Source organism: Lepidochelys kempii, chromosome 4 (assembly GCF_965140285.1).
Source record: "Lepidochelys kempii isolate rLepKem1 chromosome 4, rLepKem1.hap1, whole genome shotgun sequence".
NCBI lineage: Eukaryota > Metazoa > Chordata > Testudines > Cheloniidae > Lepidochelys > Lepidochelys kempii.
The window spans coordinates 123631360-123753255 of NC_136383.1; the positions used below are offsets into that span (position 1 = coordinate 123631360).

The window sequence follows — 121896 nt, forward strand, 5'->3', positions numbered from 1 at the left end:
TTCAAATATATCCAGAAGGTAAGAGGCACAAAGGATAAAAGTAGCACGTCTGAGGATTAGCAACAGCAGAGGATTGAAAATGGCTGAACACCTGAATAAATCCTGCTTCTTGGTTTTGAGTATGGAGGAAACCAAAGCAAAGCAGGAGGAGAGAGTGAAATAGGAGCGAAGTTCATGAGAGACAGGGACTATACAGAACTAGACTGCCATGAGGTGATAGTGTAGGTATACGATAGTATAGATATAAGATTATTTAATGAATACAAATCTCCTCCAAATCTTGGCAGGATGATACCTGGCTGGATTCCAAAGGATCTGGATGAGCAGAGGTGACAGAATCACTCAGGATGGTTGCAATATAGGCTGTTTCTGGCAGCACTTGAAATGCTTTGTCCATGCTGTAATCTAGCATTTGCTTTATAGTAGACTTCAAATTATTTGTGTATTACAATAGCATCTAGAGTCCCCAGAGAAGATCGTGCTAGGTGCTGTACAAACAGTACATCGCAAGACAATCCTTGCCCCACATTGCTTACAATCCATATAGACAAAGTTTTGGAGAAAGGAAGTGTAAACCTCATTTTACAGAAGGGAAACTGAGGAACACAGAGAGAAGGTGACTTGCCCAATGTCACAAAGGCAGCCTGTGGCAGAGCCAGGAACTGGCCCCAGCTCTCCTGGTTCCCTGTTCAGCTCCTTAACTACAAGTCTAGCCTCCTTTCATAACTCAAGCTTCAAAACTGGCCAGGTCAGTTTGCTCATGTTGTTGGTACCTTAACTTCTGCATTATCCAACTTCGAGTGAGTTTTAATTTGAGCCTCATCTTAGCCTGGCCTTCAAGTATGTGCCCACAAGATGTAACAAACTTCACTTTGAGGTTCAGGCAAAGATTTGTGCTGCTGCTTATTTTAGCCTGGCTAGTGCTACCATCTCTAATCAAAACTCTGCTTCCCCCCCCCCCCCCCCGTCTAAGGCTAAGAACACAATCCGAGAAGCACCTGCCACTCCTGCTGGGTGAGAGCCTATACCGATGTGAACATCAATGCTGCTATATTAGGGCCCAATGCAATGCCCAGTGGGAGTCTTCCCGTCAGCATTAGTGGGCACTGGACTGCACAAAACTAGGTACAGTAATGAGGATAGGGCCCCTCGGAGTTTTGCCATTGATTTCAAGGAAGCAAGCTTTCCCCCATATGTATTTGGGGACACAGCCACAGATAAATGGATGAGCAAGTTTAGCATGTAAGATATTGTTCTGAGGAAAGGATTTAGACTGGGGATGAGAAGCTGGCAGAAATAGAGCTGTGAATTATTGATCTTCCATCCCAGGGCTGCCCACTGGAGATTTCATTGCCTGTTACATCAATAGCTGCTCTTGGTTTTGAAAAATTGAAATGTTTAAAGAGGTTGTGTTACTCCGAAGATTCACTGTTTATAATTAAAGAGGAGGCATTGTAAGTTTTCAGGACTAGTTTGCTGTTAGACCATCTCATTCCAGGTGGTTTCACTGTATAATCAGATCCAGCCTGAGCACTTTGGGGCAAGCTTGCAAAATTATTATTGCTCCCCCATATTGTTCTAAAACTTAACCAGTCCCTGCCCACAGTGATCCCACCATTCTACAGGAGAGTCCTAAGGGTCTAGAGACTCATTACTAAGGGGCTGCTAGGTTGGGATACATCCCAGTCTTAACCATCTCATTGTACATAACTGTGTGTCGACAGAGAAGATCTTTATGTACCCAGCAACCTCCTGCTGCAGAAATGGAGCCCAGCTGCTTATTCCTTTCAGCCCTAGTCATCACCTCACAATTTCTCTTTTTGAGGATACCTTTACAAGGGCTTGAAACTCATTATTTAAAAAGTGAAAGCTGTGATATCCACAAACCAGGGAAGATGATGGCTGCAGATTTCTGGACGGGTCAAAGGCCACCTCTGGTAAATTGAAAAAGAGCTAAATATAATAATTATTGATTGTATTTATTATAGTACTGCCATAACATCCCAATCAGGATTGAGCTAGTTGCTGTGGAAATGTAAGAGGCCATGACAATTTACAGTCCACAACCTTTTTTTGACTAAGAACAGATTTAAGTATTGTGATGTATGGAATAAAAAACTTTAGAGCCAAATTTTGCTCTTACCTACACTAGCGTGAATTCAGAGGAATTCTACTGAGATTAACGGAGTCACTCTGGATTTTCAGCATATAACAGAGACAGGAATTTAACTCTTATGTTTGCTATCAAATTCTATATGAGGGACTAGGGGAAAGAAGTGGTTTCCTAGAAACGCCAGCTAGATGGGGCATGCCCACAGGCCTCTCTACTATGGTCAAACAATCTGAATTATTCATATGGAATGTTACTTCAACTTCCGTTTTCCTTGAGTAGACTTTGTGATGCAATAGGTTAATGAAAAAACACCCTCAGCAAGTTGAAGACCAATGCTGGTGCTCTAATGGGGCCTTTGTCATCAGTACACTGGGCTAAAACAATCCGTTACCATGACTTGCTCTCATTTGTCATGGTAAACTGAGGCTGATGAGATGCACAATTACTACAAGTCTGAGGTCGAAACATCTTCCCCCTTGCTCTAAGCCAGGCCCAGTTCAATGAGAGCCTGCTGCAGCAGCGTGCCCAGGACCAAGAACAGAGGGTGCTCAGCACCTCATAGGATTAAACCCTGACAGAGCAAGACTTTGAGAGTGGCAATATCCACGAGCAGCTCCCCATTCGTTAATCCCCATTCTCCAGTTAGCAGAGAAGTCTCTCACTGTTACAAGTCACTAGTACCAGGAGTTCAATGCCCGAGAAGAAATCAGACAAGGGCAAATTAAATGAAAATATACTCAGTGAACTTCCTGCAAGGGCCAAGGCCTTTGTATTTCATAGCAAGTGTGCTACAAGGCCCTGATTCAGCAAGGTACTTAAGCGTGTGTATGACCTTCAGCATGTGTATAGTCCTCATTAACTTAAGTGGGTTATTGATGTGCTGAAAGTTATGATTCACAGCGTTTAAGACGATAAGGGACTGTTAGATCATCTAGTTCAACCTTCTGTATATCACAGGCCCTTAAATTTCACCCAGTTACCTCTGTTATGCATGACCTTTCGTACTTCACTGAATCAGGGCAGGAAAGTGGAGCTTTATGTGATGGCCTTGGAAGGCAAAATGCATCAGCCTTCTCAGGGATGGAATTTATGGAGCGTGTCTGGTCCTTTATGGCGTGTATACCCTCTCACAGCTACAAAGAGGAGGACAGGTCTACAACTCCTAAGCCAGTGCTGCTCTCCCATATCATCTTCTCTGGGATATGGGGCCTGGGGTGGAGCACGGGAACTGAGAGGGGGAAGATAAACTGGCGAGCTAAGCTGCAGAGACCAAGCTCCCCAGGGGATAAGCCAGAGAAGGGGCAAAGTTAAAGCTGCACAAGGGAAGCCTGTCCTTTAAGCTTTGCATTGCATCCTTATGGGTATGTCTACACTGCAATTTGGTCTACACCTATGACAGCTGACTCGTGCTCGTGGGGCTCGGGCTAAGGGGCTGTTTCATTGCAGTGTACATGTTCCAGTTCGGACTGCAGCGCGAGTTCTGGGACCCTCCCACCTCGCTGGGTCCTAGAGCCCGAACATCTACACTGCAATTACAGTGTAGACCAAGCCCCGCAAGCCTGAGTCAACTAGCACAGGCCAGCCGCACATGTCTAATTGCGGTGTAGACACACCCTTAGTGTTTTTTCACTGTGGTTGTTTGGTATGGTTTGGGATCAGTGGGTGATGACCTCAGTATGGCGATGGAGCTCATCTGCTTTGTAGATATGGCTAATTCATCGTTACAGACATACCTTATCCTTCGGGCTCAGAAGAATAATTTCAGGGAGGAAATATTTGTCTTTAGATGACTCAGCTTGCATTGAGTGTCAGGTATTTAAAAGAAATCTGAGGAAAGTTATCCCTCAAATTCCCCCAAAAGTACTTCACCCGCCTCCCATGTTCTGCAGGCGTCTTTACAGTCTACATTCTCAGGGGCTGATTCTCCAGTGCTCCGCAGCTGGTAAAGTCATGCGCACCAGGGCAAAGCAGGGGTAAAATGCTAAATGTTCTGAAGTGCAAGCATTTTACACCCACTTTGAACTGGTCTAAATGACTGCACAAGGTAGAGGGCACCAGAGAATGTTATTCTCAGAATACTTTTCAAGAGCAGAGCGGAAGCATCACTAGTGAGGATAGTCCATGTCCACATCTCTTGATTTATACCACTAAAACACAAATGCCCTCTGCCTACGCTTTCAAATGTTCTCCCCCCTGCACTGGTTTCTATCCAACCTCATTGCAGTCTCCTGAAAGAGCAGTCAAAACATGAGAGACAAGATGTGGTTCAAAGCAGAAGTGCCAGGCTGTGCTATAAATAACGTATGGTAATCTTTCTGTAGTGACTAATTTTGTTTCTGAGTTGTAAACAGTGTTATCTTTTTCATTCCTGGCTTTTGTTGTGCTTTCCCTGCCCATGCCCCCACCTCAACCCCCATTGAATTAAAATGATGTAAACTGTAGGTTTCGAGTGTGCTTTTCTCCAAATTCAGCTACTTGCTGAGTGTAATCTACATATAGTAATTATTAACTTCACCCAATTTAACATCACTTACAATGTAAAACTCTACATGGTGCCTTAGGTACAGTACAGTTGTATTATGCTAGGCGTTGGGTGAAGCCTGATTGGTGGGAGAGCAGCCCTTCATTTATGAAAAAAGTAATTAAGCTCTTTTCTGGAATAGATAGCTGAAACCATAGGAACCACTGCCCAAAACACAGGCCACCCCCCAAAATAGAGCAGGAGTTGAGTTATGAGGTCTGAGGTGTTTTCTCTGGGGTCTAAATGCAAATTCAGGGGGCTGAGTATTGTTTGATGGAGCTGTGTGCATGAGAGGGAAGGAGCAGAATACAAAAGCCATCACAGAAGCACACAAGAGAAAGTCGCAAGGGACCCCCAGAGAGTCAGAGAAGGACTTTTGGTACATCCCTGGGAAAAAGCCAAGAGAAAGCTTTTGGGCAGAGAGCTAGCTGGAAAGAGGCATTGAACTGTGAGCAAAGAAATTGCCTTCTGTTTAATTTCTATGGTGTTCATGAAAATAGGACTTTGTAAATAAACATGATTGCATCAAAGACATACCTGACTCTAGCCCATTTTTCCTCCTAAAAACAAAACAACCTTCAAAACCCTAACTATTGGTTAAACACTTGAGTCAAAAAGGTAACAGTATGAATTCCATCAGAAATCAGACCAGAGTGTTATTTTTAAATACTGCAGATCTAGCAGCCTATGATTGAAAACATACAAATGACACTAAGAAATGGTGCAGTTGTGCATGAATAATTGGCTAAGATACATGTTTATGCAGGTCTGCTCTTTAAAACAAACAGCAAAGGTGGAAGATTTGTAAAGTTAAGAGCCACCATCAGCCCATTAATCTGTTTGCATTGCTAACAGAGGCAGAGAGCCTGCTGAAATGAGATTCCAGACAGACAAAGTGATTACTTCAGGAGTTCAGACGTGCAGCTAAATATCGCAGTTTCATGTATAAAAGATCCCCAGAGTGAAAGGAGTAAACAGCTCATCATAAAAATCTAAATTGTGGCTCGGTGCATTAATAATTGTATCAAGCGGGCTAAGGGTTCTGAAGCAAAGACTAAGTGCTTGAGAAGGCAGCAGAGCCTTTTGCAGAAAAACACATTCTAAAAGCCTGGCAGATAATAGGTCTAAAAATAAAACAAAGGCTATACCAAGTGAATTGTATTTATTTGTACAAAGATTGTTTGCAGATCCCATGGCATGCAACGGATCTCCTGTCTCCCACCTCATCCCATTCTCTTACCTTGCCTTAAACACTCGCTTCAGCTCCAAGCCTCAGCACTGCCAGCTGGGGAAGTCTAACAACCCTTTTTCTGTTGATTGTCCACAGTGGTCAGTGTGGAGCAACAGGAACTCCTTTTTGCTCTTCCTCCCTGTGCTGACTCACTACCATCCTTTGCCATAGCAGACACTGAACTAGCAGGATGTCAACTGAAGTCAAGCCTCCCATCCACAAAAGTGTGGAGGCATGAACAGTGGTACATGGATCCACCAAAGTGCCAGGGTTGCTGTGCTGGATTACCATGGAAAGCAACCACAAAAGGGGTGTGAACATGGCCAAAATGAGTCTCTTTACAAAGCCTACTGATCTTTGGTGAATCGTTTTTGGTGATACACATGGCTCTGCTCAGAAAGCCATATATGCAATGCTTGGTGTAAACTGTGTGTATGCCTGTTCATTGCTAAAGTTTTCCAACTCCATTCCCTATGCTACATTGCAGCTTCTCTATTACCATTTTTCATTTAGCACATTCAGGAATTTAACTTCCTCCTAGCTAAAGATGCTATACATGAAATTAGACAGTTTTAAAGGGCCCTTGACTCCACCCATCACAGCCCACATCCTCCTATAACTGCCTCCCAAAATGAAATGCTGAATGATTCTAAGCATTTTAGAGGGAGTCAGTATTTAAGACTTGAAATGGCAGCTGCCTATTGGATAACAAAGGGTATGTCTAAACTACAAAATTAGGTTGATTTTATAAGGGTCGATTTTTATAAATCAATTTTATACAGTCAATTGTGTATGTCCCCACTAACCGCATTAAGTCAGCGGAGTGCGTCCTCACTACCGTGGCTAGCATCGACTTACGGAGTGGTGCACTGTGGGTAGCTATCCCACAGCTCCCGCAGTCTCCGCCGCTCATTGGAATTCTGGGTTAAGCTCCCAATGCCTAATGGGGCAAAAACATTGTTGTGGGTGGTTTTGGGTACATGTTGTCAGTCGCCCCTCCCTCTGTGAAAGCAATGGCAGACAATCATTTCATGCCTTTTTTCAGTGCAGACGCCATACCACGGCAAGCATGGAGCCCACTCAGCTGAGGTCACCATCACCACTGATGTTGTGTCCTGGGTGCTGCTGTCACCAGACGATGCAGTAGGACTGCTAACAGTCATCATCCGCAGCAACTCTGCTCTCGTAAATGAGCTCAGTCTCAAAAGCAAATTTCTCCATGTTGTCATCATCCACCGCTGCCACTCTTCTCTCCTGGTGCCATGAATCCACCTTGCACGTCCTCTCGTCGTTCTGTATAGATATCTATTCTCGTGGCATCCGTCGTCATCCACCACTTCCGCTGCAACTCTGCTCTCCTGCAGACACCACACCACGGCAAGCATGGAACCCGCTCAGCTCACCACTGCTGTTGTGAGCATTGTAAACATCTCACACATTATCCTGCAGTATGTGCAGAACCTGCAAAAGCAGGCGAGGAGGTGACAACAGCGCAATCTCGATAGTGATGAGGACATGGACACGGACACAGACTTTTCTCAAAGCATGGGCCCTGGCAATTTGGACATCATGGTGGTAATGGGGTAGGTTCCTGCCGTGGAACACTGATTCTGGGCCCAGGAAACAAGCACAGACTGGTGGCACCGCATAGTGTTGCGGGTCTGGGATGATTCCCAGTGGCTGTGAAACTTCGCATGCATAAGGGCACTTTCATGGAACTTTGTTACTTGCTTTCCCCTGCCCTGAAGCACAAGAATACCAAGATGAGAGCAGCCCTCACAGTTGAGAGGCGATTGGACAAGAGAAGACTAAGAGGGTCCATGATAACAGTTTTCAACCTCGTAAGAGGTTTTTACAAGGAGGAGGGAGAAAAATTGTTCTCCTTAACCTCCGAGAATAGGACAAGAAGCAATGGGCTTAAATTGCTTCAAGGGAGGTTTAGGTTGGACATTAGGAAAAACTTCCTAACTGTCAGGGTGGTTAACCACTAGACTAAATTGCCCTGGGAGATTGTGGAATCTCCATCATTGGAGATTTTTAAGAGCAGGTTAGACATATACCGGTCAGGAATGGTCTAGACCAGTGGTTCCCAAACTTGTTCTGCCGCTTGTGCGGGGAAAGCCCGTGCCAGGCCAGTTTGTTTACCTGCCGCGTCCGCAGATTCGGCTGATCGGGGGCTCATAGTGGCTGTGGTTCGCTACTCCAGGCCAATGGGAGCTGTGGGAAGCAGCACGGGCCGTACTGGCTTTCCCTGCACAAGCTGCGGAACAAGTTTGGGAACCACTGGTCTAGATAATACTTAATCCTGCCATGAGTGGACTAGATAGCACTGGAAGGGACCTCTCGAGGTTATGATTCTATGGATTATAGAACATGAAACAACAATAATAATAAATTAAGGGTACTTAATACCTCATTGGCTTGGGCCCCAGATATCCCACTGCTGCTCTTACTGTTCTGTAACAATAGCAGATAGAATCCCTCTCAGCACATCCACAGCCTACAGCAGACAACTTCAATTGATATTTTGTGTGTCTCTGCATATGCCTCCTTGATGAGGGGTTCTCCTTACCACTCATCCCAGATACAGGCTGATTTCCAGGGTGCAGTTTTACAGCACGTTTTTCCAATGAAGTTTCCATTTCTGTTAACTGGATCATTCATTAATCATCATTTACACAGATTCCCAAAGGGACATTATCAACATGAAAAAGCCCATTTCTGTCTGAAAAACCTTGCACTTACAAACAATACCCAGGATTTCTCTATTTTTTCAGTTTAATTTTGTGCATTTGTCAGCAATTAGTACAGAATCAGTGTCACTGCTTTGTTGATTGTCATGTGCCTGTCTCATTCGATGTCCCACCATAATCATGGCAGCAATTTTATCAGGAAAAAATATCAGAAATTTTATTTCTTTGAACTTAAGACAAAATTTAGAACAACCCAAGATGCCAGCATCTTTTTAATGCCATCAGCCACCACCATCATAATATATAGCCATCCATTTCCAATGTGATTTACAGATGTGGCATCTAGTTAGGTGACAACTCACCAGTGTAGCACCTCCTGCTGGTTGTCTCGGGAATTAGCTCTTCCAGCCCAGCACGCTCTCTGCAGGCCAGTGTCTCGCCTGCCACCGGCCCCGGTGTCCCTCCCAGACCCCTGTGCCCCTATACCTTGGGTGCTGCCCCCGGCAGTGCCCCCACACTCTGGGTCTTCCCACCCAGGGGAACCCCCAACCCTCTATCCCCACCTTGCCTTAGTGGCTACTGCCAGTCGTCATCCAGCCCCCTTTTCCTGGGGCAGACTGCAGCCTGTAATTGCCACTCATCACTGGCAAGGGGGTAGGACCAGCTGCCTCTGCCTGTTCCTGGGCTGCACCTCTGCAGCCCCAGTACTTTTCTGGGCCTTTAACAAGGCCTGCAGCCTGGGGGTTTACCAGGCTGGAGCACCCCAGCTCCCTTTACCCTTCCCCAGTACTGTTCTGCTCTAGGTACCTTGCTCCCAGATAGCTAGCCCTTTCCACTCCAGGGCTAGAGTGAGACTTCTCCAGCTTCTAGCCCACAGCCCTCTTATAAGGGCCAGCTGTGGCCTGATTGAGGCGTGGCCCCAGCTCTGGCTGCTTCCCCCAATCAGCCCAGCTGTTCCCAGCCACAGCCCTCTCCAGGGCTGCTTTAACCCCTTCAGGGCCGGAGAGGGGTGACCACCCCACTACATGACAATTTTAACAAATGCAAAAATAAACAAACATAACTGGAAATGTGCTGATGTTTATTGACAGGAAAATACAAAGGAGGAGGACAAGGAGGAGATGGAGGACTAAGAAACAGAAACCTACAGGGAAAAGACTACATAGACTGATAGGAGAGAGAAAGGTGGATAAGAGGTTTGTCAGCCCACTTCCCGTCCATGGGAATTGGGTGTCCTCTTAGGGGCTTTGAAAATCCCACCCTAACCATATTATCAGACAAATATAGAGGGAAATGGTGAACTAAGTGAGACTAACAAATGAGGGAACACAATAATTATCAGGGATGTGCAGCAAACAGTAAAGATATTAGCCCTGAAGTTCAGACATGTGGGAGGCAGTGCACCCATAGGGACAGTAAAAAGAAAAGGAGGACTTGTGGCACCTTAGAGACTAACAAATTTATTTGAGCATAAGCTTTCGTGAGCTACAGCTCACTTCATCGGATGCATTCAGTGGAAAATACATAAATAGGGACAGTGAAAGACATAAATACACACATCCATAGATGCTGAGTGCCGGATCCTCAGAACCATATAGTGCCTAACTCCCCTTGATTTTAATAGGACTTAGGTACCTAAATATCTTTGATGAGCTGGGCCTGACACACTAATGCAAACCATCACAATAACAAAGCCACAGAGAACTGAGAACCAGCAGCGTTTTCCTACTGTGCCTACATAACAGAACAGTTCACATGCAACCAAAAAGTGACCCCATGATGCTGCTCCATTAAAGTCAATAAGGAACTCCCACTGAATTCAGTGGGAAGAGTAGGCTCCTTAAAAGCAATACATAAGACCATACAGCAGAGGGAGTAAGAAAATCCCCATAGAGCTGTCTCAGGACAAAATATGCCTAAATAAAGATAGAGCACAGCAAAAGGGCCAAATGCATTTTAATAGAGCTATAAGCTTCATGCTTCAAACCATAATACAGCCACTGACTGAGGGGCTTTGGAAGAAACTTCTCTTATAAGCATGTTATTCTACACTCTATCATTACTGGCATTCTTACCCCTTCCTTGGAGACAAGCTACAGGACTAGATGACCCTCTGGTTTGATCTGTTATGGCAATTCCTATATTCCACTGGGCTGAAGACCATGTTGTTACAGGCATTGCTATGGTGATTCTATAGGGTTCTGCCTCCTGCTATAATAATACTTAGAATTTCTATACTGTCTTCCATCTGAGTGTGTCAAAATATTACACAAACTTCCCTGTGAGATAGAGAAGTATTACCATCTCCATTTTATAGCGAGGGAAACCGAGGCACAGAGTGGGCAAGTGAGTTGCCAAAGGTCACACAGCAAGTCTGTGGCAGAGCCAGGAAGAGAAGCTAAATCCTCTGAGTTCCAATCTCCTATTATCACGTAAATCACTAGTAAATGTTGTCTCCAAGTCTACTTAGGTAGTTCCTTTCCATAGCCATGATTTTTCATGGATCATTGTAGGGACACGCAATGAGTACTGTCTTGTAACAGCCAGACTGTGACTCAATCTGCGTGCCCATGCAAGGGGAGACCCACGTTACACCATCCAGCATGCCATCCAGATGCTGGGTCACTCTTCACCTGATTATCTGGGAGCAGGTGGGCAGGGAGGGGAATGGGTGGAATCTTGACTCCACTACTTGCTGGCCAGCACAGCTGAGCTTCTGTAGAGGGCGTAATTTATGGCTAGTCTAGGCCAGCAGCAGATTACCGCTGCCCTGGAGCAATGAGGAAGCTATGACCCTGAGGAGGGTCTCTGAGTCACAGCACCACCTGATGGGGCTGCTTTTGCATCACGCCTTACTCAGGGCTGTGTCTAAAGAGAGTCTAGCCCTAATCACTGAAGTTGGTTGATGGGGGTCCCAAACTGTGGTGCTATAAAAAACAAAACCAATCAAATTCAAAAGTGGGACCAACCAGACATACCCCAGGGACGAAAGGAGAAACACAGGCTGGACCCTGTTAGTTTAAATTACCCCTTTACCACTATTACAAATACAAGTTGTGTAGGATATTGCTAAATAAAGGCATAAAAACAGTTGCTTTCCAGCCATTGACTCCCTGGGGGGAAAATGCTATATTGGGGAAAGGAATACACTGCATTTACTACATGCCCCCGGGCCGTGCTTCTCTGGTTTGGCTTCCGTGTTCCTTTTGTATTTTGGCTCTTTCAGAACTGCTACAGAGCAGTCACTGTGCTGCACGCTGACGGGCTGCATTCAGTTCTGGCACTATAGAGCCAGAAGAACAGCATTCTTGTTTTCTCTCGGTGGTGGTTTTCTCCCCCACAGAGTCACCTTTGAAAACCCAGAGCGACAGGCATACGGTTCAAGAAGTAGCTTCGAAGAACAAAGTAACAAAACTAGATTTAAAAACCAGTTCTTTTTCCTGCCCTCGGCTGTCATCCTGCACACACTGAAGTCCATAGCAAAGCTCCCCTCGATTTCAACAACGTCCCTTGGCCCCTCAGTGCAACAGGGTCTTCACTCGTTGCTTCAAATTCCATCATGGAATCAGTTCCTAGCCTTATGTTTGCCTTTTTTTTTTTTTTAAATGACCATATTAAGTAATTGGTTGCCAACATTATCCGTTTAGGTAGCTGTTGTCCCACTGGGACTACCCAAACTGAGGAAAGATGATCCAGTGTTTAGGGTGCTCACCCCAGACTTGTAAGACCCAGATTCAATTCCCTATTTATCCACAGGCTTCTGTGTGACCTTGGGCAAGTCATTTTCTCTGGGTCTCAGTTCCCCATCTCTAAATAGTAATAGTACTTCCCTAACTTGGGGGAGTTGTGAGGTTTTCATGACTACAGCAATGGAGGACACCTAAGTACCCAAGGCAGATAGATACATCAGCAATTTGATGGAGTAGACCTTGCCGTTGTCTTTAAATGGTAAAACATTGCCAGAAGATCAACTCCCTACTCTTTTTAATCCTTTTTTAAAATGCCCCAAATGATTGTTCTTCAAATGTTGTTTAAAAAAATAAAATGTGGATTCTTTGCACAGCACCTTTCCAACCAGCAGATCTTTTTCAGCAATTACAAACACATGGGTTTATAATGGAAACACCGCCAACGTCTGAATAACAGCAATGCTATAATTAAAAGCAGAACTCAGCTAGTGATCAATCCAGCAAGCTGCTGAGCACTCTGGGCCTGAGTCAGCAAAGCACCTAAGGGTGGGCTTCTCTTTAAGCAGAGGGGAGATCCCAACTATCTTGCAAGATTTATTGCTAAAACCCCAAATGTGCATATGAATTTTTGGACCATGCATATCATTTAAATGGTTGGCTGTAGATAATCTCTGTCTCTAATGTTGTGTCTGGGTTATTGTGGTTCCATGTTTTAGCTAATCTACCTATTGTCTTACAGTGATAACCATCGGCATATTGTCTGGGTGCCTGGCCTTGATCTCAAATTAGCTCTTCAGTCCTCAAGCAAAACATGTTGGCAGTATAGGGCTTAAAGTGCGTCAGTTACGCTGATTCTGAGATCACCACGAGAATCGAGAAAGCTCGGGAACAGCCTAATCACAAATCAGTGACAAGCTACCTGCACAGGCAGCACAGGCCCTGCTTTTGCTTTCTCAGCCACAGCAGCCACAATTGCCCGCAGGCCTGTGTCAGCATTAAGTGAATCTAATTCTGGGGAAGTCTCCTGGCTTGACCCATTAGACCAAATTCGTCCCTGATGTTACTCCACTGATGTCAATGGCATTACTGTGCCTAGGCACTGCAGAGGTCGTAGGTCAGCACGTGATTTTTCATGTACTGTAATAACTCTTGCTATGCTCCAACCACTTGGCAACACTTCTCTTACTAGTTAGGGAAGGCAATGAGGCCTAGGGTATGCAGTAGTGTCTCCAGTGGATAGGGCACCAGAATTGGAGTCAGAGACTTTGTTTCTATGCCTGGCTCTGTTACTGACTTCCTGTGTGACCTTGGGCAAGTCACTTCACCTCTGTGCCCTCTCCTACCCTTTGTCTTTCTTGTGTATGTACACGGTAAACTCTTTGGGGCAGGGACTGTCTCTCACTGTGTGTTTGTATAATGCCTAGCATAATGGGGCCCCATTTCAGTTGAGGCTTATAGTGGATACTGTAATACAAATTAATAAATATAATAGTAGTACGTAAATACCTTTTCACCTCATGCTGTAAATATTCCACTGTGATGAATGTAGTAAGGTGGAATCCTCCATTGCTTTTAATCTATAGCTTCCATCTCTTCTGGGGTGGGAAGAAATGTTGATTAGCAACCATCTTCCAGGATCCCTTTATTACAGGGGGGAAAGGAGGTATCTTTCTCTACCAACATACTGATGAGGATACTGTGTTACCCTAGTAAATAAGCTGATTAATATGAGCAACAAGATTAAAGAAATAATAACAAAAATCCCCTACATAAATAGTGAATGGTGTAAACTGTCCCCCGTTTACAGAACCATGGGAGGGTTAGCTGCCAATCCTCTCAGCTTCTCTAGTTCCAGTGAAATGTAATAATGTTCAGGGGCACAAATACCATGAAACCTCAGTCCTTAAGAGCAGCCATTTTCCAGACTGCCAGTCAAAGGCGTGCTTAGATGAGACAGCTGAATGTGCATAGTGGCTGTTTTCAACGGGTTAAGCATTGCATACTATAAGAGTGTATGTATACTACATTTTTAATAACCTAGAATGGGTTCTGACCTGAATGAACTCCTTGTGTTGCTTGCAAGGGCAGACAGCTATAATCAGGGAAAGAATTATTCTGACTTCTCATGTAAACTTTGCTTGATCATTGTGCTTCTCTGAACATTTCAATCCTGAAAGTACATATATTGCATGTTAAAAGCATAGATCTAGGTTTGTTCCCCTCCTTTGGGTATCTTTTTTAGTCTCTTGCTTTTGTAGAATCCAATTTTGCTGGACAAGAGGATTTTCTTTTTAAATCAAAGATGTGTGGTACCCAATTAACAACAAATACATTAATATGGTTTTAGTTTCCAGATAGTGTACCTTGACATATTCCTCTGAATTAGAGCATCGGTAACATCTATTTTACCTTACAGTACTTTGTTCTTTATTCAATACATAACCAAACCCACAGCCTGTATTTTTCTGGGGATAGATACAAACTTCCTCCCATGCAGGGCTAGATATAATCTCTCTCTCTCTTTCTACGCTGATGGGAGACAATTCAGGAAGCCCTCTTGTGCACAATGAAATTTCTGAAGATTGCAAATGGACATAGTGTAATTTAGGTCCCTTGCTGCTTGGGATTTTTCTCCATATGTTCTTGAGTCCACATTATTTACACACATTCCCAGCCATTAACTACCTGTCTCTTTTTTTCTAACTTACATTTATCCTTCTCTTCAATGCTCACTTTTCTGCAAGCGGGGCATGACCCAAAATCTGTTAAAATTATTGAGAGTCTTTCCATTGACTTCTTCAATGGGCTTTGAATCAGGCCCTCTGTAAGCTTTTTCTAGTATAAATTAATCCCAATTCCCCTGACAATGCTTCTCTGGAGGGTGTGCTTTGGTAATGGCTGGAGTGGGGCTAATTATTTGCAAGAAATAATGTATTTATATTAATTTATTTGATAGCTTTTTCCTGTTTTGGTTGCATAATGTCTCTAAACAGGCTGCAATTTGCTGCAATTTATTCTTCATACTTATTCAACACATTCAAAATTACTCAATTTTTTGTGTGTGTCTTATTTGCTCTAGGACTTGCCATTCTGGGTGTGCCACTTAGTTGTGATTGGTCACATAAATCACATGGTATGGTGTCTGGTCCCTGATTCAACGATTAGAACCTTAGCCTCAGGTTACTGGTGTGAATTTGCTGTTGCATCCATTCGTGGTAGTGACATTTAACCACGTGAATGTTCAAACATGAAAGGAACATGGAGACAACTGAGGCAAATTCATTTAAATATTCAAACCAATATTTCAAGAAAAGATTTTTCATTATTCACCCATTATAAAAATCAGTCATTTCATAAAACTACTGAAATGCATTATAATATTTTCTACTTTACATCTTCAATGCACTGTACAAACATTAGCTAAGCAGCCTCTACAGCATTCCCCTTCAAAAAGAAGCATTTAGCATTCTAGAGTCAAAAGACTCCACCTTACAATAGTGATATATCTGTGCTTTGGGCAATTACTCTGGTATTTCTTTCTACAAAGATACTTATTCCCACTTAACAGATGGGGCAAGTGAGACACATAGAGCGGTAATCATCTACTATGTGATGTTCCATCAGGGATGAATTTGTCCCAGAGATGTTGAAGCCAATATTTTCAAACTTGGATGTCTAAAGCTAGGCACCTAGAGCCCATTGAAGTCAGTGGAAATACTCCTATTGACTTGACTAAGCTTTGCATCAGGCCCCTAATTACTCCTTTAGACACACAAATAAATGTCCTAATTTAGGAGGTGCTGAGCACTTGCAGCTCCTGTTGAATGTTCTTCAGGCGTAGGCCACAGAGTATGAGGGGCGTTAGAACTCAAGAGTTCCTGGAGCCCAGACCATTGGTCAGTCCTCTAACCACTCTGCCTCACTACAGTAGAGTTTTTATTTGTGCTACACTGTACCCCATTAAACCCTGGCCTGTACAACTCCCTCCTACGTCCGACCAGTGAGGTACAGGAGTACTATTTAAAGTAATTAAAAAGAAAAGGAAACCTCACAGAAGATAGGTTTGTTATAACACCAATGCTGCTTTGCATATAATGTAGATCTGTAGTGACACCTCACTTCCCTCACTTTTTTATACAGCATGAATTCCTTACTAACACTCTAGAGCAATTCTACCCTCTTGAGAAAAGTTAGAATTATCAACATCCTGTTCCCATCTATAATGCATGGCATAGTAAAAGCATGTTGCAGTATCAGTGGGCAGAAGACTGGTGATATTCAGCAACATGTGCTGTAGACAGCATCTATCTTTAGTGCCAGAGTGCTTTTAAGATGATGAAAGACCTTCCTTTCTGCTCAGAAAAGACAAGACTTCTATTTATTATTTTACATATATAGCACGCACTTACACAACAGATTGGACTGAAGTCCTGGAGCCAACTCAACCATAGTGAGAAATACAAAGTCAATTGTAACATGTGCTACGGGGATTTGGAATCAAAATACTTCAGCTCTGCACTTCACATTTTAAAATTCTAGGAACAGGATGCAACGGCTTGACTTTCAAAATGGTGTCCCCTGCCAATCCTTTTAAAATAAAATGAGGCCACCTTACAAAATCCAAGCTGTAGTTTTATACACATGGGCAGGTGAGGGTAGAATTTGGGCCAGTGGGTTCAAAAATTGAGCAGATACTGATTTCAGCATGAACAGAAACACATATTCATGGCATGCAAGCTATTTGAACACGCCAGACTTAGAATTCAGAAGTGTCTAACTCCCAGCCCCACACTCAAGTCACTAGACCAAACATCCTTGCTAATTATAAGAAACTTGCATTTTATCCTTTCAGGATGCAGAAGTTCCCTCAAAGACATAAAATGACTCACAGTAATTTCAATTTTAAACCAGAGCGAACGAATTAGGTTTTATACATAAGCAACAAGAGTGTGTATTTAAATACAGTGCCTAGTATAAGACTCTTAACTCCACTGCAGATTTTTTTCTTATTTAACAGACAGTATTTATTTTTGCATATGTATGCAATTTTCCAAAGCAATAAAAAGGGCACTTTAAGCGCTGTAATACAGCTCATCTTTTATTGTTATAGACAATGAGGAGTACATACAACATAATGGTTACCGTCACAGCTGGGAACTTGTAATGAATTCTACATGGCAAACATCCACCTATTTTTCACTCTGCTTCGAACTCACGATACGATGCGTGTGTGAAAATTCAAATGCTATCGACCACTTTCTAAAAGCAATGCATGACATACCAAACAATATTATTTGCTTGTAAGACTTTCCAGACTCTTTAAGGTGTTGCAACAGTAATAAGCGTGCAAAATATTGATATAAAGCCATGGATACTATATTTACCCCCACTTCCCAAAGGGTGAGGCTGTGCTAGAAAATCCACAGGTTCAATGATGCATACAGGGTGAAATTTACCCCTTGTGCAGAGGTCAGCACAAGGCCACTTAAGTCCAAGTGGGAGTTAAGTGGTGCATTGACCTTGTGCTGTCTCTTTGCAAAGGGGTGGGTTTCACCTAATGTCTTCTGCCTGTAGAAAAATACGTGATCTGTAGCAGAGACATCTACAGCTACCCACTAGCCATGGTGAACTACTTTAGAGCATGGTGCAATGATACTAGAAATAGTTTTCTATTTTATAACCTGGTCCCGCAGCCCTTAGTACACACAAAACTCTTCCTGACTTCACTGGAGGATCTGCACAGGAGGCTCAGTAAATATTGGTCCCTGATGATCTGCACAAGTGGCTTCTCTTGCAAGGTGCAAGGCATGATTCACACCTATAATGAAGAGTGAGAGGAGGTTTCTCCTTTCCCTGGAGAATGTGGGGCCCAATCCTAAAGTCTTTTCTCAGGCAAAACTCCTGTTGAAGTCACAGGGTGAAATTCACCCCATGCAGAAAGCCAGCTCAAGGTTGATGCATTTAAATCCCACCTGAGCCCCACATCTTAAGGAGGATTTAAATGATGCACAGATCTACATCTGGCTCTCCCCACGGGGCTGAATTTCATCCAAACTGACGGACTGCAGGATCGGGCCCAAGAGAGCCGCAGCACGTAAGGTCCTCCACCACTGACAATGAATTCGGATACTGTGAGTCATTTCTGTTTACTGGTTGTTGTAAATGTCAAATGAACATCTGGAGATGTTCAACAGGATGTTGGTGTTTGGCAGCAGGGTCTCAGATGAGTCAGGTATATCACCCTGGAAGCTGTTTACAGGATGCCTCCTGCAAGCTGTCAGGACTTGAGCCCCAGCATGGTTTTATAATTACAGCCCTGCGGGTGTTGTGCTTAGAACACCTCATCCTCCAGTTTTGCCAAAATGTTTAGCAATTCGGACACTACTTGTAGCCCAAGGGACGCTGGTAACCCCAAAGCGAATCTTGACGTTCTTCCCCATATCTCACTTTGTATGTAATTTATAGGTATGTAATTATGATAATAAATGTTTCAAAGCTAATTGTTTCACTAAGGAAAAAAAGTAGAAGCCCCTCCATTCCTGAGCAGCCCGACAGTAACCTGTCAGTCACTTCTGGAAAGGTGCTATTGAATTCAATAGGAATTAAACAATGAGAATGAACAGATATTACTCTGAAAACCTGGGTCATTTCAGACAGAGAATACTGTCCTGTCTATAGAACTTGTAAACCAGCCTGTAGCATTCTATAGCCAGGATATAATTCTCTATTAATTCTACAAGATGGTTTAAGAACCCTGGAGAAAGTTTGTTATTTTCTATAAGACTTTTCCACAAGAGGTTTGCCTGGCAAACAAAATGGAGGTGAAGGACTTGAAAAGGGATCATATTTCACTTGCAAGGTTTAAAGGAGTAACACGGCCAGCTAGTGCAGACTGCTGTGTGTCTCCTCAGAGGTCCTGAGCACCCTCATTTTCCACTGACGGCAGTGTGGAGCTGAAGGCACTTAGTAGGATCACCAGACAGGAAACAATCAACAGCTTGCTGCAGCAGGATCCTAGGGTGAAATTCATGCCTATTCAGAAGGCTCACTCAAAGGCTATGCACAATTTAAGTGTAAGCAGTGTCAGGATGAGCTCCACCCTGACATCTGGTGGTGAGGTGTGGCAAGTTGTGGAAAAGAACTTCAGGGGCCGATCTCATTTGCATAGGCACACCCACCACGCCTAGAATGAGACCATAGCTGCCCAAATGGTCACTTTGGCTGCTGTGGGATCCCCAGTGTCTCTGTTATTGGGGCAGGAAGAATAAATTGTTATTACCCTGATTATGGGAACTGTGCTTGGAACTGTACGTGGCCTTTTGTTATGATGGAGGGATTCACCATCAACTAAGTAGCACTCGCTAGGCAAGGGTCATGGGTTCCAAAACTGTGTGAATGGAGAGAGGCTGGGGACAAGTATTAATACTTGGTGGCATGGGCCCCTTGGTGAGGGCCTTACATGCTAATTGCACTTCCTCCTCTCTCCACTGTGGAATATCAGAGCTAATTTTGATTTCATTAGAAGTCTAGTTATAGGCTGCTGAGCTCACTTTGGGCTGACAGTGCACCAGCACTGGGGCTCCCCTATTATAAGCTGAATTCACCTAAGAGCTGAAATCACTAAGTGTTGTGTTAAGTAGTGGGGGAGCCTGAAGATATATTGTGGAGCAGTTTGCGGGACGGCTGGTGAAGCAGTTCGACGCAGCGCAGTGTGTGGATGGCAGGAGCTGCTTGTGGGCCGGGGAGCTGAGCGAAGGAGTTCGTGGGGCGGCTGGCAGAGCGGAGCGCAGCTGAGCGAAGGAGTTCGTGGGGCGGCTGGCGGAGCGGAGCGCTGCTATGGAGCTATGGGGCGGTCAGCTTCAGATCACGTAAGGTGCCTCTTACCCCTGTCCCATTTCCACCCAGGTTGGGAGGTAAAGCTCCGCAGATAAACTTTCAAACTCTGGGGCTGCCCTGACCAGGGACAGAGACTTTTGGGGCATTGGACTTTTGGGACTTTGGGTGATTTGGGGTTGCTGGACTCAAGAACCAAAGGGAAAAGGGCATGCCCCAATTTGCCTGGGGTGGGTTTTTTTTTGCTCATGGGTTGTGTTATGAATCCGGTTGGTGGTGTTTCCCCAACATAATGCCACATTGTTTCTCTCTGTTATTAAAAGATTTTTGCTACACTCAGACTATGTGCTTGCGAGAGGGGAAGTATTGCCTCTTGGAGGCGCCCAGCGGGGGTGGTATATATTGGTCCCAGGTCACTGGGTGGGGGCTCGAGCCGGTTTGCATTGTGTTATTGGAATGGAACCCCTAGATATTGAACCCAGCCCTTGTTGCTGCCAACTCTGACGGGCAGAAGGGTTACATAAGCACTACTTAACTCCCCAAAATAGGACTTACCGGGGACTTAAGTGAGGCATAGGCATTGTGTAGAGCCTCTGCCAAAACCATGTGAAGAAGGTCAGCTGAAAGGTTCAATCCAATACGTGGTTTGCTTAATAAAGGGCACTTCTTCAGAAAGTTTTGGCAGGTACATCCTGTTAAGCTGCCAGGCAGCATTCATGTGATTGCTAATGTTGCTGATTACTTTCCCTTCCCACGCCCCCCAGCCCAGTTAACCCTTTCTCTCCCCCCTCCCAAAAAAAACACAACCAAACCCCAAGATCAGATCTACTGTATGGCTGTATGTTGTGAGATGCAAATAACGGTATATAACATACTAGATACTGATACAATTGGTATATTAATATGATAGATAACTGCTTTGTTCACACTGCAAAGCAGTAAATGTTAACCATTATTTTCTACATAAAACTGACTTTTTGTAGATAACTCTTTAGCTGAACATCATTGTAGAATAAGCTGCTTTTGGATGTGTAGGGTCATATTTTGACATTGGATACACCCATCGTCAGTCATCAGTAAATCCAATGGAAACCCCTTGGGGCCTCATCCCCAGTTGGTATGAACTGGTGTAGTTCTTTAGTGGACCTATGCTAATTTACATCTGTGGAAGACCTAGCCTGAACATCCAAGGGCAAAACTTGACTTGAAATTTCAGAATAATGCAAATCTATTGTTACATAAATCGTAGAAGTGCAACTTTGGCACTGTTTCTTCTTTGACATTTCAGCATGTGTGACAAGAGATACAGTAATGATCAACTATGTCAAAGCAAAAAAGGTCTAACTCAGTTGAATTTGTACAGATGAAAACAATCTTTTCCTTACATTGTGACATATGCTCACAACCTATCCTCAATCAATCTGTCCGTAGTTTATTCAATAGCATTTTTAAAATGAATAATGTCCATTGGCCATGTCCCAGTGCTCATTTCAGTGCATTGCAGGAAAGCAATCACATAGGCCTCTCTTTTCTGCTCTCAGGAGGAGGGTTTCTGTCTGCAAAAGAACATTAAATCATGGAATTTAATATATCACTTTAAAGGAATATATAATTGATTAGATCTAATCCCTCAGCACTGCAATTGTCAGGGGGCCTTGTGGAATGAGAAATCATGGTTATTATAGCTGGTTTATATGGTGACTTACCTGGCAAACTGGTACATAATAAGCATGTTCAGAACTGAGGAATACAGACTAAACTGCATGGAAAATATTTGGTGGTTTTAATGTTTTCACTTTCACAGTTAACCTCAAGGGGTTAGATTGTCAGAATTTATTGAAGTGTCTTTTATAAATTCTGGGCAAAACTCCACTCAGTCACACTCTTAATTCCTTCCACTTAACAGGAAGACATCAGCTATTGATGTGCCCAGAACTGTATAATTTAATAGTACCACTTACTGTGCTAAGGGTCCGATTCCGCTCTCAGCTACACACCTGTAAATCCAGAACAACTCCAGTGAATTCTTTGGGGCTGGCAATTTAACTTCCCTGCCCCAACTTTTCTGAATCTGGACCTTTTCAAGGTAGGTCTGGGCTCGAGCTTGTGATCCTGTTTTAACTGGAGTTAATTTATGTTACAGTTACATACTGTTACAATACTGCCAAACCCAAGTGCTCAGAAATCATGAGTCAGACTCTCAAAACCCAGGAGACTAGCTCAAAAATTCAAGATTAAAAACAAACAAACAAATAAATGTCTTTATTTGCCTTTTTGGTTTCGTGCTTTTAGGGGTAATGTTTCTCTGTAACCATGAGGGTTAGAAACTTACTTTTAAAAAAATGAAAGCTGAAACTCCCACCTACTCCCATCACTACAGAAGCTGGGGCTTTCAGACCAAATATCACAGGACTCACAATAAAACATGACTGTTGGCACTAACTCAAGATAGCGATGACAACAGTATCTGGACACTTCACAAACATTTGTTGCTGGATGTAAGTAACCTTTCATGGTTTACCCTAGGCTAAATCCAATCCCAGATCAGGAAAGGTGAAATTTATCCTGACATAGAGAGCCTGCACAAGGCCTGTCCAGATTGGTTACGGTAAACCACAAACATTTGTGTTCTGGCATTTTCAATAAGGTGTTCATTAATTTGAGTAAATAACCTGAATGAACTAACAGGACCTTTAACCAGCCAACTCTCCTTTGCCATGATGCCTACAAAAAAACTTTGACATTAGGTAGGCAGCTGTTGTGCTAAAATTGCTGCCTATCAGGCTGACCAGAACTGCCTCATTGTTCTCTTGTGTTCCCATTGTCTGTCTGTTTCCACCTGTAATCTCTTTTGTTTTATACTTAGATTGTGAGCGCTTTGGGGCAGGGACTATCTTTTTATTCTGTATTTGTACAGTGCCTAGCACAACAGGGTCTCGTAGGCACTGTGGTAATATAAATAATAATAATAATGGACCACAGACTCCAGTTCAGACATATTTTAGGGTGAAATTCAGCCAGCTCAGGTTCTAACTCTAACTGAAGCCCTGTTTTGTAAGCTTAAATAACACATTGGCTTTGTGCTAGCTCTCTGCACAGGGTAAATTTCACTATTCCTGATTTGTGATTCAACTGCTTTCCCCTCCTCACTATGTTCCCCCAACCCCTTTTTCTTTTAAACGCAAAAGCTTTGCCTTTCACCTTGACACTAGAATGGAAGGCTTGCTCATTTTTCCTGTTTGCTTTCAATTATTGGCTTGATGCTGCAGTGTGTGTCATTAAACGACGCTCTTTGTGTGATTCAGAGCTGTGCGAGGTGAACATTCTTGTTGTCATAAGCCTAGCAGACAACATAAGATTATTTTAGCACCACAGCAGCTCTTTGGATTTGAATACTTGTGTAGGACCAATGCACTGGCATTCCACCACATGCTTCCTATGCGAGTCTCACAGTCCTTATACAAGCTGGAAGGGATGATCTGGGAGTGTTCAAAAATAATCTCAAAAGCTAATGAATGCAGAAAGATCCCTATCAATGCCACCATTGGTCCCAGGAGTCCCCTAAAAGAACATTACTCTGCAGGCTGTGCTCTTGTAAAAGGTATTCTGAATATTTAGAGTTATTACATTAAATTAATTTGCCGTAAAACTTCACAAAAAGATGAGATGGGCCAAACTCTGACTTGGAATAAGGATAATTGAGGGTGAAATTTTCATAAGGCCGGAAGTGACAGTTGGGTCATCTAGTCTGATCTCCTGTATAATACAAGCCATGGAATTTCATCTAGTTACCTCCTGTACTGATCCCACTAAGCTGTAAATGACTAAGCCACAATTTAGAGAAAGGCAGCCAGTCTTCATCTGAAGACTTCAAGAGATGGAGAACCCACCATTTCCCTGGGTAGTTTGTTCCCATTATCAGTCACCATTTGACTCCTATAATGCAAGATAGAATCATAGGAAGGTAGAAGGCACCTTGAAAGGTCATCTAGTCCGTCCCCCTGCACTGAAGCAGGACTAGATACACTTAAACCATCCCTGACAGGTGATTTAATTTAAATCAGTTTTTATACCAATATAGTTATACCCAGTGCAAACTGCTGTATAGATGCTCTTAGTTCAGATTAATGTAAACCTGTTCCCAAACAACTTAAGTTAAACCAACAAGACCACTCTGATGCTGAAAAAAGAGCAACCGCACAGGGAGTTGCTATGGTTTTATGATATCTGTTTAAATTCATGCCTTAGGTTATATCAGTGCTCAGTTCCCTAAGTGCATCTATGTTTGGGTTTTGCACCAAGTTTAACTAAACTGATTGTGTTAAACCCATTCAAAGCTCTAATGTGAACCAGCCCAAACACGAAAATCCATGCATGTCGTATACCGTACTGACCATGCCATCAGCAAAGCAACCAGAATGCTTGGGCACCCATGTGAGCTGTTTAAGCTGGTTTATTATGAGCTGGCACCAATGATGGGTGTAAATGTGACACCACATAAGATTTTCCTCCTCCTTTGTGTTCCCATTCCCTTTTGTCAGTGCAGCTCTACTGTCTCTCTCCACTTTCCACCTTCTGCTGCTGTCCTGTTAACAGCCATTGCTGAGTGGTGACTGAAAATCAAAAAGGAATCCTACAAAAAATTGCTAAGTAGGAGGACAAAAGAATAACACAAGCATGTAGGGACAAAATCAGAAAGGCTGAGGCACAAAATGAGTTACCCCTAGCAAGGGACATAAAAGGCAACAAGGAAAGGTTCTATAAATACATTAGGAAGAAGAGACAGATGAAGGGAAGTGTAGGTCCTCTGCTTAGAAGGGAAGGAGAGCTAATAATGGGTGACATCAAGAAGGCTAAGATGTTCAGTGCCTGTTTTGTTTCAGTCTTCACTAAAAAGGTTAATTATAACAAGGGAAGGAATGCAAACCAAAATAGGGAAAGAATAGGTTACATAATAGTTAGATTTCAGAGTAGCAGCTGTGTTAGTCTGTATCCGCAAAAAGAAAAGGAGTACTTGTGGCACCTTAGAGTCTTAACAAATTTATTACAGCATAAGCTTTCATGAGCTACAGCCAATGAAGTGAGCTGTAGCTCACGAAAGCTTATGCTCTAATAAATATAATAGTTAGATGTTTTCAAGTCAGCAGGGACCGTTGAAATTCTTTCTAGGTACTTAAGGAACTAGCTGAAGCAATCTCAGAACCGTCAGAAATTATCTTTGAAAACTCATGGTGGAATGGTGAGGTCCCAGAGGACTGGAAAATGGCAAACAAAGAACCTAGTTTTAAAGAGGGGAATGGAGGGGTTGCAGGGAATTTTTGATAGGTCAGTCTAACTTCAATACCTGGACAGATACTGGACCAAATGATTAAGCAATCAGTTTGTAAACACCGATAGGATAATAGGGTGATAAGTAATAGCCAACATGAATTTGACAACAAATCATATCAAACCAACCTAATTTCCTCTTTGACAGGGTTCTTGCTCTAATAGATATATCTTGATTTTAGTAAGGCTTTTGACACAATCCTACATGACATTCTCAAACAACAAGCTAGGAAAACGTGGTCTGGATGAAATTATTATAAGGGGGCATAAAACTAGTTGAAAGACCATCCTCAAAGAGTAGTTATCAATGATTCACTGTCCAATTGGGAGGACGTATCTACTGGGGTCCCGCAGGAGTCTGTCCTGGCTCCAGAACTACTCAATATTTGTATTAATGACTTGGATAACAGAGTGGGGAGTACACTTATAAAATCTGCAAATGACACCAAGCTGGGAGGGGTTGCTAGCACTTTGGAGGACAGGATTAGAATACAAACAACCTTGACAAATTAGTCCAAAATCAACAAGATGAAATTCAATAAAGACCAGTGCAAAATACTTCATCTAGGAAGGAAATATCAAATGCACAACTGCAAAAAGGGGAATAACTGGCTAGTACTGCTGAAAAGGATCTGGGAATTATAGTCGATCATAAATTGAATATGAGCCAACAGTGTGAGGCAGATACACATTCTGGGGTGTATTAACAGGAGTCTGTATGTAAGATATGGGAGGTAATTGTACCCCTCTACTCGGCATTGGTGAGGCCTCAATTGGAGCACTGTGTCCAATTCCGGGCATCACACTTTAACAAAAATGTGGACAAATTGTGGTGAGTAGAGAGGAGAGCAACAGAAAAGATTAGAAAACCAGACCTATGAGGAAAAGTTTAAAAAAACCCAGGTTAGACAAACACCACTCAGCAATGGTCTAGGTCAGAGGAGGCCAAACTGCGGCTCGTGAGCCGCATGCGGCTCTTTTATAGTTGAAAGTGTGGCTTGTGGAGCCCTGGCCACCCCCCCGTCTCCCCATTATCCACCTACCAGATGTGGGGGGGCGGGGGGCAAGCTCAAGGTTTCTACCCTGCAGTGGGGTGGTGGGGTTAGGGGCTTCTGCCAGAGATGACTGGTGCCTGCTGAGTGTTGGGGGACTAATTAAAGGTTTGGCCCTGCAATAGCTTAAGTCATGCCCCTCAGACACGTCGCCCCCCCTCTTACCCTCAGTGGCCCCTCCCTGCAGCTTCCAGGTGTTAGCTCTAGGTGGAGAGGCAGTGGCTGAGAGCTGCAGGGAGGGGCTGCTGCTTTAGTTCCAGGGAAGAGGCATCAGCAAAAGCAGCGGCTCTTCCTGCAGCTCCCAGCTGTTTGCCACTGCCTCTCCCCATGGCCGCAGCCCCCAGCTTGCTGGCTCCAGTAACTGCCATGCATAGAGGGGCCCAGTGGTACCATGTGACCGAGCAGGGCCAGCAAACCTGGGCGGGGCCACCTGACCCAACCTGTCTCCCTTATGTGTCGACAGTGGGGAGGGGAGTCTTGGGGCTTTAGCCCCGTGGGGCACACCTGCCAGGGCTTGGGGCTTCAGCAGGAGCAGGGCTGAAGCCCCGAGCCCCAGCAGGCACCTCCCGTGGGGCTGAAGCCCTGAGCCCGTCAGGCGCACCCCGGCTCTCAAATGTCTGAAGAGTGTCATATGCGGCTCGGAGTAAGTTTGGCCACCCTTGGTCTAGGTATACTTGGTCCTGCCTCATCACAGGGGGATGGCCTCTCAAGGTTCTTTGTAGCCCTACACTCCTATGATTGTGATGGGAAAGGTAACTCACCCTTCTTACTCTTCTCTCTCCTCTTCTCCTTCTCCCTATGTGGGCTATATGCAGGAACCAGTTGCTGTAGTTCTCTAGCCTGTGTAATGCAGGAAATCAGACTAGATGGTCGCAATGGTCCCTTCTGGCCTTAAAATCTACTAATCTCTGCTTGTCCCCAATACATCTGCATAGTACAGTCCTATTTGTTTGAAATGAAAATGAGTCAGCAAAAGATGTTATGTCAGCTTTACTCAGTCAAGGCAAATTGGTACATTAAGCCTAAGTATCATTTCTAAGATAACACCTACCCGTGTGTCTAGATTGTACGCAGTCTTCTTTAAATCCTGCAGGGCCCTCTGCATGAATTCAAATGCATGGCAGTCAACACAAGGACGACCTGGGAAAGGATGCAGCAGAAAGACGTCACTGAAATCACATGGAATTGACATCATGGCAATGCCAAGAGAAAATATGATCTTGTATTTCCGAGAAAAGTACATTTAACAACGTGAATGGGCCTGGGTTGAACACACAAAATGCCCAGTGTGCATGCACAGGATGGGGCTGCACGTACACAAAAGTATATGCCTGTATGTGCAAATCCCCTGTTCACATGTCATTGCAAATATAGATGCACATTTTTGCACACCTGCTTTTGAAAACCTGGACCAAAGCTGCTGAAGAACCTGACCCTGGAAGGTGTTGCATGCCTTCAACTCCCATTCACTTCCCTGGAGTGGAAGCACTCAGACCCTCACATGAACGGGTCAGCTCCCTGCAGGACAAGACACTATGGAGACATTTTCAGTGGTTCCAGAAATGATACAGACAAGTTATTTGTTCAGAAGCCCTCATGCATGTCTTGGCAAGGGAACATGCCCAATCTGGGTTTTCCTCCTTTCAGCTGCTGCCATATTGTGGGGGGGGGGGGGGGAATATTCCTGCTTAGGGCCCCCAATGGGCTAACACCGACACTGCCCACCCAACACTGGTCTAGATCTCAGTCTCCTGCATTTGACTAATGAATTAAGAAAGCCTGCCCTCTGAAGGGAAATACATCATATAAAACGTCAACCTCTGGATAAATAGGAAATAAGGAGATTGTGATGTACAATGATAACAGAGCATCCACTCCCAGAGAAAGGGAGCCAGATCCTGGCCCATCTACAGCCCCTTTGTGCTGTTCTGACAATGCAAAGTGGTCAGAAAGCTGCCTTAGCCATTCATCTGACGAGAACCTCAGGGTGGGGGAGTCCCTGGTGTAGGGAGTGTATCAAAAGAGGAATGAGGAGAGGGATGTAGCCAAAGCACTTCTGTGCTCCGTCAATCCACAGCAGACATAACAGCCCTTTGGGGGGCATTATCCACCAGGAAAAGTTCTGGCAGCCCTGAGGCTCCTCTAACTTGCAACAGAAGTCAAACGAGTGCCTTGGTTGTGTGGATGAGGTGAGCAAGCATCTCTCACGTTGTTACACACTGAAATTCACGTCTGGCTGAGCTTTGAACTGAGGAGACTCAGATAGCTGGAAACTGCCTTTACCCCATCCCCATTCTGGAACCAGCAAGACACTTTTATGATAATTTTGTAAGAGTGACTTAATCCTTTTTTTTTTATTCCCTCTTCCACCTAATCAGGAAGGGTATCATTGTGTCTGAGGCATTTTTGACAGTTGAATATCTTCTGTAGTGTTCAAAAGCTTTAGTGATAGCCTTTCTTTAACACCTTGGCAATTTATAACCGACTATCTACTGCAATATGAATATTTTTCTAAGTTAACACTTTACTGTCTGTAGTTTATAATTGTATTCTCATTGATTAATGTGGATGATTGTGATGAGAATGAACTGTTTGCTTTATAGCACATCTGTACGTACGTGGACATCAGTCTACAGCGAGACTAAGGCAAGACATCAACAGTCCACATTCTTTTAACCTTTCCTCAGAGATCCTATTTTTCTGAACCTCCACTGTTGCTGTCCTATGATATGAACTCAAATTTCTAACTCTTCTCCATTTTTCTCGATCCTTTTTGCAGAGGACAACTATTGGCTTTTGAAACATGCCAGGCATGGACATTGCTGTATTAAGAGGCATTCCCCTATAAACGACAAGTGTCATCAGCAAAGGCATTTTTCTCCAGGGCTGGGTTGAGTGGTGGAGAGGGGCTGGCTATAAGCCAGCCTTTAAAGTAACTCAGATTTGGAATGGTTTAAACAAAAGGGGATTTTTTTAAAGATTTCTGGTCTAATCACATTTTAACTGCTGAGCACCGGATGAGAACCAGCGGAAAGAAGACTAGCTTTCTCCGACTTTTATCAGTGAACATATTACTAGCTTGGCATCGCAGCCTACTTTCTTAAATTACTGCATGTCTTTTGTAAGAGTGTCTTGTGATGACTCGGTACGGTAAGGAGCTACCCACGCTGAAGTTGTGGTCACTAAAACATTTACGACATCATGACTTGGTGGTGCAAAAATGAAAGTAAGAAATGCTCATCTCAAGATGAGACACCTGTCTCTGTCTCCATAAGGCAGTGACACTGCAATCGGCAGTCAAACGCTGACTACGCCCCTCACAAAAACCATCAGCGAGCAGGGCAGAAACTGACAGGCATTAGTTTGCAGGATCTCACACTGATGACTGGGAGACAGTGAAGATTCCCCAAGGATGTGTGCTAGAGTGAGGCTGAAATTCACCTCTGAAGAGAGTCATCTCAAGGTCTATGTGCCACTTAACCCCAGTTACACTCTGAATGTGGAGCATCAGCCTTGTGCTGTCCCTCGGCACACAGGCAAATTTCACCCTAAGCAAATAAACAAGGGCAGGGCTGTTTTAATTGTGTGTAATGATTTATAGGATGCACCTACACAAACTGTAGTATATTTTGCCACAGTGATGACCTCGAGAGCTCAGTACAACATTCTGAATCTGCTATTCAATCTTTTCTGAGGAGTGGGGACCAGCTGGCATTTTGTGGGGGAAGATTTAACAGGTTTGTGCAGAATGAGAACACTCAAGATTCTAGTATAATTAAATTTAAATGGATTCTGTCTACATGGAAATTGAAAAATGCCTTGCTTCTGTTTCTGCGGTCCTCCTAGTAAACAATTGAAACCGAAATAATTTCAGAAGACTAATTTACTTTCCGTGACGTGTGCAATTTATTTACTCTGCATTTTGTGCAGCTTGGACTGTGAAACTAGACTGGCTGGTTCCCATTTTCAAGCTCTCCTGCACCAGCATAAGGTTGTTGTGTTCGGGTTATAAACACAACAGGAGAGGTTTACATTTTTTTTAAAATTGGTTTTCATTGAAATTTCAAGAAAACTATTCTAAAAACATTGATATTGTTTAACGTTTGCACAGTCCTTTGCAGATGTTAAGCACTAAGTACAAGGTACTGATTATTCATTGCTAATTACTATTCATAATCAGCTAGGTCCTGCTCTCTGCTTCACTTCTGAGCAAAATGGGAAACAGGACCGGGCATCTGAAGCCTCCTTCCACCCCAAACAGCAGGGCAAGACAAGGTCAAGAGAACTCTAGCAGGCAGGACCAGTAAATTCATCAGCCCATACACCACTTGCCCAAGAGGGTGTAGTCTGCCAGCTAGGGAGTGCCTGGTATTCGCCCGAGCACTCTTATGTGTACTGCGGTCAGCAGCACACAGTAGCTGGAAGCTACATGGTGCTCCTGCTCATAGCAATAGCAAAGTGCACTTCATCATGCATCTCCCAGGCCTGCCCTGAAGCATGCAGTCTTGGCTGGCAGGATTCCCACACTGCAGAAACTATCTGCCAGTGTCCTTGTTCTCACTTGCAGCAGCAAGGAGTGCAAATGCTCTCCTGCACTGGGTTTGTTAGGTTTGGAAAGCCTCCCTCACCCACCCCCTCTTTGACAAAACTTAAATGTAGGGTCCATACTAATTTAACACCTCCACCATCACACCCCTCACTTGTGGGGTTCCTCAAGAGTCAAGGACTCTCTCCAGGCCTATTCAACATCTACATGCAGCCACCAGGTGAACTGGTCAGATGACATGCACTTAGGTGCTAACAATACACAGGTGACACATGACTCTACCTATCCTTCATCCCATAGAGCCATGCCACTACTGTCAAGATTGGGCAAGCTCAGCTCACAGATGTAGAACAGCTGGTTGAAGATGAATCCAAGCAAGACAGAACTTAAGGAAGTGGGCAGAAGAAAGCACTTTGAGTAGTTTGTAGCCACAAGCAGTCTCCTTTGGTTAAAGATACTCACCAACAATTCACTCAGGGATGCCCTTGGATTCCTCACTGGCATTAAGTTCTCACATTGCAGCATCACAGGCAAAGCATTCTACCTTTTATAGCTATCCTGACAGACAATGACCTGCCCTCCGTTACACACACACACCTTTCTCACTTCCCAGTTGGGCTCCAGCAAGCAATGCTGTCTACCTGGGCAAAATGTCGTGGGTCCTCAGGAAATGCCACCTAGAAGCTGTATAGCAGCACCAGCTACAGGAGTACATCATACCTGTCTTCCACTCACTGCACTGGCCTCTTCCCATACCATATTATGTCAAAGGCAAGGCCTCGTTCTGAATCTTCAAGGTGCTCAACAGCCTGAGTCCAGGGTATCTAAAAGCTCAGGGCTGAGGAGCATGGTTGACAGTGCTGTTCACTAGAACTCTCTACCACACAGAGGGAGATCATCTGTGAAGGAGTCAGGAGCCCACGACTGGGGAATGAACTGCCACGAACAAAGAACCATCAAAATGCTTCACTATCTTCCATTTAATGTGCAAAGTGCACTTGTTTGCCCCACCTTTGCTAATATAAACACATAGCACAGGGCACATATATTAATGCACTACTGGAAGGCGCTTGGATACTACAGTGATGAGGGCGACAGAAGAGTTTGAATAGAACAAGAAAAACAATTTAACAGTGTCTCTCTAATAAAGAGGAGACTAGAACAGAAAAGAACAGAACAGGGGATTTTACCCTCTAGTCCCATGTAGGTACCAAGGGTTCATCTGAAAAGCAGCTATGTTATCCCAGGAAAGTAAAATGTAGTGACCAAATCAACTTTTGAATTAAAAGCTTTGGTGGCAGGAGAATGGATGGAGATGGCTGTGATAAAATCTGACATTGATTTATGTTTAGGGACCAGTCTTATTTATGCAGTCACCTTCCACACTTTTTAAAACTCTGCGTGAGAGCTGCCTGATATTTTTATCACTCTAGGGAGTGGCCATTCTGCGCTTCTGGAGCACATTTCATTGTCAGACCACTTTACAACACTATCTTCTCAAAACATCCTCACATCATCTCTGTTACTGTTATCCTCCTCTTTTCACTGGGTGAAACTGAATCAGTGACTGGCCCAAGGCCACAACAGCAGTCAGTGCTAAAGCTGGGATTAGAACTTGGGAGTTCCTGGCTCCCAGACCTGTGCTCAGATGGCTACCTCACATTTTAATATTTTGCTCTGATGTACAGCAGTGTAATTCCAGAATTCCACATCCATTTCAGGGATAAACTCTGTGGGTCAAATTCCTTTGTGTAAATCCACTGGGCTTACACCAAAGATGAATCCAGCCCAATATGCCTTGTTCCAACCGAATAACAAAAAACATAAAAAACATGCCTGCAATACCCTAGCACAACTAAGCAACAGTTTGCGTGTAACAGCATCCAGACTAGTAAGGATTTCATGTGTACAATTGCACACCTAGAGTATCTTCTTGCAGACTTCTGGAAGAAAACAAAAATGGCCTAAGACTATACAGGTTTAAGATAACATCAGATAAATATTTAGTAGTTACTTTGTTTTCAAATAAGTGCTAATGAAAAATAATAATAATGCACACATTAGTTGACTTTCCTGGTGTGCTACAAACCAATTTGCACTTCCTAGCAAAATTAAGAAGGGCAGCCTACACATGGAGCTCATGAAATTTGTGCATTCACTGGATGAAGTAAGGGACATAAACAATGCAGAAATTCTGCTTCTGAATCTGAGCCACCATAGCGTGGCAGGGGTACATACTTTCTGCTGGAATGACACTCCCAGATTCTTGACTGGCCCCGACCAGCTTCACACTCAATAGGCCAACCACTGAAATTAACGGGATTGCCATCCACATCGCTCTCCAGACAGAAGGAGACACCATTATTATCATCAAGAATTAAAGCTTCCTTCCCAGCCTGAAACAAGAAGAAATAGGAAAGATCAACTGTTTGCTCCCAGCACATTCAGCCTAATGAAGCAGATGTGAAATGACAGCCGTAGGTACACATGCACACACAGACCCCAATGCAGCCATGGGCCATGCTCTTGGAAATGAAACTCACCCAAACTACTAATTTGCTAAGTGCTTGATCTTCCTCTGTCTTTTGTGACAGACCTTTGGAAATGGCAGTAGCAAGCAGCTAAGGGAACCACTGCAGCCATACTGAGCATGCGTCCCCTGCATTCCCCCTCTCACTGATTAGGGTCATTGCCATGGAGATTCACTATAGCAACATATAAGAACTGAGCTGCCAAGGAGAGGAGAAGATTTAAAGGGGCAGCGACAGGACTATGGTAGCTGCTTTGTTTATTAATTGTCTCTGTTCTTGGATGGTCGCTTACTCTCATGGGCATACATTGGCATACTTCAGTGACTGCTGCAACATGTAATATAACAAAGATATTTATGAATTTTTGGATTGTTGCCTTTATTCCAAAATGTGGCTATGCTGAAATGTACAGCTCCTAACCCTTACTTAGCTGCGAGACATTTACAGCAGGATTTCAGCTGGAGCAGAATCAGGCACCGGGTGTCCAACTCTTGCTCTTTCTGGCAGAGACTCTGTTCTGCGTCTAGTACTAGGCAGGGCATGTCATCCGTGCTTAACAAGCAACACTAGTTATAAACCCACCCCTTATGGCCAATAGAAGTGAATGTGAGCCAACCAGATGAGTCATGCCTTCCAACCTGTTTCCATGAGTCAGACATAGAATCACAGAAGGTCACACGGATGGCCCCAAGCCAATATCCCAGAGATAAACACCCTGAGTTTTGGGGGAGTTCATAATCCAAAGCCAACTCTGGATCTGAGTTTCTGTTAATGGCCTGTAGAAGGTGCACAACAGTGCTGCCTTGTGGTCAGGCAGTGGTTAGCAGGATGTCTCCCCCTTGAAGTATAGTCCAGTGCTGTCCTGTCCTTCAGCACCTCCCTCCCAAGGATTTCCAGTCCTCCCCTTTAGCACAGGGGCTTTGGGGGCTGGGCCCATGAACAATCGCAGTCTTTTCCAGGTTTCAGAGTAGCAGCCATGTTAGTCTGTATTTGCAAAAAGAAAAGGAGTACTTGTGGCACCTTAGAGACTAACCAATTTATTTGAGCATAAGCTTTCGTGAGCTACAGTTCACTTCATCGGATGCATAATTAAAGTGGAAAATGCAGTGAGGATGTTTTTATACACACAGACCATGAAAAAATGGGTGTTTATCACTTCAGAAGGTTTTCTCCTCCCACCCCACTCTCCTGCTGGTAATAGCTTATCTGAAGTGATCACTCTCCTTACAATGACAGGTTTCAGAGTAACAGCCGTGTTAGTCTGTATTCGCAAAAAGAAAAGGAAAAGGAAAAAGAAAAGGTGCCACAAGTACTCCTTTTCTTTCTCCTTACAATGTGTATGATAATCAAGGTGGGCCATTTCCAGCACAAATCCAGGTTTTCTCTCCCTCCACCCCACTCTCCTGCTGGTAATAGCTTATCTAAAGTGATCACTCTCCTTACAATGTGTATGATAATCAAGGTGGGCCACTTCCAGCACAAATCCAGGGTTTAACAAGAACGTCTGAGGAACAGGGGGGGAGGGAAAGGGGGTAGGAAAAAACAAGGGGAAATAGGTTACCTTGCATAATGACTTAGCCACTCCCAGTCTCTATTCAAGCCTGAGTTAATTGTATCTAATTTGCAAATGAATTCCAATTCAGCAGTCTCTTGCTGGACTCTGGTTTTGAAGTTTTTCTGTTGTAATATCGCAACTTTCATGTCTGTAATCGCGTGACCAGAGAGATTGAAGTGTTCTCCGACTGGTTTATGAATGTTATAATTCTTGAGATCTGATTTGTATCCATTTATTCTTTTACGTGAGACTGTCCAGTTTGACCAATGTACATGGCAGAGGGGCATTGGTTGCACATGATGGCATATATCACATTGGTAGATGTGCAGGTGAACAAGCCTCTGATAGTGTGGCTGATGTTATTAGGCCCTGTGATGGTGTCCCCTAAATAGATATGTGGGCACAGTTGGCAATGGGCTTTGTTGCAAGGATAGGTTCCTGGGTTAGTGGTTCTGTTGTGTGGTATGTAGTTGCTGGTGAGTATTTGCTTCAGGCTGGGGGGCTGTCTGTAGGCAAGGACTGGCCTGTCTCCCAAGATTTGTGAGAGTGATGGGTCGTCCTTCAGGATAGGTTGTAGAGCCTTGATAATGCGTTGGAGAGGTTTTAGTTGGAGGTTGAAGGTGACGGCTAGTGGCGTTCTGTTATTTTCTTTGTTAGGCCTGTCCTGTAGTAGGTGACTTCAGTCTTTTCCAGCTGGTCTCTCAGCAGAGGTGAAGGCTATTGTTGTAGTATTGTCCTCTTGGACTGGGTAGGGGAGGCCAGGCCCACCCTCTCCTCTGGGCTCCAGTCCAGGGCCCAAAGGCGGACAGCTATATCCGACATCTTGTGGTGCTAAGCCACACTGGGCGACTTCCTACCCCTGTCTCCTTCAGCTTCCCAGAGTAAATCACTCCAACCAAGTCTCTGACCCACCCACTCCGACCCCTACTTCTCCTTTGTGCGTTTGCACAGGTCTCGCTCTCGGTACTCCTGGGCAGTAATTTCCCCTCAGAGCAGCTGTTTGCTCCCTCCCACTGCCCGTCTCTGAACGGCTCTACCCTGCTTTTTACAGCCCTGCCTCCAGTTTGGGCAGGTTTTGGGGCTGATTTTGCCCACAGCTGTTCCTTAACCCCTTGCTCTCCAGTGTGGGGTTTGTACGCCCCATCAGAGGGCCTATCCTTAGAATGACCCAAACAAAGAACCCAGATCTGAACTCCCCTGAACTCAGGAGCGCTTGAGATCCTGACCCAGAGCTGGCTGAAGCTAAACCTTAGCAAGATAGAAGTAATGCTTGTTGGCAGTGGAAACACTTTGAAAACCAGGTAGCCAGAGCGCAGGTGCCACTGGTTAAGGACACAAACCCACAACTCATCACTTCAGTCTGAATGTTAAGAGTTCTTCTAGACTGACACCCAGCATGCACCGTGACTGGGGAAAGTATTCTGCTACCTCCAGCTGGCGAGGAAACTGCATCCACCTGGACTACAGCAATGTAGTGGACTTGGGTTTGAAAGCACCCGCCCGGAGAAAATGGCCGTTGGCAAAGCAACACAGACTGCAGAAAGCAGATCGAGGGACGTGATCGTTCCCCTCTATTCGACATTGGTGAGGCCTCATCTGGAGTACTGTGTCCAGTTTTGTGGATAAATTGGAGAGAGTCCAGCGAAGGGCAACAAAAATTATTAGGGGACTGGAACACATGAGTTATGAGGAGAGGCTGAGGGAGCTGGGATTGTTTAGCCTGCAGAAGAGAAGAATGAGGGGGGATTTGATAGCTGCTTTCAACTACCTGAAAGGGGGTTCCGAAGAGGATGGCTCTAGACTGTTCTCAATGGTAGCAGATGACAGAACGAGGAGTAATGGTCTCAAGTTGCAGTGGGGGAGGTTTAGATTGGCTATTAGGAAAAACTTTTTCACTAAGAGGGTGGTGAAACACTGGAATGTGTTACCTAGGGAGGTGGTAGAATCTCCTTCCTTAGAGGTTTTTAAGGTCAGGCTTGACAAAGCCCTGGCTGGGATGATTTAACTGGGAATTGGTCCTGGTTCGAGCAGGGGGTTGGACTAGATGACCTTCTGGGGTCCCTTCCAACCCTGATATTCTATGATTCACTCTAGTTATCTAGTCCATCCCACAGTGCAGGAATATTCCCTGTGGGGCATTTGTGAGTGCTTTGTCCAGTCTAGTTTTAAATAACTCCAAATGGAAATTCTGGCACAAAATCAGAACTTCACATGCCCATTCTCCCTGGCATTCAGCTATGTTCTTGACAAACAGAACATTGGTGCTCTTATACTATCCTTGGGGCCATACTGTTTCTTTCAATAATATATTAGGCGATAGCAGACTTCACCAGAAAGTTTTATGTAGAGATAAAGTCTGATAGTTTTTGGAAGGCTAGAAGGCGGTGTCCATTTTAATACTTTTTCCAGAGATCAATGCAAACAGTTCTGAGCCAGTAAGACATTTGCCAGTTTCCCCTTTATAATTGCTTGATCTTAGCACTTTGCAGTAGGCAGGTAGGGACAGGAGCACAACAATAATAATAATAATAATAATAGAAACAGAAATTTAGTTCATGTGGTACTCACTTAGGTGCTCCAACTTGTTTAAGGGAACAGAAAGAATAATCTGTCTCCTGTCAGCATCTTGGGATGGCCTCCGAGTTGTCTGCAGTCACTGGGGAGTAATGGGGAGGAAAGGAGTGGAGTAGCACCTCCCCAAGACTGCAGACTGGCAGATGCTGCTTAATGGATAGAATAGCCACCTTGACATCTGTGTCCTTCGAAGAGAAGGGCACGGGGATCCATTCAGTGGCAGAGCCTCTGCACCCACTCCCAAGCACCTTATGTTCACGGCTTCAGAAGGTACACCTGCAGAGTTGGAGCCTTGCCATGCACGGAGTGCACCTGTCCTGTGTAACTCCCACCCCATCCTGCTGTCAACTTGTGTAGTAGAATGGCGGCCAGGGGCCCTCCACACTTGCCAAGGTGGGACCAGGGCTTGCCCCTTATTAATGAAAACCTAAACCAGATTACAACAAAGCTGAATTCAGCCCAGTTTCCTGAGCATTCACACGGCTGGAAGCACTGCTGCTGGACGCATACCAATGGCAAAGTTTTATCTGGAAACAAAATTTTTAAGCTTTTTAAATTTAAAAAAAAATCAGCATATTGCAGCCCTTCTGTAACTGTGTGGTGTTACTCACCGTACTGCCGAGATGTGACACTGGCAAGATGTGAGCTCACTGGACAAGATGGTAGAGTAATTTCTGTCCAGTTTTAATCATGCTGACAATCAGAAGCCTCATCCTGTATTCTTCGCCCTCCCAGAGCTCCCACTGAGGCAGCTTAGGGGTCATGCAGGATCAGGTCCAGGAAGCAGAAATATAGAGCCAAATTCAGAACGGCTGTAAGCAGCAGGTCTGTTACACTCCACTGAGGTCAACAGGGTGGCTCTTGCTTACATCAGGTCAGAATTTGGCCAATAATGTTTAAACATTATACATCTGTGATTTCAATTGGATTCAATATTTTCCTCTTCTTGCTTAAATGATTGTGTAATGTCACTGTGCAGTATTAAACTACTACCCCTTTTACACCATCAGTAGAGGATCAAGTCATTCCTGCAAGTAGCAAGGAAAGCACTTTGAACTACAATATGGAGCCCTTACTCAGACTGTGTAGCCCTTTAGTCCTAATGCAGTCACAGTAACACTTGTGGGGTAAAGCATTATTCAGCATGGATACAGGTATCAGATTTTGGCCCTTTAGGATCCTCGGGATGAAAGCCATTATATGTGTATATTAGATATTATGAATGAGTCTGTTTAAATTATATGAGACTATTTCTTTTCTAACTGCTGGTTGCTAAAATTAAGTAATAATAATACTTTACTATTTTAATTTGAGGACTCCAAAGCACTTCGCAAAGGTGGCTCAGTATCATTGTTCCCATTTTACAGATGGATAAAGTGAAACACTGAGGTTAAGCATCTTGCCCAGTATAGCAGAGTAAACCAAATCTTTCTAATTCCTAGGGCCAAATAAGTGCACATATGCCTTAGTTTGTTATTATGTGTATTATAGATTCATGTTCATGCTGTGTCCATGGATAAAGTTGTCATCTGTCTACTTACCATCAAGGATGATCAAATTCAAAGCCATGCACTAGTGTCCACATGGTGTCTAACGAAAAAAGTAGTAAAATCCCAAATGGCTGTCCAATCAGGCTTGCAAGGAGTTTAATCTTCCCTTTCTATGGAGATGGAAGAAGTTTCTATACTTAGTAGAAATCTGATCACGAAGGACCAGAGAACATTCAGCCAGCCAAAAGAATTAAAGGCAGCTAACGACTTTCTGGGAAGACATTTAGTGAGGACGTTTAGTGTGGAGAGACCTCTGGGAGTACTGTAAAATATACTATTGATCTCTTAATATCACAGGTGCTGACAGAATTATGGGAACTAGCGCAGATTTGTCGGTGCAGTAAATGAATAAAAAAAATTATACAGCTACTTCAAAAATCACTAACATTAAGGACATAAGTTAAATACGCACAGAGAATATTCAGAGGGAAGGCTGGGTGCTCCAGTTATAATGTACGCCCCTGAATATAAATACTGTTACCATGATCATGGATATACATGGTTTTAGAGAGAATGGGTTTTGGTTAAATAGGTACATTAGCCGGTTATCTTGTCCCTCTATAACCTGATAAATCAGTAGCCCTGGACATGTTGTACCCTGCCACCCTGTCATGTTATGCCTCTCCTGCTATAGCTGTGGGTTAAGCACAGCCACCTCAGGAAGAAATCTGCCTGATGCTGGCCAGAGCCTGGCCTCTGGGGTTAAATCAACACTAACTCTTTATTCTTCTTCCGTACAAAATGCAAAGTCAGTGCCCTGCTTGGTTTAATCAAGTGGAGGCTGCTGGCAGGGCATTCTCAGCAAGTGGTCCTTGTCTAGGGAACTCACAGTCCTCTCACTATACCCCACCTGGATTCACCTACTGCCAGGGCAGCTTCAAGGTGTCTCTGCTTCCCCAGTTTCTTTCTGAGTGACAGAGGGTTTTAGAGGTTGTAGCTGGGAAGTGATATGTTCACATTGTTCATGCCAGCTTATTAACTCTCATTTATATTATTGTTTTTTAATTTTGCAGCTGGGCTACGAGATGACTGGTTAGTGCGTTATATTCATAAAATCATAGAAATGTAGTGCTGGGCCTGGAAGGGACCTTGGGAGGTCATTTAGTCCAGCCCCCTGGGCTGAGACAGAGCCAAAAATACCTAGACCATCCCTGACAGGTATTTGTCTAACCTGTTCTTAAAAACTCTGATCACATAGATTCTATAACCTCCCTTGGAATCCTATTCCAGAGCTTAACTACTCTTATAGGTCAAAATATTTTCCCTTACTAACTAACCCAAATCTCTCTTGTTGCATATTGAGCACATTACTTCTTGTCCTACCTTCAGTGGACATGGAGAACAATTGATCACCACCCTCTTTATAACAACCCTTCACATACATGAAGACTGTTACCAGGTTACCCCTCAGTCTTCTGTTCTCGAGACTAAACATGCCCAGTTTTTTTAACCTTTTGTCTTAGGCCAGGTTTTCTAAACCTTTTATCATTTGTGTTTTATCATTTGTGTTGCTTTCCACTGGACTCCTTCCAATTTGTCCACATCTTTCTTAAAGTGCGGTGCCTAGATCTGGGCACAGCACTCCAACCGAGTCCTCACCATGTCCACCGAGCGGGACAATTACCATCCTTGTCCATAGGTGCTGGGGATGCTGCTGCACCCCTGGCTTGAAGTGGTTTCCATCATATACAGTTTGGTTCAATGGTTCTTAGCACCCCCACTACACATATTGTTCTAGCAGCCCTGCCCGTGTCTGACATACGACTATTCCTGTTAACACGCCTCAGAACGACATTCATCTTTTTCAAAACTGCATCTCGTTGTTGGCTCATATTCAATTTGTGATCCACTCTAACCCCTCAGATCCTTTTCAGCACTACTATCACCTACCCAGTTATTCGCTATTTTGTAGTGTGTGTTTGATTTTTCCTTCCTAAGTGTAATACTTTGCACTTATCTTTATTGAATTTCATCTTGTTGATTTCAGGTCAATTCTCTAGATTGTCAAGGCTGTTTTGAATTCTGATCCTATCCTTCAAAGTGCTTGCATTCCCTCCCAGCCTGTTGTCATCTTCAAATTTAATAAGTATACTCTCCAATCCACTATCCAAGTCATTAATGAAAATATTGAGTAGTACAGGACCAGGACAGATGCCTGCAGGACCCCACGAGATATGTTTATTTACATCTCAGTAAATAAATACTGCAGGCCACTTTGCTTCGTCTGAGAGCCAGGGGTCCAGTGAGTCCAGGAGAAGGGCCAAAAGTAAAGTAGCCCAGGTGTTGTCTTGTTCCTCTGTCCTACTAGATACTGGTTCAACCTTGCTCTGCGCCTAGGAAATTGTTCAGTGTCTTCTTCAAACATGAAGTCACAGGCTTGGTGAGGAAAAGAATCACCTGTCATGTCTGCAACATGGAATGAACTCCTCCTCATTGGCAGTATGACACTCAGAACCTTCCCCCCTTAGAGTTCCATGAAAGACACCACAAGAATCAAAACCACAGGGATACTATGAAACCTTTCTGACCCTCAGGGACTTGGGAGGTTGATACAGTCAGCAGGAGTGAATTTTAAGTACCTCAGTGAAACACAGCAAAAATGAGGTGTTGATACAGAAGTGGGTACAATAGTAACAAAACGAAAAGAAAGTTTCCCCTTCTAGAGGAACTGATTAACTACAAATTATACCTTGCATCACTTTGTATGATGGAGAAAAAGATCAAGTCAGAAAAACACTTTTGCAGTTCATGCAAGAAGTGGTTCTCAACCTATTTTCCATTGTGGGCCATATGGCATCTCTCTATGTGTTGTGTGGGCCGCATCCACACAATATATATATATTATCTGTATGGCTCTGAGGATGTCACATGGGCTGCAAGTGGCCTGCAGGCTGTGTGTTGAGAACCACTAATCTAGATACAACAGTAACAGGCATATTAGAAATGCATATGTTCTTAACAGTTTATAGTTTTCTCTTTTCTGTTGCATGAGAAAGATCACTGAAAAATTACTGTGAAATGAAGCTGTTTTAGGTTCTAGGTTTCAAGCAAGGATAAGATCCATCAGGGCAAATCGTGGCTTTCCTAGTCTACACTTTGGGCTTGCTCTGGACTTGTGTAGCTACAGCAGAGGCTAGCCACTGCTTGCTGGAAACTGGACAAATTCCCACTGGAGACAAGGCTTTTGTGTTGTCCGTGTGCATGCTGATTCTTCTGAAAAGCCAGGGCTAGCAGCAGCTGGAAGCAATATCAAAGCTTGGACCTGCTGCTGCCAGTCTTAAATTACATTCACTGCTGACAATTTTTCAAAATGAATTTTTAGTCGTTGGCACCATTAGGGTCTTTGTCTGGGAAGGCTCAAGCAAGCAATAGTTGCTTGCTTTTTTTTTCTTTGACCAGTGGGAATTGGCCTGTAAAATCTCTTCTGACTTGTTTATTTGGCCCAAGAAAAGTTAGAAATTCTTGTGTTCTGAGAACATTTTTTTCCTATGGGGCTTCTTTTGTTAGTTTGGATTTTTAAGAAGGGGTAGCTTTGCCAGATTATCTATTCTGCAGCTGCCAGCAACAAACTATCAGGAGCTCGAGACGAGGAAGATGCAGCAGTTTTCCGTCACAGGGGCTCATTCTAACATTTTTTTTCAGCTTCAATTCACCTGAGTTCATATCTTCTGAGCTTTGCTTGGAAAAGTTACCATGATGCAGCATATGGTTGCAAATCAAAATGGTCAAAATACTGTTTGGTCTTACATTACAAATAAGACGACCATGTTTTAACAGAATCATGCTACAGTCACTGAGAACACGGAACTGAACAATGTTTTGACTATCTACAGTGCAAGACGGAATTGTTCATTAGCTGCATATTGTGCTACCATGTTGGATGCTGCAGCTTGGAAACTTTTCACAAGGCATGCAGGCCCTTATAGCCAAGGATAAGCATATCACAGTTACTTTTATCTTTGGGTAGGCAAGAAATCATGCTTTTCAGACTTACTACATGGTTAACTTGAGGGCTTGTCATTTAATTGAGAGGGGAAAATATCAAACCTCAAAACTTAAGAGTTGTGAAAAATTAACTTTTATCAGTCAGGACTGGTCCCAACTAAGCCTTGTGTCTGAACACTCATGCTTTGAGACATTTTGAATCTGGGTCCATATTTTGTGGATGTCTCCAGATCTCTATAATGGACCAAAGTCTTATATTTAAACAATCCTGAACTTCGAAGAAGTTTGGCTTAGGGTCTGGATCCAAAATATATAGTTTAGGCCTGTCTCTATCTGTTAGCATCTTATTGCTGTGGTCAATCAATGGACAACATTTTCTCAATAAACTTGTCTGATTTCATTAAAAACTTGAAACTCAGCAAAGGTTGACTCAAAGCAAAATTACAAGTTTCCCCCAGCTTTGTGCAGAAACCTCATGGAATTATAAACTTCATCTGATTTTTTTGCACAGCCATCAATCAGCACTGGTTCACTCAAACCTTGGCACAGATTTGATCAAAAATTTCACAAATCTTAGCAAAATTTTTCAGTGAACATGGACAAGACACGCAGTCTTGACACATAAATGCACTCCAACATTTTCTGCTAAATTTTTGTATCAGCTCCTTATACATATAACTTTCAGTACCTCAAATTAACACATACTACTTTAGTCTTGTAGCTAAAATGGAAGCTGTGATCCTTCTAGCTAACAATCAAAATATAAGCCATATTCCTGTGATGCAACAACTGGCACTTTATGAATATGGGAAAGAAAAAGCAGCAGGTTACCACTTCACAGTCACTGTATGATTCCAGTGGCCCAGAAGGTATAACACATGGCCAAACACTTTGTGGAGTTGAGGAATAAAACACAGGATGAAGTACAAAAATAATGTTCCAGTCTCAAAACCAGCTACTGTATTCAATTTTACAGGTTGAAGTTATTACATTAAAAATAACATGAACTATAATGCTTAGACATCAAATGATCATTAATAGAGTACTGCCCCTAGCTGCAGTACTCTTTGCCAGTGCAGAGACAATCAGTGTAATGTACAGGCAAGAACACACACAACATTCAGGTCCTTCAAAGAAAATAACTTTAATGCAGGCCTCTCTTGAAATGCATATCCCGCTAACCCTATGCAACAGCAAAAGTCAGCACTCCTGCAAGCTGATTTTGTAACTCAAAAAAGAACAGCTGTATAAACTCTGAGTTTTCAGCACAGTTCCATTTTCAGACTTTATTGACAAAGCAATAAGAATGTAACATAGAATCATAGAATATCAGGGTTGGAAGGGACCTCAGGAGGTCATCTAGTCCAACCCCCTGCTCAAAGCAGGACCAATCCCCAATTAAATCATCCCAGCCAGGGCTTTGTCAAGCCTGACCTTAAAAACTTCTAAGGAAGGAGATTCTACAGCCTCCCTAGGTAACGCATTCCAGTGTTTCCCCACCCTCCTAGTGAAAAAGTTTTTCCTAATATCCAACCTAAACCTCCCCCACTGCAACCTGAGACCATTACTCCTTGTCCTGTCCTCTTCTACCACTGAGAATAGTCTAGAACCATCCTCTCTGGAACCACCTCTCAGGTAGTTGAAAGCAGCTATCAAATCCCCCCTCATTCTTCTCTTCTGCAGACTAAACAATCCCAGTTCCCTCAGCCTCTCCTCATAAGTCATGTGTTCCAGACCCCTAATCATTTTTGTTGCCCTTCGCTGGACTCTCTCCAATTTATCCACATCCTTCTTGTAGTGTGGGGCCCAAAACTGGACACAGTACTCCAGATGAGGCCTCACCAATGTCGAATAGAGGGGGACGATCACGTCCCTCGATCTGCTGGCTATGCCCCTACTTATACATCCCAAAATGCCATTGGCCTTCTTGGCAACAAGGGCACACTGCTGACTCATATCCAGCTTCTCGTCCACAGTCACCCGTAGGTCCTTTTCCACAGAACTGCTGCCTAGCCATTCGGTCCTTAGTCTGTAGCTGTGCATTGGGTTCTTCCGTCCTAAGTGCAGGACCCTGCACTTATCCTTATTGAACCTCATCAGATTTCTTTTGGCCCAATCCTCCAATTTGTCTAGGTCCCTCTGTATCCTATCCCTGCCCTCCAGTGTATCTACCACTCCTCCCAGTTTAGTATCATCCGCAAATTTGCTGAGAGTGCAATCCACACCATCCTCCAGATCATTTATGAAGATATTGAACAAAACCAGCCCCAAGACCGACCCCTGGGGCACTCCACTTGACACCGGCTGCCAACCAGACATAGAGCCATTGATCACTACCCGTTGAGCCCGACAATCTAGCCAACTTTCTACCCACCTTATAGTGCATTCATCCAGCCCATACTTCTTTAACTTGCTGACAAGAATACTGTGGGAGACCGTGTCAAAAGCTTTGCTGAAGTCAAGAAACAATACATCCACTGCTTTCCCTTCATCCACAGAACCAGTAATCTTATCATAGAAGGTGATTAGATTAGTCATAGAATCATAGAATATCAGGGTTGGAAGGGACCCCAGAAGGTCATCTAGTCCAACCCCCTGCTCAAAGCAGGACCAATTCCCAGTTAAATCATCCCAGCCAGGGCTTTGTCAAGCCTGACCTTAAAAACCTCTAAGGAAGGAGATTCTACCACCTCCCTAGGTAACGCATTCCAGTGTTTCACCACCCTCTTAGTGAAAAAGTTTTTCCTAATATCCAATCTAAACCTCCCCCACTGCAACTTGAGACCATTACTCCTCGTTCTGTCATCTGCTACCATTGAGAACAGTCTAGAGCCATCCTCTTTGGAACCCCCTTTCAGGTAGTTGAAAGCAGCTATCAAATCCCCCCTCATTCTTCTCTTCTGCAGGCTAAACAATCCCAGCTCCCTCAGCCTCTCCTCATAACTCATGTGTTCCAGTCCCCTAATCATTTTTGTTGCCCTTCGCTGGACTCTCTCCAATTTATCCACATCCTTCTTGAAGTGTGGGGCCCAAAACTGGACACAGTACTCCAGATGAGGCCTCACCAATGTCGAATAGAGGGGAACGATCACGTCCCTCGATCTGCTGGCTATGCCCCTACTTATACATCCCAAAATGCCATTGGCCTTCTTGGCAACAAGGGCACACTGCTGACTCATATCCAGCTTCTCGTCCACTGTCACCCCTAGGTCCTTTTCTGCAGAACTGCTGCCTAGCCATTCGGTCCCTAGTCTGTAGCTGTGCATTGGGTTCTTCCGTCCTAAGTGCAGGACCCTGCACTTATCCTTATTGAACCTCATCAGATTCCTTTTGGCCCAATCCTCCAATTTGTCTAGGTCCTTCTGTATCCTATCCCTCCCCTCCAGCGTATCTACCACTCCTCCCAGTTTAGTATCATCCGCAAATTTGCTGAGAGTGCAATCCACACCATCCTCCAGATCATTTATGAAGATATTGAATAAAACCGGCCCCAGGACCGACCCCTGGGGCACTCCACTTGATACCGGCTGCCAACTAGACATGGAGCCATTGATCACTACCCGTTGAGCCCGACAATTTAGCCAGCTTTCTACCCACCTTATAGTGCATTCATCCAGCCCATACTTCCTTAACTTGCTGACAAGAATACTATGGGAGACCGTGTCAAAAGCTTTGCTAAAGTCAAGAAACAATACATCCACTGCTTTCCCTTCATCCACAGAACCAGTAATCTCATCATAAAAGGCGATTAGATTAGTCAGGCATGACCTTCCCTTGGTGAATCCATGCTGGCTGTTCCTGATCACTTTCCTCTCATGCAAGTGCTTCAGGATTGATTCTTTGAGGACCTGCTCCATGATTTTTCCAGGGACTGAGGTGAGGCTGACTGGCCTGTAGTTCCCAGGATCTTCCTTCTTCCCTTTTTTAAAGATTGGCGCTACATTAGCCTTTTTCCAGTCATCCGGGACTTCCCCGGTTCGCCACGAGTTTTCAAAGATAATGGCCAGTGGCTCTGCAATCACAGCCGCCAATTCCTTCAGCACTCTCGGATGCAACTCGTCCGGCCCCATGGACTTGTGCACGTCCAGCTTTTCTAAATAGTCCCTAACCGCCTCTATCTCCACAGAGGGCTGGCCATCTCTTCCGCATTTTGTGATGCCCAGCGCAGCAGTCTGGGAGCTGACCTTGTTAGTTAAAACAGAGGCAAAAAAAGCATTGAGTACATTAGCTTTTTCCACATCCTCTGTCACTAGGTTGCCTCCCTCATTCAGTAAGGGGCCCACACATTCCTTGGCTTTCTTCTTGTTGCCAACATACCTGAAGAAACCCTTCTTGTTACTCTTGACATCTCTGGCTAGCTGCAGCTCCAGGTGCGATTTGGCCCTCCTGATAACATTCCTACATGCCCGAGCAATATTTTTATACTCTTCCCTGGTCATATGTCCAACCTTCCACTTCTTGTAAGCTTCTTTTTTATGTTTAAGATCCGCTAGGATTTCACCATTAAGCCAAGTTGGTCGCCTGCCATATTTACTATTCTTTCGACTCATCGGGATGGTTTGTCCCTGTAACCTCAACAGGGATTCCTTGAAATACAGCCAGCTCTCCTGGACTCCTTTCCCCTTCAAGTTAGTCCCCCAGGGGATCCTGGCCATCCGTTCCCTGAGGGAGTCGAAGTCTGCTTTCCTGAAGTCCAGGGTCCGTATCCTGCTGCTTACCTTTGTTCCCTGCGTCAGGATCCTGAACTCAACCAACTCATGGTCACTGCCTCCCAGATTCCCATCCACTTTTGCTTCCCCCACTAATTCTACCCGGTTTGTGAGCAGCAGGTCAAGAAAAGCACCCCCCCTAGTTGGCTCCTCTAGCACTTGCGCCAGGAAATTGTCCCCTACGCTTTCCAAAAACTTCCTGGATTGTCTATGCACCGCTGTATTGCTCTCCCAGCAGATATCAGGAAAATTAAAGTCACCCATGAGAATCAGGGCATGCGATCTAGTAGCTTCCGTGAGCTGCCGGAAGAAAGCCTCATCCACCTCATCCCCCTGGTCCGGTGGTCTATAGCAGACTCCCACCACTACATCACTCTTGTTGCACACACTTCTAAACTTAATCCAGAGACACTCAGGTTTTTCTGCAGTTTCGTACCGGAGCTCTGAGCAGTCATACTGCTCCCTTACATACAGTGCTACTCCCCCACCTTTTCTGCCCTGCCTGTCCTTCCTGAACAGTTTATAACCATCCATGACAGTACTCCAGTCATATGAGTTATCCCACCAAGTCTCTGTTATTCCGATCACGTCATAGTTCCTTGACATCACCAGGACCTCCAGTTCTCCCTGCTTGTTTCCAAGGCTTTGTGCATTTGTATATAAGCACTTGAGATAACCTGTTGATCGCCCCTCATTGCCAGTATGAGGCAGGAGCCCTCCCCTCACAGACATTCCTGCCTGTGCTTCCTCCCGGTATCCCGCTTTCCCACTTACCTCAGGGCTTTGGTCTCCTTCCCCCAGTGAACCTAGTTTAAAGCCCTCCTCACTAGGTTAGCCAGCCTGCTGGCAAAGATGCTCTTCCCTCTCTTCGTAAGATGGAGCCCGTCTCTACCCAGCACTCCTCCTTCATGGAACACCATCCCATGGTCAAAGAAACCAAAGCCTTCTCTCCGACACCATCTGCGTAGCCATTCGTTGACTTCCACGATTCGACGCTCCCTACCTAGGCCTTTTCCTTCCACGGGGAGGATGGACGAGATCATTCTATGATTCTATGATTAGTCAGGCATGACCATCCCTTGGTGAATCCATGCTGACTGTTCCTGATCACTTTCCTCTCATGTAAGTGCTTCAGGCTTGATTCTTTGAGGACCTGCTCCATGATTTTTCCAGGGACTGAGGTGAGGCTGACTGGCCTGTAGTTCCCAGGATCCTCCTTCTTCCCTTTTTTAAAGATTGGCACTACATTAGCCTTTTTCCAGTCATCCAGGACTTCTCCCATTCACCACGAGTTTTCAAAGATAATGGCCAATGGCTCTGCAATCACAGCCGCCAATTCCTTTAGCACTCTCGGATGCAACTCGTCCGGCCCCATGGACTTGTGCACGTCCAGCTTTTCTAAATAGTCCCTAACCACCTCTTTCTCCACAGAGGGCTGGCCATCTATTCCCCATGTTGTGATGCCCAGCGCAGCAGTCTGGGAGCTCACCTTGTTAGTGAAGAAAGAGGCAAAAAAAGCATTGAGTACATTAGCTTTTTCTACATCCTCTGTCACTAGGTTGCCTCCCTCATTCATTAAGGGGCCCACACTTTCCTTGGCTTTCTTCTTGTTGCCAACATACCTGCAGAAACCCTTCTTGTTACTCTTGACATCTCTCACTAGCTGCAGTTCCAGGTGCGATTTGGCCCTCCTGATTTCATTCCTACATGCCAGAGCAATATTTTTATACTCTTCCCTGGTCATATGTCCAACCTTCCACTTCTTGTAAGCTGCTTTTTTATGTTTAACATCCGCTAGGATTTCACCGTTAAGCCAAGCTGGTCGCCTGCCATATTTACTATTCTTTCGACACATCGGGATGGTTTGTCCCTGTAACCTCAACAGGGATTCTTTGAAATACAGCCAGCTCTCCTGGACTCCTTTCCCCTTCATGTTAGTCCCGCAGGGGATCCTACCCATCCGTTCCCTGAGGGAGTCAAAGTCTGCTTTCCTGAAGTCCAGGGTCCGTATCCTGCTGCTTACCTTTCCTCCCTGTGTCAGGATCCTGAACTCAACCAACTCATGGTCACTGCCTCCCAGATTCCCATCCACTTTTGCTTGGTTTTAACCACCGACTGGCTACTTAAGTGAGACTCAGAGGGTAGTATCAAGTGCCTTGATTCAAAAAGCAGCTTGCACTCAAGGCTCATGCAGACATACTGATGTGGTGGAAGTCAGCAAGTTCATTGTTCACCGCAGCAATCAGAGAGTGACATCAGGAGATACTGGACCAGTTGCAGAAAACAGTCCTTTGCCTGGGTGTTTATTACATACATTTACTATAGTCCCTGCTCCACAGTTCAGAATGAATAATAGTTTTAAAATAACATTTTTATTGTGGTATGTTTCCTTACCCCACTATGGCTGCATGTCTTTGACCACTAGTAAATACTTGCAAAGGGGGACTGATTACATAAAGAAGTGAAGTGTTTTCAGATCTTTGTGTCTTTTTCTTCTTCATGGCCCGCAACATTTGGAATTCCTCTGACCTGGTCTGATATGCCTCCACTCTCATCTCTGTCAGATCACTTCTTAAAACTCAGTTCTTTCATAAGACCTCTGAGCCCCTATTTCTGCTGTTCTCCACTCCCGTGGAGTGACTGTGAGAAAGACAGAGTCATAATATAGATGCTGAGCATCTCCATGGATGATGGGGAAAGGGTATTAGTTTAGGTGGATTATGTTATATTCAATTGGAGACATAGGTCCATTTTTGTGTATGTATGTTATCAAATAAATTTTGAACATGAAACTAGAGCAACAGATAAACATGGTGATGCTTAGTTTATATGTTTACATCACCGCAAAGTGTACTGGGCACTTTCAGTACAAATAAGACAAAAGCTCTGCCTCAAAGAGCTTCTAATTTAATTTTATAGTGACACAGCCAGGGGCTAACACACAATGCACGGAAGGAGTGAGGAAGGACAAAGCTTATAGTAATAAGATTATATGCATGCCCTGATGGTTCTGTTAATGTACTAAAAAGGGGGGTGGGAGTTTAGTTGTTTGGGAAGTTTTGGATTAATTAACTTACTTCTTGTAGGAGGCCTGGCAGCAGGAGTGAGTTTTAAGGAGGGATTGAAAGAAAAGTAGCTAAATAAATAAAGCTTGCTTCCAGTGATGGGCTTGGAGAGGTTGGGGGTTTATTTGGGGGGCCAGAAACAGGGATTCAGGTAAGATTTCTTTCAGGAGGGGTTAAACAGGCCACTTCACCTTGAATGGTCCCTTAGACCATGTGCTAACTACTTATGCTCAACTAGCTGTGACACTCTACCTTTCCCAGCCCCGAAGAAGAGCTCTGTGTAGCTCGAAGGCTTGTCTCTCTCTCACCAACAGAAGTTGGTCCAATAAAAGATATTACCTCACCCTCCTTGTCTCTCTACAGCTTGTCTCTCTAAACATAACTCAGTAATTTCTAATGCTTTCACTTCTTTCCCTTTTCATACTTACAATATATACACAGGTTTGCAGAGGGCAAAGAAAACAGGGCTCCCGTAGTGCATGAGCACTGACCCTGTGGAGAACTTAGAAGACATTTTTGATGTGTACAAAAGTTGACTTGTTCAATAGTGTGTTGCTTTGTGACACCACTAACTAGCTCAGTGACATCTGAGTGCCATGTACATTCCTATGGTGGACGTACTTTCTCTAAGAAAAGCTACACTGCACAGTGATAGTGAATGAAAATTTGATTCCTCCTTCCCCTAGTCACACTGAACTTTTAGGTTAGCCTATTGTCAAGATCTCATTCAAACAGAAACAAGGTACCTTTGGGTGTGGGATTACCTGTTTTTCTAGTAGTTTTATTGTCCTTTTCCCTTTGTACACAACATGCATTTAGATTGGTAAAACAATAGCTATTTCTACATGTGCTGGCATACAGTGGGAGCGCTAAGTGGGTAGTGACAGTGTATGATTTAATTCAAGGATACCTACATTTTCTCCAACCAAGTCGACAGCTTCCCAGGAGACAAGGAGTCCTGTTTAGGGCCAAATTCAGTCCAGATATAAGCTGGTGTAGTAACACCATTGAAATCCACAGTTACAAATTGGCTGAATTTGGTCCAAATTTGCATTATAAATAAACAGAATGGATTGCAGCTACCATTACCTTTAATATGGCGATACAGCCTGCAGAGACTACAGATTCCAGCATGCAACGCTCTGTCTTGATATGATCAATCAGTCAAGCCACAATAGTAGCACCTTCCTACTGGAGAAAACAAGCATAAGACAGACAACCACACTCCACCCCACCATCTCATAAAGAAACTCCCCACCTGCTTGCCTCACTACACTGGGGCTTACATGCTTGCAATATGTACTCCACACAGCTGTCCATATTACATCCAGCAGCATTTTTAAAACCAGCTGAACAGGTGACACTCTTTGGCTCTTCTCCAGTGTTCAGTTCAGCGTGTCGGCAGTTACACAGTCACACAGAGTTCTCTTTTCCACTTGAAGAAGCAGTGTTTCTGTCTGCAAGGAAGGGGGAAAGAAAAAAGCAACATCAAAAAATGAGCGTCAGAATTCTACAACTAATTAGCTCCTAAAGAAAAGTCTGTTTTATTTATGTCACAAGAGATACCAGTTTGGTTCTACATGATGAGGCTTAAGAATAATAACCAGACATATTGTTTAGTTATAGATGGTAGTTAAGCCTTTGGCTATTAAATTAGCATAATAGTATGGCAACACTTCCTGTGATGATCTGAAAAAATATAGGAACCTGGTACACTCTAGGTTTTATTTATTTACTTTCACATTAAAAACTCTAATGTATACGAGAGGTGTTAAAAAATTATTGTGAATTTTAAAATAATTTGTGTTTATAATGACCCCATTTAATGTAGTGCCCTGAGTGTCATAGCAGGTTGAGGGGAAGTGTGTGGGGACAAGACAGTGTTTTTGTATAAATATTTAACGGAGGTGGTGGATTTGGGGATGATGAAATATTTTATTTATCCAAGATGCAGCATATGGGAGGACTTTAAAATCAGAATTTTGTGTTTATTTCAGAGGGGGAACAGACAATGAAAAGAATCGGGAGTAGAGCTGGGCAAATAACTGCATTTTCAGTGACCATTTCTGATGACCAGTCCAGGCTCTGGAGAGGCAAATGCTCTAGTGCAGAGTTTCTCAAACTGGGGTCCACGGACCCCTGAGGGTCCGTGAGGGTACTCCAGGGGGTCCGCGGGTCCAGCCGATCAACTCCTCCCCCTCCCACCCTCAACTCCTGCATGCCGGGGACCAGCTGTTCTCCAGCATGCAGGAAGCGCTAGGAGGGAAGGGGAGGGGGTAGAAAGAGGCGGGGAAGAGGAGGGGCAGGGGTGGAGCAAGGGTGGGAAGAGATGGGGCAGAGTGGGGCCTTGGGGGAAGGGGTGGAGTGGCGGCAGGACCTGGGTCTATGGCAAAATTTTAAATCAAAATGGGGGTCCTCGGGTTACTAAAGTTTGAGAACCACTACTCTAGTGGGCACAGATTTTTCTGCCCATTCCTCCCAAGTGTCCTTCTGCTCTGTCCCCTCCAACCTGTCCCCATCCCAGTCTAGTCTCTTTCCCCACCCTTGGCTCTTTCTTCCAATCCCAGTCTCCACTCCTCAGGCTTCTCATCCCAGTCCTGTCTCCTTGCCTAGTAAGTCCTAAACTCCCAATCCCAGAATCCCCCACTCCCAATCTCTCCTCCTCCCCACATCCAGTCCCTCTCTCCTTGCACAGCCAGTCCCAGTTTTCCTCTCCCCACCCCCCAACTCCTTGACTCCAGTCTCCTTGTACAACCATTCTCAGTTCTCCCCTCCTGGCTCCTCCTCCTATCTGTCTCTCCCGTCCTTTCACCCTGGTTCCCACTTCCAGTCTACTCGCCCAGCCAGTGACAGCCTCTCCAAAGCCCCAGCTTCCTCTCCCAGTCTCCTAGCCTTCTCCCTGTCCCAGTCCTCCTCTCCCCTGCATCTAGTTCCCAGTCCCAGCTTCCCCATTCACCTAGTCCCAGCATCACAGGCATTGCCGTAAAGGGAGGAGCATGCTCAGCAAGGATAGAATCTTTGGAGATTTTAGCTGTTAAAATCAAAGGAGTCTCTGCTGAGCATGTGTGGATTGTGATTTTCAAAGGCTTCTAACATGGCCAAATTTGGGAGAATTTTCTTTGACTTCAGTGAATTGCCCATGTTACACAGGGAGTCAGTGGGAGAGCTAGGATTAGAACCAAAGTGTCCAGAGCACCCACCCTCTTCTCTAACCAATAAACATTTTCTCCTATATTAATCTTTTGCCAGTTGTTAAACCATTAAAATACAATTGTATTGTCTCTAATTCAGGGAATCACTAATATTGAGCCCTTCAGTTACTCTGAGTGGGAAAGTCTAATCAGACTTTTGCTAATCACTTAAAACCACTCAATCATCTACCTTTTAAATATCACCTTCACCTTACTCATGAAGGCTTGACTACGATAACCCAACAGCTTGCCAATGGTTTCTGAGCTAAGTCTCAAGGCTGCTTACAACATTTATATTTCTAGTGAAAATTTACAAACTCAGCCATGGCTAATGTTTTATTTTTATTTGCATGAGCACATCTAATTTGATATGCTTTGCATATGCTAATTTACCATGAATAGTTTAGAAATTAATAAAGAACAAATAGAGGTTTTGGTAGCTGTTAGTTGAGCATAATCATAAAACTGTTTACACACAAAATTAAATATCCCTAAAATTACACCTAAAAATTAAAGATGGGTTCCAACTGCTAAGTTAAGACCTGGATTTTGAGTCCATCAAAATGTATGGCTATACAGAGCGGAGGTTTTGTTTAGGCCCATTGTAGAGAGAAGAACACACTAAAAACTTTGGATCTGGATCCAGGTTCAGATTCTGAACCCAGCCAAATGTTCACGGTTGTTTAGAACCTGGTTTTTGATTCATTTATCCTAAATATTCATGGTCTCAGAACTCTTAACCTTTTAGAATAATGATAACACATCCAACATCTGATGGCTAAATTTAAAAAACACCCATTCGAATTTTGAACACGTGAATATCTGTTTTGCCAATATTTACATAGATAAATAGCCATCAATGCCAAGTTCATTTCAAAGCATCGATCAAGTTCAGCTAGTAATAAAAGAGTATATGGTCCATTCTCATAGTATTTTCTCCTGGGGAGAACTTTAGATTGGGGGTGGTGGTGGTTAAAAAGCAGCTAAAGGAGATGAGAGCTCAACTCCTTTCAATAGGAGCTGGGCATCTAGTTCCCCGAGGAGCTTTTAAAAGTCTCACCCTACAACAGAAAGTTATGAGAAGAGCTAATCGGGAATTCTTAAATGAAATGGGATTTCATCAGAAAATGTCATAAGAACATAAAAATGGCCATACTCGTTCAGACCAATGCTCCATCTAGCCCAGTATCCTGTCTTCTGACGCTGGCCAGTGCCAGATGCTTCAGAGGCAATGAACAGAACATGGAGTGATCCATTCCTTCTCGTCCAGTCCCAACTTCTGGCAGTCAGAGGGTTAGGGACACCCAGAGCAAGGGTTGCATCCCTGACCATCTTGGCTAGTAGGAATTGATGGACCTATCCTCCCTGAACTTACATAATTTGTTTTTGAACCCAGTTATACTTCTGGCCTTCTCAACATCCCTGGCAACAAGTTCCACAGGTTGACTTTGCATTGTGTGAAGAAGTTCTTCCTTGTGTTTATTTAAAACCTGCTGCCTATTAATTTCATTTGGTGACCCCTAGTTCTTGTGTTAGGTGATGGGGTAAATAACACTTCCCTATTCACTTTCTCCACACCGCTCATGATTTTATAGACCTCTTATCATATCCCCTCTTAGTCCTCTCTTTTCTCAGATGAACAGGCCCAGTCTTTTTAATCTCTCCTCACATGGAAGCTGTTCCATATCTCCAATAATTTTTGTTGCCCTTCTCTGCACCTTTTCAAATTCTAATTTTTGAGATGGAGTAACCAGAACTGTATGCAATATTCAAGGTGCAGGTGTACCATCGCTTTATATAGTGGCATTACGATATTTTCTCTTATTGTCCCTTTCCTAATGGTTCCTAACGTGACTGCTGCTGCACATTGAGCAGATATTTTCAAAGGACTATCCACAATGACTCCAACATCTCTTTCTTGAGTAGTAACAGCTAATTTAGATCCCATCATTGTGTATGTATAATCCGGATTATTTTTTCCAATGTGCCTTACATTGCACTTAACAACATTGAATTTCATATGCTATTTTGTTCCCCAGTCACCCAGTTTAATGAGATCCCTTTGTAACTCTTCCCAGTCAGCTTTCGACTTAACTATCTTGATAATTTTGTATCTCCAAATTTTGCCACCTCACCCTTCATCCCCTTTTTCCAGATCATCTATGAATACAGGGTATTTTGAACAGCACAGGTCCCACTACTGATCGTTTGGGGACTCCACTATTTATCTTTCTCCATTGTGAAAACCTACTCTTTTTATCCTATCCTTTAAGCAGTAACTGATCCATGAGAGGACCTTTCCTCTTACCCGATGATTGCTCACTTTGTTTGTGGGCCTTTGGTGTGAGACCTTGTCGAAGGCTTTCTGAAAGTCCAAGTACACTGTATTCACCTGATCACCCTTGTCCACAAGCTTGTTGACCCCCTCAAAGAATTCTAATAGATTGTTGAGGCATGATTTCCCTATACAAGAGCCAAAGTGACTCTTCCCCCAACATATTGTTTGCATCTATGTGTCTGATAAAGCTCTAGAAGTGATCCTGGCAATTACAGCCCAAAAAGCCTAACTGCAGTACCAGGCAAATTGATGGTAACTATAGTAAAGAGCAGATTTTTTTTTTAAAATCAGCATTACATGAGCAATGTTGATTTGCTAAAAACCAAAACTTTTTGCAGAAATATACCAGTTTTGACAGCAATGGTTTCCCAGATGGGATTTCTAGTCAAACCCAAAGAGCTTGCTCCCAGAATAACCAGTAACCTGACTCAAACCAGGGATTTGGACCCGGGTCTCCCATATGCCAAGTGAGTGCCCTAACCACCAAGCTATTGTCTATTCTACATGCATTGTCTCTGGTCTTCGTGAAAAGTTTCAAAATGTCTTGGTTTTGTCCGAATGTGAAACAGGAATTTTTTTTTTGATATCTCAGAAAGGTTCACAGGATAAGAAAACCTTTTCCCACCCACATCTAGTTATGAATTAGAGACGGAAAAGAGCCATAGGATCATCACATCGATCTCATCTACAAACTGAGTCTATTGTCTCAAGGTAGAGGATGTCTCTAATGAATATACCTGTGACCCTGGGAGCCCTTCAATGCCAACTAGCAGAGGGCCCACCATATTGTAACTCACACTGGGTCTCACACCCTCATTACCCCCAACACACTGTTGTCATAGTATGTATCTAAAAAGGTATCGTATGTAAACTGCTCACACCATGGTCCTGAAAATCATTGTGTCATCTATGTACAGGTTGTATGTATGTGCTGCAAACATGTTCTTAAAATGTATTTGGAAGGCAGTGCTTAAACCCAGCCTGCGCTAGAGAAAGAAATGTGTCTGACCTGCTTGATTACTGGCAGAGGACAATGAATGTATATTTACATATGTAGTAAATGAAGTTATCAAGCTAACACGCTGCAGCTTAATGAGCACACTGACAGATAGAGCCTGCACTCCAGGAATCCTTCCTGACTCTTAGAGCAGAGACAATGGACTTTAGGCAATAGAAGGGGAACAAAAAGGCAATTTGGTTATCCATCCCTTAGGGAGCAAAAGGAACAGCACCCTTTGATTCTGTGAACGTTGGGTTCCCTGACTTGGAGGGCTGATTAACTTGTGAATATGAAAACTGCTTAGGCAAAGACTATAATTTGCTAATCTTAAATTTTAGTCTCTAGAAAGACTGTTTAATTTTGTTTTCTTTGTAACCACCGCTGTCTTCTTTTCTCTTGCTAAATCTCTGTTCTTTGTTAACAAATTTATTCTTGTTTTATTACAAAACCATCTCAGTGCTGCGTATTAAAGTGAAGTGTGAGTCTTCAGCTCACCTAACAGGCTGATGTGTCTGGTTTTTTGGAGGCAGCGAACCTAGAAATTTCTGCAAGTGTCCAGCAAGAGGGACTAGACACCGCAGGGAGACATCTCCGTGGAACTTGGGAACTGGGGTTCCCTGATCATTACCTGCAAAGCAAGGTTTAGACAGGCAGAGTTTTGAAGAGTTTGCTGGCAAGGCAGACAGGCTGGTGTGTCAGGGAGCTGGCACACAGCATAGCAGCAGGAAAGCTCTCACTCTTGCTAAGGCGGAGGGGTAGCACAGTGGCTCACAGTTCTGGGTGTCCTGAGCAGGACGTCACAATACCAACAAAGGTATCAATGGTTTATGGGATGGTATGGCAGCAATAGGAAGTAGATTAAGACAACTAATCGCATTATAAATAATCTGCCAAATATACATAACACACTAAAACAACTGGACATATCGATATGTAAACTATCACACTGAAACTTCTAGTAAGCACTAACTCGAGCTAGAGTGAACTAGTGAGCAGAGAGTTGAAAAGCTCCATAACTCATTAGCAATCTCCTGAGCCATTTAGTCCTCAACGACTATGAAATGCTTTAATGTTTTTTGAGAACATATAAAGAGAATTCCCAGTGGACGTTCCTAGTCCAAACATATTCAAGGATTCAGTCATTTGGATTTAAACAGACTCCCAAATTAAGATGGAGAAAGACAGAGGGTCTGGTTTTGTAAAAATATATCTCACAAAGTGATGTTCTCAAACTCAGCTATCATACCTACAATTGGGAAATACATGTCCTTGGCATTCATTTCAGCTGAAACCCTTCCCATCCCTCTTCATTTTCTCTCTGCCATTTGGGTAAAAATAGCTTCATGTAACTTTAATTTAAAAAACAAAAATAGGGGAAGGCTACATTCCCCCAACGTCAAGTGAATTTAGAGACCTGAGGGCTCAAGAATTCAGTTTTCTCTGCAGTCTCTCTCTCTCTCTTTTATTCAGCCTCACTTTTTCTTTGCCATAGTACCTGTGTCCATGACACTGTAGAACCCATAAGGGAAACTGCTAAGAATCTTTATTCACTATGGAGGTTTTTGAAGCAGTCCTGAGAAATCTCTGCAAAAAACCGGAGTTTGAAACCAGTTGGGCAGGTCAGATCTCCTTTTTATTCCTCTTTCAGAAATCTGAGTATCAGGGAATAATCAACTGATGCCGAGTGCTCTGCTTGCTGAAGAGGTTCAACTATACTTGTAACAGAAGGAAAGATGTACTGGTACATTTCAGCATGGCATGAATATGTAGTTTTGGCTTTAGTGATGCTCAGCAGATGTATTCATTAAGCAAATTTATTCATGGAGGAGTCTGACATACATTTGACTTGTATTTATTAAGCAGGTTTGTTTATAAGAATACATCTGCTGTGCACCAATTTGGCCCCACTGAAACACATATTTTTCCATAGTAAAATCTTCAGGGTATCTTCATCCCTGCAGCTGCCTTTTTATGTAAACATGATGGCTCAACTTTCAAAGGGTCCTCAGACCAATCTCTAAAAATGCCAATGTGCTTTTACGCTTCCAAACCTGTAAAATACATTTGCTTATATAAATCAGATGTCAGACAATATAATGCTCAAATTTTTAGAAGCTTCTTTTGAAAAATGTGCATGAATAGAAAACATAGAAAATGGAGAACTTACTAAGGGCTATGTACATTTTGATGTTGCATATGCAACAGTGGGGTATTTTATGTCTGCGAGACGATAAACCATGCACATTCGCTGGATTTAGGTAATTTAAATATCTTATATTTACATAGTATCTTTCATCCCAGAGTATTTAAATTGCACAACACAGCAATCATTTCACCTACCACTGAAAAGCAGCCACCTCTAGGGTGGAACATGGCAGATGTTTACCAGCAGATAGCAACACTGCACTACAGTTTAAGATAGGACTTGAAGAAGCTTCCAGGTTGTTTAAGGTGCAGCCCTAAGTGGAGTGTATTGCAATAGTGCAATATCAAGGTGGCAAAGATCACAGCAGCAAGGTTTGCATCTGAAAGAAACACTTTCAACATCCTAGCTAGGCAAAGACTAAAAAACCCTTCCTAGACACCACTACTGTTTAACGGCAGTTGGAGACAACAGTAGCCACAGATTGCAAGCCCCAGTGACAACAGGTAGACAAACACTCTCAATAAGAGGGGAAGGTACAATCCTTGGAATATTTTTTGATCATTTTTCCCCAGCCTACCAGCATCACTTCAGTCTTATCCAGAATGAGCTCCAGCCAACCAGCTCTCATCCATGACCCAACCCCAACCAGCTACTGGGCCAAGGGCTGGTAGCACTGACTGAGTTGGTGAGATAGAGCTAGGGACGGAGCGGGATGTCACCAAAATACTGAAAGCTGTGCAGGTCACAGCTCCTCACTAATCCTCTCAATGGGCTTATACGTTGAATAAGAGGGAGCTAGGGAACTCATGCTGTTATCCTGAGCAATGAACAGATATTGCCCAACATCATCCCTTAGAACAGTTACGTACAGTAGATTGATATTGCCAAAACAAAAATGTATCCATTTTACCCACTTCTAAGCAAAACAACTTTGTCATACAACAAAAAAGTCCAATGCCGCCTTACCCGTGTGTCTAGATTATACACAGTCTTCTTTAAATCCTGCAAGGCCCTCTGCATGAATTCAAATGCATGGCAGTCAACACAGGGGCGACCTAGGGAAGAGTTTTAGTAGAAAGACATTCCTAAATGGCATGAAATAGTAATCAAAGGGGATGACTATGACTTTTTACGGAATCAGGCCCTTCCAAGAGACAACAAGGAAGTCAGCAACAGGAATTATTATTATTATTATTATTTAGTATATACATAGAACCATAGGTGAGGATGTGAGGACCTGAGACTTTGAATTTGACCCATTATTCCATGGGGAGCCATTGTAGTGAGCAGTGTACCGAGGTGCTCCTAGTTGCTGGTGTCGCTGAGGAGGAGGGCTGCTGCCCTCTGGACTAATTGAAGCATTTTTAAGGTTTGTGTTCTCTGATCTAAGTAATCCAAGCTGCAGGTCACAAGGATGTGGATGACCATGAGGGGGCCATTTAGGGATCTGGTGCAAAAACTGGGGATTGGTCCTGCTTTGAGCAGGGGGTCGGACTACACGATCTCCTGAGGTCCCTTCCAACCCTGATATTCTATGAAACCAAGGCCAGATCTTCATCCAACTAGAAACTATACACTATAAACATTAGTAATTCAGAGTTAGATAAAGCAATGGTACTAATATGCTCTAAAATCAACTATTATTGGCATTCCATATGCTCTCACTTGCCTCTTAATTTCTATGCATCTTTGATTACTTCACTGGGCGATTTGCTCAAATGAGAAGTTCAGGACGTGGGGCCAGTCAGCGCTCTGAAGTTGAGAAGAAACAAGGAAAGAACTAGAGTGAAGCAGCAGTGACCTTCAGCCTGTTGTGCAAACACTGTGACTGATTTCCACACACTTTTGACAAACCAGAGCGGGATCCTACAACATGAAGTCTGCCTGCTAATAAGGAAAGATGAATTTTCAGAGTCCTTTAGAAGTCTGCCTGCCTGAGAAAAGAAACACTCCAAACTATTCAGCTACAGTTGAATAAAAGGAGAAATGTATAAAAATATATTTAAAGACCTAATCTCTGAATGTTCTAGTATATTTCTTAGTCTAATTTTGTTATTAACTATTATTATTATTTAGTATATACATAGAACCATAGGTGAGGATGGCACTTTCCAGACAAATAAAATGATAGGTCCTTGTTCCAAGTAATTTATAATGTAAATTAGACTCATCACAGCTCAACGGATGTCTATACACAAAGGGAGGAGAATGGGAGGATGGAGATTGTGATCATGAAAGATTATGAGATGTGCTTATTATTATTTCGGTATCCTGTACATTCATTTTTTTAATTTCAGAGAATTTTTACTATGTTCGGTTTGGGGGACAGTGCCCGGCACGAAGGCACGTGTGAGGGCATTGTTGGCGGAAAGAAGTGATCCTTCAGGATCCATATAAAGGTGGAGACTATAATTGCATGGAACACAGGACTGGAGAGGACGCTCCAAATGTAGGGGGTGGGGAACGGAGCGTCAAGGTGTGCCACACTAGCAGAGTACAGCATGAGAGCAGGGTAGGGGTAGGACTGAAGAAATGCAGGAAGATGCAGAGCAGTGAGGTGCCCTAGATGAGGGGATGGGGAGGACGAATGTGATCCAGAAGCTACTGGGGGACTGAGGGAGTATGTTACGAAGATTTTCATCTAGTGCAATGAATACACGAAGTATCCAGGACTGGTTGAATTAAGATGATCTTTAAAAACCTGTAAATGCTGCAGCATTAAATCTGAGTTATACTTATGTATCGTTATGAGATAACCTGTATACAGGGCAGTACATACTTTCAGCTGGGATTGTGGTTCCTGCTTCTTGGTTGGCTTTAATGGGCTCCATGGTGAGCAGCGCAACTACAAAAATCAAAGGAACCATGAAGACCACTCTTCTTAGGAGGTAAGGTGTCAGCATCCTGCTAATTGGTACTTCCTCCTTTATTAAGGGCAATAAACAAGTTAGTGAGAAACATTAAGTTCTGTAAAATAAACCCTTTGTGTCTGTAACATTCATGATAGTTACAAGACTGACAGTCCTGGAGATTAAATTCCTCTCTTTATCTACAGAACAGGTACAGCATGGACAGTGGCAGAGCCAAGTTCTTCACCCCACCCCACCCCACCCTTGTGCCTCAAACCTGGCCTAGAGGGACTTCTTGTAGGAATGAGATAGAAGTTCACTTGCCATGGCTCAGTCAGCCTCTGGCCTCTCTGCTGAGATTGCTAACTAGGGTGCCAGCTTTGTGATGCTGATACTTGTCCTATTCTACACAAACCCAAACCAGCAAGGGTTGGGTCATTGCTAACCCCTGGGAATTTGTGCAGCTCTGCTCCCAAGCTGACCTGCATTTGAACCTAGAGATGAAAAGTGCTCTCTCCCTCTCATTTTTAATGTACCATTTTTTCACATATACCTGAAAAAGTAAAATTAATTTTATAATTACTTTGCAACTAAACAAATCACATAAGCTGGTTTCACTCAGCTTCCTTCATGCAGGAGAGGAGGCTTTTCTTAAACCCCAACCCATAGAACCATAGGCAAAGTCTCTGGTCACAACTAAAACAAAATCAGCAGTTTCTTGACATGAATTATTCCCCCTTGTCTCTCCTCTGATCCCTGCTTGGTTTTCAAACCTCTACTTATTGTCATACATTTGTTCCTGTACATCAGAGATGGCCAAAGCATGGCCAGAAGTATTAGACAGCCTGACCCAAGGTTACCTCATCTGAATACAAAGGTGAAGCCTCTGAACACTATCAGCTCTTGTATGCAGGGTTTCATCTTGACCCAAGTAGATAAGTTGCTTAGGTCAAGATGGAGCATTGTATACTGGGACCAGTTGTTGTACATTCAAACACAGGCAAAGCGAAAAACTTACTCAGTTCTAAGCAGTAACAAAACTAAAATAAATTCCATATACAGAGAATGCAGATTCTCATTAGCAGAGCACAGGAAGGCAAGAGGATGAGTTGTCCGTTCTTTTTCTAATTTTTAAATATTAACACTGAGCAAAAATGTTGCATAAGAATGTTGAATCCTTGTGCTCTGAATGTGCTGCTGGAATACAGCATTATACAGTACAGTCTCCATTTCCCAGTCAGAAGAGGTGGTTTGCAACAGAAACATAAGGGAATAAACCTGCTGTTTAGACAACTGCAAGGCCACATTTACAAACCCTGCAACTGAGATGAATCTGCAAATTTTGCATGAACACCTGCTGCATATGCAAATTGGCAGCTGGGCCAGCAAAGGAGTACTGTTATGTGCAATCATCTGTGTTCCATGCACAAATCCCCAGTTGTACGTGTAAGTTTACAGTGGGCAGACTTGCACATAGTGCAGCCACAAACTCAGGGTTCCAGTTTCAGAAAAAAAAAAATGGGTCCCTTATGTAATTCTTTCAACACCAGAACTGAGAGACTGTGTGAATTTATTGATTCCCTTTGCCGGTCTTCATTATCTTCACTAACAAAGTAAAATTTAGTAAGAGCATTAACCGCACAAAAAAAGGGGGTGTTTTTTTTTAAATCAGTAGTGATCCAAGTGAAAAAGTCCAGTTAAATCCTAGTCCTTGCAACGAGATACAGCAAAATACAGAGAGTGTCCTCCTGAAACAGCAGATTAGGAGAGTGCCATTTACATCTAAAGTGCTTGTAGCTGCACAGGGGCATCATGAAGGGAGGCTAATTCCTATAAACTCATGCTGAAGCTTAAGCATCAGTGAGGCAAATGAAGCAGATGCTAAGCTAAACTTTTTCAGGGCACCTGAGACATGTTCAGTCCCAGCCCCAGCTCAGCTTTTTAATGAGCCCCCCTGTAAAAGAAACATTCCCATGGGGCATCAGTTATCTCACACCACACCGAAGTGACTGTTAGGTGTTTGAACAGAAACAGCTGTCTGTGCAGCATAATCACAACATGCTTTCAAGTGCTGTCTGCCTCTGCCTTTGCAGCCGACAGTCAATAAAAATCTGAGAGCATGGCCTGTTTGGAGTTTTATGAAACAAAAGTCACCCCATCCCTCAAATTATATATATATATTAGTACCTGATTTCTCTTGTGTTTGTGATGGTCTCTTTGGCATGGCCGCTGCAAACTGCCAACAGAACAAGAAAAAGCATCTCTGAGCATGTGCACTGCTTCTTTTTAACCTTCCCTGAAAGAGGTTATTACTATGGTGAAGGATCTTCCATAGCAACAGTGCAGTGCAGAGCAGTTCAGTACAGAGGCACAATTTAAAGAGGAACAGGCTATGTCTCAGTCTTAAGTGTGAAGTTTCTGTGTAAAGTTGTTAAGATTAGCTACACCTCCCCACTCAAGAGGGTTTGTCTGGCACGGCCAGTTAAAGGGTCTGTAATCACCCACCCAAGGCTGGTTCCCAGGAAGTTTCTCCAGATTTGCAATCCCAGCCACTGGATGGGAAGAGGCAGAAGAATTAGCAAGACTGAAGGCACTGAACGTTCCAGAGTAAGGACTTTATCCCTGCCTCCTTGCCCCAGAGCCAGCACCTTTGCTCCCCTCTCATATCCCTGGAGCCATACATGGGGATGCATTGCTTAATTTAGAACATTTACTTGCAGAATGTATCATGGTGATAGAAAGTTGTGGATTAAACACTTTTTTTAGATGTAAAATTAAGTTTCCTGGATTTCATCTTTGCCCTTTGTGCACATTTGCCCCATCATGAGACATCCACATGATGCGGCATGTTTGGCAGTCCCTGTTTCAAAAGGATGGGCATAGCAGAAGTGAGGGTCAGGACTGAGATGCACTAGCAGAGCTATGAAGGGAACATTTGCTGGCTATCAAACTTAAATATAAATTTGTAATTGTTGCTATCTACCCAAGCCAAACAAAAGAAGAAGAAGATTCCCAAGCCCCTAGCACCACCACTCCACAAAAAAAATCATCTTGCAGAGTTTTGACCCTGCAAAAGGGAGAAGAGCTAGAGATCCCATGAAGCCTACTAGGAACTATACTATTGATTTTATGTGGAAGGCACTCAGCTACTACGGACAGCAGTATGAAACCCTAAAATAGATAGAGTTTACAGTCTTAGACAAGCAACAAGCCAAATGAGGAAGCTGAGGAACAAAACATACAATAAACTTTTTTCTGTAATCCTCATCTATCCCAATTGGCTGATAAGCCACTGTTAGTGCAGTAAATTCAATTCATGTGAGCTTCATGGTAAATCTGGGTCTTGCAGAGGGATTTGAAGGAGAGGGGGGTGCCTTTACATCTTGCAGAGGGTATTCTATCAGTAAGGGGTAGTATGAGGAAAGCACAGGAGTGGTTGTGAGAGAAATAGCCAAAAGGGCAGGCTGGGGCTGACATAACTGCAGGGCAGAGATGGCAGGAGACAAGACCAGATGAGCAAGGAGGGGTAGAGAAGTGAAGAGCATGTTGAGTTTGGGATACAGACCAAAGAATCATCCCCGTAACCTTTATCCCAAAGCCTTCAGGCCAGCCCTGGGCATAGTAATATATTTCTAGTGGATGGGGTCTTTAGAGGTTAGACAGCAAAATATTGTTTTCCGGGCCAACACAAAAGCTATGGAGTCTGGTATGCAGTTCTCAGAGAGACAATAATCATTCTGACTTTGATTATTAATACCTGACAAATAAGCTACAAAGCATTGCTGAAATGATACAGGCTACACCTTCATCATTCTAGAAAACATTTTGTTATCAAGAACAGACTGCAGGAGATGCACTCCACCCCATTGTTGTACTGTGCATTGCCCCATTACTGTGATTTCTGCAGAATACTGTTTTTAGGCACTTAACCATTCAGTGAACCAAGAAAAATTCTCAGGCTTTGCACTGTTATCACTGGAACCCAGAATTGTCTGAAAGCCTTAAGCCCGGCAGTCTGATGGGTGAGTCTGCACACCAAAACATCAGAATGATCCCTCGGAAATTTGGAGTTGCCTGAGCTGGAGTTGCAGATACTTACAGCAGTTTAATAGCTTGAGACAGGATTTATGTTTCAAAATAATAGCAGGTCATTTAGAGGACAGACAGATTTTCAAAGTGAAAAGCCAGAACACTTGTCCCAGTGAAAGAGAATTTACAGACACTTTTTAGAGGGGGTTGAGATGTGCACAGGAGGGTTTGTCAGCTGTGTTATGACCAGGACATGGGCAGTCAGACCTAGTGGCTGGAGCAGGAGTCAGGCACTGGGAGAACAGAGTCCAAGACAGGCCAGAGGGTGAACCAAGAGTCAGGTGCTTGGAGGCAGGCAGGAGGTCAGAGTTGGGCACCAGGTTACAGACAGCAATCAAAGAGTGATGTCAAGGACAAACCAGGGTCGATCGCAAGCAAGGATCTGGAGCAAAAATGGGCAGGTAGTCTGAGTTGTTGCTCAGACAGCTTCCCAACCTGGCTTAAGTACTGTTATTGGCCAATCAGGGGCTGTGAGAGGGTGTCACTCAAGTCCTGCTGGGCGGTACTTCCTGCCAAGCCCAGCCTCACAGGGTCCTCCCATGAGAACTCAGCCTAAGCCTTCTATGGTGAGGGGGAGGCATCAGCAGCCCAAAACCCTCCAGGTTCCAGCTCTGCAGGTTTTAGCAAAATAAGAGAGATAGGAAAAGAAAAGGGTACCTCTTCTGTACTTTTGTCTATTTTTGTTTTACCTCTGCTCCTTGCCTCTTGTCTTCCAAGTCCTCTCTCTCCCTCTGCCACACTTTTTCCATTCTCTCTCACATTCACTCTCACTCCTTTGTCTCCCACCTTGATCCCTTTCGTTCCCCATTCTGGCCCTGACACCCGACCAAAATCTGGGACTCACCTGCAGTGCATGCGTGCATGCGGTGGCAATGCATGCAGCGGTAGGCTGTCATTCAGAGGTGTCAAGATTCTCAGCCTCCTCAGAGACTTGACTTCTTGTGGGGCAGGGGAGAATCATGGGGGGTGCATAGTGGGAACATTACTATCTGGCAGATCTAGATGTGCTCACTCAGCCAGCTCAGGTGCTTGGCAACTCCTTCATGCCTCCATTCTGCAGGGGTTTGTAATACACTGCTTCTGTAAAACAGACAGGACATGGAAAGGGACTCAGAAAAAAAGGGACTGTTTAGAAAAGCTGGACGAGCACAAGTCCATGGGGCCGGATGTGCTGCATCTGAGAGAGCTAAAGGAGTTGGCGGATGTGATTGCAGAGCCATTGGCCATTATCTTTGAAAACTCATGGCAATTGGGGGAGGTCCTGGATGACTGGAAAAAGGCTAATGTAGTGCCCATCTTTAAAAAAGGGAAGGAGGAGGATCTGAGGAACTACAGGCCAGTCAGCCTTACCTCAGTCTCTGGAAAAATCATGGCGCAGGTCCTCAAGGAATCAATTCTGAAGCACTTAGAGGAGAGGAAAGTGATCAGGAACAGTCAGCATGGATTCACCAAGGGCAAGTCATGCCTGACTAATCTAATTGCCTTCTATGACGAGATAACTGGCTCTGTGGATGAGGGGAAAGCAGTAGATGTGTTATTCCTTGACTTTAGCAAAGCTTTTGACACAGTCTCCCACATTCTTGCCAGCAAGTTAAAGAAGTATGGGCTGGAAGAATGGACTATAAGGTGGATAGAAAGTTGGCTAGATCTTGCTCAACGGATAGAGATCAATGGCTCCATGTCTATAAAGTGGAGTGCCCCAAGGGTCGGTCCTGGGGCCGGTTTTGTTCAATATCTTCATTAATGATCTAGAGGATGGCACCCTCAGCAAGTTTGCAGAGGACACTAAACTGGGAGGAGAGGTAGATATGCTGGGGGTAGGGATAGAATACAGAGGGACCTAGACAAATTAGAGGATTGGGCCAAAAGATATCTGATGAGATTCAACAAGGACAAGTGCAGAGTCCTGCACTTAGGACGGAAGAATCCCATGCACCGCTACAGACTAGGGACCGAATGGCTCGGCAGCAGTTCTGCAGAGAAGGACCTAGCGGTTACAGTGGATAAGAAGCTGGATTGGAGTCAGTGTGCCCTTGTTGCCAAGAAGGCCAATGGCATTTTGGGCTGTATAAGTAGCGGCATTGCCAGCAGATTGAGGGACGTGATCATACTCCTCTATTTGACATTGTTGAGGCCTCATCTGGAGTACTGTGTCCAGTTTTGGGCCCCACACTACAAGAAGGATGTGGAAAAATTGGAAAGCGTCCAGCAGAGGGCAACAAAAATGATTAGGGGACTGGAACACATAACTTATTAGGAGAGGCTGAGGGAACTGGGATTGTTTAGTCTGCAGAAGAGAAGAATGAGGGGGGATTTGATAGCTGCTTTCAACTACCTGAAAGGGGGTTCCAAAGAGGATGGATCTAGACTGTTCAGTGGTAGCAGATGGCAGAACAAGGAGTAATGGTCTCAAGTTGCAGTGAGGGAGGTTTAGGTTCAATATTAGGAAAAACTTTTTCACTAGGTGAAAGCACTGGAATGCGTTACCTAGGGAGGTGGTAGAATCTCCTTCCTTTGAAGTTTTTAAGGTCAGGCTTGACAAAGCCCTGGCTGGGATGATTTAATTGGGGATTGGTCCTGCTTTGAGCAGGGGGTTGGACTAGATGACCTCCTGAGGTCCCTTCCAACCCTGATATTCTATGACATCCCTGATTTTCAAAGCCACATGATTACCCTGAGGACTTCACTATTGCTGTCCATTTTACATGGAAGGCACTCAGACATGACAGTGATGGGAGGCAGAAAAACAAACACTGAGATAGGTAGACAGACATTTATATAAATTGGGATTGTAGCCCTTTATTTTATTTTAAATAAATTTAGTAACGTTGTATTACAACACCGTGAGTTCGGCACTGGTGGCTACAGTTTCAAGCTCAACCAAGTGAGTCTCCTCTGCTACTTGCTTCCGATTTAGAGTCTCTAGGAACACATAAAGACCAAGGATCGTGACCACACATACATTTCACAAGTACAAGGTCTGATCTGTTTTACAAGTTTTATTAAAGTCACAGTTAAAGTTATTACCCAAGTATATAGAAAATCTATAAAGACCTATGCACAAGTTACTCATATACTTGCAATATTCTTAAGGTCTGATGGCTGCATTGCCAATTGATCTTCAGTAGAGCAATGGTTCCTGCTGGAGTTTCCCATACGGAGCTCAGTTTTCCTCATCTGGGCACCCTCTTTTTATTATGCGATTCTGACTATACCTCATTAGCATTTACACATATAGTGCACCCTGCAGTTAGTCACATTTTTCTAACACGTGCCCTATCTGGTATCTTGTAAGCAAAAAATTCTCTTACAGTTAATTTTTCGCAATATCACCCATTGGTGCATCTTTTCCAGTAATCTTGTGGCATAAGGTCATTCTTTGATCACTTACTTGTGTCAAGCATTTCTTAAGCCTATGGCCTAGTATGACTATAAGCTAAAATCTTAGAGGCCTTAGCCAGTAGGCCTTGTGTTTTAGCCATATGTATTAGATATCTAAGTAATTATCTCTTCTAACTCTTGATCAATCCTATACTTCTATAATCTGACAATTTAAATCTATTTAGCATGCAATGATGATATATGAAATAGCATAGAAGTTAGTTATATTACACAACAAATGAATAATAAACTACAATCATTGGCTACAGGATTGCGTTGTTAACTCACATAAACACACAACGTGGGAGGATGGGAGTGATCATGATGAGTAAAAAGAGGTTAAAATTTACTTTTTGCAGGGAGTGTGAGACGAGAGTACCTTTTATTTTTAAGGGTATCTGGAGGCAGGAGAGCTGGTTGCAAAATATTTTGCAGGCTGGCAAAAAAACAAAAAATGCCTATGGCTCGCCTTGACCAAGGCCCTTGTTCATCCTCGGGATGCCCTAAGAAAGGCATCTGTGCCCTAGAGAAAAAATTTTCTCCAACTTTTCCATACTAAAGACCTGCCTTTTCCACCCCAGGAATACCCATCCAGGATGGGTAAGGTGATCACAACCAGTGCTAGGCAAATTTTTTCCCCTGAAAGTTTTTTCAGCAAAAAATTGAAGATTTGTTTATACTGAAACATTTTACAAATTTGTGCTGATGTTGCCAAATTATTTGTGTCAAAAAAAAAAAAAATTCAGAAAAAGGTAAAACTGTTTCAGTTTTACAGTTCAAAACAATTTTGTTTAGAAGTTCCCTTCAATTTTATTTTAAAAAACCCCAACAGCTTTAAAAATGGTCAAAACTGAAACAAAATATTTTGTTCACCCTGAAACAATTTTGTCTCTGACTTTTTGATTCACTAAAAATTCAGGGAAGTGTCAGTATTATGTTGATCCAAACAAATTTTTTTTCAGTATTTTGAAATTACTAGTGAAAAAAAAAATCTGTTACTCACACAGGTCTATTATTATTAATATAATTATTTATTTGTATTACCATACTACCTAGGAGCCCTAGACATGGGCCAGATAGACACCAAGTCCAGTTCACAACCTGCAAGTTGAAAAGCCATGCACTGAAGTAGAGTGCCATGCACTGGAGTAGCATACAAACACGTATGCTGGGATTCCACAGTACATTTCATTATTATTTTTAGGGCACACTTATATCCCCTCGATCATGCAAAGCTGTAGTCCTAATGGCCACTCACTGTCTCAAAGAAAACAAAAAAAGACATAGCTTTCTGTTTCTCAGATGTTTTTCTAATGCCAAGGAACTTGCTCTGTGCAGACATCTCTGGGTTTTCATCACCGCAGAACAATCTCATCTCAGAAGGGAGATTTCTTTTAACTAGCTTTCCAACTGCGTCTTGGAAACTGCATCAAGGTAAAGAGGAAAGGGGTTGTGAGGGGAGGGGGTTTAAAAGCTCTTATTTTTCAAAGCACATATTCTTGCTATGTCTGTGCTAATGGAACACTTGTGATATGCTAAATGTTGCTGTCACAATACTGCCACCTTTGAAGAGTTACAGTACAATCCAATACTGCTCTGAATCATGGAGGGGAAAATGTGTTCACACTTAGGGCATGTGGTTTTCATATTGTCGGGTTTTTTTAAATGTGCAAGTTGAAGTGAGAATTTTTCAAGATTCAAAATAAGAAAAGAAAAAAGTCCCAATAGATTTATGGCAGCTTTACAACATGGTTCAGGCAAACAAAGGTTTTTAAGTAACAATAACAACAAAAATATCTTTTTGACACAAACAAGACCACGGCTGCATTCAGTATCTGAAAAACACACACCAAACATGACAGATAAATTAGCTTGTGCTACTGCTTACTCTGCAGTTAAAGTTGAATTCCAACCTCCATTATAACCCCCCACTTAACCTCTTCAATTGCTCATGGCTCTTGCAAACAAATGCATTTGAGTCTGTAATTTTCCATACTTAAGTCTTCTCACAGAAGTGACTCAGGGGGAATGGGGAGAAGGGGAGATACTTTGAAGAGAATTGATGCAGTTTGTATAAAAACTAAACAAATGCACTATGCCTTACTTATTCCAGGCAAAAATATTGACCCTGCATCATTCAAAGTTGGCTCAAACTTTTTTGTATTTAAAGTTGGATTGTTTTGTAGCTATGGTGCAAGCCACATCTGAATAAAATCTGTTCAGTACTTTAAAAAAAATTGATGAGCATATAAATGTTTTTTTCACATGCACAGTAGAATTTTTGGCTTGGGGTTTTTGCTGATTGTTTTGTTTGTTTTTTAAGAGTGGCTTAGACAATGCAAGCCACTCATTGACTAATTGGGACTTTGGCTGTTTTGAAAGCTTTACTACTGTCTTTTTCTAAATATTCAAAACTTAGGCTGAGTCTACACTGGAATCTGAAGGCCAAAACTTTTGTCATTCAGGGGTGTGAAAAAAAAACCCCACACACACACACAGACACCCCCGAACGACAAAAGTTTTGCTAACGAAAAGCACTGGTGAACAGCGCTTTGTTGGCAGGAGAGCTGTCTCCTGCCAACAAACAGTGGCTACACTGCGCACCTTTTAGCGGGACAGCTGTAGTGGCTAAAAGGTGTGTAATGTAGATGTAGCCTTAATTTTGAAAGGAAAATACTAAATTGTCACTTTTTCCTAAGAGAGAAGTCAGGGAACCAGGTGGCTCAAAAGCTTGGCAATGACATGAAAAACTTTTAAACTCAAGATTAGTGAGTTAAATCTGGCCCAGAGTAGTAGTGACTAGCACTCAGTATCTCAATGGACAGGTGCACCTCTGGATGTTTTATTGACAGAATGACATTCTTGAAGGAGTATTAATTCTGGCCTGCCTTCCCAATCCAAAAAGAAAGAGAGAGAGAGAGAGAAAATTGTACATGTCAGTGAAGAGACTAGGGAACAGAAATAACTCTTCAAAGTAAAGAAAAGGCAGCCTTAAGATCCCAATTAAACCATCTTCATTTAGATCAGACACAAGCACAGCAACTCAGAAAGTACCTTCATCCCCAAAACAAATGTAACAAAGCTGTATTGGGACAGTGCCTGTGCCACGCCAAATTGCATTGGCATTCTCATTCTCACATGCAGACTTATAAGTTTTGTGTGTTTTGTGCATAACGTTGTGCCGCAGATGCTTTTGAAGTAAAGGATAAAGGAAAACAGAATTTCTGTTCACAGTGGGCCAGCTAATTAAAGGTCAACGACAGACTGAGCTGAACACATGACTCTGGGTCCATGAAGGCATTAAATATAGACAATTCCCAAATTGGAGTGTTTTAATAGTCCAGGGCTTGGAAAGAGTGAGGAGAGAGAACATATTGACGTACCCTCTGTCCCTTTTCTTTCAAGCTGGCTTTGAAATTTCCCAATGGAAACATTTCCTCTGTTTCTAGAGACCAGCTGTTCAGCAAGAGATGGGAAATAGAGGGAGCAACAGTCAAGCAGCTTTGAAATCTGCTCATGCTGGCACACTGAAATTTGTATTAACTCATACCTATGACAGCAATTAAAGAAATAAGACACTTCATGAAGTAATTCTCATCTCGCCTCCTCCCCCAGTATATTTGCATGCACAAAAAAGGCAATGGGGCTTTGTGATGGGGGTCACTCACCTCCCATGAGTGCCTTCTGTCAGCCAGGTGCAATCCTGCACTCTTTTCTTCTCATGGTGCCCCTTGTCATCTATTGCCCTTGTCAGGCATGCCTTCAGTGGCTCAACCCTGTGGCCAAGTCACACACAGTGAAACGCTGTGCCTTTGGTAATGTCAGTCAAACGTGAACAAACAAACCCCTTCCAGGGTAAAAGGTCCAACAGGGCCTGTCCCTGTGCCCATGGTAATGTCTACAGCCCTGTCTCTGGGCTCAGATCTCAGCCCCTTCTGGGCTAGCTTTAAGTCCATCCCTGCCCTGTTATAGAGCAGTCCCCCCAGGGCTTCCTCCCTGGAGACTCTTTAAGTCCTGCCCTTCACTTGGGCCTCTAAATAAGTCTTAACCCCTTCTTGGGACTTAGACCACCCTGCCAGTGAGGGGACCCAGCCTGCCCACTACTCAGGGTCCCAACCCAAGGACCCTATAAATAGCAGCCACTAGCCCTCGAGTGATAGAGTGATCTAAACATTCTCTGCCCTATAATAGTTGCTGCTGCTATTCCCTGGGTCACTTCCCATGTAGCCCCTTACTCAGGGCTGAAGTTCTTCCTCACGGAATAACAATGTCACTACAACCTGTCTTCTGGTTCTCCACTGAGCTCCAGCAAGGACCACCTTCCTTGCTCCTCTGGTCCCAGCCAGCAACTGACCTGCTCAGCCCCTGCAGCTCCTTTAATCTGAGCCTGCTGTGCTCTGATTGGCTGCTTTCCTACATCCTTTCTAGGCAGGCCTGGAGAACCCACCTTTATTGCTCCTTTTCTGGGGCGGGGTGTGGTAGGAGGACCATGAGGTCTCCAGCAGGGGGCCTCAAAGGGCCTGGTACACTCCATTACAGGTGCATTCAGTGTCCACCCTCACTCCTAAACTAGACTCCAGGGAGGGTGTAAACTAGGTTTAGTGTAAATTGTGGTGGCTGGTGCTAAATTTGTATGCCACACCCAATCATCAGAGGCTCCTCAAAGGGTCATGTCCCAAGAGTGTATTGACATCATAGAAAAGTAAGTAAACCAAGAAAAGAGCAGATAGGAGGGCAAGTTGCAGGAACCAGACTGACGGCACAGTAGAACATCCATTGACATCAAGTGATACAGAGTGATCTAAACATTCTCCAGCAAGTTCTCAGTGCTGCCTCAGGGAGAACACCACCCAAAATATAGCAAACAGTAAAGAGAAAATCCAAGTTCCAGCCCCCTATCCCCATACTCCCCACACAGAGATTCAAGTTCACATAACACAAGAATGAAAACCCAGGGCTCCTAAACTATATATGCCCTTGTATTATAGTCAACAACATGTGCATCTGAGCACCTTCCAGCAGTGGATTAAACCACATTTTTCATGCGAGGTTTGTTCTCTCATCTTCTCCCCAGGGGAAGATTTATTTGTTCAGTGTAATATTGAGGGATTTGTTTTTACAGATGCACCCATTGCTCTGTGGTTAGGCTGAAGGAGTGCACCTGGCACTTAGTACAGAAAGTGGTGATGTTTATGATGGTCCTTCATTCCTGTGAGAATTTGTTCCACAGTCTGTGAACAGCCCCTGAGAAAACTGTCTCTTGCACAGGCAAGCTTTACCCCTGTGTTAGAAAGCTCCATTGTGTCTAGGGAGTGGAGTTGTCAACGATGGTCCTCATCCCAGAGCATTAGGTGATATTTTAAATATCCCAGGCCACTGAGAGCCTTGAAGGCAAAGACAGACCTGGAACTGGACTTGATAGTCTGTGGGAAGCCAGCAGAGGACGTGGAAGACAAGGCTCCTGTGCTCTCGCTGGCCCTTGTTGCTGAGGAGTCATGCTGCAGTGTTCTGTACTAGCTGGAGTTTCCTAAGGGCTGCTGGCTCCATGCCCAGATGCTCTCTGGGCTACAGAAATGCAATGTAAGTGATGTCCAGAACACACACACGCCTCTTACCACTGAAGCTGGAAACTGGACATCTGCAGATCTTTCAGGAGCAGTCATTTAAACAGATGCAGTTATTCAGCAAAACCTTGACTGATATATTCATACCATTTCACTTTTGTATACTTCTGCATGAAGGATTCCTCCTCCCCTTCCTGGCCCTGGGGAGGTCACTGGCACCCAGCCCAGTTATCCAAGGTGGCACAAGGGACAAAATTCGGCACAAGTCTACAGATCAATAACACACCTGAGGCTTTTCAAATAGTCTGCTTACAATGTCTAGATTAATTAACAAGCAGTAAAGGACATGTTCTTCCTGAAGCTACCTCAGCAGACTAACAGTGAGCTAAAATGTAACCCTTCTTCAGAGGTGTTTTCTCTCTTGTGCCAGAAGCCAAACAAATGAGGTGCAAACCATTGAACCAACTGAAATAACAGGTCTGTATTCATTTGCTTCAGTCTTCACGGCTGAGGATATTAGGGAGATTCCCAAACCTGAGCAGTCTTTTGTGACAAATCTGAGGAATTGTCACAGATTGAAGTGTCACTAGAGGAGGTTTTGGAATTAATTGAGAAACTTAACAGTAACAAGTCACCGGGACCAGATGGCATTCACCCAAGAGTTCTGAATGTTCAAATGTGAAATTGCAGAACTGTTAACTATGGTTTGTAACCGGTCCTTTAAATCAGCTACTGTACCCAATGACTGGAAGATAGCTAACGTAACGCCAATATTTAAGAAGGGTTCTAGAGGTGATCCTGGCAATTAGAGACCACTAAGTCTCATGTCAGTACCGGGCAAATTAATTGAAACAATAGTAAAGAATAAAATTGTCAGACACATAGAAGAACATAAATTGTTGCGCAAAAGTCAACATGGTTTCTGTAAAGGGAGATCATGTCTTACTAATCTATTAGAGTTCTTTGAGGGGGTCAGACATGTGGACAAGGGGGATCCATTGGACACAGTGTACTTAGATTTCCAGAAAGCCTTTGATAAGGTCCCTCACCAAAGGCTCTTATGTAAATTAAGTTGTCATGGGATAAGAGGGAAGATCCTTTCATTGAATGAGAGCTGGTTAAAAGACAGGAAACAAACGGTAGGAATGAATAGTAAAGTTTCAGAATGGAGAGGGGTAACTAGTGGTGTTCCCCAAGGGTCAATCCTAGGACCAATCCTATTCAACTTATTCATAAATGATCTGGAGAAAGGGGTAAACAGTGAGGTGCAAAGTTTGCAGATGATACTAAACTGCTCAAGATAGTTAAGACCAAAGCAGACTGTGAAGATCTTCAAAAAGAGCTCACAAAACTAAGTGATTGGGCAACAAAATGGCAAATGAAATTTAATGTGGATAAATATAAAGTAATGCACATTGGGAAAAATAACCCCAACTATACATACAATATGATCAGGGCTAATTTAGCTACAACTAAATCAGGAGAAAGATCTTGGCGTCATCGTGGATAGTTCTCTGAAGACATCCACACAGTGTGCAGCAACAGCAGCCAAAAAAGCAAACAGGATGTTAGGAATCATTAAAAAAGGGATAGAGAATAAGATGGAGAATACCTTATTGCCCTTATATAAATCCATTGTACGCCCACACCTTGCATACTGCATACAGATGTGGACCTTCATCTCAAAAAAGATATTCTGAATCTTTTCTAATGCCAGTAAAGGGCAACTAAAATGATTAGGGGTTTGGAATGGGTCCCATATGAGGAGAGAGTAAAGAGGCTAGGACTTTTCAGCTTGGAAAAGAGGAGACTAAGGGGGGATATGACACAGGTATATAAAATCATGAGTGGTGTGGAGAAAGTAAATAAGGAAAAGTTATTTACTTGTTCCCATAATATAAGAACTAGGGGCCACCAAATGAAATTAATGGGTAGCAGGTTTAAAACAAATAAAAGGAAGTTCTTCACTCAGTGCACAGTCAACCTGTGGAACTCCTTGCCTGAGGAGGTTGTGAAGGCTAGGACTATAACAGGGTTTAAAAGAGAATTGGATGAATTCATGGAGGTTAAGTCCATTAATGGCTATTAGCCAGGATGGGTAAGGAATGATGTCCCTAGCCTCTGTTTGTCAGAGGGTGGAGATGGATGGCAGGAGAGAGATCACTAGATCATTACCTGTTAGGTTCACTCCCTCTGGGGCACCTGGCATTGGCCACTGTCGGTAGACAGGATACTGGGCTAGATGGACCTTTGGTCTGACCCAGTAGGCCGTTCTTATGTTCTTTTAAACAAACAGCTGAATTTACATTAGTCATCACCTAAATGCCTTAGTCAGAATGATTATGCCAGTCTTCCTGGCATCTCTGCAGACTGATGGAGTAAAGTTGAGTTGCTTATTGCTAGTGTTTCCATAAAGTGAGAGAAAAGGAATAGCAAACAATATGCTGCCACCTTTTGGTTACATTTATGGGACCAGGTATTGCCTGGAAAAGTTTCTTCAGTGGAAATTAAAATAAAGCTGCACCCACTTGCCACAGTGAAACATTCTGACATTTCATAGGATGAAGGAAAGCATCCCTTCACATTCTAACAACTCTACTCAAAATTATCACATAAGCTTGATGGCTGTTTGGTCATTGGACAATACTAGAAAAATATCTATTTATTACAAAAACTTATCCCTACATCAAGTTTAGTATTGAAAGGGACCTGAGGACACAAATATGTGTAGCTTAAAACAAAACAACTATTGCACAGATGTTGGGCAAAAAATAACTGCCAGAATGGAAGGCATAGGTTCTCCTGCAACAATAGTTTGGAAAAATAAATGACTGAATGTGACAACTTTTTAAAAACTATTTATAGCAAATACAGACTTCAAAATGTTTTCCAAAATTTCATTGAGAGCATCTCAAACAACAAAAGAGGCTGAGTCCTACCGTTACTTTTGCTGTAGAGGCGGATGAATAATGGATTTTTTGGTTCACTAGCAATTCTGAAAAAAATTGGGTGGGAGTGGAGAGAAATAGTTTCAGGCTGAACCAAAACCAAAAATTTTTAGCATATCAAAAAATTTCAAAAAATTGTTTTGGGTTGAGCAAGACATTTTCTTTAACCCAAAACAAAGGTTTAATTTTAATTTAATAAAATTAAAGGAAATTTCTAAACAAAGTCATTTCGAACTGAAAAAATCAAAATGTCCTGTTCCAAAAATATTTAAACATTTAGATTTTTTTTTTTAATTTTTCTTTTTTTAGATTTTACTTAAACGATTTGGTGAAATTGATACAAATTCTGTTTGCCAAATCTGCATTTTTTCCACTACAAAAGTTTTGAACAAGTGCGCTCAGCTCTATTTTTCCTGGCCCTTTGTGGGTGAGGCGTTTAAGTTGAGATTTGGTTCTCCCTGCTCCCCTTTTCTGCTTCCTTCATTTCTTGCAATAAGTCTAACATGTATGAACAGCTGTATGGACCACTGGAAAAACTCATTTAAAACAACAAATGCTGTATAGCATTTGAAATACATTTTTGAAGATTAATTTTTCCAAGGTTCAGATTTACTGTTCATTATTGGTGGCACAGATAGCAAGTCTTATACTTAAGGTACCCTGACACTTTCCATCATAAGAGCTGTTATTAGGAGCTTATAACTTTGCCAGCCTTTAACCACTTGGGCTGACATTTTCCATGTCAATTGTCTGCCTCAGGCTGAATTTAGTTAGACTATTTTTGCTGAAACCATGTGCTTCTGAGAACCAACTAGGGGAAAATGTGTTGTTTTGTCCATGTTAGAAAAAATTCATACAATCATTTTGCTGAAATGCTCTTACACTTCCATGCTTTGGAGAAGGGGTTTGAAATTTGGCCTTTGTATCAAGGATGTTTCCATGAGAAACCCTGGCCAAGTTATAAGCCTTAGAAAAAAAAAACTCTCGTCTCACAAATTCTCAGTCCAGACTTGTTAAAAGGTTGGCAGCTAAATTCTCTGAAGAATCTGTCTGTACTGGACCTGCTCCATCCCCTCACAGCTTCTATGTGCCAACAGAACTTTGAATATACCAACTGAGCATACTCCATCTTGGGTACTGGGGCTGAGAAGGACTTCCTTTGCAATTGCTTCTTCCAGCTTGGGCTCTTCTGTGGTCCTGAGGGCAGGCAGACTGTCTCTCTTCTGGTACCCAGGGAACAAAGAGGAGGAACCAATTTAATGAATCCAGAAGGGAAAAGAACCATATGATGGGGTAGATTGGGACAAGGAACCCAGGGTCCAGGCTAGGATTGGGAGTTAGGGGAAGAGAGAGGGGTCTGGGAGAGGGGCAAAGGGGTCAGTCTTTTGTGGGGAGAGAGAAAGGGGCAGAAGGGTCTGTGACAACTAGAGGACACGCCTTTCCAGAAGCTGGCATGGAACCCAAGGTTCACTATATAGTTATAGTGGATCACAAACTAAATATGAGTCAACAATGTAATACTGTTGCCAAAAAAATCAAACATAATTCTGGTTTCAGAGTAGCAGCTGTGTTAGTCTGTATTCGCAAAAAGAAAAGGAGTACTTGTGGCACCTTAGAGACTAACAAATTTATTTGAGCATAAGCTTTCGTGAACTACAGCTCACTTCATTGGATGCATTCAGTGGAAAAAAGCCTAAGGAGTGGAGTGAAGACTGGAACTGGCTAGGTAAGGGGAATGGGACATGGACTGGAACAAGGACAGATTAGAGGGGTTGGGGCAGAAGGGATCCCGCTTGGAAAGGATAGAAAGAAACTGTGCTCACAGCAAGCTCCCCTCCAGAGTCTGGCATGGTATTACCAAGATTCCGGAGACTCACCATTCCTCTGCTGCCAGCAAAGATTTGTGAAACCTCCTGGCAAAGTATCCCATCTCCTACTGGGCTGATGATGACACCTACTACTGCTATCAGTTTCTCCCTCAGCTCAAGTCGCAGAGGTCTGTGTTATAGATCTAAAGGTTCCAACAGTGCGTGTGATGCTGGCAAACCAGGTGCAAGCTCATGCCAGAGTCCCCGTGTCTCAGTAGAACACTGACAAATACATAGCAGGAATCAGTCTGGCTCACTTATGTGTAGGGCTCTGTGTTTGCCACGGAGGTTGTGGAAGTCACAGATTCTGTGACTTCCTGTATCCTCCATGACTTCTGCAGCAACCAGCCAGTGTGGCTGTCCCCATGGCCGCCCAAGCAGCTGACCCTGGGGCCAGTCACTCAGGTGGCCCCACAGCCAGTCTCACCAGTTGCTGCTGGAGCGGCCCCCACCCCATCTGCTACTCTGGAGGCCCAGGGAACCCGGCCCCAGGGACCGCCTGAGCAGCAGCCAATGCAGCTGGCCCTGGGGAATGCCTGAGCAGCAGCCCCAAGGGCAGCAGTTGACCCTGGGGTGCCCCCTGGTGGTTGCTAGAGCAGCCACAGGCCCCCCCCGAGGCTCCTTCCCTGGTAGCTGGTGCCACAGCCAATTTGGGGTTTGTGCCCTGCTTCCTAACAGTCTGCCCTGAGATTTTCACTCACACTCGAGTCACTGTAAATAGCCCTACATATCCGATGACCCATGTGGGTGTCAACATGACCACATGATGAAATTTGTTTTTTCAATATTTTTAAAGGTAGGAAGTTACACGTAAAAAACTTCACTCAACAGAGGCACAAAGGTTAAGTGATTTGTCCAAGTGCACAACATGTGATGGACTAGAGGTGTGATCCCATAATGGCAGAAAGCTAAAAAGTGACAATTTTTAAGTGCTTATATACAAATGCTAGAAGTCTAAATAATAAGATGGGTGAACTAAATGTGCCTTGTATTAAATAAGGATATTGATATACTAGGCATCACAGAAACTTGGTGGAATGAGGATAATCAATGAGACACAGTAATACCAGGGTACAAAATATATCAGAAGGACAGAATAGGTTGTACTGGTGGTACTATATGTGAAAGAAAGCATAGAGTGAAAGGAAATAAAAATCTTAAATGAACCAAACTGTACCACAGAATCTCTATGGATAGTAATTTCATGCTCTAATAGTAAGAATATAGCAATAGGGATATACTACTGCCCACCTGACCAGGATGGTGATAATGACTGAAATTTTCTGGGAGATTAGAGAGGCTACAAAAATAAAAAAACCTCACTAATAGTGGGGGATTTCAACTAACTCAGGACACAACGCAAAGACAAAGTTTCTTGACACCTTAAATGACTGCTTCTTGGAGCAGCCAGTCCTGAAACCCTCAAGAGGAAAGGCAATTCTTGATTTAGTTCTAAATGGAGCACAGAGTCTGGTCCAAGAAGGGAATATAGCTAAACCACTTGGTAATAGTGACCATAGCATAATAAAATTTAACATCCGGGGGGACGGGGACGACACACCACAGCAACCCATCACGGTAGCATTTAATTTCAGAAAGAGGAATTACAGAAAAATGAGGAAGTTAGTTAAACAGAAATTAAAAGGTACAGTGCCAAAAGTGAAATCCCTGCAAACTACATGAAAACTTTTTAAAGACACTGTAATAGAGGCTCAAATTAAATGTATACCCCAAATTAAAAAATGTAGTAAGAGGACCAAAAAAGTGCCACTGTGGATAAACAAAGTCAAAGAAGCAGTTGAGGCAAAAAGGCATCCTTTAAAAAGTGGAAGTTAAATTCTATTGAATAGAAAGGAGCATAAACTCTGGCAAGTGAAGTGTGAAAAAAAAGGAAGGCCAAAAAAGAATTTGAAGAATAGCTAGCCAAAGATTCAAAAAGCAATATTAAAAAAAAAACAAAACAAAACAAAAAACCCTGTAAGTATATAAGAAACAGAAAGCCTTTCTAAACAACCAGCAGAGTCACTGGATGATCGAGATGCTAAAGGCGCACTTATCCCCCTTAAGGCCATTGTGAAAAAACTAAATGAATTCTTTGCATCAGTCTTCATGGCATCGGTTTTCATGGAGGGAGATTCCCCAACCTGAGCCATTCTTTTTCGATGACAAATCTGAGGAACTGTCCCAGATTGAGGTGTCAGAGGAGATCTTGGAAAAAAATTATAAATTAAACAGTAATAAAAGTCACCAGGACCAGATGGTCTTCACCCAAGAGTTCTGAAGGAACTTAAATGTGAAACTGCAGAACTACTAACTGTGGTTATGTAACCTATCATTTAAATCTGCTTCTGCACCAGATGACTAGAGGATAGCTAATCTGACATGAATATTTTTAAAAGGCTCCAGAGGCGATCCCAGCAATTACAGGCGGGTAAGCCTAACTTCAGTACTGAGCAAACTGGTTGGAAACTATAGTAAAGAACAGAATTATCAGACACATAGATGAACATGATTTGCTGGGCAAGAGTCAACATGGTTTTTGTAAAAGGGGAAATCATGCCTCACCAATCTACTAGAATTCTCTGAGGGGGTCCAACAAGCATGTGGACAAGGGGGATCCAGTGAATATAGTGTACTTAGATTTTCAGAAAGTCTTTGACAAGTTCCCTCACCAAAGGCTCTTCATGGATCAGTAACTGGTTAAAAGACAGGAAACAAAAGGTAGGAATAAATGGTCAGTTTTCAGAATGGAGAGAGGTAAATAGCGGTGTCCCCCAGGAGTCTGTACTGGAAACAATACTGTTCAATATATTCATAAAGGGTCTGGAAAAAGAGGTAAACTGTGAGGTGGCAAAATCTGCAGATACAAAATCCTTAAGTGTGGCAGGGTCACCAAATTCATGGTCTCCAGCCATGCCCAGAAAGATTCCCCTATTTTAATTTAGTTTATTGCTATATTAAAATAAGCATTTTAAGCTGTATTTATAAGGCCCTGAACCTGCAGAGACTATTTTTCCTGCTTTTGGTGTGAACACGGAGATGACTTCCTCCTGTCACCATCACCCCCCCCCCCCACTAAAATCTTTGGGGAGATGATGAAAAAGGCAGTTAACTTTGCTTCTGTCAAAGCACAGCATTGCAAGTTGATTTCATCATCTATCAATTTGGTGGCAGGTTGGGTTTGTTGTTTTGAAAGGAAGAAAAGAGGGGGAACAAACTAAGGACCAAAGAAGTGAGTTGCCCAGACACCACAGTGGAGGGTGTAGATTAGAGCATCGGGCTGACTGGTCAAAAGAAGGTGGGGGGAGAGATTGGAGACTGGAGAAGTCTTATATATATTTAAAATATTTAAATATTTTATATAAGTAAATATACATTGCAAACTTTTCCGGCCAGCTCTAGCCTACAACAGGCTGCCACCGAGTCAGAAACGGTCGGTACCGTCCAATGGGCAGAGCACAGCCCCGGGCGCGGGGAAGCTGCTCCGCGCAGGGCTGAGCGGAGAGTTCTTGGGCTTTGGCGGGCAACAGCTGTGCTGGCTACTGGCCAGTGAGGCGCGGGGCTGAAGTGGGAGGAAGGAGGAGAGCGGATGGACGGAGAAGAGGGGCGGGGAGACAAGAGGTGAAGGTGTGGGAAGGGGGAAGAAATGAATGAGGGAGAGAGAAGGGCAGAGGGAGCGGGCACAGGGAAGGGGCCTGGCTCAGAGCCGCTGCTCCGTCTGGCTGAGGGGCGCGCTCCAAGACGCTCGACCTTCAGACCCGTCCCGTGGCCCGTTACTACCACAAGGGAGCATTGGGGACACAACCAGCCCGCGGAGAGGGGTAGGAAGCCAGTCTGTCGGTAACGCTTCCCCTCAACAGGGGGTGGCCATATTGCAATACGGAAGAGAGGCGCCATTTTGCATCACAGGAGATTTGCTCAAGAGCCGGCTCTTCCTCTCCAACAGGGCGCCGCCATTTTAGATTACGGAATTCCTTGCCCCCCCCATGGTGGAGTTTCTCCACTGGGCGCCGCCATTTTGGGTTACGAACGAAACGGCAGCCCAAAGGGGTCCTCACCCTCCCTTCGCTTAGGTGTCTTCATAAAATGCCCGCTGAGAATCCCCTCTTTTTTCGCCCCGCTCTCAAGATGGCGTCGATGCGGGAGAGCGACACTGGCCTGTGGCTGCACAACAAGCTGGGCTCCACGGACGAGCTGTGGGCGCCGCCGAGCATCGCCTCGCTGCTCACGGCCTCGGTGATCGACAACATCCGCCTCTGCTTCCACGGCCTCTCCTCGGCCGTCAAGCTCAAACTGCTGCTGGGGATGCTGCACCTGCCCCGCCGGGCGGTGGATGAGGTGAGAACAGGGCAGGGGCTGCACAGGAGCCGGGAAGGTCGGGGCTACGGCCCGGCAGGGCGGGCGGGCGGCAAACGTCCCCGTGTGGCGACGGCGCCGGTACCCGCCCTCTCCCCGTTAAATGGCGTCTGAGGAGCCGTGCGCGGAGTCTCGCCCCCGCCTGCTGGACACACCCCCGGGTGGGGGAGGGGGTATCAGTACTGCGCCCCCCCCGTCCTCCCCCGGGGCGTTACACTCAGTACCTGCCTGGTCTGGCCCCCACACAGTTATAACCCATAATGCCCCTACATCCACTCCCAGGGGGTCCTTGCCATGTGTTCCTGCCAAGCCCTCCCCCAGTTCCGCCAGCCCGACCAGCTTCCCCAGTTTACACTGAAATAGCTGTTCTGGATTGAGTGGCCAGCCCACTGAGACCTGTGTCTCTCAGTGGAGAGAGCGCTGGCCTTGAATCCACAGGGCCTGGGAGCCTCTGGCCTGATGGGTGACCTTGGCCAAGTCCTGGCCCACCTTTGTGCCTCAGTTTGCCCATCTGTAAAATGGGGGTATTGGTACTGTCCTTCTTTGTATTGTTTTGATGAAAGTGCTGTGTAAGATCTAGGCATTTAGTATTATTTGTTTAGCCAGTACTTTGAGGTTTCAATCTGTGATGAAAGTCAAGTGCTCGGAGACCCTCCTAATGGAAAGTGTAAAATGCAATCATTACTGTTACTCGTGTGTGGCACCCATGTGGGTGCCATACAGTCAGTCTTAAAAAGTCCCATCATTGCCCTCTTGTCTGAAACATGGTTGGGGGAGGGGTTGTTTTTCATCTTTAGGCTGATGAGTTATGAACCTGAGACTTTCACCAGGTACAACTGCTAGTGTAGTGGCTTCCTTCTGGGGGATTGTGTCTCTGGGCCAGCACCTGTGCTTGGAAGTAGGCCAGAGGAGCAAACTATATAGGGCAGTGGTTTTCAACCTGTGATCCGCACACTGTCTGAAATTTCCAAAGGGGTCTGCTCCTCCATTTGACGCTTTTTAGGAATCTGTAAATGCAGGGAAAAAAAGTTGAAAACCACCGATCTAGGGAATAGCCTAACTCTCCCCCCCCCCCCCCCGCCCCATTTGCACATCACTGGTCTATAATGCAGCACTGCAGTATGCTGCTGTAGCACTTGTAGTGTAAACATAGCCTAAGAGCCTTACCCTAGGGAGGACAGCAGCAAGTGCTGAAACTCGGAGAGGGAAAGAGCAGGGGTCTCTAGGGGGGATAGGAGAGGGATGTTGAAGTTCAAATGTCTAGGGGCTAGGAAATCAGAGTTGGCATGGCTAACTGGAGGTAGGAGGATGTAACAGTCTGAGTGGGGTGTTTTGAAGTGGCATTGAGTTGGAAGTCAGGAAGCTGCTGATTTGTGAGGGAATAGTTTTGCAATGGGAGGGCATTCTGGAGCATACATTTCCACAACTTGAGTCTTGAGGAATTTGCACTCTACTTCATGGCCGACATTGTTCTGTTTCCTGACAACACCAATGCAGATAGCGTGCAGGTTCAGCTTGAGTCTCACCTTTTCCGAGTAGATGTGCAGTTTGCAAGAGACTCATGTTTATGGATGCCATTGTCAGATAGGATATTTTTGTTGTTGAGGTGTGATAGTAGTGTTCTAAACACGGTGCGGGGGAAATTGTAAATAACCTGGATTAGTGCACACTGCACCCTCGAGAATTTACAACCAAATGTCCTAAAAGAGATATATGCAAAGCATCAAGTGTTTTAACCAATTGGTTTCAGAGTAGTGTGACTCAGAGTGGCTCTTGTAGGTTTTTCTGTGCAGTCATTCACTGAGTTATGTGTCACTGCAGTCTGTTTTTAAAAAGGCGCTTTCTTAGCATATCTACTTCCTGTGTATCTTTGAGACATACTGTAACTGCTTGCTAAGTGCCTGTCCCACCTCTGAATCTTCCTTACATTACAAATTCAATTATACTAATACAACAAAATAAAGCGGCCTCCCCAAAACCAGAAAATAGGAATCGCTCACCCCAGTCGCACATGATCCCTCTATATCAAGACCCCAGCTCTCATTACACCCAGAGTTAGCAAAAGCCCCAGAAAGCTTAGGTAAAAAAATGGGACTCGCTGTGTTCCCTGAAAGTTACCACATTGGAGGTATTTTGGATCAAGAGGAGTGAATTAAAAAGTTTGGGGCTCTTCATGGAGAACACTTGATTGGCTCTTGTCTCAAACTGATGGAGCTGCAGCTCAAGTGACACTGTAAAATAATCCATTGAAATGCTGCAAAGCCATCGATCTGAACAGTACTTCTGAGATACTTTTTATTAAAATACTGCTTTAAAATTAATCCAAATTTAATTAGGCTTGGCAGGTCACTTCACTCATTTTGACTTTTGTTAGCCTTGCTGACTCATTCAAACTATTGAAGAGTGAGCTAGTTTCTATTCTACCTCATGTATTGTCAAAACGGCCAGCTAAGCTCTGAATATAGAAACTTGTACTGGTGTTATTGACAGAGGCAGAAGTGCTGGCTTTTTCAGATTCTAGATGGAGTTTGTGAAGCTAGCAGCTACAAATTTTATCGTTTGACTTGTAAACTGAGCAAGCCTGCTCTTGAGAGAGACTTGCACAATGTAATTTTTTGGTCCCTTTTCAGAGTACTTGTGATCTGTTAAAACTGCTAGGGTACGTGACCTTTTTCCTCCATTTTCACCCACTTAAAACTTAAACATAAAAAAAATCATTATTATATAGGTAAAATCAGTTGAAGATGAAAAATTGTATAGTCGAATCCCAAAACTTTTTGCATTAGTTTTGTATTGTTAATAAAGTACCCCAGTGGAACAAAGCTATTAACCAAAGGGAATTCAGTGATGAGTTCATTGAGAAGGAACAATTGTTACATCAAAAGTGCATTGTTTTATAATAAACTAGCTCAAATTAAATGATGATGCTTAGGAAGTCACGTTAAACAGTGTTACAATCACACTTGTTATAGGATGACTTTAAAACAAGTAACAGCTGCTATTTAGCATTAACCTTACAGTTTCTTAGTCTTTTGGGCCAGAACAGTATTCATTTTTATATATGATACAGCACTGAGCACAATGTCATCCTTTAACAACAACTAATAATAATAAATTATTTTAATATAAGAGAGCTGTGGCTAGCTAAGAGTGAAAAGTCTTAATGTATATTCAGACTGATTTTTGAATTAGTTTGTATTATGAGTTGAATTGACCTGTGAAAATGACTTAGATTCAGTGTGATTAGACTTCATTAGCGTACTGCATGTTTTTCTTTATTCCTCATGTACATGTCTGCACTGATCAGGTGTTAGGACTCAGAGCATTGAGCTGGTGTCCTGAAAATGTTATGAGATTAGGAACAATGTTGCATTTGTTGGTTCTGAATGGTGTGTACAGTGTGTGTAACTGGTGTATCATGTGTACTAAAGGTATTAAACATCAAATTATATTGTGCTGTGTGGATAGTAGGTTGAATATAGGCTTTTTAAAGAGACAGTATCTTTCATCCTTCTAAAATGAGCACTGTGTGAAGTATATTGGTTAACAGTGGAACAGGATAATTGGGAAACCACTTCTGGACTACAGTGTATGTTGGGATGAATAGAATACATGGTGTTTGGTTTAAAAAGGATTTTTGATGGTCACTTGTCCATTCTTAATCCCTAAACCTCTCTGGGAAGTGTCAAGTCTATCTAAGAATATATCCAGTGAAGGTGATTCACAAACCTTCTTTGACAGCTTGATCCATTGCTTGAGTGTTCAGCTCCCCCGCCCCGCCCCCCCCAATAGTTTGCAACTTCCTTGGTACCTTTCATTCAGGAACTCCAAGTGTTTTACAAGTATTAATGAATTAATCCTTCCAGCACTCCTGTCGGGTAGGTAATTAACTTACATTTTCCTTACCACACCATAAACCCATTACTACTTGTTTGTCCTCACTGACTAATGAGAATAATTGGTGCCTGTCTTCTTAACATCTCTGTGTATTTGTAGACAATTGTTAAATTCATCCTTCGTACTGCTTTTCTCTAAGCTGAACGTGGCAGCTTTCCTAACCATTCCCTAATGGATTTATTTCCCTAACCTTTTGTTCTTTTTCTTCTAAACCCTTTGCAGCTAATCAGAGTTTTGAAATGATACCGAAAGCTCAATGCAGTTCTGAGTTCAGAGGAATAATTACCCTTATTTATTTTGCACAATATACTCCTGTTAACATGACCCATAGTGGCATGTGCATTTTTCTGCCAGGATTGCATTTACTCCTTTATGGCTAGGTTGTGTCATTATGCCCTGCATTTTGGGCAATGTGGTGTTGTGCTTCCCCTGGAGTACCCTGGGAGAGAGTTGTCTAAACCGGAGTCTTGTTTGCACTCCCTGATGCACTAGCATAACTACACTGAAGGGTACGGAGTCAAGGCTCTGCCCCCATCCACCTGCATGGGTGGGAAGTTGTCTGCTCCCTGCACACTAGAAGTGGTGGTATAAAGCACCGGAGTAAGGGGGGGTATATTATGCCACCTTAGTTCTTTGAGCTGCATGTAAGACAATCACTATCTGTCTTAATTTGTCATCCTTTACTTTTCCCTGGCCCTCTCTTGTATTTCCTATCTTACAGTTTATTGAATCCGATTTTATATTGAACTTGGCCATTTTTCCATTTTATTAAATATATACTGTATTTTAATCCCTTGTCACTAGAGAATTTTTGATCCTTTTGACCTTTACCATCTGCAGATATTAATATACTCTCCACTCCATTCTTCAGATTAATGAAAATGCTGATTAATAATAGACCTTTGTGGACTCCTATTCAACATCACCTTCTTAATGGACACTGAACCATTAAAAACAGTTAAGGTTTTTTAGCCAGTAGTAAAACCACTTTATAATTCTATTTAATCCACACTGCATTAGTGGTAGAAGTGGAAAGCAAATTAATAGGAACTACTTGGATGAAGCTGGAGCTCTTGTCTGGTTTTCTTGTCTGCTGCCAATAACTTGTCCCTTCCCTCCCATTCCCAAATGCTATGATTATTTATAATGCTGATGGCTGTTTGTTATTAGTGAAAATGAGTTTGGTTTTTCTCATGTTAATCTTTATAGTGATATTTGTCCAAGTTAAAGCCTTGCCATATTTTTGGCTGTCTGTACAAAATGTAATTAACTCCTCATTTCCATAGGTACTAATTTCACTCCTTTTTTTAAAGTATTTTTGCTAAACATTGATGTTTTAGGAAAGACCCATAAGGACAACTGACAAACTATGTTGGACCTGATCCTGAAGTCTATGATTAACAAGACTCTCGTTGGAATCAATGAGAGATTTGCCTAAGTAAGGATTTCAAGATTCGGTCCATAATGAAATTAACAATGTTGGAATGCAGTTCTGCTTTGAAAAGTAACTGTAAAAATGGCATGTGCGATTCTGTTGCCTCTGACTTGCATATCATATATGCTCAGTTTGCAAATAAATACATATTTTTCTAACTGCCAGATCTGTTAACTTAACCTGGGATCAGAGAGCCCAGTGGCGGTCTTCCTGATGCAAAACTAGAGAAAAGAGGAGTTTGAGGAGGAATATAAAAGAGGGCATTGAGGATGCTTGGCTATATGTAGAAAGCAGCCTGAAGAAAAAGCACTAACAGAGTGGTGGGAAGAAGAGACATAAGATGTTGACACTGAGGAAATGTATGGAAAAAATTACCACCAGGTCAGCTGAACCAGTGTTAAAACTGGTGGGAATCATAATATAGACAGCTTAGTCAGGGTCTATCATTCTTACCATATTACTCAAACGTACTGAAAGCATTATTGACTGTTCTGTGTTCACACTTACAATCCCTGAAAATCCCTATTCAAGTTCTAGAATTTGTATTGTGGACTGGAGAGGTCAAAGTATCATACTCTTCCCTCCCATTGCTTAATTCATTCCTTTTTTAAAATATAGCGGAAGCAGCTTCTGATGGAGGGGAAGCCCAATTTGGCCGTTTTGCCATTTTCCCCTCAGTTCTAGGCTGACACTGGGTTTTTTGCAGTGCTTAATTTGTGTCAGAGCTGAGTCTGGCACCTCTAGGCTTGGCATTTCATAGCCCTGGCACCTCTGCACTTGCTGCATCAGTTATGAAAGTAAAAAAAATTGTTTGAGCCCCAGCACCTCTTTCATTACAAATTAAGCACTGTTTCTTGTGAAGATTTGGGAGAGGGAGGCTTTGAGGGGAGCAGGGATTAGAAATTTGTGGAGACTTCTGTGCACAGCATAAATAAGACCGTAAATTAGCTTTCTGTAATTTAGGGTGTATGTGTTGGAGCAGGGGGATCACTATATAATCAGCAAAATCAAAAGGACCATTGACTTTATTTCTGAGGTCTAAAGATGCTTGGAAATGGAAGAGAGAACTGGGATATAATCTAATAATTTACTATTTTGGTGTAATATTTTTTTTTAAAAAGCAAAATATGTTCAAATAACAAAAGTCCTGTTGTAAATTAATAAGAGAAAGGAAATATAGAGTTAAGGATGAAGATCTCTCCTTGATTGTCTCATTGTGTTTGGATTCCTGAAAACAGTGTAAATTGTGCCATATGTACTGCAATATGTGATCACAATGGGATATGGAAAGGGCCATGTCTCAATATTAACTCTTAGTTTCCTTGCACTTCATCTTAAAACCCTTAGTCTTAGGACTGTGTATTGCCAATATGTCTTAATAGTGGTCACACAGTTTATGTTGACTCTATTTTTTTCTTGTGCTCTGGTAAGCACATGCTGCCTAAAGCAACATCTTAGCTCTGCAAAAGACTGGAGAGATTTAAAAAAGTCAATTTTTAACGTTCAAATAAGACATTAAAAAAAGTTTTTAAATCTGAATTTTCAACTCTCTCAGGGATTGAGCTACCTGTGAATAAAGTATAATGATTAAAACCAAATGTCAATATGTAATTTCAGTGAGATGATTGTATTTTCTTTATTTTTATTTATTTATGCTACGAACTAATAGATATTTTGACTAGTAGCTGAAATAAACTTTCCCCCTCTACAATCTTTTGACTTTTTCCCCAGTTGAACCTCCTGAAATAAGTTTTTAAAAATCATCTTTTCTTCATGGCACTCTGTAACAAAAAAGATGACTCTGGACATATGGCTTAAAGGTCTTTTTAACTGTGTTAAAACACAATATATGGGTTCCCCACAGGAAGTAAATATTGTGCATGTTTGTGCTGGTTTCTGAAAATATTTCCAGATACAAAGTAACCTTCTTAGAATTGTTTCCAATTTGTTGATTTTCTTTTCTCTTTTTTGTTAGATGAAAGGTGCACTGACTGAAATTATCCAGCTCGCTACCTTGGATTCAGACCCCTGGGTCTTAATGGTAGCTGATATTTTAAAATCCTTTCCAGATACTGGCTCCCTTAACCTTGATCTTGAAGAACAGAATCCCAATGTTCAAGATATTTTAGGAGAACTTAGGGAAAAGGGTAAGCAATCATTTGTTGTCTAAAATTACTCTGCATATTTTATATTTTTTGCATTCAAACCACTATGGGTGAAAGTCAATGAGGCAAGGATTACACCCTATGTGTTTGAGTCTAATGGGAAGCAATAAATGTGGGTCTAATTCAGCAGCTCTTTGCCACAGGAACTGTTCCACATGAGGCAGTAGAACTATGTAAGGAGTGCCTGAAATGAAATAAAACTGATGTATAATTTAATAAATATTACTTTTTGATTAAACTTGTATAAACTTTTAAAAGATCATAAATTAAACATTTTATTCCTGTCTTGCATTTTTTTTTTTTTTTTTTTTTTTACTAATCTTCAAGGGACTTCGGGTTGTCTACATTAGGAGAGAGGCTCTGTGCATTTGTTCATAGTTTCGAAAGCATGATATTATGCTTTCTCTCTAAGACGCCGATCCCAAAGCAGTGAGCTTTGTGTGGACAGACCCCTGTATTGAGCCTCATTAAAGATGAGCGTGTACATCTGTACTTCAAAGAACCAACCATTGTGCTATACAGATGGACTGCAACTATACTAGCAGTTCTTAGGAAGTGTCCCATCGGTGCAGCTTCACGGATGATGGCAGCAGTCAGAGCATTAGTGTAGTCTAGACTAAGGCAGTTAAAATGCCTGAGCCATGTATATGCTAGTACTCCCATAGTTACTGCTACCAGTGATACAGTACCAGTCTTCATGAAATAACAGGAACTGTCCCAAAAGTTGGAAGTGTAGAAGAGCCACCGAATGTAATGGACAGAAATGGTTGTAGAAGCCAGGATGCAGCAAAGTAATAGAAAAACTCCTTGGAAAGAGAACTGCATCATGCTTGAAAATAGGAATGATCATTTGCTGGTAGAAATCTTTACCTCTCGGTATTTTGTGGTCTGCCAGATTGGGTTTTCTATTTTTTGTTTGTTTTTTTGTGTTTTTTTTTAAATGTAGCTTCTGAGAATTAATCTTCAGCTGTTTTCTCCCGAGTACTGAAATATGTACAATACTTTAAAAATAACTTTACACTTGACTAGACAAATCTAACGTGGCCATCTTAAAAATAACATATTTCCTGTTTTATTAAATCCTTGTGAAGGGTTACTTCCTATAATATAGCTAGAGTTGGCAGGTTTCTGGAATAGTGATTATGAGCAAAACAGAAGTTTCCCTCGGGGTCTGAATAAATACTCTGAAGTTAAGAATCACCTGCACAAACTATATAAAAATTGTCTTGTAATTATCTGTGCAAGAGGTCCTTTTACCCACATGCATTATGTTAACTCTTTACACAGTAAGTGAATGTGAAACATCAGCTATGTTGCCGTTGGAGTGCCAGTACTTAAACAAAAATGCCTTGACAACACTAGCTGGGCCACTTACTCCCCCAGTGAAACACTTCCAGCTGAAAAGAAAACCCAAAAGTGCCACTCTTCGAGCAGAACTCTTGCAGAAATGTAAGTAGTAAACCAGCTAGTTGATCAGATACAGTTACAAATAGGATTGTAAAAGGCAGGCATAGAATTCAGTCTTGTTCTTCAGTACAGGAACACGTATCATATCTTCCCTTCTTACAAGAATATGTGCTGACTGGTTTTCCACAATACACAACAGTGCAGAAGATCAGGACGAAGCCTAGTGAAGCCATTCTGGCTGTCACCATATTAATATGCTAGTCTTGTTTTTGTAATTTAAATGCTGTTCAGATTTGAAGGCACTGAAAAAGCTTTTTTTTTTTTTCTCTGTTTAAAGCAACGTTAGATTCTTTGGTGGTTATATTTAGCAATCAGTTTGAGACTCATCAGGGAGAGCTTTTGTTAAGATGCTTGGGGCTCTTACCACAGAAATGAAACTGGAACCAAGCTGAGCTTTATTTTGTCATAGTTTTTGCAACAGGGAGCAGAGGCAGCCAGTACATGCTTTCCCTTGCTCAGTGTGCCTACTGTGAGTGAAAGCCAAGAAGATTTTCATTAACAGAAGGCAGGAAGTTTGGCCAAGCCATTCTTTAACTGAGTGAATTTAAAATATTGTACTGTACATTGCACTTTGCTGTAGCAACTTGCTTTTACCTTTCTTTGAGTTGATTAGTCAGTTTGATTGGATTAAAATATCAACTTGAGTAGCTAAGCATTTTGAATGAAATTTTTACCTTTTTTAACTTTCTACTTTCCCCTCAAGTAGATTGTTTGTTTATTTTTATGTTAGTTTGTATACTTCTGTAACTTAAAAGGATTGTGTAACAGATAATGCACCATTTGGGAAAAAAAATAATTAGATTATGTGATTTGTCTAACATTGATGACCTGTGTCAATTAAAGGTAGTTTCCCATCTTGTACTAGATTAGGTCCTAAAAGAATTTTATGTAGGATGTGCAGTAGTTTTAATTTCAAATACAAATTTTGAAATAACTAAAGCATTTCTCTTTTTAGCAACAGAAACTGCACAACAGCTCAAGAAGACTGCAGGAGTGCCTTTCCATGCCAAAGGAAGGGGGCTGGTCAAAAAAATAGATACAACAAGTATGACTCATTTTATATTACTACTCAGTAGAGAATAATGTATATGTCTATACAGCTCATATGTAGGTAAAATATAATGTTTGCAAAGAATAAAATTACAAGGTTTATATTTTTAAAAACTGGATTACAGAGAGGAGGGAAATGAAGCTCTATGGAAACATGAAAATATAAAAATAATGATGCACTTTAGTGAAGTAATCTTAAACTGATTTTCACATATGGAAAGGAGAACATGTGATAACCATAATATGGGGTAATTATTCCAGGTGAAATAGTATGAAATTCCTGCTTGGAATTTTTTTTCTTACATATATAGATGAGGTTATATATAAAAATAGTATATTTTATTGTAATTCTTAAAATAAGGTACAAAACTGTCAAACATAATTACCAAAAACATAAACAGTTCTGCGCATTAGAAGGGAAAAGGCAGATAAAGCCTATCAAACATTGACTCAAACAGATGCAAAGATTGCCTAGCTCTTACTAAGGATATTGTAGTAATTGAGAATAGTTGTTTTCTAAATGTAGAGAACTATAAATGCACCATTTTCTTGAAGTGTCAGTACCTTCAATATTTTAGGGTAGCAGTAGCACCACTACAGTTAAAATTGCACTCAAGATTTCCATTTTAATGGGGTGAAAAGAGTCTACACAAGTCAGTGCTCTGAGATGATCAGTTCCAAGTATTTGTTGTAATTTCTGAACTACTTGAATTTTCTGTTATCAGTTTGTAGTGGGGGAAAAAATTAAGGCCAATTATGCCAGTTTTTGAAACTGCTATGCAACTAAACCATGTTAGTGCCTGAAGTTTTTCCTTCAGGGCCTTCTTTAAACATCCTACAGCAATCTGAAGTGTGAAAATTGGTCTGATTCTTTGCTATGAGTAGATTGGAAGAATATTTAAAAGTTGCATTTTTAAAAAAATCAATAGATATTTAAGCTTTAAAATGTTACTGCTTGAATGTTGACATTGATACAGTGGAACTGATCAAGGTTGACACTGGTATAAGATAAGGAATATTGGTAGCACTGGAGCTATGTGGACACAATTTGCTGAAGATACAAGTTATAATGGTAGTGTTGGAGTTATCTCAGTACAATGACAAGGGGTTTCTGATGATCTAATTTATCAGACATACTGCTTACTACCACGCTACAGGAGTTCTGACCCTAATGAAATGTGGCTCTTTGTCCCCTGTTAAAGGACAGACCACAGATACAAGATAGTGGTTTGTCTACTCTAGACTTGGAGCTAATAAAGCTATCTCTTTAGCCCAAGCACTAGAGGCTCATACTTTCAGATCCAGAAGCCTCAGGTTCAATCCCCATGGATACATGTGAGGATTGAAACTCCTGTCAACCTCAGAAGCTTGGGACAAGCTTCCCTGGCCAGGGTGTAATCCATGCTTGCAGTGTTTCTCTTTGTATCCCACTCGTCAGGCTGTCTAGTGTGAAATAAGCCCTGGACCTCTGGATTTTAAAGCTATTGTTTGAGCTAGAGGATTAGGCCATTTGGTCAAAGGCAGGGGCAGACTCTAAAAGCTTCGTATGTGGGGTAGCCACTGTAGGAAACAAAGAGCCTTACAGGGTTAGCATTGGCTACACGTTTTTTTATAGAGGTGGTGGTTCAGGGCATTTTAAAATAGGTTATATCTTACAAGTGGTAAAGGACAAAATGGTGTCAGTGTATTCTGAATCCTTGGGCCATCAGATGTGGCGTAGGGTTCAAACAATGTATTAAACAGTTTAATACTTTGGTCATTCATTAACAAATGCCATCACTGTCAGTCACTATTGGTCTCGCCTTGTGTGCGGGAGCTAGTCTTACCTGCAAGAGCCCCCATGCATGTGCCCTCCTCTGTCCGACTTTCTAATTCTGGCCTCTTTTTCACCCAGCCCCCGACTTCTTCTGGCAGATGGAGAAGCTTCAGTAAGCTCAGATGTGCCTGTGATTCCAGGGAAGGATGCCAGCAGGAATGTGTTGTAGGTCACTTAAGATTTTCACAAAGATACATAAAAGCGGCAAAGAGTCCTGTGGCACCTTTATAGACTAACAGATGTATTGGAGCATGAGCTTTCGTGGGTGAATACCCACTTCGTCAGATGCATGTAGTGGAACTTATGCTCCAATACGTCTGTTAGTCTATAAGGTGCCACAGGACTCTGCCGCTTTTACAGATCCAGACTAACACGGCTACCCCTCTGATACAAAGGCACATGTTACATTTAATCCACATGTGACACTTCTTGGGGGTACCTATGGTTGTGAGAGACACCCGTACCACCTGCCCTCATCTGTGCTTACTATGGGTCAGTTCCCCAGCTTCACCAGCCTCTGGAAATGCAATCACTGACTTTACAGGTTAACAATATGCGCACTCTAACTCTCCACACGTGTTCCCGTGGAGTACCCAGCCTCTGATCACTGGATGCTCACAAAATTCCCGGAGCCTCTGCTCCCAAAAGAACAGTACATTTCAGCTTACCAGTTATACCTTAGATCGCAGCTCTGCTTAACACCCAGCAATTAGATATGTTTACAGTAAAAAGAAGATATTTATTTAACAAAGAACAGATCCAGGTGATAGCAAGTCGAAGTATTGGAAGCAAAGGGATACATAACAAAGTTCATAACATGCATTCTAGAATGTAGACTTACTTCATTGGCCAAGGGATGTCTAAGTTTAGTTCACCCCCAAAGTCTTCCCAGCATTTTTCAACCAAGCCTGACTATGATACTTTTTTCATAAAGCACACACGCAGTCAGCTTACTTCCTACATGAAGGATACAGAGTGAGTTCCTTTTTTCTTTCTACAGTTGTAGTCCAAAAATCCATTGTCTTCACTTGTAAACTGGATTCCCTCCTGCTGGGTTATTTCTTCCTGTAAATTCCTTCTCTTGAAGATTTTATAATCCCATCATTACTATTCAGCTCAGACTGTAAATGGGTATCCATTGTGAACCACACAATACTCAATTTACATATAGCCAGACAAACATCTCTTGCCTAAAAGAAACTTCTTTATCACCTTCTGGTGACCAGCTCCAATTCACATACCTTGAGAACATAATTTTCAATATATATACATGACTCCTTACATATTATCCATGTATACATTTCACAGTGATTATGATCACTAGGGTTACATCGCACCCTTGGCAAACTAATATGAAGACATCAGACCCAGTGGATCCCTGTATCACTTATGCACCCCTCTGCCAGTTGGCACCAAGAGGTCCCGGGTCACACCGCACAACTGCTGAGGCAGTAAGTTTAGTAAACATTTTGGGCATTTGTCACATGTTAGGTGCTGGTGTCACACAATGTGGCCATCCACAAATTCCCAGAATACTGGGCATTCCAGCACTTCTGGGAATTGCATGACCCCATTCCTGCCTGTGTGACCCTGCATTCACAGTGCATGCAAGATCACACTGGCAGGGATGGAGTGGCACACTCTTCAAAATAGCATAGTTTTGTCTAGTACTGGCTGGGGGACAAACTAGCCAAAAAGAGGACTGCCTCATATAAAACCAGACGAGTGGCCTCCTACACATACCGGTAGATTTCAAGGTAGAGAGGTGAGCTTCACATTGAGGACCCATCCAGAGTAGGAGCACAGTGGCCAGACCTGCTGTTGGAGTTCAGACATGCACCCAGCTGCTGCAGCTACTGTTGCCTGTATGCAACTTCCAGAAGTGCAAGTTAGGCTGTGGCATTTTTTTAGGAAGCAAGTAATGGTGTAGACTCCTTCGCAGAGGGTTACTCAGGCTGACAGATTATCATAACTGCTAAATATACAGCTGGTTGCTTTTGGCATAGTTACTTTCAATAACTTTTCAACAGTGATAGAATGTTAGAGACAAACACCTATTCTCTTCTATGTAGCTTATGAGGCACACTGCACCTTCTCACACCTTCAGGAACATCTATGCAGCCAGAAGCAGTTTCAGCCAGTGCAGTTTCTCCATCTCCATTTCCTCTTCTACCTACAATAGATGTTTTCTGGAACTACAGTTATCTGTGCTCTTACCTGCCTTTTTTCAACCAGGCAGTTGGAAGGCAGTGAGGCTGCATCATCAGTGTCTGGTGACAGGGAGATGTAGAGACATGTTGTTGTCTGCCCAAGTGATCTCACAAGAAAAGGGAAGGTGAGGGAACAGATTTCTGCATGACACATGAGAACCTTCAGAACATCTGAACAGGTTCTCAGAATAATGCTTGGATCTCTGAGAGGAAAGAAGAGAAGCATCAAAATGCAATCTTATCTACCCCCATCACCAGGATCTGCAGGAGAGTCTCAAAAGTTTATGGTCAATAGCATCAAAGGTCGCTGGACAATTACAATACAATCTCTGCATGGAAACCTGAGTTTCCATAGGAGAAGATAATCAGCCAACAAAATGAATGGGTACACTCTGTTTAAACCCAAGCCAAAAACCTGATTGAAAGCAGGAAAGTCAGGTAGAACACCAATTACTTTTGTCCTCTTTCCCAGAAAGGGGAAGGTTAGAGACATCAGGATGGCTTCTAACTGCTGTTTGAGGGAAGTTGATAACCAATATGTTGCTCCTTCCAATAGCTTAACTTCTTAATAGCTTATGAAAATTAAGCTAAGTGCTTTCCTGATTTATATATGCATCCAAAACACATCTTAAAGCATATTAAGTTTGCAAAGTCAAGGACTCAAAAGTTAGGAAATGTCTGAATTAAAGCTGCTTGTGTTAAAACTTCATTTGGCACCCTTGCATTATGATTTAGACTTTAATTACATGATTACATACTATTATTTTCCACAGGGCCTCTGTCTCATTCAGGGAATGGGTAGTTACTCCATGTTTCTTTTATCCTCCACATTCCCTCCATAACTCTTCTCTTATGCAATCCCACCAGCACCCTCTGCTCCTATCTACCCCCATCACCAGCTGCTGCATCCCTCTGACCCTCCCCCTCCCCCTCCTCTGGCTCCTGCAGTCCCCTGTGTATTTCAGCCAGAGATGCACAAATAACATGATACATTTCATCTCAAAAGGTTAAAGCATGGTAAAGTTATAAGCAACTGAAAACTTGTCCTATCATGGAAAACGTTAGGCAGTCTTAACTATAGGAGGTACTACCATCTGTGTCTATAATTCACCTTGATTAAATAGAGCCCTTAGCAGTAAGCAGAGCTTGATGTAGTTCAGTAGCAATATGTCTTTTTTAATAGACTGCTTTATTTAAATTCTTGTGCATGAAAAGATATCTGTATGCGTCTAACTGTGTAATAATTGTGGCTCATCCTTAAACCTTTGGGGCACAAACTCTGACCCAGTGAACTCCTTTTATTAACATTTTTGCAGGCAAAAATAAACCTCTGAGATGCATCTGATGTATATCTATAGTCAATTCCGTCCAAGAAGCTTTTAAAGCTTTTAAAGCTACAGTACAAGAAATGAGGAGTCCAGATCTCATCATTCTTTTCAACTAAGTGGAAGTTCATTACAACTGATGTTGCTGATTTTTTTTTCCCCCCTCCAAAGCCCCGCTCAAAGGAATACCAAAACAAGCTCCATTCAGGAGTCCCACAGCACCTAGTGTATTTAGCCCTGCTGGAAACAGAACCCCTATACCTCCTTCAAGAACACCTCTGCGCAAAGAAAGAGGAGTGAAGGTAAGTAATAGTCTTTTTAAATACTCTTGCATTTTCCCATCAGTCCCCAGCCTCTGATCAAAAGTGAACTATAGTTTGTTGGCACTGGTTATAGAGCAGTTAATATTTTTTTGTGAGTTTCCAAAGTATTTCATCAAATAGTACAAATCAAATACTACTTTTAAAAATGAAAAATCAAATGCACAATTACAAAATGTGGAATAACTGTCTAGGTTTCAGTACTGCTGAAAAGGATCTGGTGGTTGTAGTGGATCACAAATTGAATATAAGCTGACAAAGTGATGCAGCTGCAAAAAAGGCTAATATTCTGGGGTGTATTAACAAGAATGTTGTATATAAGACATAGGACGTAATTGTCTTGCTGTGCTCAACACTGGTGAGGTCTCAGCTGCAGTATCGTGTCCGCTTCTGGGCAGCGCACTTTAGGGAAGATGTGGCTAAATTGGAGAGAGTTCACAACAAAAATAATAAAAGGGTTATAAAGCCTGATCGATGATGAAAGGTTAAAAAACTGGGCAGGTTTAGCCTTGAGAAAAGAAGACTGGGGTTGGAGGGGGGATCTGATATGTTTTCAAATATGTTAAAGGCTGCTTTAAAGAAGACAGTGATTCATTGTTTTCCATGTCTGATGAAGACAGGATAATAAATAATGGGCTTAATATGCAGCAAAGGAGATTTGGATTCGATATTAGGAAGAACTTTCTAACTGTAAAGATAGTTTAGCTCTGGAATACTCTTCGAAAGTAGGCTGTGGAATTGAAGGTTTTTAAGAACAGGTTGGACAAACACCCTTCAGAAGTGGTCTAGGTATACTTGGTCCTGCCTTGGCACAGGGGACTAGACTTGATGACCTCTCAAGGTCCCTTCCAGCCCTGCATTTCTGTGATTCTATGAAATACGTTTTGTAAGACATTTCAATTCAATAATGAATTTTTTTTTTTTATTTTTTTTTGGTAGCTACTAGATATCTCAGAGTTGGATATGGTTGGTGCTGGTCGTGAAGCAAAGAGAAGAAGAAAGACTTTAGGTTGGTACAGCATGTCTGTAAGGTGTATAAATGTTAATAACTGAAACTACCTTGAGAACAAGAGCCAGATATATCCTATCAATTTCACTTTCTTAAATCCAACTTTTAATTAAAATTATCAACTCAGATGGGTTTAAACTTGAAGGGAGGTTCCTCCCTTTGAAAAAATGGCTACTAACCTTCCATAACTACGGTTCTTTGAGATGTGTTGCTCATGTCCATTCCAAAGTAGGTGACTCCCAAGCCCTGGCACAGGTGAAGGATTTGGAGTTTATTGGCATGCTGATTGTTAATACCGCTTGGCTGAAACCTGCATCATCTCTAGCCTGTTGGGTGATGGTATAATGGTCATCAATCCACTGTTTTGCATTCCATGGTGCTGGTCTACAGATGTCCTGGTTAGGAACTTGAGCTACAAACGCCACCAAAGATGCTTGAGCCCTCCTAGAATTGTGCTGTCAGGGCAGGAGAAGCAGGGACCTTTGCCAAATCGTAGCATGTGTGGATACATGATGATAAAATTATCTGGGCCGAGACTGGAAGGCCTTTCATGCCGTCTGCAACAGCTACAAAAAGCCAAGTAGATTTTTTTAAATGATTTAGTCTTTCTATGTAGGCCAGTGCACATCTGACATCCGGTGAGTGGAGTCTCTGTTCCTCCCTGTTGACATGCAGCTTCGGATAGAAGACCAGTAGGAAGATATCCTGGTAACTATGGAATTGTGAGACCACCTTTAGAAGGAAGGGCGGATATGGCTGCAATTGAACCGTGTCCTTGAAGACTGTATAAGGTGGTTACAAAGTAAGGACTCAGATCTCCCAGACCCTCTGGCAGAAATAATGGCCACCAGGAAGGCCACCTTCCAGGATAGGTAGAGCAGAGATCACGTTACCAGCGGTTCAAATGGAGGTCTTGTTAGCCTTGCTAACACCAAGTTTAGGTCCCAGGGAGGGAGTGGCTGCCATATCTGGGGGTATAACCTCTCCAGGCCCTTAAGAAAATGACGACAATTAGAGTTTGAGAAAACAGAATGGCGATTCACCCATGGGAAGAGCCAAGATCGCAGCTAGATGGACCCTAATAGATGACACAGTTAGGACTTGTTGTTTCAAGTGGAGTTGATTGTGCAGGTGAAACACACTTCTGCATAGACCAGTTCAAGAATCTCTTCCACTTTGGCAGGTAAGTGGTTCAAGTGGACGGTTTTCTGCTCTTTAAAAGCACCTCACAAACCAGCTCACAGCATGCTAGCTCTGTGGGGTTCAGCCATGGAACTTCCAGACCGTGAGATGAAGGGACGCTATGTTCATATGATGTAGATGGCTGTGGTCGTAGGAGATCAGGTCTGGAAATGGGGGCAGGCAGATTGGCGTTTCCATCAAGAGGTCTAATAGGATGGTGAACCGGTGCTGACATGGCTACACTAGGGCTATCAGATGCATCTTGTCTCTTCTGACCTTCAGCAAGACCTTGTGAATGAGAGGGATGGGAGGGAATGCGTAGAAGAGGTGGTCTGTCCAGGGGAGGAGAAAAGTGTCTATGAGCAACCCAGGAAGGAGCAGAACCAAAGACATTTCTTGTTCTACTTCGTCGCGAGCAGATCTATCTGGGGAGTCCCCCACTTGTGAAAGATGCCTTTTATGACATCTGGACAGATGGACCACTTGTGGTGGTTGGAAAAGGATCTGCTGAGGTGATCCACTGGCTTGTTCTGTGCCGTGGAAGATAGGAGGCTTCAAAGTGGATCGAGTGAGCTATGCAGAATTTCTGCATACTGCACGCTGCATGCTGCTGCTTTATATAAAACATCACTGTCATGTTGTCTGTAAGAACCAACATGCACTTGCCCTTCAGATGGGGTTGGAAGGCCTGACAGGCTAGGCAAACCACACTGACCTCCTGATATTGATGTGTAGCAAGAGCTCCTTTGGAGACCCTGACTCCTGAGGGTCCCCAAGTGACCTCCCCAGCCCATCGCTGATGTGTCTGTGATGAGAGACATTGATGGTTGGGGTCTCGAGAATGGGACTTGGTTTCGTCTAACCACCAAAGAAAGGAGGCGATCACCAATGAGGGAAGTGTGATGACCATGTCCAGGTATACCATGCCTGAAGGGGTCTGTGCTGTAGTCTTGCATGCTTCACCACATAAGTTCATGATCCCATCCCATCATGATCCATCCCAGCCATGGTAATGGGTGGTTTCTGAAGCTTTCAATGAGCACCCATATTGCTTGGAACCAGGCTTCCAGGAGGGAGGCTCTGGCTTGGACCAAATTGAGAATCGCCCTGATGAATTCTATCTTTTGAACTGGGGAGAGAGTAGACTTCTGTATATTTATTAACAGACCTAAGTCCTAGAAAGTTGACTGTGCTATATATGTCTCCATCTGGACCTTGCTCCAACCTCTGATCAACCAGCTGTTGAGATAAGGGTAGACCTGAATCCCGTCTCCTCAGGAAGGCTGCCTTGCACTTTGTGAACACCCAAGCGGCTGCGGACAGGCCAAATGGGAGCACAGCAAATTGGTAGTACACATTCACAGTAAATCTGAGGAACCTTCTCTTTCCCTGAAAGATTGAAATATGATAAGCATCTTTCAAATCCAGGGCGGCATACCAGTTCCCTGAATACAGGGAGGGGATGAAGAAGGCTTTTTATGCTAGAAGTTGCTTGTGAGAAGGATCCTTGAAGAGAGACTAAGGATGGGGTGCGAAAGAGGGGAACAACTGAATTGAAGGGTGTATCCCAGTGTTATCATGTGTAGCACCCAGTGATCTGAGGTAATACCATGCCTCATAGAAGTGGGACAACCGGTCCACAAAAATTGGGGAAATCTGATCCACACATTGACCTCGTATATTGTCCCTGAGTGTCCCATCAAAAGGTCTGCCACCCCGCCGATTGTCTTGGGGGGCAGGCACGGAAGCAGATGAGGACTGGGGTAGAGGTCTTGTCTTGTAGCCCCTGCTTCTCCTCTTACTATAGTCCTGTCAGGACTGTGGTGGGAAGAAGTGAGCTGGTTGGGGCTTTCAGTGCATCCTAGAAGGGGCTGGTGTATGTAGCCCTAGGGACTTCAGGGTGGCTCTTGAGACCTTGAGGCTGTGCATTTTGATGTCTGTTTGCTCTGAGAAGAATGACATACTCTCAAAAGGGAGGTCCTGTAAGGTCTGGTACACCTCATACGATAGGCCCAAGGATTGACGCTAAGAGCCTCTCCTCATAACTACTGTCGAAGCCATTGATCGGGCTGCAGAGTCCACCGTGTCTAAAGCTCCCAATAGGGATGCCCTTGCCACAGATTTTCCCTCCTCTGCTAGGGCTGTGAATCCACTTCTTGACTCCTATGGCAATAGTTTCTTGAATTTTGCCATCAAGTTCCAAGAATTAAAATCATAGCAACTCAGGAACACTTGCTGGTTTGCGATCCTGAGCTGAAGGCTGCCAGTTGAAGACACTTTTCTGCCCAAGAAGTCTAATTTTTTGGCATCTCTGGTCTTAAGGGTTGGACCTTGCTGACCCTGTTGCTCCCACTCATTGGCCACTGATACCACCAGTGAGCTCAGTGGTGGATGAGTTTGAAGGAATTCAAACCCCTTTGCTGGAACAAAGTACTTTTTCTCTATCCTTTTAACCGTTGGTTATAGGGACACTGGGGTCTGGCATAAGGCCTTGATGGGGTCCATAATGGCTTCGTTTAAGGGCAAAGCAACTCATGAGGGCCTGATGCAGCAGGAATATCCACCAGGGCATGGGAGGACTCTAATCTCCTCTATGTACCCCCAGGTTTTGAGCTACCCTTTTGAGGAGCTCCTAGTACTCCCTATAATCATCATTATACAGGAGGGTGCTATGCCTGTTCCCACCACTGCCTTGTCAAGAGAGAAGAAAGAGGAGGCCTTTACAGGCAAGGGGCACTGTTCCTCATTCTGTGCACCAGCTCGGTCTCTCAGTGCTGGATCTTGATATTTGGCACCAGGCTCAATACCTGTTCCGAGGGACGTGGTGGGGGAGCTCCAGACTCTGAAACAATGGAGTAGGATTTCCTGGACTATGACCCCTTGACTGGTGGAAAGGCCCAGGCCTTCCAGAATAATCATTGTAGTGGCATTTGCCACTGCACTGGTGGCCAGGCCGCTGGTGGAATGCCCTGGCCCATGTCCACCATTGGGTAAAGCCGACTGGAGCAGTGCCGGCTTCTGCGGGAGACATACAACTCTGCCTCTGAGTCAGACTCCGAGGACTCCCTGCCAGGTGACCAGCACGGAGTGGTGCTGACAAGTGCCGGTGAGCGGTGCTGGGAGGGAGGATACTGGTGCTGTGCCATCATGGCCGGTTTCCCTTCTGATGGCATCCTGGGCCACGGTGCTGTGGGAGCTCTGGTCTCTGGTGCCGCCGCTGACAGCTCCTGTACAGCAGGGGATGGCGGTCCTGGGAGCAACGATTCCTCCCTCACGGCCTCAAACACCTCTGGTGTGGATGGCATCACCAGAGTAGTTGGGCTCTGATGGACCCTCCACCACGAGAGAGCCAAAGGTGCCAGACTCAGTGGTGCCTTTCTGGGGCTGGAGTCAACAGTACAGGGCGAATTGCTGGCATCTTAGACCCGGCATGGGTCGCAGTCTGCTGGTGTCTTTGTGTCCCACAGATCTTGGGGTTGGGAATCGCTCCCTGTCCATCTTCTTCTGCTTCTTTCTCAGCACCGGCGATGGAGAGTCCCTTACAGGAGCGATCTTTGGCAACAGGGATGACTGATGGTGCCAGGAGTCCTGAAAAGCAGAAAGGCACCAGAGAGGCAGAACAGCGCTGCATCTCTCTAAGAGAAGCCTCCATGCTTCTTTTTGAGGCCAAAGTACTCGGTGCTGAGTCAAAGTGGTTCAGCTCCAAGGGAGGGTGAAGTGCCTCCACCATGAGGAAGAATTTAAGTCTGGTGTCCCTGTCTCTCTTAGTGTGGGGCCTGAATCCTTTACAGATTCTGCAGTGCTTCTGCATGTAGGCTTCCCGCAGACATTTGAGGCAGCTGGAATGGGGGTCACTAACAGGCATAGGCTTGTGGCATGACACACAAGACTTAAACCCTGGAGACCGAGGCATGCCTCGCTACTAGGGGGTGGGTAACCCTGCTAAACAGGGTACCATAATCTAAATAACTGAAACTTAACCACTACAAATAATTATGTACAACTAAAAGAACAAAGTCCACTGAGAGGGGTACTTGAGGGAAAATGCAAGAATGAGCTGAAGTTCCAGCGACTGGTAAGAAGGATCGGTAGAACCCTTTATAGCAGCGCTATGAGCACGCAACTCTAGGGGGCACTGGAGCCAACCTGACAGATACCACTGAGTGGCGGTGCTTGGGGTGAGCACACACCTACTTTGGAATGGACGGGGCAAGCACTTGAAGAATTAAAGGTAGCCATGTTTGTTTCTGAATTCCACTAATTAAAATGCTGTGTGCCCTGGAAATATGTTGAGAGGGTTGAACTAACTATCTGTGCCCTTTTGAACATACAAACATCCCAACAAAGATGAATGTGACATTAGCTTTTCCTTTTGTGTTGCAGTCAAAAAAAAGTTCTGAAACATTTTTGTATATTGTATACTTATTGCATAACTAAGTGAAATTTTGAAAGGATCAATTTTGAATCTTTTATCTATATGGTATACAAGCATCTTAAATATTTATTTTGAATGATCTTAAAAGAATGAAAAAACAATTAGGCATTATTTAATAATCATCCTGAATGAGAAGACCGGGCTACTTAAACACATGCAGAAAACAAATTAGGTGGCATGTTTTTCCTGGAACACTTTCTTGATTTTGCAATTTGCTAAATGAAAACAAATCTCAGTTCTTTTTTGTAAGATCCAAAACAAGTTAAATACATTTTTATGAATGAAATCACAATTGTAAGAAGTGTTGTGATGGATAGCTGTGCTTGGTTTATCTGAATGCTCAGATTCAGTATCTTTGTGAAATGTAAATTTTGTGGTTAATTTAAGCATCAGCGTGATTATGAAACCACGTGGGTATTTTATATGGAAAAACGTTGATTTTACCAGAATTATAACAGATGTGTTTTCTAAGTAATTTTTATCAGAATTTTCTTTTAATCTTCTACATGGATCACTCTAAAAAAATTTAGTTCAGGAATTAGGAAAGTTAACTTGAACAAACTCCTTCTTTTCTATCCAATAGATACAGAAGTGGTGGAAAAACAAGCCAAAGAAGAAACAGTAGTGGAAAATGCAACTCCAGATTATGCTGCTGGCCTTGTGTCTACCCAGGTAGGACATTAAGTTGCAATGAAATATAAAATTGTGCTGCATAATGCTGGGATATTTTATTCTAAAGACTAGTTCTGTATCCTCTTTAAAGCTTACCTCCAAGTGAATAACTATTTTATAACGATTCCACAAAATAATGTTCTATTCTTGATGTATTTTGCTGCTAATATACAATGCAGAATGAACACTTAAATGTGTTCTAGGAAAACTAGTGAGAGCTTTTTTCATAAATGTAACTTAGGGTCGATCTTCTCTTCTGAGGGTTAGAAGGGGATGTGAGGAGTTTGTGGAAGCCGAAAGGTGGATTATCATTGCAAGCTGCTAATTCTGTCTAAACTTTGAATGACTGACAACATCTCAGGGAGTTTCTGGTGTTCTACGACTAATGTGCACAGGGAAGTTATACCACTAAAAGGTAGGCTGTGAATTCAAACTGCACTAGTTACACCAGTATAACTCCCTGTGTGGACACTCTTCTACCAGACTGAGTGCCTTTTTTCAGTTTGGTTTATATTGAGTTGTAAGCCATTTAAGATAAGGCACTCTTATTCTGGAATAAGAGTGTCCACGTGAGGAGTTACTGATATAATTATAGCAGTTAACTATAATTGTATAATTGGAAAAATCTCCCATGTACATACATTGTTAAGCAAGTGCCAAAAAGAAAGCGCTAATGGAGAAATAGAGAAATGACAAAGTTGACATTGTGTGTAAAAGGTCAGAATTTCCATGCAGTCATGTCATATATGGCTGCAGAACTGCAAAACCATTTACTGTTTTACAGAAACTTGGCCCTCTGAACAATGAGTCCGCACTACCTTCTACAAGCTATTTGCCTGCAACCCCCAGCGTGGTTCCATCTTCCTCCTATATCCCAAGCTCCGAAGTGCAGCCAGGTAAAATAATCATTTTTGCTACTGGCACTTTATTAATACATTGGTTCTCTCATATATTTTTTGTCATTCATTTGTAATTACAAATGCAGGACACATTCCTTCAACCATCCCTGGTGTAAGTAATCTCATTGACTTCAACAGGACTATTTGTGTAAGGGTTGCAGGAGAAGGCCTCTAGTTTTTTAGTAACAAAAGACACATCATTTACATTATTTTTAAAAAAATTCTCACTTTAAAAGTAGCTATGAAATCACTTTTAATTATAGATCTGACAAAGGCTAAGGTACTCTTTATCCCCCTAAATGGTTCATTTGCTTGGTCTTTTTATAGGAAATCTGATTGTAAGCCATTAGGAATGTACATTAGTCCAAAGATTACCTTGTGGCTCTGGGTGTGTGAAAGAGAGAGGTACTTTCTCAAGTGTTAAACAATAATTGTATAATTTATTAAAGGGTTACTGCTTTAACACATGGTGTTCAACCACAACCTATCACCCTCTCACCTTTTTCCTTTGCATTTTTATGAAGGTCTATTAGGTACAGTTCAAAAATCAAATTACATTCAATAATAGAAAACAGGGAAGTGTTAAAATAAGTGATTAGCCATGGGATTAAAAGGTTTAACACACCCCCCCGCCCCCCCAACACACACACGCACACACACAACGGAGCAGGGACTTGTCATCATACAGGTCCGTAAGATATCTAATACACGTAAATAATAGTGATTCGTTAACAAAGCACTTTGGGATAAATTCAGTCAACAAAGAACTGACATTTCAATTATATGCAACATTCTTTACCCTGGTGCTTGTGTACAGATTCCTACCATAGCAATGTTTACTTTTCAGTTCAGGAACTTTGGCACAGTGGTCACTGCAGACGGGCACATGTAGAATGTACACAAGCTTGGCTCAGAAACAGAGTTCCAAATCTCTCAGAAGCCCTGTATAAATCTCTCTCTGGCTGCAACTTGGCAGCTCTGGAAAGTACATGGCCTGAAGCATCAGCAGTGTCAGCCGCTAGTGTTGTTTTCTAGTATTAGCATTGTATCTAACTGCAGAAAAACCATCATGTGATGTTCTGAGCCTTGCTAGTTGCATTTTATTTTTCATTCCTTTTGGATCGTGTGTGTTATCTAGCCAGGGGAGTTTAACATTGTCTTGTTTAATTAAAGCACATACAATGAAGACCAAATATTTTGGTTTACTTTAATTTGAACTTAGAATCGTAGAATATCAGGGTTGGAAGGGACCTCAGGAGGTTATCAAAGCAGGACCAATCCCCAACTAAATCATCCCAGCCTGACCTTGAAGATTTTTAAGGAAGGAGATTCCACCACCTCCCTAGGTAATTCATTCCAGTGCTTCATCACCCTCCCAGTGAAAAAGTTTTTCCTAATATCCAACCTAAACCTCCCCCACTGCAACTTGAGACCATTACTCCTTGTTCTGCCACCTGCTACCACTGAGAACAGTCTAGATCCATCTTCTTTGGAACCCCCTTTGAGGTAGTTGAAAGGAGCCATCAAATCCCCCCTCATTCTTCTCTTCTGCAGATTAAACAATCCCAGTTCCCTCAGCCTCTCCTCATAAGTCATGTGCTTCAGCCCATTAATCATTTTTGTTGCCCTCCGCTGGACTCCTTCCAATTTTTCCACATCCTTTTTGTAGTGTGGGGCCCAAAACTGGACACAGTACTCCAGATGAGGCCTCACCAATGCCGAATAGAAGGGAATGTTCGCGTCCCTCGATCTGCTGGCAATGCTCCTACTTATACAGCGCAAAATGCCGTTAGTCTTCTTGGCAACAAGGGCATACTGTTGACTCCTATCCAGCTTCTCGTCCACTATAACCCCTAGGTCCTTTTCTGCAGAACTGCTGCCGAGCCACTCGGTCCCTAGTCTGTAGCAGTGCATGGGATTCCTCCGTCCTAAGTGCAAGACTCTGCACTTGTCCTTGTTGAACCTCATCAGATTTCTTTTGGCCCAATCCCCTAATTTGTCTAGGGCCCTCTGTATCCTATCCGTACCCTCCAGCGTATCTACCTCTTCCCCAGTTTGGTGTCATCTGCAAACTTGCTGAGGGTGCAATCCACACCATCCTCCAGATCATTAATGAAGATATTGAACAAAACCGGCCCTAGGACCAACCCTTGGGGCACTCCACTTGATACCAGCTGCCAACTAGACATGGAGCCATTGATCACTACCCATTGAGCCCGACAATCTATACACCTTATGGCTTTGAATGCCCTATCTGGTTTTCATGGTCAAGGTTAAGAACCTCTTTCTTTAAACATTTTGTTTCATTGTTGTGGCAGGAAATATTTTAAATTGGTCAATGCCGTACTTCACATATTCAGGATCTAATTGCTTTATTGTTTGACCTTATTTTTTTTATGTAATACAACAAACTGTGCATCTTGCATCACTTTAGCTATTAACAACCTCCAAGATTAAAGCTGTTAATGTGGCGTCTTGCCGAAATCCCAACTCCTGCACTTACATTCTGCCAGTTTTTTCTCCTTCCTTTGCCCTCTGTGCCCCCCAGTCTGTTTTCAATTGAATATGGTCACATTCCTCACTTCCTGCCCTAAACTGTTTATAATGATGCTTAGCATCGTTAAATAGTAGTAGCATTTTCAATAGCCCCTAAGTCACTTAGGAGTCAGCTTCTTTGTTTAAGCCAAGAGTAAGTTGCATGTCATGGTAAGCTAAGTGATTAATAGATAGATTCTGTTTGTAAAGCCTTGTGGGAGTCTTCAGATGACAAGATTATAATTTGATAAATTGTAGAATCTGTGTCTGGCTGTGGCGGATATCATTGTCTGGGATTTTCCTCTAAAATGTTTTGAGTTCATACTGGATTTGAAATAGTTACTGTGTGTGGTTTTGAGGTTTAATTGTACTAGTTGGTTATCCACTTTGGGAGAGAAGGGACAGTTCATCTGTCATTCCAAAAGCAGGTCTCTACAGTAACCCTTTCCTTTTCAGTGGTCCTCTAAACAACAACTGATCCAGGAACTGGATTTTAATTCTATAATTCCTGTTGTTTAGCCTGTTTTTTCAGTCTTTCTTCTCAATATTCACTGACTGGCTGAGACTGGGAATTAATTCTGACTTCCTTTGGGAAGTTGCTTCTAAAATTTAGTTTCTCTAATCTCAGCTCCTGCATAATAGGTCTTCATACAATAATTGTGCTATACTTATAATTATGGAGTAGAAACTCAAAAATTTATAAAGCAGACTCCATTAAATACAAATTTCACTGCTAAGTATAGTGCAACGGAGATTTGCCAATTGGAAGTCCCCAAGCTTTCTCCATTATTGGTAAAGGAAATGCAGTGGAAAGGGAGAGAGAATGTAGTTTTTCAAATGTAATCCATAAATAAAATAAATGGCTCATTTAATCACATCACTAAAACGTGGCTCTCTCGAACTCTTGTCTGTCTGTATCTAGATACTTTTAAAAGGCACTGTAGTATCTGAGACCCTTATCCAATTGCGGATGATTTTTTTTTAATTGTTACATTTGTTCATGCAGCTGGATCTGTGCGAGAGGCCATACAGGCTAACAGGCAACCCGAAGAGTCTACAGCTCCAAACACTACTCCTCTTCCTGCTCAGTTCAAACAACGAACACCCATGTACAACAGTAACTCAAATCCAGCTGCAGCTACACCTACTTCACCCTTAACACCTACTGCGCCTCCTGCCATTTCCCCTGCTGCACAACCGCCGCAAGTAGTCCCCCAAACTCCGCAGCAGCCACCACCCAAGAAAAGCCTTTCTCTCACGGTAAGTAATAATGTATCTGTAGATGAAAAGCAGTTTTCATTCAGGATCACAAATCTTTACTATTAACCTCAGTAGCATGTTAATTCTTTAATGGCTTGGCAAATGCTGAGTTTTGGCATTCAGGAGGCTGTAGAAAGTACATCTTTTAACCAACGAAAATAGAAGTGCTCTGCCAACTAGTTAACGTTGCTATTGGATGTTTTCATGTGTCTTGTGATTTCTATCTGTGCAAACATAATGGTTCAGTATGGTAGACTTCTTTACCTGATTTCCTTGTTTTTTAAGTTTAAAAAAAAAAACCCCAACAAATCATTTGTTTTTCATAACGGTAAATGGACCTAATGAGGTTGTTACAGTCAAACATTGAGACAAATGGGATGGGGGTGAGTTTCCACCATAACTGCTACTCATGTTTGGCTGAAAAGGACTTGTATTATAAACCAACACAAATAGCAGTGACTGTACAGTGGAAGAAGATAGCAATTGATTGTTCTAAAGAGAAAGCTTTAAATGGTCAAATACTGTAAAATGCAGGAAAAATCATACTCCAAAAACTGGACTACATCTCTTTTCTGTTGCTGATTAAGGTCACGATCCTGTAAACTCTAATGCACGTGCCTGAAGTTAAAGTACATGAGCAGTCCCAGGTCATAGAGTTCTAAGGCCAGAAGGCACCATCAGATCCCTAGTCTGACATCCTGTACGTCACAGACCACCAACACCATCCAGCAGCTGCACGCTAAACCCAACAACCAAACTTAAACTAAAGTATTACAGCCGACAAGGGGACTAGACTATTATGTGCCACAGGCAGAATGGGAGGGACTGAGGTATATCAATATCCAAGGCCCCTGCAATGGAAGGGAAATGGTTTAACTGAGAGAGACCCAGATAATCCAGGCAAGTGATGTTTCATGGTCCAGAGGAAGGCGAGACAGACGGTCGCACGTGCTCTCTCTCTCACCACACACGCACACACACAGTCTCTCTCTCTCAATTCCTTCTCAACCCCACATATGGCGATCAGTTAAACCCTGAGCAAGAACCAGCCAGCTAAGCATGCGAGAGGGGAAATGTTCAGTGCCTTCTAAGAACACAGGCCCCATCCAGTGTCCCACCTCCAGCTGTGGCCATCTCTGATGCTTTGGAGATAGGAGATCAAACAAAATAGAATATATTGGGGCTGGGGAGCTGGAATTCCTTCCTGAGCCCTGCAGGTGACTGGCTGAAGCCCTCAAGCGTGAGCTTCAGGTCTTCAGTGTTAAGCACGTGCATAAGTGTTCAAAGAATCAGGGCCTTAAGAAAGGGTTGTTTGACCTTTTTGTTTTCTTTTCAATGAGTTTGCTATATTTAAATCTCTCTCAAAAAATCTCTTTCATGAAACTGTCCCAGCAGCAGCCCCATGGCCTGTCAGTCTGGGTAGGAAGAATCTGTAATGTCACAAAAGAGATGGACGAAGCAGATGCTCCTGAACATTCTCAGTGATTTTTCATTCACATACAGTTTTAACATTTTGTTCCCTTGCCACCTCTGCACACACACACACACAAGTCAGTAAAGCAGACTCTTCCCCCCCATAAAAAGAAATTCTTCACCACAAGTTTCCCCTTAAAAAACTTTTATAGCAGAAGCAGCTGAACTTTGAAACGTGAAATGTGCTGGTGTAGTCCTTAAGGAAAAGTGGAGTGGAGGTGTCACTGAGAGGTCTGCGCTAGTCACAAAAAGTGACTGCCCTAAAATTGTGTGAAAATGGGGCTTATGTGAACTCTTTTGCAACCTCAAAAATGTGTGCCACTATGTGCCTTTTATGAAAAGGAATGAGTGGACTTATTTTCTATAAGAATAAAGATCACTATGTAGCCTGTGTCTTATCTTTGGATGTTGAATGTAACTTACTGTGTTCTTCAGTAGCATTTTCTCCACTGAAATATACACTTGCTTTAATATGTTGCAGAGGGAGCAAATGTATGCCGCACAGGAAATGTTCAAGACTGCAAACAAAGTTACTAGGCCAGAAAAGGCTCTTATCCTTGGGTTCATGGCAGGATCCAGAGGCATGTATTACAACTAACATTATTTTGAGGACCAGTAGATGGTATGAAGCACCACTAAAATGTAAAGATGTGCTGCTTTAGTGATAATCTGGGCAGGATCTTATTTTATGGCTTAAATGTAAAAATTGGGAGGAGCAGGGAAAGCCTCTGTTTTAAAGGTATGGAGTGCCTCACTACACTGCCTGGCAACAGCTGAACTATACATTTGCCCCTACAACAATGCACGGAAAGCTTGTATGGCATGGCTGTGTCAACATACCAGCTGAAGTCTAAAATCTTGTGAGTGGTGGTTGGAGGGGTGCTGACATCTGACTGCTCTGACAAACTGTATTTTTGTACTTACAAAATGTGCCCTTCAGGACATGCACATGCTTCAGTAAATAACAAATAACCATAATACCATTGCTCATACAAAAGCATGTGGTGGACCTCGGGTGGGGGCACCCACCCCTACAGACCAAACTAGTCCACACTCTTGTCTTGTGAATAGGCCTTGCACTGTGCTCGGAAGATCAGCGAGTGTGGGTGCTGTCAGACCAGGACGAGGAGGGAGCTCAAGAGTACAGAGCCTCTTCTTTAATGTTTTAAATGTAGCAAATATTGACTCAAGCACATCAGGTGACCTCAAATGCTATGATAAATCTCAGGGAGAGCCCTAACACCCACCCACCTACCCCGGTAACCTTGCTAAAACCTTAATTTAGTCCCTCAGGGTTCAGTTCCCTTTGTTAACTCAAACCATGATCTGTGAGAGCATGTGGCTTCCTGCTTTGTTCCAGGTGCTAGTGATACTATAGCTTGTCAGGTTTTTGGTTTCCTCCTCCCTCTGGCCCTAGCAAAGCCAAAGCTTTTCCTTACCCTTTAATTTTGCTAACACGCTGTGTTGAAATGTGTCTTAACTTGTAGTTTGACTATTTTTTATTCTTGTCTCCACAGAGAATCCTTGCCAAGAGCAAGGCGACATCATTCAGATTAAACTTAGCGAGCATACAGAAGTTTTACCAAAGGCCGATGGCACTGGGAGCACCACCATGTTAGTTGACACAGTCTTTGAAATGAACTATGCTACGGGCCAGTGGACCAGACTCAAGAAGTACAAACCTATAACTAATGTTTCCTAAGAGATTCAGTAACAACAAACTGTGGACCAAACCAAGACTAGAATCAGCCAGCACCTCTAGAGTGCGTCCGTTGTACAAAATGGCATTCATGTGTAGGTTTCTTATTTCCTTCCAGAATACAAGTTGTAGCTATCCAAACTAACTGGGCTCAGGTGAATGCAGTATGAGGATGCTGTCAAACTGACAGATTTACCTTTTTTTTTTTTTTAAGGAGGGGGGAAGTTAACATTTGTGATTTGTTAATCTGTGATTCAGGGTGCCAGACATTGAGATCACAGCTGAAAAATTTCCTTTTCACTTTGAGAGCATTTCAGTTCCAAGCACTGAGGAAAGAACAATTACAGAATCACAATTTACCACTAAGCAAGGGCACAGATTTTAATGCAGAAATATTTACTTTGACTACATGGGTTCCATTTACATATGGACACTTGCACCACCACAGGTATTTGCAGTTCTTCCTGCAATTTGATTGATTGTAGTAAATCTAACTACTGCAAGTGGTAGATGTCTAATGGCACCCTCTGTGTGTTTAGCTTGTCTCTTCCAGGGTCATAGGGTGGGTTTGAGAAGCTTTGTTAACCTTACTGTATTGCAAATGTTAATGCCCAGCACGAGTTAATCTGTATTTGGCATAAATCAACTGAGATGGAGGGGAACTGAATATCTTAACCTTTTATGCAGCAAAATTTATAATTTTCCTTTAGTGTCAAACTTAAGATTGCCAAATGGAATTCCCACCTTGCTTATGGGCTGCTTCGGGATCATAGCTCTTTGCTACCACGTGAGGCGCACAGTGGAGATTAATCTCTGGCTCGTGTACAGCAGGCCCCCTGGGCAACCTATCTTTCTCTTGGAGGGAATGAAGCTTGTATTGTGCTTTCACGCCTCTCGAGAGCAGTTGAATTTTACTGCAGTCTTAAGAGTGGCTCTTCCAGCCACAAAGTGAGTTACTGTCACATCTGTGAATGTGGAAGGTTAGCGAGACTCTGCCTTTATGGCAAATTCCTTTTTTTTTTTTTTTTAGTGCAAGTTTGACTAATCAGCCACTGGGCACTTGGTGACCAAGGCCTGAGCTACACACAGGTTTTTGTACTGGTACAACTGTTGGGTGTGACTTTCTTGAAAACTGATATAGTTATACCAGTAAAATCCCTAGTGTGAATGCAGTTATACCAGAGTAAAGGGGTCTCATGCTTGTATAGCTTATTCCCTTTCCCATACAGGAATAGCTATACCATATATGCACACATACCAATATAACTGTACCACTTTAACTGAACTGGTACAGTTAAAGCAGTACATCTTGTGTGTAGACCAGGCATAAGTAGTGACTTCAGAATTTGGCCCTTAATGGAGACTTGCATTAAATGTCCATGTTAAATTGCTTTCAGCCAATCTCGTGTGGAATTGCACTTGCCTGGGAAGGTGATGCTGGGGAGGTAGAAGTACAAAGATAAGTCACATAGCATTGTGAGAGACTGACATGGGGCCTTGTGATGACTCAGGGTTGGCATTAAAAAGGAATATTAATCTATGACTTTTAGGCCAACACGATCTTTTTCTAAGATAAAAGCAAATATCCCCTAAGTGATACATCTGTGTGCCAACACAGCCTATAGATTATCCAGCTATGTGCCTATCAGAACAGGGCAAACATTAATGAGGAAATGTATTTACAACATTTTATTGTGATTTGATCAAAAGTATGTATATTTGCTCCAACGAAATTAAGGTCCAGAATAACCTAAATTAACCATTCTAACACTTAATGGTTGAGTTGTACTGTTGGTACCTGCATGGAACTTCCATTATCATTAAGAAGTTGTGTGCATGTATAAGTGAGAGAACGAGACTCCTCAGCATAACTGTCACTCTAGAAAGTGTCCTCTACTTAATTACTCCATTTCTGCAGTGAGGTAGACTATTTTCCAAGTGATACAAATCAGCCAAACAAGCAACAGGAACAAGTTAAAATGAGTGGAGGGTTTTCGTTTTTAGAATGAATTCACTATAAGGTGTGTTCACAATGGTTATAACTTCTTTGACTTAATACATTACAAGTGAAGGGCTAAAGTCAGAAGTATTTGTCTTTTTAAAAATGTGTAAGGAATAAATTGCATTCCTTTTCAATCTCGTTTGTTTTCAGGTTTTAAAATAGTCCATGTGATAACTAGTTTTCTATACACTAAACCAGTGTGACGCTTCTGTCTTAACTGCTGCTGCTTTAATACATTTAGTCTTCTGCTAATAGAGACATTAGATGAGGGGTTTGTTTCTTTTTATAAGAAACAATGTTTTTAGGAGTGGACACCTCAGGGGACGTGCATTCGCATCCCCAGCTATTGGTTCAAAACTCATTCACATTTGGTAGTGATCAGAAGCTGCCGTTTGATGGCTCTTCAGTTTACATGCGATGAGTTGGGGTTCTCAGTCCAGTGTCTAGTGGACAAATTCCACATCCCCAAAATTCAGCCATCAGCAGCAAGGAGGAGGACTGCGTGGGCAAGGAGATGCTCCCTCTCTCTAAGTAGTCTCTCCAGAACTCGGTTGAAGTATTAGAATGAAGCAGGATGGGGGAAACTTACACTGCTGCTACCTGCTCTGTATTTACTGTGTAGATGGACAGACTTCAATCTCCAGGCCTATTCATCGAAGACTAGTGATATGCACTAAACCAATTAGTTTTTAAATAGAAACAAAATATTTTAAACTCATTCTCACTGGAACTGAGACAACATTGCTAAAATAATTAGCAGTCTTATTTTTAAATACAAAAGCTTTCTCTTGGCTGGATCTAGCCCTAAGGACTGTAACTTTATTTCAGCTAGCTCTGAGTATCTAGTGTCCTTTTTAAAAACAAAATATGAAATGAAAGTAGCCATTTAAATGTTTTTAGAATCATTACACTGTTGAAAAACTAAACTACATCGAGAGCCCTGTATCATAGCTTGAACCAGTGCTTTGAGAAGAGAACATCTAAAGTACCAGAAAGTTCAGGAAACAGCAGAGCAAGCACTTGAATTCCTGTATATTACTTAATCTTGATTTTTACAAAGCAAATCTGACTCCTTGAGCTTGATAATTTTTGTCTTCACCTAGCATCTAAATGACTGAAAAGTTGATTTTGTACATGAGGCTCAGCAGTGCATTGCAAAGCTAAACAAAAACCAAGTTAACTCTAGAATGATGTGCTGAAGCCCCCACTAACTAGGCGTGGGAGGTGCACACATTGTTCAGGGCTAACATTCTTTAAATCCTTTTTCTTGTTTCCCTTTACTAGGCCCTAGTCTGTGAGCCAGAATGTCACATGTGCATTGTGGGGTAGCTTCAGCAAACAAGAATGCCCTGGGGAATTTTACGCTGGGGGCAAGGAGGAGACCTTTGTGGGTGTTCTGTTTTTGTTTTTTAAGGTTGTGAAAGCCCCCCCAGCGTGGTTACGGAGGGGCCACACAGAATTAGTTTCTCTTATTTAGGATTCTAGGGTGAAGTATAGAGTAGAAACAGGTAACATGGCTCCTTTCATCTCTTCTGAGGTGAGGAAACACCTTTTCCTGCCAAAGCGTTCTCTAGTAAATCCCATCCAACTCCCCAAAACACTGCCCAGTTCTTAGGATGACTAACTCTTCAGTTCTGGATCAGCGTCCAAAGGGGATCCTAAGGGGTCTCAGTTTTTATTTGTAGTTTTGCTGTTAACCTTTCAGTCAAATAAAATAGGGTGCTGGATGTGATGGGGAAAATCTTCTTTCGAGCAGTTAATAAAATAGGCCCCTGTGAAGTTGCTAATTTCCCCCACTGAATCACGTCAAAGTGCAGACCACTTGCATAGAAAAAAGAAGCTTGATACTTTGACACTGTAGAGCTTGAGGTTGGCTCGCACATTCATAGCAAGATCTGACTAGAAAAAAGACTGAAAAATGTTAAGCCAGAGCCCACTGGGAATCTGGTGCCTTTAACAAGAAATGTCATTTTGTAAAATGTTACATCTATAGCATAGCCCATATGTTTTCTATTTGTTTTTTGTACAGTTGTAAATTCAAGATCTTCTGTCTTCGGGTACGTATTTTCAGTGTACTACAATATGTATAATAAAAGTTTAGATTTTCTAAAGAAACTGTAAGGTCAGTTATTACAATCTGCAGTGGCATATTTCTACATATTGAGCTAACAGTTGAGCTAGTAGTGTGTAGTGGCTGCCTGACAAAGTGATCTTCTTGTATCGTGGTGCCTCTATATATAGCCGAGCTTTAAAATAAACGCATTGGATTATTTATAGTACTTTATGTAGTTACATTCTTTAAAGTTAGCATAGAACAGTGGCTCTTAAACTTTTTTTACTGGTGATCCCTTTCACACAGCAAGTCTCTGAGTGCGACCCCCCCCCCCTTTTAAATTAAAAACACTTTTTTATATATTTAATACCATTTTAAATGCTGGAGGCAAAGTGGGGTTTGGGGTGAAGGTTGACAGCTTGCGACCCCCACATGTAATAACCTTGTGACCCCCTGAGGGATCCCGACCCTCAGTTTGAGAACCCCTGATATAGAACTACATGCAGGATAGATTGCCATTGTTAAGATGTCACTTGTGCCTAGTTTGGGTCACTGCTTGTTAATGAGATTGACAGTAGTGAATCCTGATAATAATCTTGGTGTCTCAGTCATGACCATTCTCTGAGGAGCCATGTGGGATTGATATGAAAATATTTCTCATAGGACTGGAAGGGACCTCAAGAGGTCATCTAGTCCAGTCCCCTGCATTCACGGCAGGACTAAGTATTATCCAGCCCATCCCTGACAGGTGTTTGTCTGACCTGCTCTTAAAACATGTCAACTTCAAAATAGGAGTACCCCTTCTAATGATCAGGAGGCTCAATTTTAATATATAGCCCTCTTTGTACAGCTTACTGTCGGGTAGCTGTACCAGCATCTTCAGAATGACCAGTATGTTTGCTCCCTGACTTGAGTGGCAGAAATGTTATGCTCACCCTGCATTCTTAACATCAGCAGTGATTGACTTAACAGGCACTGTTACTGTTTCAAGTTCTAAATGATGTAGCTCTTGGCCTCCTTTTTAACTGTCTAGGTTCTTAAATCTGCACCAACCACATTGTCCTGATTAGTGCTGTATCAGATGGGACACTGCTCACCCTTCAGGTTTCCTACCATCATACCCTAGATATGGTAAGCAATCCTGGCTTTGCTCGGGTGTGTAACTTTCTACCACTACCTCCATCCCAGTGACTCTTTCCTAATCCAAAAATATAATCTATACCATAGAGATAAAAATAAATGTAAGGTGTTTGTTTCAAAGTCATTTGTTTAAATGGTGGTTGCTGGCAATTCCTTTATCTAATCCTTCCCCCCTGCCCTTTTTTTTTTTTTTTTAAATTACCATCTCACCATTATGCAGCCTATAGAACTCTTAAGAAGCCTGCTGGCAGACCTGTAATAGATTTAGTAAACAGTATCTACTCCTGAGGGAATTCTGCACCAAAAAATTAAAAATTCTGCAAATTTTATTTGTTGATAAATAAATGTGGCTCCAGCCTGGCAGTGAGGAGTCCAGGCCCCTGGCTGCATTGAGGTGGGAGGTCACACTGAAGCTCCCACCTCCCCCAGGACAGGGACTCAGCAGTGAGGCTGCACCTGACCATGACACAGTGCAAGGGCTGGGCCTGCTCCAGAAACAGACCGGGGCCCTGCCCCTCTGCACCAGGTGTGGGTAGGCAGGCTCAGCCCAGCAGGATCCAAATGTGGAGGGGCTTAGTGTGGTGGATCCAGGTGTGGGGTGAGAGGTTTGTGTGGGGCACTCTGGGTGCGGTCAGCACAGCAGGAGATCTGGGTGCACAGAGGCAATGGGATTCTTCAGGGGATTCAGGTGAAGATGGTTGGGGCTTGGGGGGGGTAGGTGTGGGAGGCTGGGGGAGTGGGGCTTGATGGGGTGGGGGTCCAGGTGCAGTTGATTGGGGCTCAGTGGGATGGGGGTCTGGCTGTGGGGGGCTTGTCAGATGGGTCCAGGTTTAGGGAGGGGTAGGGTCGGTCAGAGTGAGGGTTCAGTGGGCCTGGTTAACAGGGGAGCCCCAGCTGCCAAGGGGGTGCCACATGCCAGGCTCCCCCTTCCGATTTCCCTATCTCCTTTTCTTCTCCAATCCCCTCCCTTCCTTTCCAACTACCTCTTTCCCTCATTTCCCCACACCCCATCGCGGACATTCACTGTTGCACAGAAAACAGGAAGGCTCCCAGCACACAGAAGGGGAACTTGACTGGCACTAGGACCTAGGAGGCAGCGTTCAGCTGCAGAGTCAGCAGAGCCCAGTCGCAGCCTCCCTCAGCTGGGCAGCTCTGCGCTTGCAGAAGTAGAGTGGGGGGTGGAGGCA

At 43.1% G+C, this 121896-nt stretch overlaps 3 protein-coding genes across 4 annotated transcripts; 1 reads left to right on the forward strand and 2 right to left on the reverse strand.

Moving 5' to 3' along the window:
- Positions 1–17324: 17324 nt before the first annotated feature.
- NICOL1 (NELL2 interacting cell ontogeny regulator 1) lies at positions 17325–33657 on the reverse strand. Its single transcript, XM_073342735.2, has 4 exons — positions 33550–33657; positions 33245–33402; positions 27512–27600; positions 17325–21636 (listed from the first exon to the last, which is right to left on the reverse strand). The coding sequence occupies exons 2-4, from the start codon at positions 33375–33377 to the stop codon at positions 21571–21573; spliced, it is 288 nt and encodes a 95-aa protein (XP_073198836.1). The 5' UTR covers positions 33378–33402; positions 33550–33657; the 3' UTR covers positions 17325–21570.
- Positions 33658–51695: 18038 nt separating this feature from the next.
- LOC140910820 (NELL2-interacting cell ontogeny regulator 1) lies at positions 51696–84805 on the reverse strand. Of its 2 annotated transcripts, none has more exons than XM_073342738.2 (6): positions 84368–84805; positions 82875–83005; positions 64647–64695; positions 62390–62534; positions 60577–60665; positions 51696–52392 (listed from the first exon to the last, which is right to left on the reverse strand). In XM_073342738.2, the coding sequence occupies exons 2-6, from the start codon at positions 82910–82912 to the stop codon at positions 52321–52323; spliced, it is 393 nt and encodes a 130-aa protein (XP_073198839.2). In that variant the 5' UTR covers positions 82913–83005; positions 84368–84805; the 3' UTR covers positions 51696–52320. The 2 variants fall into 2 exon arrangements, with proteins under 2 accessions (XP_073198839.2, XP_073198841.2); XM_073342740.2 differs by lacking the exon at positions 82875–83005 and adding an exon at positions 67393–67628 and having other exon boundaries at positions 84368–84804.
- NELFA (negative elongation factor complex member A) lies at positions 84334–119790 on the forward strand. Its single transcript, XM_073342736.2, has 11 exons — positions 84334–84647; positions 91973–92144; positions 93450–93611; positions 94585–94674; positions 100202–100332; positions 101290–101359; positions 107560–107648; positions 108433–108544; positions 112089–112342; positions 114297–114396; positions 115333–119790. Exons 1-11 carry the CDS (start codon positions 84396–84398, stop codon positions 115515–115517), a joined length of 1617 nt encoding a protein of 538 aa, XP_073198837.1. The 5' UTR covers positions 84334–84395; the 3' UTR covers positions 115518–119790.
- Positions 119791–121896: the final 2106 nt, after the last annotated feature.

Bases quoted from the DNA above. Each gene is read 5' to 3' on its own strand.
- NICOL1 (XM_073342735.2), bottom strand. From the start codon at position 33,377: ATGATAATAATGGTGTCTCCTTCTGTCTGGAGAGCGATGTGGATGGCA. The intron at 27,601-33,244 runs GTATGTACCCCT...ATCCTTTCCCAG, and splicing joins GAGTGTCATTCCAGCAGAAA to GTCGTCCTTGTGTTGACTGC. The intron at 21,637-27,511 runs GTAGGTGTTATC...GTTCTTTTGCAG, and splicing joins CGTACAATCTAGACACACGG to ACAGAAACCCTCCTCCTGAG.
- LOC140910820 (XM_073342738.2), bottom strand. From the start codon at position 82,912: ATGCTTGTTGGACCCCCTCAGAGAATTCTAGTAGATTG. The intron at 62,535-64,646 runs GTACTAATATAT...CCCTTAATAAAG, and splicing joins ACAAACACAAGAGAAATCAG to GAGGAAGTACCAATTAGCAG. The intron at 60,666-62,389 runs GTATGTACTGCC...ACTCTTCCCTAG, and splicing joins AACCACAATCCCAGCTGAAA to GTCGCCCCTGTGTTGACTGC.
- NELFA (XM_073342736.2), top strand. From the start codon at position 84,396: ATGCCCGCTGAGAATCCCCTCTTTTTTCGCCCCGCTCTCAAGATGGCG. The intron at 92,145-93,449 runs GTAAGCAATCAT...CTCTTTACACAG, and splicing joins AGGAGAACTTAGGGAAAAGG to TAAGTGAATGTGAAACATCA. The intron at 108,545-112,088 runs GTAAAATAATCA...TTGTTCATGCAG, and splicing joins AAGCTCCGAAGTGCAGCCAG to CTGGATCTGTGCGAGAGGCC.